This window comes from Ambystoma mexicanum, chromosome 2q (genome assembly GCF_040938575.1).
Source record: "Ambystoma mexicanum isolate Mex_15411 chromosome 2q, UKY_AmexF1_1, whole genome shotgun sequence".
Lineage (NCBI taxonomy): Eukaryota > Metazoa > Chordata > Amphibia > Caudata > Ambystomatidae > Ambystoma > Ambystoma mexicanum.
In genome coordinates this window covers 1,275,861,725-1,276,005,903 of record NC_090924.1, presented here as the reverse complement: position 1 = coordinate 1,276,005,903, position 144,179 = coordinate 1,275,861,725, and positions in this window count along the sequence as shown.

Sequence of the window (144,179 nt, the reverse complement as noted above, 5' to 3'; positions counted from 1 at the left end):
GTTCAGCTAGAGAGGGGCTTCTTTATAGATGTGTGATAGTCAAGGTTTTGAACTCAATGCAGGCTTTGATGGGCAGCCAGTTCACTTATTGCTGAGTTGCTGAAATGTGGTCGGAGCGGCAGAGACCCAGTGCTGCATGTAAGGCCTTATTTTGGAGAAGTTGGAGCTTGGCAAGGTTGGTTGCTGGCATGCCCATGAGGAGAGCATTGCAGTAGTCCAATTTGGTGATGATGATGGCTCTTGGAAGCGTGAGGCAATTGTTTGGTGAGAGAAATTGTCTATGCTAGGAGATGAGTTTGGCAGTGTAAGCGTGGATGAGGCAAGGATGTTAATGTGCTTGCTAATGGATAGCTCAACGTCTAGGTATACCCCCAGGGTTTTGACGAGCTTGAGGACCAGAATTGAGGTACCATCAATCGGAAATGCGGAATAGTCCGCGTCTAGATTTCTGAGGCAGTGGGGGATCCTACAATGAGTCATTCTGTTTTGTCATCATTAAGGCAGAGATTGTGGGTGGCCATCCAGTTTTGGATAGTATTATATACCCAGTTGATGATGCCAGTATCCTCAGTGTAGTTGCCAGTAATTGGGATAAGGATTTGGGTGTTGTCAGCAAAGGTAGTACAGATGATGCCAAGTGAGTCAAGAACATCAAATAGAGGCTTAGGTAGGTATTGTAAACGGTGGGAGACAGGCAAGAGCCTTGGGGAACACCCAGGGGAACTGGGATTGGATCGGCTGCTTAGTTACTGATGAAAACTCTTGAGGTGAATTCACTGAGAAAGTATTTGACCCAAGCATGGCGTCTGTGGAGAATTGGAAATGTGTGCTAAGCTGCTGGCATAGCATTTAGTGGGCCACCAGGTCAAATGCTGCTGAGAGGTCGTGGAGGACAAGAATGTCTAAGTTACCTGAGTCCCCAATGCTATCTAGCTGAATTTTAAGGTCATGCAAGGCTGTTTCGGTACTGTGTTTGGGGCAGAAGCCCGACTTTCTAGCTCCTAGGAGGTGGTGGAGTTCTAAGAATTGTTGGACTTGGGAGTAAGCAATGCAGTTCAGGTTTTTGAGCAGGAATGGAACAGTGTTGATGGGGCAGTTGTTAGTGGGCAAGGATGGGTCAGAGGATTTTTTTTTGAGTGGTGTGACCCAGGCTGTTTTGATACTGATGGGGACGATGTTGGCCTTAAAGGAGGCATTGACGAAATCAGCAACGATGGGGCTCACAGTACTAGCACAGAGTTTAACAATCTGCGTCAGGCAAGAGTATCAGTTGCAGTTTGAGGGTTTCAAAGACTGTGTGGTATCCAGGACAATTGCTTGGGATACCTGGGAAAAGCAGAAAGGGTGGTGACAAGATGGGGTTAGCATGGACTGGGGCATCAGGACGACCAGTGTTTGGGATTTGGAGTTTTTTTTAACCATATTTCTGTTGCGTAGTAGGTTAATTTCTTCAGTAAGGGCATCTGGATGGTAGAGCACCAGTCTTTGCATGACCTATTGTGGCTGCTATTGGGGAGAGGGTTTTCCAATTCTCTTAAGAGTTCTTTGGCGTTTGAGCTCGCGTTGGAGTTTCTGGAGTCATAGAAATTAGCTTTGTGGAAGATTACTGCTTTCTTGTATAGCGTGGTGGTATTGGATAGGTTTGTGTTGTTAACAGGGGTGGGGTACTTCCTGTAATGATGCTTTAAGGCTCTCTTGCTGCCTGCATCTGTGGAGTGTAACAAAGTCATCTGAGATGTTGATAGGCTTATGTGGTTTAGGTATTTTTGATTTTAAGGGGGCATTCTGGTCCATTGTGTAGAGGAGGCTCTGATGATAATGGTTTGCAATGTCTCCAGGACTTCTGTTTACTGCTAGTGTGGGGGTGAGCAGGGTCAGTCGAGTGTGGGTGAGCATCTCATGCATATGTTTATGGGCGTTTCAGATCAGGATAGGGTTGAGATGTGTTGTGGTGTTTGGGAAGTGTTTGGCAGGAGAGAGGTCAAACTCTATTAGGAAGTGATCCAACCAGGTTACCGGGCTGAGGAAAGAGATATTCATGGCGGTATTGGTGGTAAGACGCTAGTGTAGGATGCACACTTTGGCGTGTGGTGGTTGAAACAAGTTGAGTAAAATTCATATCCTGTAGTGTATAAGCAAGTGTGGCTACTTTGGTGTCTGCAGGGTCATTGAAATCCAAGTTAAGGTCACCTAGTATGATGAATTTAGAAACTGGCTTGAGGAGTGGTGTGATCAAGTGAGGGATGTCGGACTCTGATTGCTGAGAGAATTGGGTTGAAGGTAGAGGAGAAGGATATTATACATGGCCTGAGGATTAATCATGAGTTTAATGAGTAACATTTCATACCCAGGGGGATTAGGGATACTTCTGATCTGATGAGAAGGGAGGATTTGACAATAAGGGCAGCATACCATACACTGGTATTGGTGTCTTACTAAGTCACACATATGCTATGTTCATGTCATTTTGAAGCACCAGCCTCTAAAACAGACCATGTTTTAATAGGAGACAAGAGCTTATCTTGTCTGAAGAGTCTTCATCTGGGAGCACAGGTCTGACACTTTGCTGATAAAGGGACTGCTCCATATATGTTTACTAAGGCCTGCAGTATCTATTTGCCTCCACCAATTGCCACATCTGATGCACCCATGCTGATCCAGTTTTCCATTTAGTGTTCTGCTCCTGTACTGTTGCCACTTCAATGTTCTGGCTCTTGTACAGCTCACCTCAGATTTTCCTGCTGTGAGGTAGCCTTGTGGTTTCATCTTGCAATAGTTATTTTTCGGTTCCTACAGATCTATGTGATAACTGCGACCTCCATATTTCCGATGGCCGAAAAAGCAGACTTTTTAAAAACCCCTTTACACCAGCTATATAAGGGAGGGATACCCCCGCAGTCCTCCAATATTACTATTACACCATATACCCCATATATGTGGTGCAAGGGGGGGTCTAAAAATAAAGTCTGAATTTCGTCCGTCGGAATTATGAGGATGACATTTTGGCCGTTACTGTTCCTACTAGACTATGCCCTCCCTTCAGTTCCACATTTCTCTGGTCTCTCCTGACAGTGTTTATTTATCCCTGCCATTGATTAGTCTTTCCATCAAAACGTGTGTCTTTCTTCCCAAAAACATCCATCACTCAATTTGCATCCTTTGAAATGGTGAGATTCTGTGGCAAACTATCTATCACAAACAAGTAACACTGATAAATTGTGGATCCATACATTTAGAGCCTGGCACTCATGGCAAATGAACCAGATATGTCGGGACTCTTTCTACGCCGGTATTGCTGACATCACAACCCATATAGTATTTTTATGGATATGAGTGTATCCCCTTTCAGTGGTCTCTGACCAGCTCTAAACTTTGTTAGGTCACTGAAATTCCTTACTGAACCAGCCTCCACCAGCACACCGTTAGACCAAACTTGAATTATCCTCTTTGGTTCAGATAATTTTGATTCCCCTTTAAAAGTTCTTAACTCATTTTCTTGGCACCCACGCTGATTGGTAGAATGATTTCCCTGCATCATGGTCTCTTGTACCTGTCTTGGGACTGACACAATTATTCCCTCTCTTCATGACTTGAAACCTACTCTTTCCCTAAAAAGGAATTTACCCATCCTGGATTAAGGTTGGAATTGACACACCACCCGCATCAAACAAAACGGAGAAACCCCTGTGACCCCATGTGGGCTTGATCTTACATTCCAGATCAACTTCTTTAAGTGCCCCTTTTACCTCTATGTTGTTTCTTATGGCCTGCTCAACTGTTCCTAACACTACCTTATTCAATATTTCAACCATGCCATTGGGGTGATAATTGGAAATAGGTTTCCATTTGATTATTTTGCACATGGCATACCTCATTACCTCTGCACTTCCAAACTGTGCTCCATTGTCACTCACGATTTCACGGGATAACCCTTTGTGTGACAAATGTAGTCCAAAAACTGAATGGCCTCAGAACTAGAGGGCTGCTTCTTTAATTTAATCTTTGGCAATTTGGAAAAAATCTCCTTTCCCAAAGTATGGGACAGACCCAACAAATAAATGTTTTTAACTTTTTTTATTTTTATTTTGTAGTTCTAAAACAATGTAAACTTTAATAACATGGCATACACAATAAGAATGTATAAAATAACACATGCATTGCATTACATAGCAGTTACAGCTTTATCTGCTATAAGTAAATTGTTCCAAAAAGATATACAATACAAATTCACAGTACATAACCACTCAATACCTTAAAATGTCCTCAAGTTTCATCAATTAATCATTTAAAAAATTAAAACCCTATACAATTCATGTAATTTCAACACCTTAATAAATCCTGTAACTGCAATTCCCATGGAGGTGTAGCGTCCGACAGGAAGGTTGACCATACCCGATTGTCCTCATCACCAAACTCTATTGGAGGAATTTTTTCAGAGGAACAGTTCGCAAACCTGCTAATGCCTCGCAACCTATCAACCAATGTTTGATCGTTTCACACTGTCCAACTCAGTTACGAAAACAGCATGAGTCTAAATCAGGTAGGATCATGCCGTGTCTCCCCAGGATCTGCTTCGAAAAAATCAAATTCCAACAAAATCAGAGGAAAATAGACCTGGTTAATTTGTCCAGGTAGCCACTCATAAAAGGGGCTAATATTCCCAGCTTTTTGTGTTCACCCCTTAGGTGTGCATGCATTACCTCTAGGGTACTTATCCAATCTTGTTGATACAGAAAGGATTTCACTTTCATAGGGCATTGTATCAATTCTGAAATAGAGCCACAGATGTTAATTAGCATATTAGTACATAATTCATAGATTGCGTTGATCCATGTGCAGCCTTGTTCTCGAAGAATTTTTATTAAAATCCAAGTATAAGGAGTCTCAGGTTGGACACTGGATCTTATGCAACAATGATCAAAACCTCCAATGTGCTCTTGCTCTTAATGAAACAATCCCAAGTTCTTATAATAATAATATTAATTTAGCATTTATATAGCGCTACGAACCCTCAGGTATCTGAGCACTGATTATTATTACCCACGGTGTGTGGTGCTCTTTTATCGACCTTGGAAGGATGAAAGGCTGAGTTTGGCCCTGCCGGGATTCAAACCTGCGTCAGCAGGCTCTGTACAGATATCAAAGTGAGCGCCCTACTCGCTGTGCTATCAGATTTATCTAATTGCAACAACAGGCAGAGAGTTTGGTAGTCCTGTAGTTCTTCTCCAAATGTTCGCCTCCAAAGCAGGTAAGTAGTCCAACATACTTAATGGATAGGCCTCAATTCCATACAATAACTTTGGCACAATTTTTCAAGTCATAATATCGAATCACAAACTTCAATGAAGATTTGCCAAATTACGTGTCGACCTTAACAAGTTGACTTCCCAGACTTGAGGCTCTTTTCTTATACCATGTGTGACAGCTTTCCAAACTGGGCTTCGAGTTAATCAGTAACCCTAAATAGATGGTTGAGTTTACAGTTGACACGCAGGCATCCCTAATATGCCAGCAGAAGGTACTCTTGTTCCTACTCTTTGTAAACTGTATGATTTTACTTTTCTCGGGATTAACCTTCAAAGCATAGTCACCTCTCTTTCTCTGGCCGCCCACTCTTAGCCTTCTTCCTGCTCCTACCTGTGAGGCTAAGAACATTGGTGTCATCTTCGACTTCACCATCTCCTTCTTTCCTCACATCTCTGACCTCTTTAAGAAGTCAAACTATGAGCTGCATCTCCTCAGAGGTATTCTTCCTTCTCTTACTTCCCCACAGAAGCTCATGGTCTCCAGAGCTCTGGTCCTCTCAAGCCTGGACTATTGCAACAGCATCTTTCTAAATCTTCCTGTCTCCACTCTTCGACCTTTACAACTTATCCAGAACAGGACTGTAAGACTTTTCCTTCACCTCTAGCCCAGGGATCGTATCTCTTCAACTCTTAAATCCCTTCACTGGCTCCCTGTGGCTGCAAGGATCAAGTTCAAGACCCTCTGCATCATACACAAGGCTTTTGGGAGGGCCTGGAACCACTCTAGCTCCAACTTTCACTTCCTAAACATCTTGCTTCTTGAGCTCTCCGCTCATCCACCTCCAACGCTCTGAGGGTCAGGCGCTTCTCCAAGCAGAGAGTTGTGGGCTGATCTATCTCCTAAACTGGGGCCTCCCTCAGAAACAGCCTCCCTGCCTCTCTCAAACTTCAGCAGAACCAACACCGGTTCCAGAAGCAACTCAAGACCTTCCTTTTCGCTTCCGCTTTATCTCTTCCTCTCCCCTGCTGATGCACCTGACTGCTCTGCGCACTGGTCACCTGGTCACCCTCTGAACTCAGTCCCAGGCTCCTTTATGTCCAGTTGCCCTTGCACTGTCTCCAGGCTCTCCAGCACATAAGGGTCTGTATCTGCAACCCTAAAGTCCCTTGTCTCTGCACTTATGAGCCACCCGCTGGCTAAACCTGTGAGTTAACTACACTTCCTCCTTCCCCTCCCCCTTGGCACTTCTGCCCTTCTGTCTTCCCCGCACTTAGGCCTAGTAAGATCATTATTTTGTCCTCCGTTTGCTTCCCCCTCCTTGTCTTGTTGCACCAAGAAACACTTGTGTGCAGGCACGCTATAGATGCCACATCATATCATATCATATATATCAAAAGGTGTGAGGTTAAACAGAAGTTATAAATTATTTCAGGGCAGGGTAGGAAGATTAGGAAAGACAGGAGATGGCAGTGGAGGTGGTGTGATTGTATTAAGAATGGGGAAAGTGGCATGTTTTGAGGATTTTTCAGGAAGTGATGATGGAGGGTGTGGTGGGGGTGTGGAATAGTATGGTGTTCCAGGCTCTAGGTGCTCACTGGGTAAATACTTTTTTGGTGCGTGTTAGTTTAAGTGGAATTAATAGGAGATTTTGACTACCCTGTCTGGTGTTTGCGTGCGTGATGTGTTTCAGTTTGTTATGAAGGTAAGATGGGATTTTGAGGTAGATAGTTTTGCATACAATAAAGAGTCCTCTGAAGGCAATTCTCTGGCGTGTGGAGAGCCAGTAGAGCTGGGAGAGAGCTGGGGTGGTTTTTGAGTGTTGTGTTCTGTATGGCTTGCAGGAGGTGAGGGTGATGTTCGGGAGTTCAGAGAGGCAAGTCTTTCACTGCAGCTTGGAAGCCATCAGGGAGAAGGATGTGTCTTATCTTGTGCTGTATATGTAGCTGTAGGTCCCATGCTTTGGGGTGGTCAGCTACGTGGTAGGTGAAGGAAATGTGGGAGTTGATTGTGAATCCTAGTAATTTCACAGATGTAGAGAGGGATATGTGTGGGTTGTCCATGGTGAGTTCTTTGATCCAAGGGGTAAAGCCAGGGTTTGAGTTTGCGGTAGTCGGTGGCCATCCTGATTGTGGTGGGAGTGGAGAGACAGATTCTGACAGCATGGGGTTGTGAGGGGATGATATTTTTAAGCATTTTTGTTTGTCTGCATATTGTTGAACATGGACATGGTGGTTGCTAAGGGCCTGTCCGAGGGATTCAACAAAACGTTTGAAGAAGAGAGGAGGCAGGGAGAATCCTGCAGTGATCCGTACTTGACTAGGCTGGTGTTAGATCAATAAAGGAACATGGAGAAAAACAAGAAAGGAAGTAAACTAGTCAGGAAGAGTGTCAGAGTTTCATCCTGTGAAATATCATCTTTAGATCAATGGTTTGGTCGATGGTGTCGAAGGCTGCAGAGAGGTGCAAGAGTATGAGGAAGGCTGTGTGTTCTTGGGCAGTTATCTTGTGGAGATCATTGAGGAGGTGAAGTGTTGCAGTGTTGGTTCATTATAGAAAAGATCATATCTCAGAGGGTATTTCCACTTTCACTGACTAATCGACACTTTGATGTCACAATCTCCTATGTCGTGTCCATAGTTGTGTCTTCGGTTCTGACGCCTAAGCCTAAGCTGCCATAGTTTCCCAGAGAAGATGCTAGCTTGGAAGTTTTTAACAATTTGGGTGTTCCCAGATTTTAACTTGACTGCAGAGAAGGGCGATGGTTCGTGGATCTGGGGTCTCAACTTTAGGACAATTTGTCTGCTCCTCTGCAGACAGAACTGCACCTGAAGGAAATGTCTTATCGCTTACAAAAACCGTACCAGTAGATGGTTACAAATCTATCCCTTCACTCATTGCAAACAAGCCTCCACAGAGAGTGGTTCAAAGTGGTTATTTTTTTATTAGTTTCTTTCTCAATATATATTTCTCATTTGTTCGTTCTGCTTTTGTTTTTATAATTCCTGTGTTGTTTTTTGATGTGTTCATTTTAATTTCAATCTATTTTAATTTAACTGTTTTCTTTCATTTTGTTAAATACTTTAGTTTTATACTGTAATATTTTCTTATGGGCCACCATACCTATACAGCCTCTTGTACTTTTCCCCTCCACTTCTCTTTCTGTCCCGTCCTCCATCTCTTCTAACGACCTGTCATTCTCTTTCCTTTTTCCTGCATTCTGTGTCTGTTCTATAGTAATACATCCTCCCTTCATTTTATTATCACCCTTTTTTGCCCCCCCCTGTATTTCTTGCATAAATAGTTTAAGATCACTCATAATGGGACTTGTTGGAATTGGTGGGTGGCAGATCAAAATCCATAATTTGGAAAATCTTCCGGCCTCTGGTAAAATCAATGGCCCTCATTACGAGGTAGGAGGTAGTCATGGTGCTATTAGCACCATGGCTACACCCTTACCGCATACCGGGTCCGGGTTCTCGGAATGGGTACTTACCGGGTCATTGCAACCTGGGAGGACCCGGTAAGTCCCCATTCTGAGAACCATTCGCCATTCCCATTTGCGCCCCCATACGGCTCAATGGGAATGGGAAAGTAGCTAATAACTGTACCGCATTTTGCGGTACCGTTATTAGCTCTGAAGTGCCTTAGCGGGTCCCGTCCTTAACACCTGGATAGACCAGGTGTTAAGGAAGGGACCTGCTAAGGGACCTCGGAATATGGAGGTAAGGGATTACTGGCACCGGCACCCTTAACGGTGCCGGTAATCCCTTACCTCCTACCTCGTAATGAAGATTGCCCATGCTAACTGCACTGGTCAGTCTTGATTCTATTAAAGACAAGGAGGCGAGCATTATGCTTAACTCTTTAATTTTCCACCAACACAGCAATTCAACATTTTTAATAAACTTTTCCAAACAAATGTTTCTTTCTGCTTTCAGAAAAAGAAATCTTTAGTTTAAAAGTTTGTTTCTCTTTCAAGAGGCTCTATATCGATCTCCTACAAATCCCAAGAGCCTCCTTGTAAACAGTAGTCCTTCCTCCATCAATCCCGTGCGTGTCTCCCCTATAAGGACTTACCGTACAAGGTTCCTTCCTCTTTCTTTGCCTGCAGAAAATCTCAAGTCTGAATAACCTTCCAACTTTAAATTCCTCCTCGAGGCTGTTGCGGTCCTGGCTTGCTATCCATAAGGTCCAACGGGACAACTGGGATCACTTTGGCCTTAGCTAGCGATGCTTTCATGCGGGTTTCTGTTCTTCTCCTACAAGAGACACAAAATAATGTAAGGGAGGGAATGCGATGTTCTGACTCAATCTGAACAGTTTCATATACATCACAAAGTCAATCTTAACTCATCATTTTTTGCATTCATTTGGGTGGGATATAATGCTCGCCTCCTTGTCTTTAATAGAATCAAGACTGACCAGTGCAGTTAGCATGGGCAATCTTCATTCTATGACAAGACGGAGGCGAGCATTATGCTTGTTCAAAGCTCTGTACCACCCTACTAGCCATTTCTGAAACTGGCTTAAAATAGAAAGTCTTAAAAGTAGATTCTGAGGACCAATCAGCTGACTTCATGATGTCTTGTAAAGACACTCCTACCGAAAAGACTCTAGAAGCCATTGCGCCTCTAACCGAATGTGCACCAAAAAGGGTTAAATCAATGCCTGCCCACTGCATCACTTCTTTCACCCATCTAGCGATTGTCGCTGTAGCTATGGCATGAGGAGGCTTCCTATGCGCAATTAGCAATTGAGTGACGCCTTGCGGCCTAACCAGCGCTGTAGCAGCCTCGTAGTCTTTAATGCACTGCGCTACGTATAGCTTTTTGTTATCGGGAAAATAGGGATAGGAAATCACTCTGGAATCGGATTTCGTTCTCTGCACAATAGTAAACGCAATTCATTCCGGATAAAAGATCTTTCTGTCTATCTCTAATGCTTTTACATCTGAAACTCTCCAACATGCTGTCAGGCAGAGTAACATCGCCAGTTTCCCTGAAAGCTGAGATCTGGATAGCTGACTATTTTCTGGCCATCTCACAAACAACTGTAGGACGTCACAGATGTCCCATAAGGTAGAATATTTGGGCTCCGGCGGCCTCTTTAATCTAATCCCTCTCAGTAGTCTGTGGACTGCTGGGTGTTCTCCTACTGGAGCTCCTTCCACCCTGTTGTGCCCTGCGGATAGAGCGTATCAATAAACTCCCAGCGTCCTGTAAGCACAGCCTTCGAGAAATTTGTTCGCTAGGAAGTTAAGGACCTGTACTACAGGTGCTGAAACAGGATCCAACTGCAGGTTTGTGCACCATCGCGCCCAGGCATCTCATGCCGAACTATAGCTCCTAAAGGTGGAAGGCGCCCAGGAATCTCTGATACAATCTGCAGCGATCTGTGAAATTCCTGGCAGTTCCCATCTCTTCCTGAAATTCTGCATGCTATGAGATGCAGGGAGCCCGTCTCCACTAGAGGGTGATACTGGCCGGATGGGCTGAGGAGGAGGTCCGGGCGATGCGGAATCTTCCTCGGAAAATCCGAGGAAAGTTCCATCACTACTGGAAACCATGGCTGAGATTTCAAAAGGGGGACCACTAGTACCAACTCTGCTAGGTCTCTGCAAACCTTCGCTAGAAGTCTTGTGATCATTATGAAAGGCGGGAACACGTAATGAACTGCTCCTGTCCACGACTGTAGAAACGCATCCGTTCCCGCTGCACCCGGGTCCATCTTCCAACTGAAGTAATTGGTTGTCTGCGCATTCAGTCTGGATGCAAACAGATATGTGTGTAGGGGACCCCACACTTGGTTTAATTTGTGGAAGACTTGGGGAAGCAGTTTCCAGTCGCTGGAATCTGTCAGGTATCGAGAGTTCTAGTCTGCTATGTCGTTCTGAACTACCGGAAGATATTCTGCCGCTACTGTTATCTGATGCTGAAGGCAATAGTGCCAGAAGTCTTTCGCTAGTTCTGCAAGCATTCTCGATCTGGTACCTCCCAGTTTGTTTATGTATCGTACTGCGGAGACGTTTTCCATCTTCAACAGTACGGAGCACTTGACTCTGTCCTTGGTGAAAGACTGAACCGCGAACGAGCCTGCTAATAGCTTGCGGCAATTTATGTGTAGATGTACTTCGTCCTCTGACCATTTTCCTCCGGTCTCTAACTGACCACATCTTGCTCCCCACCCCGCTCTGCTGGCGTCGGATTCTATTATGAGCTCTGGCCCGTCACCGTTTATTTATTTATTTATTTATTTTAATGTATATACGCTGCGCGCTAACGTTCAATATAGTCGTTATAATCGAATTCAGAAACGAAATTAACTTTAGAGTCACATTTAATAGATAAAATAAGCACTTATCTCGTCTGTTAGCAGCAAAAAGAAAGAGGGAAGGAACCTTGTACGGACAGTCCTTATAGGGGAGACAAGCACCGGATTGGTGGAGGAAGGACTTCTGTTTACAAGGAGGCTCTTGGGATTTGTAGGAGATCGATATAGAGTCTCTTGAAAGAGAAACAAACTTTTAAACTAAAGATTTCTTTTACTGAAAGCAGAAAGAAACATTTGTTTGGAAAGGTTTATTAAAGATTTTGAATTGCTGTGTTGGTGGCATAATGCTCGCCTCCGTCTTGTCATAGAATGAGGCCCATGTCTTGGCATCAGCATGTGAAGAAACTCTAGGATCTTCAGAGGCCATTGGAACTAAGGCTGTTAATGAAACTCACAAAAAGCAGATTGTGCACGATGGCTGGTGCCCACACACAAACATACGGAGCACAGTTAGGCAGGACAGAACACTTTGGCGACAGAGATGCTTTTGATGCAATAATTGCCTTCAAATTAAGAATGACCGGGATTGGTCATGAAATCGCCAGAGCACATGAGCACAGGGCGGTGGGGAAAAGAGAGGATTATACAATAACCGGTGAGCATTTCTTCATAGTCTATTTTATGCCATTTATGAGCATATTTCTTCTAGTCATCCAGATGTTTCTTTGCTGGGGGGAGATGCATTCAACTGCTGCAGGCTGTGGGGCAAATGCAGGGCCATGGTATCAAATGGTATAACTGATGAGCCTTAGAGAACACTGAGAGTGCCTAGATATTCACAGAACATCCAGACCGGTATGATCTATTGTCTGTAACTGCTTTCCCATTTGCCTGTTGACAGTGGAGAGAAACTAATTTATCTTGGAGCATTCAGGACCCTCCGCCCTTAGTCTTCACACAACCACACATTTTGGAAGTATTCTAGGGTGTGTCTATATTGCTGCCAAGAGGGTCGATAGGGGAGAGATCTTTGAAAGAGAGGGAAGTATGACAGGTGAACTCAAGACTGGGCCGCCATACCTGCTAACCCTCCACTCAATATCCCTAATACAACTAACTTGTCACCTTTCTGGATACTTTGGTCTCAATGTCCTTTTGTAACCGTTCCTGCTGCTTTGCCAAGGATCCTAGTCGGATGAGGAATGTTGTAGGTACAATTGAAATAAGTATATGGTAGGTTATGAACAAAATTGGCTACTTTGGGAGGGCTGAGTGGGCAATCTACGTAGAGTGGTGACTGACCTTGCTGCAATGAGGGATCAATAACCTTGGGGAAATGATCTTCAAAGGACATAACACCCCTGGTTCCCACTGGACATCAACATCTGAGGACATTGCCCCAATGTTTTCAGAAACTTTCCTTCCAAGCTCACTGGGCCCCTCCTGAGTGATGTTTCTGCTACCTGTCTCTCGTGCAGGCAATTCATGGGCCCCTTCTGTGATTTCAGACACCTCGCCTGCTGCCCCTCATTTCTTAAGAGTAGTAGGAGTACAAAGTCACTGCATCCCCCTCCTCGATCATGAGATCTATTTCCTTCATGGGTGTGTGTGCTTGTATGTGATCTTTTCTGGCATCAAAGGTCTGAAGGGTAAAGTGTGTTCAGTAAACTCGATATCAAAGTCATTCCCACCTCTCTCTATAATGGTTTTAGTGTGGAGTGATCTGTGGGTTTTTTGTTTTTGAAAGGTTAGCACTCTTTAAGGAATGGTATGATAAAGACTGATCTATTCGAGCATAATGTCGGCAAGTTGCAATAAGGTATGACACATTCCTAAAAAAAAAGAAAAAATGTTTCTACTTACCATGAAGATTGATTTTGTGAAAGGCATTCTTCATCCTCCTCCTCTTCCTCCTTTTGTGAGCCAAAATGCAATAATGCCTTTATGTTTTGTCTAACTGTCATGTATATTACTTGAAATAACCTTATCAATTGCGTCCCAAAAATGGAATATCCCTTTTAAAAAAGATGATAGAATGTATCGGCTGAACACAATAATACTAGTGACACAAACATTGAAACTACTGAACTTGGCAAAGAAAATATTTATTTGATACCACTTGCAACCTTGGCAGGAAGCTCTCTGCAGCTCCCCCACCTCCCGCGTCTATTTTGTATGTGTCTGAAGTGTTGCGTCCTCCCTGGACCCATGACCGTCAGGGGAAAAGCTATAAAAGTTATTGCGGAGTGCGCAAAGAACACCCTCACTCGCTCTTTTCAGTAAGAAGCTGGAACTGCCCCTGCAGCCTTTTTAGTTATGTTTCATGTGACGATGCCTTCTGCATCATCCCATGTATGTACTAGCTAGCAAAGCCCCTTCTAATAAACTAGCACACATCTCATCCCACCCCAAAATCATCAAAACTGAAACTGTTCAAATACTGCAAGTTTAGGGAATCTCACTAGCTGATGCCCTGTGTTGCAGGTTGAGTGCCTAACCTTTTTGATGACCGTCATTAGGTAAAAAAAAAAAAAAAAACTATAAATAAAATAAAATAAATAAATAAATAAATAAAATAAGAATACAGTGATGGTCCCCCAAATGATCAATGGATCTAGGAAGTTCATTGGTGCTTCAGCTTTCCTCTTTTTCAGGTACCTCCCGGGGTACTGCTTGATGCCTTGTTCATCTCTTGCGACTGTGGCCTTTGAATAGGCTTGGTAAACGTTTCATCTCGTGATGCTGAATATTCCTTTAGACGCGTGAAATGACTTCTTTTTCTGGTCGCCTAAAATGTACTGTGATTGATTTTGATCGTGGGCACACTTGCTGCCATACTGTGTACACAGGAGAGTTCCAAATGGTAGTCCAAAGTGTTGGGTTTTGATAAGGGCTTTGTCTACCACCTAATCATTTTGCAGTTGTGTCTTCTGTTGCTCCATTTCTCTTCTGCCTATTGGCATAGAACCTCTGCCTGATCAGGCACTAGAAATCATCTTAAAGGATGTGATTGGAGCTTGCCTCTAATGGGTCTTCTCATGAGACCTTCAGCCAGACCCATTTTCATGAAGGAGTGAGATGTTCTGAGGTATTCCCTAAGGAACTGGTATACTGCCACCTGGGGACTGTTATTCTGGTCGATGCAGAACATTTCAGTGAGTGCTCTTGTAAATCTTTCGACACCTCCATTGGTACTAGGGTAGTGAAGAGTAACGCACCCGTGTCCTATGCTGAGTATTCATAAAACCCTTGAATCCTTTCAAATGCTTTGCCTTGAAATGGGGAACTGTATTGTTTCTAGGATTCAGTGTGTGGCCACCCATGACTGCTGCTGTTTTTGTGGTGCATGAACTCCTGGGTGGTGGTGCAATTGGAGGTGGCCTATGTAGATTCCCCATTTTTTGGACCAGAGGCCTTTTTAAACATCTTCTTCCACTTGACAATAAAGGCTGAGGAATCCACACCTTCTCCCTTGTGGCCATACCGTGATGATCTATGTGAGTCAGTTTGATCAACATGTTAACCAGCAAGAGGGCACAACTATTTGAGAGTCTCATAGCAGCAGTACCTCCAGCGCTATGAGTAATGTTTACTTTACTTCCGGGAGTCCTGTTAGCCATAGCAGCCGGAATGCGATGTCCGGGGTTGGTATGAAATGTTTTCCAGTGGCCTGACCGGATGTGTTCTTTGATGATCTCTAGGCATTCATTGTGCTAGGTCATAGATTACTTCTTGCAGAGTGATTGTTATTCTTTCATCTATCTTCATCCTGGGATCTTGATTGGAACTCAGGATGTTGGGAGAGGTAGCTGGTAGGGCTCTCGGCACCCAAGCAGTGCTGATGGAGGACTGTACTCCTTGATTTGCAAGAGCCACCTTTTGAGCCCAGGTAGAGGGAGGGAGATTTTCCTCGTCTAATGGGTCCCAGTGGTTTCTGTTAAGTGATGACTTGATAGGATGTCCTTAGATATTCATGTGAAAGTAGCAGCCGACACATAACACTGTCAGTGAATTGCTTTCAATTTGGGCATACCGCGCTTTGGTCTCTGTGAAGGCTCTGCTTACATTTGCTATTCACCAGCCCTGTAGAAGCACTGCTCCCAGTCCACACGGGCTGGCATCTACCATTAGTTCTGTCAGGAGGGCTGGTTTGAAGTATGCCAATGTTCGTTTGTCAGCAACAGCATCCTAGTATTTTGAAACAAGGATGGTTTCAACACCTCTCTTCCCTCAACCCCTCCCCCAACCCCAAACTGCTTTGTTCGTGTGGTTTTTAAACGGCTCAGTGGGATTGGTCAGATTAGGGATACATTTTCCAAAGTAAGTGACCATGGTTCTATGTCATTTTTGTGCAGCATCCTGAAAAATGCACTTTATTCACGAGGTGAAGACCCAGCTGTTTGCACAAAAGGAAGTGGGCAAATCCTTTTTGTAGTAGGACTTGATGGGTGGTCTCAAATCTAGTGCCGGCCATTGTTTGGTAGTAAAAGGCCATTGCTGCAGTCTTGATGAAGCTCTGAGTTGACACAACATACTTTGCTATACCTAGAATGTGGGAGGGTGGTAAAATGTCAAACCTGGCAATTTGTGGACAAAACCTCAGGACACTTTGATATTGAATAAGTAAAATGGTCTGAATAGATGTTGTCAGGAGAGGTTATAAACCTAGTTGAAGAAAAGGTGGTTGTTTACAGTTTTAAATCGGTATCCCTCGCCTCTTCAACCAAGGTTATTTATTTCAGTAAACTGATATGGACAAGGAAAATGCAACCAAGCAAAGACTGGCTAGCAAACATTGTAGGGCCATACTCAATGACTACAGACCTAGCTCCTGCTGTATGTCATACTCTGTTTGACACTTATACAGTCCAGAAAGGAACTAACAAGTTACTTCTTCAAATGTTACTTCCTCCTTAACCCTAGATTGCCACCCATGTTTCTTCTGTATTTAGGAAAAAACAGCTGTGGTATTCTGATGGCTACAAACTGTGAACGTGCTGGCATATTCGACCCATCCAAAGGAGAGCCAGTGCTTCCAAAGGCTGACTATGTTGCAAGAATTGCCACCACCATTCAGAATCTCAGCTGAACACATGTGTTCACAGCAGATATCTCACCAGATTCTCCACATGCATGTTTTTGAAAGGTGCAGTAGCTCTATCTTTCCTGATTTCAAGCATGCAGAGATAGATCAGGATGGGCATGCGGAGATAGATCAGGATGGGCACGCACAGAGATAGATCAGGATGAGCATGCAGAGATAGATCAGGATGGGCATGCACAGAGATAGATCAGGATGAGCATTCAGAGATAGATCAGGATGGCCAAAAAAGAGCCACAGCTGGACCGGTGGCATATCCTCCAAACCAAGGGTGAAGAATAAACTGCAAAGAGTACTCTTGTAATCATTTACTCATGGACTACAAACCACTGAACCCAGGTTACCTAAATAACAGTACTTTAAAAATACATGAGAAAACCATAGTGTTCCATTATATTGATTCAATAAATTATCAGGAAAATCCATCATCAACACTGTACCCTTTCATTAAAGGTCGGGCAATGCACAAGATTATCAACAGATTATTAGGGACACCTCAGTTATGAATTCAGATACAGTAAAACAAGCTAAAGTGGTGGTTCCTGAGAACATGGTCATTGGCGGTCACATGGAGAAGGCTGCTTGTAAATCACGGACGTCATTTGAGGGTTGCTAGGGGTCATATCTGCGACCCCTGCTGTCTCCGTTGCTACCCCTGGCCCAAAAAAAAGAAATTATTTTGTAACTGGCTGCAGGCCCAAAACAGTTGGCATGTCTGACATAGGTACTTTCTGAACATGCCAGGGAATTCAAATGAAACAATGCCTTGCCAGGCAGCAATAGTAATGCCTAATAACACTGCTGCACCCACAAAGACGTGGGTGTCATGGGAATAAAAGGCTAGTTAAAGACCTTCCACATGGGCATTCTACCACACAGCTCCTGGATTCCGTCCCACTCTCCTCCTCTTCCTCCCCTCAATAAGACGTCCAGCTGGCACAGATGCATCCATCAATGATCATTCATACAGCATTCATTTCTCATTCACTCTCACATTCAAACACATTCAAACAGCATTCATTCCTCATTCACTCTCACATTCAAACACATTTATACAGCATTCATTTTTCCTTCATTCTCACATTCAAACACACATCTGCATTCACTATGTATACAGCATGAATTCTTTATTCACACATTCAAATACACGCATCAGCATTCATATGGGATCATTCACTCTTCGTTCACTATCACATTCAAACACACGCATCAGCATTCATATGGGATCATTCACTCTTCGTTCACTATCACATTCAAACACAGGTATCAGCATTCATATGGCATTATTCATTCTTCATCCACTCATGCATACACACACACACACACATCAGCATTCATACGGCATTCATTCTTCCTTCACATAGATACCACATTCACCCTTGCACCCATTCACCATTCATACGCTCTCACATAAACACGCAGATCCAATAAACATACACTCTCTCATTCACACATCCACATATACAAACCCTTGCATACACGCACAGAGGAACACATTGGGCCTCATTATAAGGTTGCTGGTCCGGGAACAACGGTACCAGTAAGCTTGCCGGACCGGCAAACTACGAGGTCTGCTGGCGGGTGCCTTTTCACCAGCCAGGTCCCATCTGGCGGGCGGAACCGGCACCAGCGAGCAGTCCATGTCAGATGCATTTGGGAATGGTGCCGGTGCATCCGGCCTCCCCATTCCCATTGAGCCATATGGGGCTGTAAAGCCGTGGAGAACGCGGCTGTTGCTTATGAGACTGACACTCACTGGAACAAGCAATGCAACACAGCAGGTACGTGAGTTACCTAGGTTGGAGGGATGAGAAGTGAAGAGAGAGCAAGCAGAGAAGAGGGAAGGACTACTCAAGCCCCATCGGAGGGTCACAGGGACCTGAGAGAAGAGAAAGCATGAGACAAGGAAAAGGGTTTTGGGAGCCCGAGAAACCCGAGATGCATAAACCTTGAAGGGCCACTCACTAGGACCAAAGAAAACAAAGCGAGCCAGAAGAGGAGAGTGTTCATAGGAACCCCAAAGAACTAAGTTAGATATTGGGCAATGGGAATCCAAAGTAGCATACTAAGTAGAGTGAAAAGCAGCCATCAAGGGAGTACAGAGGGACCCAAAAATTGGTTGAAGTGGTGAGAGATCGACCAAGATGGTGGAAAGGGCTCCGAGAAATAACCCTCCAAGAAACTTGGTTATTTTGTTTTTCCAGGAACATGAGACTTTTTGTCTGAACTTTGGTAAACTTTTTGATAAACTGACCATTTTGAGAAGAACCGATAGTACAGGGCACTCAACCTATTTTTTTAAAACCTTTTGCTAAGTGGTAGGGCCAATTTAGTATATAGGTCTGGACCGAGGGCTATTTTTATATATAAACGAGCACCATAGTTTCGTTTGGTTAGGAACGGAACTCCCCTTAGTAGTAGGATCAGGTAGGTGTTTCTTTTTAATTTAAATAAAATTACGTTCAAACATGTCTGGTCCTTCTGCTTGCCACAGATTGCAGTTGCAAACGCACATCATTTCCATTGGTTCATTTTCTGACTTCAAAAAAATGAAACCTTCCTATACTCTCTCCCAATAAACACTCCTGTACTCTGAATCTCACTTCTGCCCTATCTTTTCTCCTTACCTCCAATGCCGCTTTGACAGAGTACGAGAGGGTATGAAGATGAAGGGGAGTGGAGCGCAGAGATTGTATTGCAGCAAGTTCTAGCAGATCACCTCAATAGAGTTACCCCTTTACCTATCCCTCATGTGACTGAGTATGAGGATATGGGAAGTGGGCTATGGGGATTCAGTGGCAGCAAGTCAGTGGGTCTTCCTCAATTGGTGTCACAGTCTTTCTCCTCTCTCTCGTGATTACCCTCCATTCCTTTCACCTTCTACAATGCAGATCTCTTCGGGTGTCAAGTTGGTTAGATTACATTCTCCCCATACTTACTCAGCTAGATGGGAGGGAAGGGATAGGTCGGGAAAGGACAGTTCTCAAAGGCAGCTGTGAGTTTCCTTTCTCTCCTCACAAAGCCTCTGCAACCAAGTGCTTGTCCCTTTGGTCCCATCCCATGGGCTTAGAGGTTTGGACTCTGTCATTTGATGGTCAGCCCTCAGTCCGTTATTGAGCAATTGGCAGGTTCAGAAGTCAGCTGGGGTTACTTTACAGGGTTTTAAGGTGTCCTTCACAAAGTAACTGGAACGTGGTCCTATGTGCAGCACTAGAGGGGTACTCCCTACACCCTAAGGTGGGGACTTGGCTACACAAGCCATTCTGCTTGGATCTGACCCTCTCATCGGGTCGATCCTTTGAGGATTATCATTGATGGTTTTGGTAAATGAGGGAGAGATGAAATACTCCTTTAAGGAGAATTTATTTGTTCCCAACCGTCTCCTCCTAACCACTTTTGACTACACCAAATGAATGGCAATGACTAACACTCCACCCAGTGCCACTGGCGTACTTCTAAGCTTAAATATTGGATGAAACCTATTCATTTTATTCTGTCCCCTCTTTCTATTCCTGTTCCTTTCCCTGTGACTCATGGCGCTTTCTGCACTCCCTTGTAGTACCTCTTACCTTAGATATAAGGTGCAACATATTCACCTTACTCTGCCCCCTCGTTTCTCTTCCTGTTCTCTCCTTCCTTATGACTTTTTTTGCTTTCTGCTCACCCTGACTGCAACAGTTAGTGTCCTTGCACAGCTGAGAGGTAACTCCCTGCATTTTGCCTGCAGCCTTTTCTTCATTCCCTATGGAACTGTCCCAACAAGTCTCAGCTAGCATGAAGATCATAAACCTTGCCTGCCTTACTGATCTGCGACTTGTTAACCTGCCTACCCTACTCTCTGAATACACTGACATGGTGTCAGTGAGAAGGCTATGACGGGGTCAGCAAACCTATTTCTTTGAAAAATTACCTCAGCCGGTCGCACTTCTCTAACAAAGAAACAAAAATAGGTTCAAGGTGCAAACACTGTCGTAGCATGTTCCACTGATAATAATGAGAAGAAGAAGAACAAAAAAGAAACACGTAATGCAGCAAAAAACTGCAAAACACATTAATATTACAGACAGAATAGCTCTTAAAATCGTCATTTAACAGCTTGCTACCATATCCACTTGCTTCTACAAAAGGAATGCTACTAAAACAGAGCTTTCACCATGACACACTTGTTCTACATCACACATTAGCCGATGGCAGTGCTCTGGGAGTGAGCTAAAGCTCGTTTTGCTAGACCTAAAAGACCAAGTTAAGTGGAAGGAAAAGAGGTTGAATGAGAATAAATACGGGTAGGCGTCTGGTGGTGATGGGTAGACTGCCACCTCTTTGAAACACTTTACTCTATCGTGACAACTTTCTCACCATTATCCAACCTTCGGGTGTTTCCCAAATCCTCCTCGACCCTCAAAGGTCTCAAATACTTCATGAGGCACTTTTCCACTCTTCTCTCTAGCATCACTTTTACCCTGGTGTCTCTTGGCATAGCCCTTTCTCTGATGCAATCTTTGCTATCATACCTCACCTTGGATTTTATTTGTCCATCCACAATTCTTCTCCGTACAAGATTCTCTGAAACAACACACCCTTCACTCTTATATTTATTCATCCAACCTGGTTTCAACTTTTAAGTTAGGAGGCCTCCTTCTCAAGACTTCAAAAGGTGACTCTCCAGTAACCTGATCTGGTGCCAACCTATACTATACCACTCTGTCCATCACTGCACGCATCACCTCCTGTCGCAACTGCAGTCCTTATAACATCCATTTGTGTTCTGTTAAATCTTTCCACCACTGCGTTCCCTTTGGGATTGTATAATGCAATTGTTGCATACTGCTCTCCATTCCTCCATCTCCTAAGCGACAAATTGCGGGCCATTATCTGATACAGTTTTTCTAAGAAAACCTTCCCTCCAAAATATCGATTCCAAAAATTGTATAAGTCTGCGTACACTGACATATTTTACCACACAAACCTCAGGGCAATTTGATAACATTTCCACCACTACAATTACATAGGTATTTTGACATCCTTTTACCGCATTGGGCCCCAAAATGTCCACGGCCATCACATCCCACACCGAACTTGGTGGGTCCACCAGACTCATTGGTGGCACTCTTCACACTCCTTCAACAATCCATCAATATCACCATCCATTCCCGGCCATCAATATTCCTGGTGAATTGGAACCTTTGCCTTACAAATCCCTAAATACCCTTCATGGGCAGTTTTTTCTATGTCTTCCCTCAAACCTTCCGGTACCACCATCCAATCTCCTTCCATCAGCACACCCTTATCCACACTCAATTCATGTTTTACCCTTTTGTACCCTTTCAACACTTCCATCTCTTCTACCGGCCATCCTTTTTGTACATACTTTAACACTGTTTGATAAACCTCATCCTCTGCACATTGTGTAAGCCATTTCTCTTCTTTTCGTCCTCAATGGCATTGCGCAACAAAGCATCTGCAATCATGTTCAAATCACCCTTAATGTGTAGTGCCTCAAAATTCAATCCCTGCATGTCTGTAATCCTCCTAACAATCTGTCTTGACACACCATTCAAACCTTTTCTGTTAAGAATACTCACCAGACGCTTGTGGTCTATCACAATAAAAAATGTTTTTCACCACACAAATTCCTTAAACTTTTCCACTCCTCAAACACATGCAAGTCTCTCTCTTTCCACCATTGAATACCGTTGTTCCACATCCTTAAGAACTCGTGAGGCAAATGCCACAATCTGAACCTCAATCCCTCTTTGTTGCATTAACACACATGCTGGACCATTTTCACTTGTACCCTGTAGTATGGCACCTTTTGCGACAGGTGCCATGTCACCAGTTGACCGGAGCCTGTGCCGGGATCCTTCAAGGCGGAGGAGGAGTGCGCCGGGAGACTGGCAGTTGGCAATGGAGAGAAGAAGGGCAAAGCCTGGTGGGCCCGGTACAGATATACTCCTATCTTGTTGATTACCCAAATAAATAACCCGTTATAACTAGTCATGTCTCTGTGTCCCATTATATTTCCCTCCTCTAGAGTGGCGATGAGGATGGGATACATTTAAGCCCCGAGTCCTGCAGCCGCCCGCCGAGCGCACTGACCTTACCTCGCCAGCCGACCCTACGATAAGCCTACCGCAGCACTCCAGACCACAGCGTGCTTCCAAGCTGCGAATAAAGCCCTTCATCACTCTTTCCCAAGATTCCCGGCCCCACAGCTTCCCAACAAAGGCAGGCACACTCAATAATTCCCACAATGCCTCACTGCGAGGTCATCTCCGCAGCACAGCCTCTCCTACCATAATGCATGGTATAGAAGCCATAGCCACACATACGCAGTTGGTACCCAGATCCATCTGATCATTCCTACCGTACCACACTGTATATAAGAGCAATCATTTTCAAAAGCACTCTCTTTAAAAAATAAGGTGATATTTAAACGTGTGCGGCCACAATGTTTGGCGCAACAGCCACTTAATTCAACACTACTAAGAAAAAGGGTAAACTTTACTTCAACATTGGCAACATTTTATACCCTGCATGTGACTCAAACTATCCTGAGCCACACTTATAAACAAACAAACCCTGCATTCTGGACTTTGTGCATTCTAGACAACTTACTGCAGCAAGAACACAGCTGACAACCACCAGCAAAGCCTTTACTATATCTTCTACCCCGACAATGGCATTCAACAGTGTGCCCCCACCAGCTTTCTTTCTACCTGAAATAGGAGAACCTGCCATACCCTGGAAGAGATGGATAAAGTCCCTTGAGCACTATGCCAGCCTTGAAAATGATCTGCGGCATATGCAAAGGAAAGGGTAATCTCTCTTGATGTTGCAAGACCAAGAAGCCGTCCACAAATTGGATCGGCAGTGACCACAGTGCAATTTCAACAATCAACTAGATGAACGTTTGAGGGATCAATTTATGTTAGAGGGCAACATTGCTAAAGTGAGAGAAAAATGGTGGTCAGAAGATGATCCCTCATTGGATACAGTTCTGAGAATTGCTAATGAAGTAGAGCACACAGAGAAATGTGTCAAAGTATTGGAAGACAGAATGAAGGACACAAACATAAAGACAGAAGCCACGCAACAATCCATAAACGTGCCCAAAATTAATGACCCTATATCGGCCGTCAATGGTAGCACTGTCAGAAGGAAAGCAATAGACTGAATGCAGAAATCCACATGGAAAGATGACAGGAGAGGCAGAATGCCTTTTCGCACAAAGAGAAGAAACGGTCTAGGAGGAGTAGCCCTAGGAGATGTTTCAGGCATGATAGCGCGAACCACTGGGCGGACAACACAGAATGTCCAGCCTTGAAAATCATCTGCCGCAAATGCAAAGAAAAGGGTAATCTTTTGAGATGTTGCAAGACCAAGAAGCCATCCACAAATTGGATTGGCAGTGACCATAGTGTGGAAGAGGGTGAAGAATGTATATCCATGGTAGTGGACCAAGATGAGGAAGAAATAGACAGCCCCAATGCTTCAGTGACTTTGATGTCCATGATGATCGATTCAGGTGTAAAATATACACTACTACCCCAAAACGAATGGAACAAACTGAAACGTGAATTTTTGAAAGAGCTTAATATCAATTCCAGGGCATATGGAGGGCTGACATTTTAGTTAACTGGTTGGTTTTGGGGCATTCTGAGATTCAAAGATAGAGAGGCCAGAGGAAAAGTATATGTGATGAAAAAGCCCTGAGGACCAAAGGGCTGAGGACTTCACTGTTTGGCTGTGGCAAGTGTCTCTATCAGGAAGAGAGGAGAAGTAGAGACTGAGGTGCGTGTGCCTGTACCTTTAATAACTGACCAAGTCACCTGACCCAGGTCACCTGGTACAAAAGGCCACCTGTGCCGCCCTTGCGACGCTAAGCCCTGAGGACCAAAGGGCTGAGGACTTCACTGTTTGGCTGTGGCGAGTGTCTCTATCAGGAAGAGAGGAGAAGTAGAGACTGAGGTGCATGTGCCTGTACCTTTAATAACTGACCAAGTCACCTGACCCAGGTCACCTGGTACAAAAGGCCACCTCTGCCGCCCTTGCGGCGCTAAGCCCTGAGGACCAAAGGGCTGAGGACTTCACTGTTTGGCTGTGGCGAGTGTCTCAATCAGGAAGAGAGGAGAAGTAGAGACTGAGGTGCGTGTGCCTGTACCTTTAATAACTGACCAAGTCATCTGACCCAGGTCACCTGGTACAAAAGGCCGCCTCTGCCACCCTTGCGGCGCTAAACCCTGAGGACCAAAGGGCTGAGGACTTCACTGTTTGGCTGTTTGGCGAGTGGCGCAAGGCATTTGCCCTGCCGCGCTCCGCAAATGATGGATCCAGCCAATCTCATTTCAAGGACCAGAGCCCAAGTAAAGCGCATGGCCAATTTAGAGGCTCTCCCTGCAAAACGAGCGTGACAACAACAGTTGAGTCAATATTTTTCATGCGGGTCAGTGACTGAAAATACAGGAATATCCGGAGATCCAACAGTGGTGACGGTAGAAGATGTTTTTGAACCTTCAAGATCAGAGGAGTGCTCCTCTCCTACTTGTGATGCATTAGTGCCTCCTGTTCATCCAGAAACACCCCATTCCACTGCCCAGTTGCTCCCCCCCATTCTCCCAATAACACTCAGCCAGCTGGGGACATGATTCAGTCTCTGACGACAAGCTCAACAAGTACGACAAGTATAATTAACAAGGCTGCTCACGACATTAATCACGACTTACCGGCTGGCCAGGCCTCTGTGCCATGGTCGTCATGTGGGGGTGGGGGGGGCAGTGTTGGTGGCCGCAGTGCCGGGTTGCAGGGAGGCTGCTGTGGAGCAGGCACGGGAAACTGCGATACTGACCGCGGCCGCGGCCGCTACTGATGACACTGCTGGGCGGGGTCAGGATGTAAGTGCGGCGTCCGTGAGGGAGTACGGCGTCGCCTCAGAAGCCTCCGAAGCCGTGCAGCGCCAGTTGGACTTAGCTGAGGCGCGTCTAATCAGCCGATCGCTTGCCCACTCTGAGTCGGCGTGGCGGCTAAAAGCTGTGTCTCGTGGAAAATGCCACGTTGGATCTGAAGACAACTTAGACGTAAGTGCAATCCTTGATTCTCCTAGGGCCGGAAACTCGCACTTGAACGGAATGTTAAGTGTTGTTCAACGCGAGGCTTCTGCCTCCATACAGAAAGCCCCCACCCCTACCCTTGATGCAAATTTAATGAATCTTCATCTTAAAGCATCCATTTCTAACACAGCATTACCAAGTGAATGCGAGCAGAGGGATGTAGTGGAAGGCACATCGTATATAGACAAAAGAAATTATTTGGAGGTGGTGTCTTCTGTATTACAAAATCTGATCAACCTAAACAAATCCCGCTCATGTAAATGGATAGACGTATCTACCCCAGTTCAGGACTTGATACATAAAGCCCCCCAGAAAAGGCACTGTATTAATGTCACTGATGTAAATCGAGATATATGGGGATCCGGCAACTACAAAAGACTCAAGTCACGAGGGATTGTGTCTTCTGACGGTTCAGTACAGTCACAAGAGGGAAAGGTAGCTGTCTCCCAGAAAAGATTGCCTGCCCATCATAATGTAGGGCGTTATCTTAGGATGAGAAGCCAAATCCAATTAAGTCAATCTTCAAATTGTGAGGACTCGTCAGATGACCCTACCACAAAGGACTCTTCGCTTGTCAAACGTCCATTTCCAAAAATTAGGAGAGAAGGGGCTTGGTTTGCACAAGCCGCACGTGAGCCACAGGGGAAAGCTGGAGGTGGGTGCCCAGCCCCTTGCGTACATGTGCCCTCAAATGACCTCCTAATAGCCCTAACGTCTGCAATGGCAATCTCTCTTTCACCTTTCACCAAGTTGTACGAAACACTAAATGAAAATGTGAAGGATGTCACGACTTTATTGGCTATGATGAAATCAAAATTGATGCACCTAGAAGTAATGCATGGTGCACAAAGGACCAAACGAGAAGAGGTGAATTAAAATATACTGGCGGGCATAAAATCAGCTAACAATGCTAAACGGAATGACATGATTGATAATAAATTGTTCGTAGAGGTTGCGAAGGAAGCACTGTCTCTTTTTTGCAAATCACACACAGAACAAAGGGATGAGGAGCTGGGCAATGTTGGCAACTTGAAAGACTTGGTAACGAAAGATCAGTCTTCTTTCTTACAATTTCCATCCAACACTGCTAAGTCAGCCATGAAGACTGATTGCCAAATGTAGCCATTTCAACTCGTGAACTAGACTCCCCAGCCCATCATGCTATCCGAAAGTCTTGTAACGGAAGTGATTGACTTATCCAATGTAGGGCCTAAGGTCGCCTCTCCTTTGGCGGTAATCGAGGTGGAAAATTTGAAGAACCTCAGTGAGACACAAAGTGACGGACAGCCCAACTTACTCGAAATATCATTTAATACAGCATTTCTGCAAGCCAACAATGCATTAAATCCAGCCTTACTGGACTCTCAAAAGGCTTCTGGCTCATTTCCTCCTTTGAAAGTAGTGGATCAGGCTTCTGGTCTGAATGAGGTGTCTGTCGTTATTACAAAGTCTGCAGGCCTATTTTCCGTTTTTGGAAGTTTAGATGCTGAAGCTCAAACTAAATCAAAGGTGGACGCTAAAAAAAATCCCCCCCAAATAAAAAAGCAAAAGAACATGCCAGTCCGCAAAAAAAAATCAACAAAAAGGAGCCCGAAAATTCCTTCGCAACATCAATATGTTTCAACTTGTCGATAAAGCAATCACTACCAGTTTGAAATTAGCTGACACCATCAAGGAGAACAAAATGGCCCAACTAGACTCAGGGGGAAATAATATGAAAGTTGCAGAAACTTCGCTAAACGAAGAAGAATTAGCGACTCATGATGAACTAATGGAACTATCAACCCATGAAGACCCTATGGAGGTGACAGTGGAATTTGTGAAGGCCCCTCTCGAAGTTCCTTGCACTCAAAAAGTCGCCCTATTGCCAACAAACTCAAAATCGATCAGTGAGCCTAAGAACTGGGTAACAGAGCCACTAAACTCCAAACTGAGTATGCCGCAAAAGATTCAAGTATCACCAACTAACACATTACGAGAGATCAGTGACAGGTTATGTGAGTTAGTTCCTCTTGTAGTAGAGGCAAGGGATGGGGGCCTAGAGCCTAGGAGACTGGAGTTCATCATGTTACAAGCAAAATGGGAAAGACAGAGGACAAACGTGCAGATGATGCACCAGGATGTTGGTGGTCCATGCCTGCGGCTTTTGAACGGGGTGAACTTTGCAAGAGGAAATGTAGAGCATGCGGCGGCCGTTTCAGCTGTCAAAGTAGCTATGTCCCAGAAATTTGACCTCCATCAGTCAGAGACGTTGGTGCAAAATCAGAAGACTAGGAACCGTCAGGTTACAGCTCGAACCGTGGAACCTACTCCTTTGATTAAACTAATGCTGGAGAGGCTGGAAGGCAGTGACAGACTAATTTTGAACAGAACAAACATGTTAAGACTGCTCCATCATATACCTCGGCTGTGATCCCTTGTTTCGAAAGATTTGAAAATTGTCGAATTCCCGGACGATCTGTGTACCTATAAGGTGATTCTGCACGTGAACTTTAATATAACTGCAAATCTAATCTTGGATGCAGATGAAGAGTTGTTGTCGCTGGGTTTCGATACTTACAAAGTAATGGAACATGAAGGGCGCAAAGAAGTGGAGATGAAAGATGGACCAGCCGAAGCATGGCTTACTCAAAAGGTTAATTCAAGGCCATTGGAGATCTCGCAAAAATCTACAGTAATCGAACAAAATCAGCAGGAGCAATCTTGTCAGACTGGACCAGCACTTAAAGTTCGACAACCCGCTCTCACCCCTCAAAGCGTAGTTGCTGTTGAGCAGGACGTGACAACCAGAACAATTCCAATGGCGAAAAGTAAAATTACCATAAATAACGGTGGCCCAGCCGACCAGTCCTCTGCCATGAAAACAAGCAGCCTAATGGAACAAGACTCTATGCAAGAATGGAATTGGATGGCCTTGGCTTTGAACGCTAATACTCGCAGCTAATGTTCGAAGACTAGCACGGTTCAGGAATGCTCTTTCACTTCATGGAACACGCGCGGCTTCATACATCTCCTAAATAATGATTGGCTACATGACTTACAACTGATCTGTCTTCAAGAAACTTGGATGTGCGATTTGCACTGATCTCAGAATTTGAATGTGCTCTGAACCCAGCCATTAAGGCTGAAAAGGGGTGTCCATTAGCAGGACTCTTAACGATGAGCAAACGGTCCTCAGGCTACCGGTTGTTGAATTCAAAGAACTATACGCCCTACATTCAAGTTTGTGAGATACGAAAATCCATTGATACACCTAAAGCGCTCGATGTGATCCATATAATCAACTTATATTGGAACCATCGACGGACTGGGACATATCCATTCATCGATCAGGTCACCTCAATAATCGATAACCTGCTAGAGTCAAGCAGTGGTAGTAGCTTGATAGTTTGTGGTGATCTAAATATTGACTTTTTCAAACCACAGAGTTTCACCAAAGGACAATTAGCTAAAACCTGGTCAGAAGAAATGAATGCAAGAGGTCTTTCAATGCTAAACGGCTGCACCCAAGGGGACATTCCGGTGAAGCCTACGTGGCAACGTGAAGGCCAAAGCTCTATCATCGATTATATCTTTGCCTCTGATACGATGCATGCAAGGATAAAGACCATGAAAATTCTTACAATGGTCAACAGTGATCACGAAATGATGGAATTAAAATGTCAAGATCTAAGAGGCGTGCAAAGCCAAAAATGGGGCACAAAAGTTCTGGTGGAGTCAAATCGCCTACGTGTGAGGCTGGAGGAACATGAGGTGGGCCAACATATGCTCCCAATTCAAGTCTACGCCGGAGGAGATTGAATATGTGCCTTTATTGTTGCAATTTAAAGCCAAAAATACCGGACTGAAAAATTGGTCATTCCGGAAAAAACACTGTTTCGACCTAACGGTGATGCAACGCAAAAGAACGATGAGAGCTGAAATCCAGAAAAACAATCAAGGCCCAAAGGAAGAAATAACTGCAAGAAACAAAGTAACCAAACAGTCCTATAAAAATTGGATTAAAAGCCATCGATTTGTACTACACCAGAATGATGCTGAGGCTATGTTGAACACTCTAACTAATAAGAACAGTGGCGAGTTCTGGCGAATCATTAATGGCATGGAAACATCGCAAGAGGCATTGCAAGTATGCCTGGTTCCAGAAATCGAGTGGGTACATCATTTTACCGCCCTATATTATAAAAATCTTGCTCCTAATTTGGCAACATCTAACCTAGCATCATGGAATTTACACTTTACAAGGGAAGATATCTGTGAGGTAATTATGAGAGTGAAAAATTCTAGGGCGCCGGGACCCGACGGCTTGTCGAACTTTATGATCAAACAGTTTCCTGATCTATTTGCAAGAATCAACTCGCAAAAACAAGTGCCAACTTCATGTAAGACAGGGATAACAGTGCCGATCTTTAAGAAAGGAAATAGATCATCACCGAAAAACTATCGTCCGGTGGCCCTGCTTGATGTACTGGGTAAGATTTACACGTCTTTGCTGCAAACAAAACTGATCACCTAGCCCAAAACAGCTAAAAGAGTGAGTGGACGAAAGACAAGCGGGTTTCGTGAAATTTTTTGGGTGTTCTCTGAACCTGCTTGTCCTAAATCTACTGAAAATGGAAGCTCTGCGAACTAACAAGAAAGTGTATCTGGTCTTTGTTGACTTTTCTTTGGCATTTGACATGATTGATCGTGAAGCGTTGTGGCAAAAAATGGAAGTGTGGGGTTGCCTGTCAGGTTTGCTTGCAGCAATTAAAGAACTTCACACAGACACTTCAATTGCTATTCGACTAGATCAATCAGGTTCCCTGTCAGCTCAATTTAAGACGCACAAAGGGGTTAAACAGGGATGCCCGTTGGCAGCTGCAATTTTTAGTCTTTTCATTTCCGACATTGATGAGGCGATACAATCTGTGAGAGCTTTTCCACCTAAGCTCAACTCATCAAAGATAAGCTGGCTGTTGTACGCCAACGATTTGGTAATCTTAGATTTAACCCCGATTGGCCTTCAACGTAAACTCGAGGCAGTGCAAAAATATGTGAGCATGAACAATCTGAAGATAAACACAGCAAAGACTGAAATACTGGTGTTTGAGAACATAAAAACAAGCCAAGGGACGCAAAATACGTGTGGTCATTAGATCAAGATCATCTATGTATCGCATAAAGCATAAAGTACTTGGGTATGATTCTGAACTCCAGCATCTGTGATGAGCCTTGGGTGGCTGAATCCAAGAGGAAATGCAGTCAGCTGGCATGTCAGGGTGTTGTGATACACAGAAAATGTGGACTTTTTTTAATGCGACCACTGCGAAACTTTTACAAACAGAAAGTTGTCCCGATCCTGTCTTATGGTGCGGAAAACGCCTTTGGATGCCCGTCGAATCACTGGGCTTCACTGGAACATACGTTCTGGACCAAAGCATTAATCCTACCAATCGGAATTTCAACAGCCTGCATAAGGTATGAACTCGCCTTAATTTCGCTGCATGCATTAACATCTGCTGGAACCAACTAGCTTTGTTTCGAAAATCCAGAGCAGAGGAAGGAATTTTCCAATTTAAGATCTTTCACAATGCCTCAGATAGAGGCCCAGACATTCTATCTCAATGGGTGAAACGATGCGAAGATCTCTTACTAATCAATAACATCAGCTTGGAAACTCTCCACTCAAATCCTACGGCAGCTAAAGTGATGATTTGGCGTGCCGATTGGATCACTACATGTAGTGAGCGCCATTCTGCAAGCGCTATGAAAGACTCTCCTGCCGAAGCAAGAGGCTACAATGTACTTCAAAAATATCTGATTCGATTTCCAAACTCGAAAGCCAGTAGACTATTCATGCTATTCCGGCTAAATGCGATTAAAACCAAGGAGCGGACCAGCCATTGGGCTTGTAACGTAGGTTCAAATTTCACTTGTCACTTTTGCAACAAAGAGCTGGAATCCCTCAAGCATCTTGTGCTTTTCTGTCCAGAACTAAAGGACGTAAGATCAAATCATCTGGCCCAGTGGTATGATGATTATCAGACTGTGTGCGCGGATGAATGGTGGCAGAGAATGTGGAACGGATTGGACATGAAACTAATTATGCCCCTGACTTCCCTCTTGGCCGAAATTGAAGAGAGATTAAAAAATGTAATTGAACAGCCGCCAGCATAAGATGTCAAGTAAACTTAAGGACGATTCAGTAACGCTAAAGACTTGGTTATGTGAAGTCTTCTGTAATGACTTGACATGGGACGTGAGAAGGGAGGAGGATAGTTGGGGCTAAATATTAATGTGTAACTTGTTGTTTTGTCTTGTTTGTGTAACATTTTAAAGGTTTGAATTTAAACCAATAAAATAAAAAAATAAAAATAAAAAGGGCAACACCCCTTTATTGAGCTTGATACATCAAAGGAAGCTCAAAGTGAAATTAGATCCCAATGCTGAGGAAACAGTACTCGTTGTGGGAAGTATCAACAATGAAGAGATAATGGTGAATGAGATATTTCAAGATGAAATAGGCTGCCTACATGGCTTTGTACACAAAATAAAAATGAAAAATTATTGCAAACCCTTAGCGCGGAAACTGAGCAGTATCCCTTTGTCAATGAAAGAAGTTGTCAAATTAGAATTGAAGAAATTGGAAAGTCAAGGTATCATAGAGAGTATAGATGCGGCGGAAGGATTTTCACCCCTAGTAGTAGTAAGGAAGAAAACTGGGAAACTCAGAATTTGTATCGATATGAGAGAACTAAATAAGTGTACCAGAAAGATACCTACTTCCCAACATACAGGAAATTATATCGACCATTAGTCCGGCAAAATATCTTTCAACTCTGGAACTCACATCCGCGTATCATCAATTAAAATGACATCATGAATCCAAGTGTTTGACAGTGTTCATCACACCAGAAGGACTGTTTCAGTACAGATGAATTCCATTTGTATTAGTGTCCGCCACCTCAGTATTTCAAAAAGCCACATGCACAAGCTATTCAATGGAGACAAAGGGATCTTATGCTTCAAAGATTACATTTTAGTCTATGTAGATAGTTTGAAGCTTCACAACAAAACATTGGACAGTGTCTTCAAGAACTTACATACTTCAGGCATGACTTTAAGTCAAGAAAAATGCAATATTAATAGACAAGACATTGAATACCTAGTACACATGATTTCATCTGAGGGAATACACCTCAAAAGACAACTTACAGAGGCAATTGAAAACATGCCCAGACCAATTTCTCGTGAAGAGGTTCGAAACATTTCTAGGGATGGCGGAGTACTACTCAAAATGTATTCGCCATTTTGCAAAACACACTGAATCCATGCGTGAGCTTTCCAAAGGGAAGAGAATGTTTGTTTGGAGTAGAGCATGTGAAGAAGAGTTTCAATCCATCAAAAGGGCACTGGCGAAAGCCCCTGCACTGCAAAATTTCAGGAGCAACAGGAAGACTATTCTAACAACTGATACCAGAATTGTTGGTCTAGGCACAGTGGTAACACAAGAAGAAGATGGGAAGGAATTTCTCATGGCCTTTGCCTCCAGGTTAAAGAAGGGAGCAGAGAAGTCATATGCCACTAACAAAAAATAAGTATTGGCTATCAAATGAGCTGCAGACGAATTCAAGAATTTCATCTAGTGCATGAATTTCGAGTTCCGCACTGACCACAAGTCTTTGGTGGAAATAATCATGTCAAAGGGCCTGTATAAAGTGTCAGGCTATATCAGAAGATGGGTGTCTCAACTGCAAGAATACAATTGCACAGTGAAGTATCTATCAGGAGTTAAGAATTTTGAGGCAAGCTGTCTGTCTAGGCTGATAACCATAGTAGAGTTAAAAGTGGAAGAGAAGGACCCAGAAGTAGTTTTGGCAATAACCTCTGTACCAGTGCCACGGGAGGAATGGAAAGAAGCCATGAAACAGGATATCAGTCTAATCAGACTCAAATGAGAATTAGAGGAAACAATTCTACAACAAAGAATCGTTTTAAAGAATTGGGTCTTTTACTGGTCTGGAATGTAATAGATGATCTGTCCAAGGAGAGCTGATAATGCGTGGTGACAAAATTATTCCACCAATTAAGGTTTGTGAACAACTCATAAACCTTGCCCATGAAGGTCATCAAAGAATAATTAAAAACAGAGTATAAGAGGTGACTACTGGTAGCCAGACTGCGACCTGCAAATTGAAAGGACTGTCAGACATTTTATCCTTTGCAATAAGAGTGACAAAGTGTGTGTGTGAGTTCTAAATATGCCATGGTTATTACAGATATTCCATGGGACGAACTGGGAATGGATGTGTTGGGTCCTGTGTGGAGCAAAGAAGTACAATATTTTGGTCTAGTAGTCATTGATTTACTAACTAGGTGGGTTGACATTTTTATCAAACCCAACATAACGACTAAGCCTGTCATCAATTTTTTAGAAGAAATTAGTGAGCGGGAAGGTTTCCCCAGAGTTATTGTGACTGACAAGGGGTCACAGTTTAGGTCAAAGAAAATGGAGGACTACTGTCAGAGGACCTCCATTGAATACAGAACAAGCGCCATATACCATCCCCAAACCAATTGAGTTGTAGAAAGCTTAAACAAGGTTCTGAAAGAAGCCATCAGGTACTCTTGGGCTAATGGCAGGGACTGGGAAAAAGCAGTGAGAGATGTGATTGTTGTTCACAGATTTACCCCTCATTGTACAACAGGAGTGTCTCCTTTTGAACTTAGTGGAGGCAGGAAAGCCAATAATAAGCTTGTACCAGCCTGGATGGGAAGGGAAACCGTGATAGGGAAAAAGTTGTAGAGTGTTGTTAGTAACATCAGGTGCAGCCAGTTGAGAAACAAAGAACCACATGATCGTGCTGGTACTGGGAGAAGCAGTATTCTTCCTACTATAGGAGATGAAGTAAGAATTAAACTTCCTCCTGCTCTCACAGATGGGCTTTGTAAGTGGTCTAAGCCTAATGTGGTATCAGAAATATTTAAACATGCTGTCAAAGTGGAATAATGGGCGAGTATGGAACATGGAGAGAGTGTCTTTAGTGAAGGGAATGGAGAGAATAGAGAGAGAGAGAATGTCGATGAGGGAGAGAATGTTGCTGGAAGGGTTCAGGTAGATAAAGAAGTGGCCGAGGGAGCGAAAGCAAAAGTGTTAGAACAACGCAGAAGTGATTTTTTCTTGCCTGATCATACAGCTGGAGGTTCTCGCCAGTCAAGGTCGGGGAGAACCTACCAGAGACCCAGACATCCAATGGGATATGCCTAGGAGGGGAACACTGCACATTCTTCATTCACTTACGAAGAGAAGGGGTTGTGTAGAATGGCACCTTCTGCAACATGCCAGCTGACCGGAGCCTGTGCTGGGATCACTCGAGGCAGAGGAGGAGCATGCAGGGAGACTGGCAGTTGGTGACGTAGAGAAGAAGGGCGAAGCCTGGTGGGGCTCCGTACAGATACACTCCTGTCTTGTTAATTACCCAAATAAATACCTGAAATCCCCGCCAGCAAATCACCAATATTGGGCAGAGGAAACCTGTCTGGCACCACACACTTGTTGCGTGCCACGAGGTCTCTGCACAACTTCACACTCCCATTTGGTTTGTGCACTGCTACAATGGGACTTATCCACTCAGCAGCCTCTTCCTACTCTATGATGCACTCATCATATGACCAACCCGTAATGCCAACGGTATTGACCTAGCCTTAGCCCTAACTGGTAGCGCTCCAGGTTTGAACTTGATGAGATGTACAAATCCCTTCAAACAATCAGTCACTTGCTCAAACACACTGGGATACCACTGTGTCACATCCCGCACACCATACCACACTTCATTCAATCTTTCACTCCCCTTCTGAACAATGACTACCTGTGATGGATGATCAGTATCCAATTTTAGGCCCAAATCCACTGTGCATCCCAAGACATCAAATGTCCACCTTTGCTTGTGACCCTCACCATCCCTGTTGTACTGTGACTTTTGTACCCAAACTGCACCAAAAACTCTCCCACAATCTGACTAGGCTGCCCTCGTATGCATGCACCATCACTGTAGCCTCCTGCAAATCGCAACACTTACATTTCTCTCTCCATGTGCTTATATTTATAAGTTATAATTGACCCCACTGTCTATTAAAATCTCCACTGGAACATTGTTCACATCTATTTCTGAATGAGGCTTGATTCTTTTCGGTCTTGCATCCACTGCCGTTCTCTACACTTAGCTCATCTTCCTCACATTAATTCAATTCATGCCAATATCCTAATCTTCTTGAATGCCTTTCACATTCCCAAATTTGGTCCGGTGTTTATAATGGGCCAAATGCCCTTTGTTTTCACATTCCTTGCAAACTATATGTTGAGCAAAACACTGTTTATCATTGGCTAAATGATCCACATTCCCACAGCGAAAACATCTTTTCAGAAACAATTTTCCATTAGATTTCTGCTTCACCTCTAGTCTTTCCTTCAAACTTGTTTATGCCTCTTCTTTTAGCCCCTGTTCCTTCTGCACGTTTACACGCTCAAATAGATTGCCACTCCTCGTCGACTTTATTGCCTCAGCATCCAGTTCCTTAATACAACTTTCTGTATTTTCCACCATCTTCACTATCTCTATCGCTCTGTCCAGGGAAATGTTTCCACCACTACCACCTTTCCGCCATAACACCTCTCTCACTTTGTTATTACTACATCTTATCATTAAATGATCCCTTATGTGTTCCTCTCTGCAGTGGTCGAAATCACACTTTATGGCCAAACCAGGAAGTACAGTGACAAACTCCTCTATAGATTCAGTAGACTTTTAATCCGTAATGGCGATTTGGTAACTGGCCAAAAATGGGGTTTCCTTCACAGTAAAATGCTTGTCCTACTTCGTTAAGCTCTTTTAAAAAACAGTCAATTCCTTCTGCCAACAAATCTGGCAACTTACTATATATATATCGCTTAACCCTGCTGGCCCAAGCAATGATACAGAAATGAGTCCTTCCTGTCTGATGCGAAATTGCTCCCATTAACACCATGCAGATACTTTAAAAAACCCTCCTCCCAGTCACACCATCATATCAAGGGCTCACCTGGTGCAGGAAGAAACAATGCAGGCCCTGGGATGTTCATTCTCCTTGCCCGTGAAAATAATCCTTGCACCCTAAATACAATGTATATTCCACGGAAGAATTTGCCTCACCGAAGATTTATGTTCAGTCTATTTCAAATTGCCTCGGAATTATGTTTCCCAAATAGGCCTGACCCAGAAATGGCTGCCACCTGGGACAGCAGACAGGCTGCCTCCAAGATGGCCTGACACAGAAATGGCCACCACCTGGGACAGAAGGCAGTTTGCCCTCAAAATGGCTGCCAACCAAATCACTTCTTCAATGTAGATGGCCTAGCCCAGAAATGGATGCCGCCTGGGACAGCAGACAGCCTGGCCTCAAAGTGGTCGCCGACTGTTTGCCTCAGTGGTGTTGTCCTTATCCAGAAATGCCTGTTGCTTGGGATAGCCGCCTAATACCAATATGGCGCTTGATGCCAACGGCCACACAACCTCACTGCCGATATCACCACCAGCCCCAAAACAACATTGCATGCCCAGGGAAGCCCCTCGCTCGTGACCACAGCAAGTCAATGCGGTCGAGCAGGTCACTGCACTGTCAGCTCTGGAAATAGGGCAAAAGAGCACTGGCACTCGTGTGAATGGCCAGAACGAGCAATGCAGGCCGCTCCCCACTTCATTGCCAGTGCCCCCCTACGTTGTTCTGGCCAGATGTAACTCCACGCACCATTGTTATATCCACGCAGTTGACTTTTCAAACATGGCGACAGGCACATCCACCTCCAGGCCTTATACACCATCCAGATTGGCCGCGAACCTGTCGTTGTCCATGCCGCAAGCTCGCCCACAAGGTGGCTCATCAGTGGCACTCCATCCGTTTGACCCCTACACTGACCCATCATCTGTTGGCCCAAGAGGGCAACTGTGGTTACAGAAGTTTGTGATGGCAATGGAGTGTAAAGACATTACCACTGTGAGGAAAATGTGGTTGCACCTATTGCTAAATGTGGGGGATGAGGTATTACGCATCTTTAAATCACTAATTATCGATGACGGCCTTGATGCCTATCAGCAGACGAAGGATGCCATAACGGCCCATTTTCTGCCCCAGCTCAATCCAGATTACGAGACATTCATATTCTGCACAACCATCGAGCTAGAAGAGGAGACATTGTGTGCCTAACACACCAGGCTCCGGAAGCTTGCAATCTCGTGCGAGTTCACGGACATAGAGAAGGAGATCAGATGACAACTCATGAACGGCATCCAATCAGAAAAACTGAGGAGAATGGTGCTGAGCAAGAAGGGCATTTCCCTGACCCGAATCTTTGAACTGGGCCGCCAGAGGGAACTAGCACACGCCAGGGCAGCACACATGGGCACGACCCTCCAGAAACTCCAGACGGCCCTCACATCGGCCACCGTGGCCCAGATCACGAATCGCCAGCCTACGAGGGATGAGACCGGTGGAAACTGCGCGCACCCCAGATGGCAGCCCCGAACCCCAGGACCCACGGAATGTGGGTGGTGCAGAGGGCCTGGCCATGGAAGATGCAACTGCCCGGCTCAGGGCGGTTGCGGCACATGTGGCAGGAAAGACCACTATGCCAAGGTATGCAGGTCATCAGGCGTGCAACAGCAGACACCGCAAGCATCCCAGGACAGGAGTGGGGGAAAGAAAAAGAAGCAGGCTAGTGCCAAGCGGATCGAAACCACAAACTCCTCCACAGAGTAAGAAGGTGATGACGCAGCAGATGCCCAACAGGAATCCGCAAACGAGCAGTGGAAGAAAGGAAGGAAAGTTTACCTGGTGTCAGCCCACAACTACGGAAACACCACACCAAAGAGGAAGCTGAGAAGAAGAAAATGCCAGGTAGCGGTCCAGGGCCAAAACGTACTGATGACCATAGACACTGGGGCCTCTGTAAACATGATGCCACTGAACACGTTCAAGACACTACAGCCCCAACCTGACATGAAAGCAACAGACACGCTACTATTTGCATACGGGTGTAAGACCCCACTGCCCATAGTAGGCAGGTTCCAAACCACCATCAGCCACGGAGAAAAGTTACTGCAATCGAAATTCTACTTGGTAAATGCGGGCATTGAATGTCTCCTGAGTGGAGATGCAGCAGAGGACCTATGGCTGGTAAGCTTCATTTGCGAAGTGACCGACTCACAAGAAGTCGAGAACGTGTTGGAGAAATACCCAATTGAGAAAATTGATCAGGCTACACATCGATGAGTCATTTTAACCGACAGTAGTGCGACACAGAAGGACGCCGTTCCACATCGGCAGCCAAGTTGAAAAGGAACTAAGGGCACTATAGATAGCGGGCAGCATTGAGGAACTGATAGGGCCCACGCCATGGGTCTCTCCGATAGTTGTTACTAAGAAGCCAAAACAACCTGGGAAGGTCAGAATATGCATAGACTTGCGGCTACCAAATGCAGCAATCAAGCGGGAGCGCCACATCACCCCGACCCTGGATGAGATAGTGACAGACCTCACCGGGTCCAAGATTTTCTCAAAGGTCGACCTGAATGCCAGTTATCACCAGCTGAAGCTACACCGGGACTCCCGGTACATAACGACATTTTTAACTCACATTGGCCTACGCAGGTACAAGTGCCTGAGCTTTGGAATCTCCTCAGCTGCCGAGGTCTTCCAGCAAACAATACAGGAGGTGATCCGAGACATACTGGGAGTTTTAAATGTCAGCGACGACATTCTAATTCATGCCAGCAACAAAGAGGAACACATGAGAAGGCTACATATGTTGCTCAGGAGGTTAGAGAGCGCAGGCCTGACAATACATAAAGAAAAATGTTAATTCCTGAATGACGAAATATCATTCTTTGGGTACACGTTTAATGGCACAGGCATCTCAGCGGACCCCCAAAAAGTGGCAGACATCCAAGCTGCCACACCCCCCACCACGCCAGCGGAAGTGCACAGTTTTTTAGGAATGGCTACCTAATGTGGGCGGTTCATCCCAAAATTTGGCCACGCTCTCGGAACCCCTTCGAGAAATTACAAAAGCCAGCACGAAGTGGGAGTATGGACCCGCCTGCCAAGAGGTGTTTGAGCACATTAAAGCATCACTATCAGCTGACACTACAATGGCCTACTACGACCCAGCACTTCCAACTGAACTGTACGTGGACAACAGCCCCGTGGGCCTAGGGGCCATTCTCATATAGGTGACAAAAACGGAAGAGCAAATGCCGATTGCCTATGCCTCCAGGGCATTGACACCAACAGAGCAGCAATACTCCCACATTGAAAAACAGGCGATAGCCGTACTGTGGGGTAGCCACCACTTCCATCTGTATCTGTACGGCCGGAAATTCAAAACCTACACAGATCACAAACCACTGCTCTCCATCTTCACGGGCACCTCTTCTCACCATCCCTGCTCGGATCGCCAAGTGGTTGTTGCACCTCCAACAATATGTGCCTCCGGAGATGCAGAGTTTCTCAGCCAGGTAGAGTTGTGGTCGATTATTTCAGTCCCTCCTCCTCGTTTTCAGTCAGCACTGCCTGATCATTGATTCTGCCTCCTGCACATCACTTTCCCCATGACAACATGCAATATTTCCTTCTGTGGCACATTAGAGGTTCATTGTGTTATGCAATATTTCCTTCTGTCAACTCCCATGCTCGGCCTATTACCTACAGTGCTTCCAACCATACTGCACTCACTCAGCCGCTCATAAGTGAAACCAGTCTGTCACATAGCCTACGTTCATTCTAGGACAGATGTTTTCCTAAAAGACCTATGCACTTACTAACATTCGTTCTGAGGCCAGGCTTTATCCTAAAATCCCGATTCAAGAAAACATGACATTTTTATTATTGTGTTATCTATTGAGCGATTGAGCGCAACTTTGAGAAGCAACGGAACGCTTTACAGAGGTATATAGCAATACATATAGATAATGGAGCACTTTTCAGAGGTACCAACAGAACAAACATACAGCAGGGGTAGGATACAGAGAAGCACAGAGGAGCGCTACAGCTATACTGGGTTGCCGGATGGAGAGGGGCGGGCGGCATATAGCGAGTCAGGTGGTGCGAGGGGCAAGGTGATGGCATAGGTTTTGAAGAGGAGAGATTCCTGGAAGAGGTGGGTCTTGAGATCTTTTCTGAATTGTAGGAGCATGGGTGTGAGTCTGATGCTGATGGGGAGGAGGTTCCATAGTATTGGGGCTTAGGCAGAAAAGGCTTGTTTTCTGGTTATTTCCTTTTTGCAGTGGTGGATTTCAAGTCTGCACATGTCCTGGTTTCTGGTGGTGCGCTGTCCGCCGGAGATGATGAGTTTCTCAGCGAGGTAGCTGGGTGACTTCAGGGCGACTGCCTTCTAGATGATAACATCATCTGAGTTACACTTGCTGTAGGTATTCTGGCAGTGCCGGGTGGATAGGCTAAGCACAACACACTCACCTTGGGAAAAGGGCAATGCAGTGGTAACCCAGTTGGGCAGGCTCGGCCCTTCATGCTCTCAAGGTTAATAAATTGAGTCTCACAAGTGGGTAATAATAGTGACACCAATTGTTCTGTTCTGTTATTAGGCTTCATACCACACACCACTGTCATTTGTGTGGTTGCCAGGCTCTCTGGTGAATCTTAAAGAGAGGGTGGTAGGTTAGGTTAGTAGAGAGAGAATGAAAATGCAAGATAGCTTTTCTGTAGTGTTGATACAGGCACATCTGTGCATGTGGATCTGTTTCTGAGTGTACTGTGGCATAAGAATAGAGGCATTTGTGTTCAGAGGGGAACCTTGCATGCCTGTGGTGCTTGGATGCATTTGAAGAGATTGTGCTATGTAAGATGATTGTAGAGGTTTCTGTTGTTTGATCTTTGGTGGGAAGGTTATTCAATTGTTGCATGCAAGTGTTTGAGTTGGTAAATGTATAGTGTGCTTGAGCATAGAGGTTGAGAAGGTAGTGTGGGGAGGTTAGTGCAGGGCCTAATGGGAAAATTGGGGCATCCATCGGATGCATTAATGATATTGTCTCAGTAGTGGTGGACTTCGAGTGAGAAACTTGGGTAAGTGGGGTTCCCTGGGGCACCCTAGAGTGACCTTGCATCTCATCCAGTGCAGAGCACAAAGCGACTGGTCTTTTTTCCAGAGTGGGTAACACAGGGAGGAGTTGAAAACCTATAGAGCATGCAACAGTGAGTAGCAAGTTAACATTGGGCGAGACTAGATCCTAAGTGGGGTTCAGAGTAGAGATTCCTGAGAGGGCAGTGCCCCGGTGGGGGCCCTAGGAACAGCTCAGCCTGCTAAGAGGTCAAGGTGTGACATCTAAGAGCTAGTCATGTGAATTACAATGGGCATCAGAGAACAAAACACAGATGGACACTAATTGCATTTGGCGCCAGGGGGCAAAATTACAGTGGGACACCAGGGGGCGAAATAACAGAGGGACACATGAAAGCAAATCCCAGCAGGTAGAATCACATTGGGTCACCTGGAAGCAGTGTAGAATAAAGTAGAAGTAGAATGCTCATCTGGTTATAGTGCTTTAAAGGTGATCTACATGGCATGCAATATACAATCAAATATGTTGCTTTTGAACTCTGTGAGAAGATTCCTTAGTTTAAATATGTGGAACAGTTCCTTAGGGAAATTGGACAGGAATCCCAAAGGTAGTAACAAAGAGTATTATTACAATGGTCAAAGAGTCTTTTCTCTCTGTTAAGGAATATACCCAAATGACCAGGTCGAATAAACTCTTCTTTGTACATCTGTAATATCCCATGATGATTGAAACAGGCAGTGAACATTTCGTCCCATGCAGACTTAAGAGTTAAGATGATGCTCGTTGGTGATATCGGAGCCACTTCAGCATTTGTTCTTGTTTTGCCTGTGCTCTATTATATTTAGGAATAACTAGACTGTAAACGTGCTTTAAAAAGTCTGGCATTACGAATTGTGGAGCTTGGCTACAATACTAAAAATGCAAAAACTTCCTGCCATTAAGGTGGCCTCCATAGTTTCTAGTAGCAAGAATATTCTGCATAAGGGTGTGAAGAATGTTCCTACATAGAAAACATTTTGCCTTCTCTGGCATATGTTGCATAACCCTCCCAAGCCACAACGCCTGGTCAGAAATTCTGTGGGCGAGCATTTTACCACCCATCTCATCTCATTTCGAGAGAAAAGGATCTTTTTAATCCACAGTATTCCACTGAAAGATTATTATACCTCTATATATCTGCACATGTATTGGTGATTTACAGAGTCTTGTATTTGGATATCAAATTTTGTTCCAGTCTTATGAAATATTGCTTTTGATCAACTAATCGAAATTATGGCCCAGCTGGTTGACATCTAGGTCTCTTTTTCGATGTCACATGTTGGTTTTGGGTGTTAAGGTTCATGTTTTGATGAACTCTAGATGTGTTTTATGGACGTTTTCCGAATAAACACTGATTGACAGGCCACCATAGTGCTGGAATACAAAAAGGCTCAAACTCAAGCTAACCAGAGGACAGAGCGTGGCTCATCAAAAGGGATTTTGAACACAGTATTTGACAAGTTTACCCATTACTTTTCATACTTTTCCCCGCTGGATCTGCTAAACCGTGCCAGTGGGTGGCCGAGATTGCTCAGTCGAGTTGGGCCATTCGGACCACCTAACCGTTGCTCTTTTGCAATGCACAGATTCTTGGGATTACCCCTCTGTCACTATCAAACATCTTGATCTAATATCTGTGAATTTGGTGACCAGGTGGCACCTAGTGCTAAGCATCTAGTCTTAATACTCAAAATACAGGAGGACAATGTTATTACTTAGACAGCAAGACATTGGTCCTCATTATGAGGTTGCTGTTGAGGGGCCAGTACTACCGGCGGCTTACCGTTTTTGCCACCCAATATCCCAGTAATACCGGGATATTACGGGCAGCGGCAGAACTGTAAGTTGCTGTTCCCATGGATGGTAACACTGATTGACCGGCACTGTTAGGAACAGTGCCGGTGCTTCAGTGATTTATCTGCTGGTAGGGGCCTGAACTACTGGCAGACTCAGAGTGAGCTGGTCGGGAAAAAAGGACCTTATTTCCAGACCGGCTCACTGATAATGAGGGCCATTATTCTTATTTCTAGAAATATGGCCCCAGCGCTTGCTTAAAAATCTAAGGTTAAAGGGCAATAAGAATTCGGACAATAGCCAATGTCATTCAGCGGCACTGGCTAGTAGAGTGGACATGTGGAGCGAAAGATGTACCTGGGCATCCATTGCCCATGCACAAGAGCATCAATGAGAGACAAAGTAAAGCAGCAAAAAGTAGGTGGGATCTATATTCTGTGCTGCTTTTAATGTATTCCTTAATTTTGTAGGGGCGCATGTTCAGAGATGTGGCACTTACAGGAGTCAGCCCAGTAGAGCGCTGTGCTTTATATGTTGCGGTCATAGAAACCCTTGCTCGGCTCCACGCATTGAATGTGAATGAATTGGATCTGCAAGGATTTGGCGGCGGCAGTGGATTTTGCAAGAGAGAGGTAATGCTTAACTACAATGTGCCCAGAGAGGGGTAACGCCATGCGCAAGAGCGCCTAAATATGTACAAGTGTGTAATATTGATGATTGATCACGAGCCCGAAATTTATGGAATATTTAAACAAAGTATATCATTTTCTTGTCTGAGAGAAAATCCACTGCGAGCCATACCTGTAATTGCCACCTGGAATAGTACACTGTGGCTGTGTAAGCCAACCAACTAGGTTGGAATTCAGGCAATAACTACTGTTATTTACTCCCAAAACTAAGAAGGATGATGCAATGACATTCTCATAATTCAATCTGGCGGGCCCAAGAACCATGAACGTACTTGGCTATTTTTCTGAGCATCCATTGATTGCCTTACATTTCCCATAATACACTGCAATAAATGAACAGTTGTCACAGTGGGGAACAAAAGCACAATTAACACACAGGAAATGAGGCTCAGCACTTTATTTTGTATCAGGGGGGGATTGGATCAGTGCATATGGGGAAGAGGGGTAAAATGAAACACAAGAGGAGTAATCTTGTCTGGGGGTCTCCAGATGGAGGGTAACAGAACACGTGCAAAAGTCTACACTATGAGGATCTAGTGTCCCAGCCCAAGTCGGATTTCCTAACTTAAAAACACACAGTTCCCGGAATGTTACACCATGTTAGCTTTCTTCAAGCCATTCACAGTGTCAGGGTGTTCAGAGATCCCCAGCACACTTGTTTGGATTTTATTATGTTGCTTCTTTGTTCAAATGTTCTGTGGGGGAGCTCCTTGGCTGTACACATCACACACGCCTACTTGCAAGTGTGATTTCCTATTACTATTAAAGTATGGTTACCGATTCTCTCTACTTTTCAGGTTCCTACAAAACATGACTTTGTTCCTATCAGCTTCCCTGGCCCGTGCCATGATCTTGGTAGAAACCATCAGCAGGCTCTGGAAACATGTGTCAAGGTCTGAGCTGCTCTGCACGGTAATCTATCCTCATTATCTTTTATTATCACGCTTCCTCTGCTTATCGGAACGGTATTAGGTCTATTGGCGGCGTACCATAGTGTGCAAGTCAAAAAGACAGAATTTAAAACATTGCACCCGAACCTCCTCCACTGCCGCACAAACACCCCCAAGACTTGGTTGAGACTCTCCCAGGGGACATGCACCCAAGAACAAGTCAATGGGCTGTGTTCATGCTGGTAGAGAGTTTCCCAGACCCCCCCTCTGTTTTGCATACCAAGTAACTTTGGGTGTCACCCTAAGTTACCAGGGGAATCCAGACGTGTACCCCTCGCTTACTGCTCTTAGAGAGGTACAACTTCACCCCACTCATGATGCCCAACAAGGCTGAAACACGTGTATGGGGTTGCTGTGGCACTCCTGCTCAGAGGAGAATTGCCTAGCATTTCGGTGCTCGACTGCCCCTGGGCAGGACAAAGACTGATTTGCGGGAAATGTCTTCTCTCTGAAAAGAACAGTGAGCTAAAGACTTGGCTGAGACTCTCCCAGGGGCCATCCACCCAAGAACAAGTCAATGGGCTGTGTTCGTGCTGGTAGAGTGTTTCCCAGACCCCTCTGTGTTTTGCATACCAAGTAACTTTGGGTCTCATCCTAAGTTGCCAGGGGAATCCAGACGTGGACCCCTTGCTCACTGCTCTTAGAGAGGTACAGCTTCACCTCACTGATGATGCCCAACAAGGCTGAAACATGTGTATGGGGTTGCTGTGGCACTCTTGTTCAGAGGAGAATTGCCTAGCATTTCGGTGCTGGACTGCCCCTGGGCAGGACAAATACTGATATGTGGGGACATTTCTTCTCTGTGAAAAGAACAGTGAGCTAAAGACTTGGTTGAGACTCTCCCAGGGGCCATCCACCCAAGAACAAGTCAATGGGCTGTGTTCATGCTGGTAGAGAGTTTCCCAGACCCCCCTCCATTTTGCATACCAAGTAACTTTGGGTCTCATCCTAAGTTACCAGGGGAATCCAGACGTCGACCCCTTGCTCACTGCTCTTAGAGAGGTACAACTTCACCTCACTGATGATGCCCAACAAGGCTGAAACACGTGTATGGGGTTGCTGTGGCACTCTTCTTCAGAGGAGAATTGCATAGCATTTCGGTGCTGGACTGCCCCTGGGCAGGACAAAGACTGATATGGGGGAAATGTCTTCTCTGTGAAATGACCAGTGAGCTAAAGACTTGGTTGAGACTCACCCAGGAGCCATCCACCCAAGAACAAGTCAATGGGCTCTGTTCGTGCTGGTAGAGAGTTTCCCAGACCCCCCTCTGTTTTTCATACCAAGTAACTTTGGGTCTCACCCTAAGTTACCAGGGGAATCCAGACGACGACCCCTTGATCACTGCTCTTAGAGAGGTACAGCTTCACATCACTGATGATGCCCAAAAAGGCTGAAACACGTGTATGGGGTTGCTGTGGCACTCTTGTTCAGAGGAGAATTGCCTAGCATTTCGGTGCTGGACTGCTCCTGGGCAGGACAAAGACTGACATGCGGGGAAATTTCTTCTCTGTGAAAAGAACAGTGAGCTAAAGACTTGGTTGAGGCTCTCCCAGGGGCCATCCACCCAAGAACAAGTCAATAGGCTGTGTTCATGCTGGTAGAGAGTTTCCCAGACCCCCCCTCTGTTTTGCATACCAAGTAACTTTGGGTCTCACCCTAAGTTACCAGGGGAATCCAGACGTGTACCCCTTGCTTACTGCTCTTAGAGAGGTACAACTTCACCTCACTTATGATGCCCAACAAGGCTGAAACACGTGTATGGAGTTGCTGTGGCACTCCTGCTCAGAGGAGAATTGCCTAGCATTTCGGTGCTCGACTGCCCCTGGGCAGGACAAAGACTGATTTGCGGGAAATGTCTTCTCTCTGAAAAGAACAGTGAGCTAAAGACTTGGCTGAGATTCTCCCAGGGGCCATCCACCCAAGAACAAGTCAATGGGCTGTGTTCGTGCTGGTAGAGTGTTTCCCAGACCTCTCGCTGTTTTGCATACCAAGTGACTTCGGGTCTCATCCTAAATTGCCAGGGAAATCCAGACGTGGACCGCTCGCTCACTGCTCTTAGAGAGGTCAGCTTTACCTCACTGATGATGCCCAACAAGGCTGAAACACGTGTATGGGGTTGCTGTGGCACTCTTGTTCAGAGGAGAATTGCCTAGCATTTTGGTGCTGGACTGCCCCTGGGCAGGACAAAGACTGATATGTGGGGAAATTTCTTCTCTGTGAAAAGAACAGTGAGCTAAAGACTTGGTTGAGACTCTCCCAGGGGCCATCCACCCAAGAACAAGTCAATGGGCTCTGTTCGTGCTGGTAGAGAGTTTCCCAGACCCCCTTCTGTTTTGCATACCAAGTAAATTTGAGTCTCATCCTAAGTTACCAGGGGTATCCAGACGTGGACCCCTTGCTCAATGCTCTTAGAGAGGTACAGCTTCACCTCACTGATGATGCCCAACAAGGCTGAAACATGTCTATGGGGTTGCTGTGGCACTCTTCTTCAGAGGAGAATTGCCTAGCATTTCGGTGCTGGACTGCCCCTGGGCAGGACAAAGACTGATATGGGGAAATTTCTTCTCTGTGAAAAGACCAGTGAGCTAAAGACTTGGTTGAGACTCTCCCAGGGGCCATCCACCCAAGAACAAGTCAATGGGCTCTGTTCGTGCTGGTAGAGAGTTTCCCAGACCCCCCTCTGTTTTGCATACCAAGTAACTTTGGGTCTCACCCTAAGTTACCAGGTGAATACATACGTCGACCCCTTGCTCACTGCTCTTAGAGAGGTACAGCTTCACCTCACTGATGATGCCCAACAAGGCTGAAACACGTGTATGGGGTTGCTGCGGCACTCTTGTTCAGAGGAGAATTGCTTAGCATTTCGGTGCTGGACTGCCCCTGGGCAGGACAAAGACTGATATGGGGGACATTTCTTCTCTGTGAAATGACCAGTGAGCTAAAGACTTGGTTGAGACTCTCCCAGGGGCCATCCACCCAAGAACAAGTCAACGGGCTCTGTTTGTGCTGGTAGAGAGTTTCCCAGACCCCCCTCTGTTTTGCATACCAAGTAACTTTGGGTCTCACCCTAAGTTACCAGGGGAATCCAGACGTCGACCCCTTGCTCACTGCTCTTAGAGAGGTACAGCTTCACCTCACTGATGATGCCCAACAAGGCTGAAACACGTGTATGGGGTTCCTGTGGCACTCTTCTTCAGAGAATTGCCTAGCATTTTGGTGCTGGACTGCTCCTGGGCAGGACAAAGACTCATATGCGGGGAAATTTCTTCTCTGTGAAAAGAACAGTGAGCTAAAGACTTGGTTGAGACTCTCCCAGGGGCCATCCACCCAAGAACAAGTCAATGGGCTGTGTTCATGCTGGTAGAGAGTTTCCCAGACCCCCCTCTGTTTTGCATTCCAAGTAACTTTGGGTCTCACCCTAAATTACCAGGGGAATCCAGATGTGGACCCCTTGCTCACTGCTCTTAGAGAGGTACAGCTTCACCTCACTGATGATGCCCAACAAGGCTGAAACACGTGTATGGGGTTGCTGTGGCACTCTTGTTCAGAGGAGAATTGCCTAGCATTTCGGTGCTGGACTGCCCCTGGGCAGGACAAAGACTGATATGCGGGGACATTTTTTTCTCTGTGAAAAGAACAGTGAGCTAAAGACTTGGTTGAGACTCTCCCAGGGGCCATCCACCCAAGAACAAGTCAATGGGCTGTGTTCGTGCTGGTAGAGTTTCCCAGACCCCCCTCTGTTTTGCACCTGGAATAGTACAGTGTGGCTGTGTAAGCCAATCAACTAGGTTGGAATGCAGGCAATAACTACTGTTATTTACTCCCAAAACTAAGAAGGATGATGCAATGACATTCTCATAATTCAATCTGGCGGGCCCAAGACCCATGAACGTACTTGGCTATTTTTCTGAGCATCCATTGATTGCCTTACATTTCCCATAATACACTGCAATAAATGAACAGTTGTCACAGTGGGGAACAAAAGAACAATTAACACGCAGGAAATGAGGCTCAGCACTTTATTTTGTATCGGGAGGGGATTGGATCAGTGCATATGGGGAAGAGGGGTAAAATGAAACACAAGAGGAGTAATCTTGTCTGGGGGTCTCCAGATGGAGAGTAACAGAACACGTGCAAGGGTCTACACTATGAGGAGCTAGTGTCCCAGCCCAAGTCGGATTTCCTAACTTAAAAACACACAGTTCCAGGAACGTTACCCCATGTTAGCTTTCTTCAAGCCATTCACAGTGTCAGGGTGTTCAGAGATCCTCAGTGTTAGGGAGAATTCTCATTCTATGGCTACTTTCCCTTACCTATAGAGTCCCCCAGCAGCTTTTCTGGATTTGAAGGGTTTGTTTCTTTTTACCTGCTAAGAGTGAGACTCTTTTTCCCACTCTTAGGCATTTTTGCTATCTGTGTTCTAGGCTATTTTTGTGTTTAATGCCTATGGGATCTTTCTCAACCCCATAGGAACCATATTTATTCACATGTGTTACACAGCACCCTCAGTGCAGTGACACAGGGGTGTCATGGCGACCCCCAAACATAGACTCCATACCCTAAGACTGACTACTGTCTCCCAGGGCATGTAAAATCCCCATTGACTTTACTAGTCAAATCCTATGAACTAAACCAGTACAACCCATCTTAGTATGGAGGTACTCGAAGGGGTTAACAGTTTTTGCCCCTATGTTCATTTTCGAGAGGGTACCGTACAGTCCCTCTCTCAAATGTTTCTGGCTGGTGGCAGTGGTTACTACCATAAATATTCGACCGCAAATATTTCCCTATGGGATTTTCTTATTGTTCGAAGCTACCACTTTTTCTGACAGCCTCTAACATACCACCGGTATATTTTAATATTAACTTTACTCCGGTAGGTTTTTATTGCCAGAACTTTAATATAACTTCTTTCTCGTGTCTTCCTCTAAACTCCTATCCCAGGTCGGGGATCCTTTGTTCGTCCTTTTGGTGGGCTTCTGCCGCGAAGCCCTCCTTTCGGTGCCACTGAGTCTGGGGTGGGTCCATTGTGTGGGAGGGGCAGTAGGACCCCTGGACAGGGTGGCTTCAGCAACCCATGTTGCACTCTATCCTGATAGGCTGGAGGGTCTCCCGCCAAGATGACCACTCCACTGTGTGAGTGACAGCTAGGCTGTATGAATGGGGTTCTTTTTGCATATAAGCAGGGTCCTTAGGACTGGAAGAGCAAGACGTCGCCACTGGAACTAAGAAGCCGATGAAGAGAGAAGCCAAAGACATCTGCAATGACTGGACCACCGATGAAGCCCGGCTGCAGCGTCTCACCACTTTTCTCCACACGACTAGAGAAGATCTTCACCTGCAAAAGCCTTTTTCCCTTGAACTGGTGTGCCACCCAGATTGCCAATCGCCTTCCCGGACCTGCCTTTGTCGAATCTCCCGTACCCTGTACTCGGAGGCCGTATAGCCAGGCACCAGTCCACCCGGACCGCGATTTAATGGAGTGTACCTTTTATTCGTAGGGCAGCACCGCGGCTGGTTTCATCCCTGGGTAGTGCAGTAACTCGAACCTTCCTCCACAACGAGAGCCTCTCTTCCTCTACTGGATCACTCGAACTGCAGGAACTACCAGGAACAACCGCCACCGCAGGAGCCACTTCTTCATTTTAAGGTACATTGTTCCGCCATGCCGCCCTTTCTTCGCGGTAGCACTAAAGGTGTTTTAAATCCTTTCCTTACCTGTTGGGTTGGCCGCTCCTCTCTCTTAACATTGTCTTTTGAACGTCTGCATCCACCTTTTCCACTTCATTAACCAAAGACTTGACTGCAGCTACAAGAACATTTTTGCTCCTGGTCCCTTGCCCTGTACCAACTGACTTTGGCACAGGCCTACTGACTCTGGTCACATTTGTTAGATCTGCCTTCTTTAGAATGATTCTCAGCTAGAACTGTGTGGTGCACTTATTTCTTTTAACTATCCTTTTCTTCCCATTTTTAAACCTTGTGAAATGCTGTTTTACTTAGTTTTCATTTAAGTATTCCTTATACTGATGCACTGCCTTGCTTAAACTGGTTCACAAAAAAAGTGTTGCTAGGGTGTGTAAGAACCTATTTCTATATAACTTGTGCTTTCTTCCCCTTGTGAGGAATTGTTAGAGGATCCCTTCTGTGTAAGTGTCACTGTGCCGTTTTGCTCAGTTTTCACTCTGGTTCACTTGGTCTACCATTTAACTTGGGAGTGTGTATATTTTTCCTTTGACTTAATTTAACTTGCTTGATGACTGTGATACATGTGTTTTATTAGAAGTGTATAAAATAAATATATATATACATTTTAAATACAAAGCTTTGGTCAGTGTTCCCTTGTTCCATAGTCTAGTGGGCCTATTGTGTAAACCCTGAATACTGCTCATCTCCCTCTTGAGATAGGTCTGACTGCTCAGCCACAGCTACCAACTAAATCTTTGTGGTACAGACTGATACCAAAGGGGATTTATTGCTCTCACCTGTAGTCCTAATCTTGTGTAGTGCTCCCTATGGGAACTGCACAGGATTCTAGCTAACAATCAACACACTTGTTTGGATTTTTTTATGTTGCTTCTTTGTTCAAATCTTCTCTTCGGGAGCTCTTTGGTTGTACACATCACACACGCCTACTAGCAAGTGTGATTCCCTATTACTATTAAAGTATGGTTACCGATTCTCTCTACTTTTCAGGTTCCTACAAAACATGACTTTGTTCCTATCAGCTTCCCTGGCCCGTGCCATGATCTTGGTAGAAGCCATCAGCAGGCTCTGGAAACATGGGTCAAGGTCTGAGCTGCTCTGCACGGTAATCTATCCTCATTATCTATTATTATCACACTTCCTATGCTTATCGGAACGGTATTAGGTCTATTGGCGGCGTACCGTAGTGCGCAGGTCAAAAAGACAGAATTTAAAACATTGCCCCCAAACCTCCTCCGCTGCCGCCCAAACCCCCCACACCTAGGCCCAAATCCACCCATTGAAGTCCGCACTGAATTGGCCAATACAAATCTGTCTTTTTTGGGTGCGGCCTTCAGCGGGAGGTTTTGTGATATAGAACCTCTTGGAACTGGGTCCACAGATGAAGAGCAGGCCTCGAGGGTCAAGTGCAGAAACTAAATTTATCCAGTGTGAAAAGAGCACTTAGGGAAGTTGTGGGGAGAAGCGAGTTGCCAGGTGGAGGTGAGGTAAGGATAGACGTGCATGAAGAGTAGATGAAAGTTTAAAATGGGTGAAAAGATACTGATTGGTGCTTCACTTGACAGCACTATCAATCTGCAACTGCCCTTATAGTCATCTTCACTACCAGAATATTGGGTGCCCTTCCTGGTTTGAAATCACCCTATAATGTAATGACTTTGTGATTGAGGACCACCTCTACTGCTTTTACATGGATCACTGCAAAGAATAATCAACTAGTACCATTGAATAGCCCATGTAATACATTACGAGGGCTCTGAAAATCTAGTGCGAGCTTTCACCAGGGACTGTCGGGTAAGGCAACCAGCTCCACAGAAGCTGTGAATGTCTTCAAGCTTTCAGACCTCTCTAAACAAATAGGACCAAGTCCCACAACACTGGCCACACCAAGATTAACCGCTGCCGACCAGAAATTGTCAATTATGATACGCTTGGTGGGAGAGATGACAAGAGGACCCTAATATAATGTCTCGATCAACAATTTCCTTAAAACCTGGCAATACTAACAAACTTGTGTCTCCTTTTTAAAACCCTACCCACAATTCACAAGTCATTGGCCATATGGTCATACGCTCTACACTACTACTCTAGACTTTAAAAAAAAGGCCAACTGTGCTTCCCATATGTGTTGGTTTCTTCAATAATCCACTCAATGGTGCGTCTGCAAAACTTCCTTGGTGATGTGGCCATTGATCCAAAAAGCATCTTACAAACACACAGCTACAATAGGTGGTCTTTAGAGGCAGTCTGCAGCATTGTGGCCTCTCCTAGATTTGAAATGCATTTCATAAGGAAATTTGTGTGACCTTTACTTAAACTCTCCTTGGTCTACCTGCAATGAGTATCTGAGCAAGGATTTTTGATTTGTGCACAAAATACATTTCACACCCCTTAAATATTGGCAGCAGTGCTGTGTGGTGAGCGGTGCTGCTGCCAACGTGTATTGGTCAAAACACAATAATTTCACAATGAACTCAAAAAATTAGAGGGAAAAGCAACAGTGACTTCTTTCTTCAAAACTACTTGGGACACCACACCTTTGTTATTGAAGCACACGTGGTTGACACACTCAAGAGGTTCTCCTTAAGCTGCAGTGAATTGCAGTCAATTCAAATCCGAACCCTTCCCTTTAACATTTTGTCATCATTTCAACAAAACAAACAATGCCTTGTATGTTGGTGGGAGCAGATACAATTCGTGCCGTAATAAGATCCAATGTTGGCATGCCACCTATGTATATGTATGTATGTATGTATGTAGTGTATGGCCCATCTATTCTACACTGTTAAAAAAGACTGTTTGTATTTTGTAGCTTTCAGAGTTGCCCATGCTTCTGAAACACAATCAACACATGCTTTTGCAATCCAAACATACTTGTCAACATTTACTGTAAAAATCAGGGTGTTAAAAATAAATGTTCTGAAACTGGAGTCTTTTTAAACACTGGGAAGCTGCAGAGGCTAAGGTGAGTGGTTCTCCTTTATGTTAGTAGCTAGATATAGGCAGTTAAAGGTTTAGATTCTTGAAATAGAATGTCGGTCTAGTAGAGAAATAGTGTCTCCACCAACAAACCCATCATTGCCTTAATGCTGACCCAATTGATGACTACCTCTAACAATATTGTTGAAGATGTGTGCAATGTTCTCTCACTTAAGGGTCTGAAGTTTTTGGGAAATCCGCTTAGAAGATACATTCCTTTTATTGACCCTTTCAACTATCATTTATGGAAAGAGTGCTTTTAAGTTCCCACCTGTTTGGAAGGAGAGTTGCCAACCTTGTATTTCCTAATAAGAGTGCCCTTCTTCATTTCCATACAATGAGTGAACCCCTTCACCATACCCAATTTTGGTCACCTTACGGAAACTGTTCAGACTTTCTTAGACCTTGTTGGCATGCAGGTACAACGTCCAAAACATGAAAAGAGGTACAGGCTATGTGAATTCTATTAGCAGGGAGAGCTGGTCCTTTTAGTATCAGGATTGATGACATTTGTTTAGCATTTTTGTCTACGTGTGAATTGACACATTTTTATAGCGCGTTATCCGCAGCAAAAGGTTCAGGCGATTATATTCAGAGCTTAGGCCCATGTCACTTTAAGGTTTTCTTACCCTGCATCATTGAGTTAGGTTGTGCTTTGTTGGCATTTAACAGAGATAGAATGTGTTGTTTATGTTGTTGGGAAAGCTTTTGTTGGTTATCGAGGGTGTGGCTGAAGTCCAAGCGGTGCAAGCATTAAGTATGAAAGTCATTGATCTTTATTAGCATGAGTGCCACCTGCCACATTAAGCAGAGTCCTGCCATATTGAACTAGGCCCTGTTGGAGTATGTAGCTCTTTGCCATTCAGGGTACTAGGCTGCATTTCTGAGCTTCGGTCCTGTTCATTTAATTAGATTTTATTGCTGCTTCCCGCCATGAGCGCCCAGATTGCCAAGGCCCTTGAAGGAATGGTGAAGTTCCACACAAAGATTGGTTATTGTTGCAAGACCTATCTGTTCCCAGATGCTTCAGGCAGGAGATAGGTAACACTATGTTTCCAACATTAGATAAATGTAATGGTAGTGAAGGACACTTTTCGGTGTGAACAAGGCTTAGAGGCAAGACCTTGTCAGGGTATTGAAAGAGGTTGTGGTAGGACCACTGGAATTGCAGCTGATAGGCTAAATAGAGCAGATAAATCAGAGAAATTAGTCTTCATGAGCAGTATCTCGATTGCAGTTTTATGAAGCCACCTGGTTCCCACGAGAGCTATGGAAGGATGTGTCCTAGGAAAGCAACATGTTTCAAGACAGGAGTTGTATGAGGTGTTGCCAAATGTACTACTGCAAGGTCTGAGAATAGCTGAGGTGGGCCAAGTTGTCTGGTCTCATGAGAAAATAGTATTGTGTCCATACTGTTGGCACAGGGTACTGACTTCACTGTTCACACTCACTTCAGGATTGGGTCGTCTCAGGGGCATGCACATCATGAAGTTGGGCTGGCCAATTGGAAAAGGACATTGTAGCAACAGTAATGTCAATAATGTTGTCCAATCAAAACTGAGTATTTTTTGCTTACTACACAATTAGGACATCCATAGGGTGCAGCATTTAAATGATCTTGGTTAGATCACTGACCAATGGGTCTGGGTTGTATAGGTTGTGTTTTTCTGCATAGGGGTCAGCCAATGGGGAGTGTGAGATTAACATGCACTTGATATTTGTAACGAAAGTTGTTTTGTGGTTTTCCTCTATAAAAACGGTAAGATATATGGGCGTGTCGAGAGAATTTTCAGTTTTTTCAGTTCTACAGAGATGACTGATGTAATACACCTGTTTTTCTTTTAAAACATGCACTCTTTCATTGATTCCTTGCATTGCTTTTTCTTATTGGTTTTTGGACCTACTGTACATTTTTGGTGACCCCAGCATGATTTCCAGGATCCCTGAGAGGCTGGGGGCTCCTCCACCGCACACAGTGTGTTGCAACCTTGTCCAGGTCCACATACGTCTGGACTGGAAGGGGGCTGGGTCTCCAAGTAGAAAGGGAAGGGAACCTAGCAACCAGGAATTGGTAAACAACCCCCTTGTTAGGGAGAATTCTCAAGAATTTTCTAATTTCCCTTACCCTTTGTGACCCCCAGCAACTATGCTGGATTTCTAGGATTTAAATTTCTATTGTTGATAGAGTGTGAGCCGTTTTTCCCACTCTTTCATGTATTTTGATGTGTGTTTTACTTTTGTGCTCTTTGGATATGGCGTTTTAGACAACTCAATAGGCATCATCTTTTTCTTGTGTGTCACACAGCACCTTCAGTGCAGTGGCACAGGGATGTCTTTCAGACTTCCCAAGGTTTAAATACCTTCTCTGGGACTGACTACCATCTCCCAGGGCATGTAAAGATAAATTGACTTTGCTAGTCTTTTTAAAATCATAGACCCAACACACACTATCTTCTTATAGAAGGCTGGATGGGTTGCCTAGCATCCCCTATGTCTAAACATGCATGTAACAGTCAAATGTTACCCTTTCCTCTTGAAATGGCTGGTGACAGTGGTTTTAGAACAAACTACCAGGATTTTTCCTGACCGCGAATACCGGTAGCTAAAAATCGGGTCAGCCATGTTTTTCAATATGGCGCCCAAGACATATCTGTAAAAACAGACTCCGGTCATATTTTTTTGCTGTTTCTTTTAGGAAAGGTCCTTCTTGTGTTTAACTCTGCGCATAAACCAGGTTTGGTCCCTTTGTGCGATGGCCTTTGGCGGGCTTCAGTGCTGAAGCCCTCCTCTGGCGCCTGAATGTCTGGGGTAGACAGGATGTGAGGGAGGTACCCAAAACTCTCTGTGCTTGGTCTCCTGGGAGACCTGAATGCACTCTGGCGTGATTGGCTGGCTGACTGTCTGGCAAGGGCAGCCACCCTACTGGGTGAGTGACAGCTAGGCTGGATGAATAGGAGAAAACTGTGTAAAAGCAGGTCTGTGGGACTTGGAAGGCAGAGTCGACCACTTGAACGAAAGGACCGAAGACGAGCTGAAGGAAGACGGCTGCTGCAACTACTGAACCGTTGGTTTGCCCTGTGAAGCCCTGCTGCAGGTCTGAATTGCCTGAAACACCCTCGACAGAGAAGGCCCTTCAATGAAAACTTCTTCCCTTGAGCTGGTGGGAACAACCAACTCGCAAGCCACTGAATTAAATTGCCTCTCGTAGTGAACTGAAACTATTTGCCCTGCCTCTGAAAGTAATTGTTACAAGTCTCTCCCCTTCTCACCTGTTTCTGTTGTGTACTTGCGACCTTCTGGGATTTCTTCTCCTTTACGGTCCGGGATTTGTATAGTCCCGAACGCCGGTCTTCGGCGTCCATCGTGAGAGTAGCGGTTCAGTTTCCAGGCGCGTTCTACAAGTCCAGGGTAATTCCAGGAAGTAATTAAGGTACGCTCGGAGGCACGGAAGACCGTGAATCGAGCACGGAAGGTTTTCCACGAGATTGGGGAGGAAAGGGAACAGGAGGGAATTCAAGGGACTGGGAACAAGGAATCAAGCGAGAGCCCCGATCGAACTCCGGCTAAGCAGGTCCGACTACAGGTAGCGGTAGCGTTGAGACGCGCAGAGCCGCGGGGTCGTGTCCCTTTTGTAGAACGCATAGTCCGATCCGGAGTATTCTGTTCCGGGCGGCCATGTTGGAAGGATAACTGCATGCAATCCCCTGCGAGTCAGGGACCAGGGGGTCCAGAAAGGACGTAGACGACGGTTCATGACAGTATGCCTCCTCTGGAAACCAGCTCCTCCGGGTTTGCCCGGATGGATCAGATGAAATCGTCAAACCAATCTGGGAGCATTCATGTTTGACACGGGTTCCCAGGTACGCTCACTGGAGGGGTACCCTTTCCACTCAACCCGATATTGTAGTTGACCCCGTCGATATCTTGAGTCACAAATCCTGGAAACCTTGTATTCCAGTTGATCATTTACAATAACAGGGGTAGATCTGAATGTATGGTTTTAACAGAGAAGTGTGAAAGACTAGATGGATTCTTTTCCAAGATTCAGGTAACCGAAGTCGAAAGGCCACTGGGTTGATGATTTCTTGTATGGAAAAGGGACCGTAGTATGTGGGAGCCAGTTTATTGGGGCGCAGGTGTCGAGGAAGGAGCTTCGAGGATAACCAAACCTTATCCCCTACTGAATAGGAAGGTCCAGGTCTTCTTTTAGAGTCAGCATAACGTTTGACATCTTCTCGGGCCTGTTCTAGGTATTCCTTAACCTCCTCATGTACTGTCATGAGGTTTTCAATCCAGGGGTCTACTGCAGGTACTGGAGTAGGATGTGGGAGTACGGAGGGTAGGAATGATGGATGGAATCCTTGGCTACAGAAGAAGGGAATGGTCTTGATAGCTGAATGATCTGAATTGTTATAGGCAAATTCAGCCATAGGTATTAGGAGTGACCAATTGTCCTGAACTTTGGTGGCAAAACATCGTAGATATTGTTCGAGAGTCTGGTTCACATGCTCCGTGGCTCTATTGGTTTGTGGATGGTAGCCAGAGGATAGGGCACGTTGGATTCCCAGAACACGACATACTTGCTTCCAAAACTGAGATATGTACTAAGGTCCTCGGTCTGAAATGATCTTGGAAGGCAACCCATGAAGTCGGAATATGTGTTCCAGGAAAATTCCGGCAAGGTCTGATGAGGAAGGTAGTTTGGATAAGGGTGTAAAATGAGCCTTATGAGTAAACAAATCAATAGTGACCATGATTGTTGTGCAGCCTCTAGAGGGTGGTAATTCCACGATAAAATCAGTGGCGATGACTTCCCAGGATCTTGTTGGTATTGCTGGTTGGAGTAGGAGTCCGGCTGGCTTCTTATTATCGTGTTTGTTCTGATTGCAAACTGCGCATGTTTGGACATGGATCCTAATATCATCCTTCATCTTGGGCCACCAAAACTGTCTTTGTACTAGATGGAGAGTGTTGGTTATCCCACGATGTCCCGAATGTAAGGTATCATGACATAGACTTGTGATCCTTTGTCTCTATCCAGGAGTGGGAATGACTAGGCGATTATCTTTGAAAAGATACCCGTACTTAGCTGTGAGATTCCATCTGTTATTTCTCTTGTGCTCCTTCCAGAGGTCCGAAAGTCGAGTTTGGCCTTGGATATTCTCCAGGAGGATGAGTGCTTGGGCAACAAAGATTGTGTGAGGAAACATCTTTGGAAAGGTCCGATCCTCAGAGTTTTCATAGTCAGGACGTCTGGAAAGGGCATCAGCAATTATGTTTTGTGATCCAGGGACATGATGGATGTGGAACTGGTACTGGGCAAAGAAGAAGGCCCAACGGGCTAGAACTTGAAGATTTCGATGGTCCATACGGACCTGGACTGGATGCCTAACTCCCAGGAGTAGGTGTCGCCATTCTGTGAAGGCTTGGCGGATGGCTAGCAGTTCCTTTTCCAAGACGGAATAATGAGTCTCACTGGACGTCAGGGTTCGTGAAAGGTAAGCAATGGGGTGCTCCAATTTGTCCTTAAATTCCTGTATTAGTACTGCTCCTATGGCGTAATTGGATGCATCCGTCTCCACTAGGAATGGTCGGTTAATACCGGGTTGAGCCAGGATGGGGGCTTGAGTAAACTCTGTCTTTAATCGTTGGAATGCCTTGTCTTGATCTGTAGACCAGAGAAATGGAGCATCTTTCTTCAAGAGAGCAATGATCGGTTGAACAATTTCAGAGAAGGACGGTATGAACTTTCGGTAAAAATTGGCAAGTCCCAGGAAAGATTGAATCTGATTCACGAATGTGGGAGCCGGCCAAGATAGTATGGCTTTTACCTTTGAAGGATCCATTCCAATTCCTTCTGGACTAAGGACAAATCCTAGGTAATGAACAGAAGTGACGTGAAACAGGCATTTCTCGGGTTTAGCTAGGAGTTTGTGTTCACGTAATAGTTGTAAGACTGCCTTAACATGCTCTTCATGCCTTAGAAGGTCCTTGGAGTAGATCAAGATGTCATCCAGGTAGACGATAACGAAGAGGAACAGCATGTCTGAGAACACCCTATCCATAAAACGTTGAAAAACTGCTGGGGCATTAGCAAGTCCAAAGGGCATGACCAGATATTCAAAATGGCCGAAGGGAGTTCTAAAGGCTGTTTTCCATTTGTCACCTTCCTTTATACGAATGAGATGGTAAGCACCCCTTAGGTCTAATTTTGTGAAGATTACTGCACCTCTGACTGCTTCCAGGATATCCGAGATGAGGGGTAGAGGATAACGGTCCTTGAGAGTGAACTGATTTAGACCACGGTAGTCCAGACATGGTCTGAGTTCTTTGGTATCTTTCTTTGGAACGAAGAACAATGAAGCACCCGCTGGAGATTTGGACGGGCGTATGGTGCCATTTTCCAGGTTAGTATCCAGGTATTCTCTGAGAGCCTTCTTTTCAGGTTCAGATAATATAAACATTCTGCCGAAAGGAATCACAGCTGTGAATTCGGTATCGATGGCACAATCCTCTGGCCTGTGAGGAGGGAGAGCTTGGACTATCGCGGTCGAAAAAACATCAGAAAAGACTTGGTAGGCCCTGGGAATCTGGATGATGTTAGAAACGGTGACTGGACTTTGTTGGTTCTCTTGAAAGTCTCTCGAAGGCTTTGGTAAGGTATCCAGGGATAGGCAGTGAGCCATACAAAATTCAGATCCAAGAAACAGTGAGCCGGCTGCCCAGTTGATGTAAGGATTGTGCCTCTGCAGCAAGGGCATCCCAAGAGCCATCGGATAATGGGCTGATTTAATGAGGTTAAATTTGGTTCTCTCTTGATGGTGATTAATAGAAAGTAGAATCTCTTTAGTCTGAAGGGTAATGGGTCCTGAGGAAAGAGGCCTTCCATGAATTGTCTTTACTGGTTGCATTGTAACTCGGCTTTCATGTGGAATGTTATGAGCAGTGACCCAATCTTGATCTAGAAATACGCCCATAGCTCCGCAGTCAACTAATGCCAGGATGGGGTAGGATTCTGTCTTGAAAGGCGATAGTAGGGCCTGCAGAACCACAAGGTTATTTTGTCCAGGAGAGTTCAAGGATGGAATTGATGTGGAGCAAACATCTCTCTCCCGACACTGTGCTCCATCTAGGATCGGAGCTGGCGTTTCCCGAACGCCGTGGAGGAGCAATGGGACATTCTCTCATAAGATGTTTATCGGAGGCGCAATGCATGCATAGACCAGTATGGATTCGTCGCATCCTTTCCTGAGGGGTAATGGGTCCACGAAAGGCTCCTAGTTGCATAGGTTCTGGGTCCGGGGTAGAAGGAACAGGGGCATGTTCCGTGATGGTCTTTTGGAGACTTGCCTTAGACTTCATCTTCTCTGCTCTTCTTTCTTGGATTCGGAAATCTATCTGTAAGGATAGATCCATAAGAGCCTGGAAGGAGCTTGGGCGGGCCACCCTAGCAAGCTCATCTTTTATTTCTTCATTCAGCCCCCTTCGGAAGAGTGTAAAACTAGCTTCTGGAGACCAGTCTGCTTCTTTCACAAGTTGTTTGAAACAAGTAACATAGGTGAGCATATCCTGGGACCCTTGTTGAAACTCGAGTAGTCTCTCTTGAGCACTATACACCTGCTCTGGACGATCAAACATTTCCTTAAGGGCTCTCACAAAGCCATCATAGTCATCCAGGAGAGTGTCGCTTGTATTCACTAGGGGTGTTGCCCAAGTCAATGCATTTCCAGTGAGGTGTGAAATCATAAAACCCACCTTTGCTCTAGGAGTGGAGAAGTAGTAGGGCTTGAACGTGAAGTGAACTAAACACGAATCAAGGAAGGCGTGGAGAGTCTTGGAAGAACCGTCATACTTGTCCACTATTCCACCCAATATTACATTTTCTTTGGTTGCGGAATCACGTGATAGAACTAGCTGCTTTAATGCTGCGTTCTCTGCCTTGAGGCTCTGTACCTCTGTTGTTAATTCCTGCATGCCTCGCATGAGGTCTTGAACAGCGGCTTCCATCTCTGAATCTGTATCATTTTTAAGGCGTCTCAATCTGTCACAAGTCTCTCCCCTTCTCACCTGTTTCTGTTGTGTACTTGCGACCTTCTGGGATTTCTTCTTCTTTACGGTCCGGGATTTGTATAGTCCCGAACACCGGTCTTCGGCGTCCAGCGTGAGAGTAGCGGTTCAGTTTCCAGGAGTGTTCTACAAGTCGAGGGTAATTCCAGGAAGTAATTAAGGTACGCTCAGAGGCACGGAAGACCGTGAATCGAGCGCGGAAGGTTTTCCAGGAGGTTGGGGAGGAAAGGGAACAGGAGGGAATTCAAGGGACTGGGAACAAGGAATCAAGCGAGAGCCCCGATCGAACTCTGTGTAAGCACGTCTGACTACAGGTAGCGGTAGCGTTGAGACGCGCAGATCGGCGGGGGCGTGTCCCTTTTGTAGAATGAGCAGCGTGGAACGCATAGCCCGATCCGGAGTATTCTGTTCCGGGCGGCCAGGTTGGAAGGATAACTGCATGCAATCCCCTGCGAGCCAGGGACCAGGAGGTCCAGAAAGGACGTAGACAACGGTTCATGATAGTAATTTTGTTTTGATTCTTATAACCTTTTCCTTTCAACCCCTTTTGAAAGTTACTGAAGTGCCATTATGCACCCACTTCAGGGGAGCCTAACTTGTTCACAGACGCATTGGTTGTGTACTGTAGTGTATTATAGTGTGATATTGAGCTGCTTCTTGCTAGTGGAATGTTTTCTAACTAAATGTGTAAATAAATGTATATTGTTTTACCAAGAAACCTTCAGTAAGTGTTTGTTTGAACTACTGTGATTGCAAGTCCTTTGTGTAACATCTTGTACTGCTCACATCCCTCTTGAGATAAGTCTGGCTGCTCAGCCACTGCTACCACATAACTGTGTAGTACAGGCTTGTACCAAAGGTGAGATTGTGCTTACACCTGTAGTCTTAATTGTGTAAAGTGTTCCCCAAGGGTACTGCATGTAATTCTGCCTAACAGCCCGAGCGACCAAGCCCCTGACAATGTGGAAGGAGTGTGGGGTCATGTATACGTTTTCATCTGCTTATCATCCACAAACCAATGGCTTGGTTGAGAGGTTTAATAGAACTCTCAATCGCATGATTGCAGCTATGGAAGAACCCCAAAGGAGAAAGTGGGATCTCCTGTTAACATGCTTACTCTTTGCTTACAGAGTGGTACCTCAAGAGGGTGTTGGTTGCAGCCCCTTTGAGCTTCTGTTTGGTCACCCTGTGAGGGGACCACTGGCCATAGTCAAGGAAGGGTGGGTGCTCCCTACTCCTCCTATCACTGCCAATGTAGTGGATTATGTACTAGAATTGAGGAAGAAATTGGTCTTCCTGATGGCTCAGTCTAGTGACAAGCTGAAGGCTGGTCACGCATTGGTCAAATATTGGTATGACCAGACAGCTTCTCTTCTTCACTTTACCCCAGGTCAAGAAGTCCTCATAATGACTCCTATCAGGCCTATAGCCCTCCAGGATAAATGGTCAGGCCCTTACACAGTTGTGGAGCAGCTGGGTGAGGTACATTATTTAGTGGACCTTAGGAGGCCTGGTGAAGCCCCCAAAGTGTTCCACATTAATAGACTGAAGGCATTCATTCCTAGGGTTGAAATAGCTGCACTGCATCTGGTATCAGACAGAGAAGAGGAGGAATCAGAACCTCTTCCTGACTTATTTCAGGGTAGCCCTTCAGATAGCTCTGTTGAGGGTGTCATAGTGCTCCCTCACCTGACTCCTAACCAACAAGTGGAAGTAAGAAATGTCTGTGGCAGTTCTCCCCCTTGTTCTCACTTACTCCAGGTTTGACACATTTGTGCAAACATGACATTGACACTGGAGATAGTGTACCTACCAAATGTAGGGGTTACAGGATGTCAGATAAGGTGAGATATCAAAACAGAGGTCAACAAGATGTTGGATCTTGGGGTGATTGAGCCCTCCAGTAGTCCAGGATCCAGTCCTGTGGTTCTGGTACCAAAGGCAGGTACTTCTGAATTGTGGTTCTGTGGATTACAGGTCTCTGAATACTGTCACCAGGACAGATGCTCACCCTCTGAACTGATGAGTTGGTGAACACGCTGGGTGCTTCCAAATACCTCAGCGCTTTTGACCTTACTGCAGGGTATTGGCAAATTGCCCTAGCAGAACATGCCAAGGAGATGATAGCGTTCTCAACTCCAGAGGGGCTTTACCAGTTCAGGGTTGAACTGAATAACCTCAGCCCTTTAAGATGAGTAGCAATTACATCTTCATCAGTGACGTCAGTCAATCTGTATCTCTCCCTGATGGTGATTACTGTGCACCATTGTCTGCCTTCATTATCAACTTCATCAAGCATAGCTAAATCTCCTTGCACTGTAGCTGCTTGTAATTCTAAGGGAAAGACTTGTCCCTCCTCTTCAAGCATAGGTATCCTGGGTCTGAATAGAAACTCATCAGGTATTCTCACAGTTCTCCCCACTAGGCCTAGTAGCCATGTCAACAAAATGCCTCATAATGAAAAACTTCAGGTTCCAACAGAACTGCTCGTATGGTCACTTGTCCTGCAAACGCCATTATAAATTCACTCATGTTTAAATAATGCATTCCTGGTGTTCAACACACTATACCTTCATCAGTAAACAAAAATGTCATATTCAACGTAGTCATTAGATCTCGACCTAATATATTGACAGGTGTCTGCCTTGAATATAGCAATGGCACCGACATTTCACATTCTCCTATAAAGACTGGTAATTCTTCAGTAAAAGGAACTCTGCTTGTAGCTCCTGTGAAACCTTGAGTATTCATGGCATTGCCAGACATTGAACATTTTCCCTCTTGTATACACAAGCGTGTTGCACTCGTGTCTACTAAAAATGAAAAATGTTTGCCTCCTATACTGACGTCTAACGTCGGTTCTTCGTGAGGATTCGGCATCACAGATAGTATTGAACACATCAGGTCGCCCAGTGAGCTTTCCTATTGTGGATACAGCCTCATGCCTGTACCTGTAAAAGGATTCCCTCCCTCTACAGTGACACCCCCCTATCCTAGGAGTCATTCACTGCCCATGCTTTTGCTTTGCTGTATCTGTATAGGTGAATGCTGCGACTGCCCTTGCGGCGGATTCACTGCTGCTTGCTGTGTCTGAAAACCTTGCTGCATTCTCGGCACTTGTGTCTGCTGCACTGTTTGACTCTGAGCAATCCCATCTCCACTCTGCTGTGAATACGCAGGCAGGTTTCAAGTCCCCCCTCTTGTAAATTGACAATTCTGCACAAACCCTTGACTTCTACACACACAAGCAAAATGCCCTGTCATTCCACATGTCCAACATATGGGAGGCGGAAATCTCCTATTCTGCCCATGCTGCATATCTTGATTATCATTCTGCATATTTTAAAACCTACCTTGATTGCTCTGAAAGTTTCCCTGATTATTCTGCCAATTCCCTTGAATATATTGAAAATGTCTACCTCGAATTCCTCCTCTTCCTCGTGGAGCAAATCCATTATTGCCCTGATCAAACTGCCTTTGATTATTTAGCTGCGGCATGCTTGTTACCTGCTGTGAATTTGATCTGTCTCCACTAGTTATCATTGCCCCTTCAATTTGTGTACTTAGATAACATCTTATACACTAACTTTGCCTCTTCGCCTTTCCTGATATCATCTTTTGTGCGATTCTTTTCTTGCAAGAGTCTGCAATAATGTGCGATGGTCAGCTGAATTTCTGACCACGGTTTTGCCTCCATACCCACTAACTTCTTGAGATGCTTCTGTACTGGATCTGGCAGCCCCTGGCACAGTATATGATAGAACACAGGTATAGATTTACCCAAAGCCTCGCGTATCTCCAAGGCCCACTGCTCTTGGAAATTCTCAATGTAAACAGGTGGGTCTTCCCCTCCCTGCATCTTTTTCATCATCATTGCTCCCATATCGGACGTTTCTGGATACAGTACTGTAAGCGCTCTACAGTTTTTGAATGTGCTCCGTCATGAGCAGTGTTAACCATAGTAACACCAGCATACCCTGCTCTGGAGCAAACATCATCAGCTCTCTCTCCAAGGATGGCAATCAGGAGACCCTTAATTTCCCCTATAGCCAATGTATTTCCTCCTGTCATCTTTTCTAATTCATGTATCCATTTCCCAGCACCAGAAGTTAAACTCAGAAGTGTACACCTTAAGTTATCCTTGTCCATCTGGGACCAAGGTATATACTGTGGTCTGGTTCCCCCTTTCTCTAGAAAGGGAAACTGTGAAACCCCAAACTCACTCTCATCTCCCATCGTCTGTCTACTCAAGGCAGGGACAATATTTCCACACAGTCTTCTTCCTGGCAGCACCTTAGTCTGCTCACAAAAGGTGGTGACTCCCCCCTCTCACAATGGGGTTGCCCTTTAGGTTGATCTAACTGCATCAATGATTTTGACGCCCAAGGTATAGGTACGTCTAAATATGACTGTCTCACTTCCTTATCCATTGTAAAACATCACTCAGGACCACATAAGTCACCTCTATCTTCTTCACGGAAGGTGCCTCTGTCTTCATCTGACATTTCCGGTGCCCAACTCGTATAACTTCTCTCCTCCTAAACTCTGTTTAGACTCAGTCTATGTAAAGACAACTCCTTGGGCTTCGTGCTGCAGGAGGCTACCTCTGTATCGTCCAACTGTGTACTCTTGAGTCGATCATTTTTTCCCTTCCCTTTTAATTCTTTCTGGGCTCTCATGTCACGATAAACTTTATGAATCACTTCCCCAATGCATCTAGAGTCAAACTCGTCCTCTAGATTTACTCTAGATGGGCCTGGTAATGACTCGTATTCTGGGAAGAACTCCTCTATGTCCTCCCATGCTACTTCTGGATCAAGATTCCTATCAAGATCGCATGCTCTTTGCCTTCTTTTTTGTTCTATTTCATCATCAAGCTCTCTATGCTTTCTTGTTTCCTCTCTCACTCTGCCTTCCTCTTTCTTCTTCACATCCATTCATTCGTTTGCCCTTTGTATCTCCTCATCCTTTCGTCTTTGCATTCATTTTTCTCCTGGCCCTCGTCACTGCTTTGCTCAGGCGACTCGTATGCCGGGTTGCTGTACCCTGTTGCTTCTTTAAGCTCCCTCAATGGGTACAACCTATCGTCTTTCTTGTTTTCGCCATCTACTTCAAGCGGGGTGGGGAAGCAGAAGGCTCCTCACCCCTCTCTGTGCAAACATTAAGGATCCAATCTATAGGAGGCGGCTCTTCTCTTTCTTCCTGGTACATTTTCCAAAGCTCTAGGCTTGCTAGTCGCTTCTATAGCTTTTTTCCCGTATATGCTTTATGTAAATATGTTATCATGTGCTGCAGAACTGCCTTCGATAGTGAGACTCCTTGCAGCCATGGTAACAACATTTTATCCGCTGTGCCCTTCACCCATTCTGCACTATACTGTCTAAGCTTAGGTTCATGTTTCGGCAATTGCATGCAGAGGTGCACAAGTTGAGTAACATCCTCCATTTTTAACTCGTCCCTCTTGACTATAAATACTCGTTTGCTTTTGACACAGATTTAAAAAACAATACTTTTCAGAAAAACAATATAATATGAGCGTGCACCAATTGTTGCAGGCTCCAATCCCTTTAAATCACGTTTTTTACTTTAATCTTGCTAAAAAACACAATCAACTTAAATTCGAACAACCAATTTAATTTTCCAACCTCTTGTTTCTCATTTTTTCATCAATCACTTTTAACTATGACATCATTACCAAAACATAAATACATAAAACAAACAAACAAACAGACATACTTGACCGGTCACATATATCTTGTATCTCTTACAATCTTTTCTCTAAGAGTCATCTTGCTCTCTAAATCAATATTCCTATGGAGTTTAAATCAACCTCTTTTTAAGTTACGTAACCAAACTCATCATCTACGTCATCCGCAATGGGATTTTAGGTTCAGATTTCTTCTGTTACGTTCTTTAAAACACAGGCACAGATCGTACTCTATTATCGCAGTCTCTCCTCACTATACCTTTTAATTGCTTGGCTTCACACAAGTCAATTTCTTATTCACTATTTAACACTCTTGTTCTCAAGATACGTTTACCTCGCCTCCCTCCGTTACTCGTCTTCCCCTTATTACTTCTTGTCACTCATTTCCCATACACAGTTTTGCCACCTTGCTCAGTTTTTACTCACCATTCGCATGTTCGCCTTCTGACTATCGGGATTGTACGCCTCTTCTACCACCTCTTCAACTTCCCGTTCGTTCAGCTTCTCGTAGACTGTGGAAGGGGATTCCGTCTGAAACCGGAGGGACCCGTCACATCCTACTTGCAAAACTTTAGCAAATAAGCTAAACCACTATCTGTGGGGAGCTTCACGTCCTGTTAGCCGAATGGCAGAGGTCGTGCAATATTGCCGGGACTCCAAAGTTTACTTATGTCGATGGATTTTTTAAACCATCCTCTGCTACCACGTGAACTGAATAACCTCAGTCCTTTAAGATGAGTAGCAATTAACCTGGAGATGGATGGGGATGCACATTTTATTCATACATCAATAATCGAAATGACTCGTGGTTTTCAAGATAGGTAGTTGGCAAAAAGGATAACTGTTTTATCATCAATTATCTAAATTATCTAAAACAGGGAGTGCAACAAACATCAACGAATTCTCTCGATCCTCTTACTCAACGAGTTTCATAAAAAACTGAGCTTATATATCAAAAACTTGTCATCACTGACATTGACCTACGTTACTACCAACGCCATCCTATGTGGCAAACTACAAAAACCTATGAGTAACTGCGATAGGCTCTTAGAGAACATCTAAGTATACGATACATAATAACCTAAAAAGTGTGAATCTGTGATTGGTTACTTATCATCAGGTTAGGCAACAAAGCCCTCCCTCTAAAATGACCACTTATGAATGTCACTAAATACACAACGTCCCATTGGCTACACAAACTATAGGACCCTTAATTATGTGGTCCCTTACAATTGGTTAGCACTCTAACATCCATCAGTACTTTTCCACCTATGTCTAGCAGCGCGCAGGCTGGCCTTCCAGGTGCTAGTGAGCTCCTCTTAACCATAGCTTCCCACCAATTAGCATATCAATCCTTCATCACCTCAGTGGTCTGCTTAGTCAATTAGGCTTTGAAGCTCGGCCTTGAGTTTGTTCTGCATTGTGGAGAATTCAGGGGAGTGAAGGCACCCTTTGCCCTCATGTGTAGATGTGAGCATCTTGCTCGTCCAACTTCATCCTTGCATGTGACTGAAAACCATGGAATTGAGCTTTTACTGCCTTTGAAATCCTATTTTTGAATAGACCTCTGACGTCTCCCTTGTTTTGTCTATGTCTTCTGAACAGGAGCTGTTCTTTCACACGATTTTGTATCCAATGTCAGTTCACTCCAGCCTGATAAGACCTTGGTTTCTCGGCTTGGCTTCATGGCTCATCCAGCCTCACCTTCCTGAGATTTACTTGGTAATTAATTTTTTTCTTACTGCGACACACTGAAAATGAGGCCTTCCTTTACAGTCCAGCTCTGCTATAACACGTTAGTGGAAACATCCATCCTTTTCTCTTTATGCATATATGTATATATATTGGTGCATACCGCAATCTATTCACTATAAAGCTAGCCTCAGGATTACTTTGTCTACTTGCGTTTCTTTTGCATCTGTACACGTGTAAAATGACTTGATATCTTCATGAATTCTATAGCATAAGCTTCTTCACCTTGATACCAAGATGTCACTTATCGTTGATACTTTATTGATGCCTTGTAGAATATCTGCATTTTCTAGTCTCTGCATGTTTTCTAGGCATGTCAGCTCAGCTCTGTGTGACGTCACCATTCGTTTTTACCATCCATTTGCTCCGCTTCTTGCGGGATTTCATTCAAATGGCCATCATATTTTCTTGTATGCAGGTACGGTTTTCTCAATGGGAACCTTGCCTCCAGGATCCTCCTAGGTATCGGTAGACTCACTGGTACTACACGGTTTTCGCATTCGGGCTCCCATCATATAGGCAATATGGGTGAGGTGGTTGAGGTGGGGGTATTTGGCTCCTCCTCCACAGGGTATTGCCATTTGGGTTCAAGAATGCACCTGCCACTTTTCAAAGGCTAGTGAATCATGTTCTAAACGGGTTGGATGAATTCTGCTTGGCATATCTGGATGATATTGCAGATTTTAGTGCCACCTGGGAAGAGCATGTGAAACGCCTGAGAATAGTGTTGCAGGCCCTTCAGAAGGCCCACCTGACCATAAAGGCAAGCAAGTGTCAAATTGGTCAGGGTTCAGTGGTCTACCGTGACCATGAGGTTGGTGGAAGGAGGATACAGGATACCCAGTAAAGTACAAGCAATACAAGACTGGCCTACCCCCACTACCCAAACCCAAGTGAGAGCCTTTTTGTGCCCAACTAGGTACTACAGGAATTACATGGCAGACTATGGGACCATAGCTGCCCCTCTGACTGCTCTCACTACTCCAAAGAAACCCAAGAAGGTCTCACGGTCTGAGGAGTGTGGGAAGTCCTTTCAAGGCTTAAAAGACTCCCCGTGCCAGGCCTCTCTGTTCTCAGGGCCCCTGACTACAAACATTATTTTATTGTGCAGACAGATGCCTCTGACACTGGCTGTTCTATCACAAGTAGATGAGAAAGGCAAGGAACACCCAATTGGATTCATTAACCACCAGCTTAAGGACAGAGAGCTCAGGTGATCCACTATAGAGAAAGAATGTTTCTCTGTCGTCTGGACCCTAAGGAAGCTGAGGCCCCACCTCTATGGGACCCACTTCATTGTGCAAACTGATTATAAGCCCCTAAAGTGGCTAATGAATATGAAGGGAGAGAATCCAAAGTTGCTAAGGTTGTCCATAAGCCTGCAAGGCTTTGACTTCACCATTGAGAATAGGTCAGGTGTCTAACATACTAATGCTGATGGGTTGTCCAGAATTTTTACTCGACCTGATCAAGAGGCCCATCCAGGGGTGGATTAGTTCCACCTTGTCCTTGGTCTGAGGGGGCGAGTGCTAGGAAAGATTTCTCCAAGTGTGATTTTCCCTCCATATTATTGACCCACCAAACCTTTTGCTTTTTGTTCGTCTATCCTGACCTGACTCTTTCCAGTAGAGCACAGCCTTCAGCTACGCTCCCTTGAGGTTTTGCTCATTTGTTATGGGAAACTGACACGCCCTTCAGACTGTCAGTACTGGGAAACTATGTTTCCCTTAATCTTTGACGTTGTTGCCATTTCTTGGTAACGTTTTATCTGTGTGCCAAGTACCTTACTGTACCGCACACAGGACTCTTTTTCATTTGAGGGCCCGAGACACCCTCTTAGGAATTTTTGGTGGTGTGCCTAAAAAGAACCGGTGGCAGTAGTTTACTGGTAATTTAACTTCTTTTTTTCGTACCATACCGCGTTTATCACGTTTGGTCCCTGACGGTGGCCAATGCCGAAAATGGCTGTGCCACAAAGTCTTTTTCTTCTGCCCTTTGGCCATCTTGTCCCTTAACCTTCCCCCAGATCGAGCTGACTGGGGCTCCTGCATGTCACGTGTGCTGGGGCCCAGGAAGAGGGTTGGGACTGTCTGGTCCCAATCCACACTACTGGTGCCAGGATATCTGGTGTGCCTGAATGAGTGAGACCACTGTGGGCCGTGATTGTTTCACATCTGGCGTGCATGCAAGATGGCAGTTCTTCCATTGGCTGTCCAAATCTGAGCTCAGGTGATCCTCCAGCACTGGTCCACCCCTAGGAACTGGATTGAATAGTGGTGGCTGTGTCCTGGCCACCTGGATGACAGATCTCCAGGGACTAGAAGGTGAGGCACCTTCAGGTTTCTCACAAGGTGTATCAAGGAAGATAGAATTGGCAGAAAAGAGAGGGACAAAGGGACCTGTGGGAAGGAGACCTGCAGGAGGCTCATGTCTAGAGGGGGCAACTGAGGCGGGGCCTGTGAAGCCCAGGAAACCTGCCCAGCCTAAGGCGAGTTGAGCTGATTGGCTGTTGCAGGGACAGGGGCCTCTGTGGCAGAGGAACCAGCAACTGGAGCGCAGGACTGTGAGAGAGAGAGGGACGCTGCCTGTGGCCTGAAGGAAGTAGCAGAGCAACTGGTGGGCAGAGACCAGCCCTGGTGAGTGAGCCGGGCTAGCATCAACCAGCCCACCACCTAAAGAGGCTGCGAAACGTAGCAGAAGCCCCTGCAGAACCATGCCACAGACCGGGGAGTGTCAGGAGTGGCACTCGGTCGGCAGCCGGAGGCGTTCCTAGCAGGCAGTGAGATCATAATTCTTTATCGAACTGAGGTTGAAACCTGAAACTAAATACCCTGAAGACATATTGAATATCGAGCAAATGGGAACTTAAAATTGAGCAATTTGAGCATTTATTCAACACAAAATTTAATGAATTTGAACTTAAGCAAATTGTGCCTTTTCTAAACACCAAACTCAGAGAAAACCTGAAGTTGAGCACTTTTGAATAACTGGTGAATATCAGCAGAGTAAACCTCGCAATTAAGCTTGTTGAATGTAAAACTGATTACAGCTTTTTGGGAAAAGCAAGTAACCAAGAACCACTAAAGGGAAAGTGCCCATATGCCAATAACACACAAGAAGAGGGCACCAGTGTGAAATAGTGCCATATAAAGGTGGGGCAAGAGTAAGACCACCACAAAGTGAACTTTGTAAATAAATACAGTGCGTCAAGACCAAAGACTGGTGGGAGCTGTGCGACTTTCTCTGGTAGAGCCAGCAGGCTACCAAGGACGACCCATAGGAGGGTGAACATTATCCACCAAAGCCAAGAGGCCGACAAAGAGAGGGATCCTGGTTGCGTGATCTGTGATGGGTGGACCGTGTGGTCTGACAACTGCGCCTAGACCAGTGAGCCCTGATAACCAAAAGACACTGTGGGATTAACCAAGGAAGAATCTTAAAGTTTCTTTGAACTGTGCTATTTGGAACTTGGGGAAGGGAACCCCAAGGATTGTGTAAAACTGTGTTACCTTGAGTGGGAGAGAGGTAATACTGAGCCTTTTTGTAGAACTTTCTTGAACTTAGGGAAGGGGGCAGAAGAAGACGCTGAGAGCTGGAAGCAGCTTAGAACTTTGTTTTGATCACCGTTTGTTTGATTATTGACATCCCTACACATTGTTTAGCTTTAGTTGTGAGGAGAAGCATAGGTTTTGGATACAGACAGACTTCTAAGTTGAACCATTGGTGCTTTGAAACAGTATATTCTTATTATATAAGTGCCTAACAAGCAAACAATAACTAAAAAAATAAACTGTTTGACTCAGACTTTCCTTAGTTTCGTTCAGGTAGGGAAATCCCACCTTAGCATAGGGCAAGTTAGACCTTCTACCATCCTGACATTTGAGATAATAAATCACTTTATTTTGAATCTTGAATCTGTTTTCTGTGTCATACTTTATGAGGCCTTCACAATTCCATTTGTCTAACCAGCCTTATGTGTATGGTGTCTGGTGGACTGCTCAAGTTATGTGTCTTAGTTCAGGTCTTGTTCTTTCCCCCTTTAGTTTCAGATAGTATTTATGCAACCACACGAAGGGAGCCAAGCATGTGGAGGGAAGCTTCAAAACAAGAGTGATTTTTGGGGGCTTCATTGATAAATTCAGATTGTTTTTGTGTTCATTCTGGAATGCATTTCAAGCCACCTTTGCAAGTTGTTCCTAATACATGGCAATATGCCCCATGTAGGGACATGCAATCCTAGATTCCTGATAAGAATAAACAGTGCTAGTCTACTGGAGTACTGCCAACAGACAAATTACGCCGTCTCACTGACCCTCACAGGCAGCATGACTTTCGACCAAACATGTACAGTGACCCAACTAGACTTGGTTCTACAGCCTCTGAACCAAAAGGCTCTCTTCTCCTAGATCTCAGTGGTTCACTCTGTCTTGTTTGTTAATTTACTGTACTGTCAAGTTACAGTATGATATGATATGATATGGCATTTGTAAGGCGCCTATACACAAGTGTTTCAAGGCGCAACGAGGCAAGGAAGGGGGAACAGAGGGAGGACAGAGAGCACAATCTTTCTAGGCCAAGTGACATTGAGATTGTGCAAGTGCAGGGGGGGGAATGTCCCCAGCTAAGGGGCAGTGGCAGTGCTGTACATGGGATCAAAACAATGAAAAGAAGTGCGGCCAGCAGGCGGCAGGTGCAAGGGTAAGTGCAGACAGCAGGTGTCCAAAGGTGCAGGTAAGGGGACTGTAGGGTTACAGATACAGACCCAGGTGCAAGGGTTGCCGGGAGGCAGTGCAGGTGTGCGATAAAAGGATGGGCAGGGACCTGCGCCCAGAATCAGAGGGTAGCCAGGTGACCAGTGCAGTATCAGACAGGAAATCCGCAGGGGAGAGGAAGAGGGAAGGCAGAAGCAAAGAGGAAGGTCTTGAGGTGCTTCCAGAACCGGAGATGGTTCTCCTCAAGTTTCAGAGAGGCAGGGAGGCTGTTCCAGAGGGAGGCCCCAGCCGAGAAAAGGGATCTACCACCAACTTGTTGATTGGAGTAGCGACTGACACTGAGGCAGTTGGAGGTGGAGTAGCGAAGACCTCGAGATGGAAGGTATTTACGAAGAGAGAGTTGGAGGTATTGAGGACCCAGGCCCCAGAAGGCCTTGTGGACAATCCAGAGGGTCTTGAACGTAATCCTTGCAGCCACTGGGAGCCAGTGCAGAGATGTCACTGCTGGAGAGATACAATCCCTGGGCTTGAGGCCAAGGACAAGTCTTGCAGTCCTATTCTGGACGAGTTGCAGAGGGCAGAGAGTAGAAGCAGGCAGATTTAGACAGAGGATGTTGCAGTAGTCCAGCCTAGAGAAAACCAGAGCCCTAGAGACAGTGAGCTTCTGAGGAAAGAAGAGGAGTTTGAAAGGACCACCGCATGCATGTCAGGTAAGTCAATATTTTTCTTTATTCAGCTTCCTCATTAGTCCTCACCGACATCTCACCAAGCTCTGGTTAACTGACTTTCTCTGAACGCTCACATCCTCATTCCAGATTCATATTCCACATTCTAACACTGGAATGTAAGAATGCAACATAGTTATTTGATTTGATTTGATTATTGGTGCTTATTGGTGCTTGTAAAGTGCAACACCACACACTGAATTGCACCTATGTGGAAGGGAAGAGCATGAGAGGAAAGCTGATTATATAAAAAAAAGATGAGTTTTTAGATGAGTTTTTATGGCTTTCCTGAAAGTCATGACATTGATGGTCTTGCAAATACCAGGCAGGAAACCGTTCCAGCATCCAGGACTGCATTCAGAACCTCTTTTCTCCTATATATGTTAAGCTTGCTTGTCGTAGATACAAGAGAAGAATTCGGGAGTCTGGGGGATTGGTAGAGGTGGATTTTCTTCACTAGGAGAGTGAGTTCAAGACCATAAAGGTGCATAAAACAAGCAACTCAACTGTGAGACTATGTCTAATAATGGAAGGATGGGAACACATTACCCCGGCACTCTCAACTCTTTATTGGCTTCCAGTCAAATGCAGTATCCACTTCATAATCCTTGCATCACCCACTGCATCATCTATACGCTCTTGTCCAGGCGCTGCGCTACAACACAGCTCTAGTAACAGTGCCCCGCTTCACGAGGAAACTCTTAAAATGGAGACAGAATCTCACTCCTATCAACCAACAAAAGCATTCCCTACCCAGGTGACTACACACATTTTCAGGCAAGTGCCAAAAACATAGCTGTTCACCATGCCAGAATAAAGAAAGCAGCACTGATAAATTGGGTCCAGGGAACTGACCCAAACGGGTCAATCTCTCCCAAGTGCCATCCGCTATGAACACAGGACATGTGAGAAACCTGAGGGTACTCTCACATCTTCTCCCCAGGGATCTTCTGTTCAGGTGGCCAGGGAAGGGCCATCGCTTTTGGATCCCAACCCTGGGGGTGGACAAGCAAGGGAGGGTCATCTGGGTAGAGGGTCCTTGGGAACTGGAGAGATGGTGCCTGAAGGCGAGATATGGTATCCCCCCTTCACTAACACTGACCTACCCTCCCTTCCCTCAGTCTTCATGGGATATTGTCAATCCTATCCCATTTTTCCCTATAGTTTCCAATCAAATACTTAGAAGAGGAAGAGGCATCTAAGAATATTGTACTCTTCCTATGGCAAACACCACTCTAGTACTGGGACGAAGAAGAGTGTCCTGGGGGCATCTAGCAATGAAGATCAGGCATGTCACACTTCACACTAACAGGCTTATACAAGGTCAGGCAATTGAGTACATCCACCTCACCTGCAACCTGTTAGTAATAGTAAAGAGTATTAAAGGTGGAGTCCAAAATCACAAGGAGAGAGAAGGGAGAGAATCAGCCGTGTTGGGACAAGAAGCAAAGACGCTGGCAATGATCCCGGGAGACATACAAGAGTGACTTTGCAGGACTGGGAAGCCTATTATTGGAAGACAGGCAACAGGCGCTGCTGTACAGCAGAAGAACGAAAAGAGCTGTCCCTGCTCAAACTCGGGTGCAGCTGGAGCTGCAGAAGATGGCCCCGGGGACGCGTACCGCGTGTGAAGCAGAGAAGCTGGTGTGTGTGTGGAGACATGCCCGGCGAGCTGGTGGTTTGTTTCTCATTCAGAGAGCCAGCGGGAGGAGCTGGCGAACAACCAGCAAGTGTCGGAGGACACTGGGGAGACCGGAGCGTAAATGCCACCCATATTGAATAACAAACTGAAAGAAAGCTATTAATTGAAGACACTATGATACTATTGGAGTGAGCACAAGTAAATGCTACCCATATTAAATACCTAACTGAAAGAAAGTTGCAAAAAGAATAAACTACAATGCTATTTGAGTGAGCACTAGCAAATACTACACATATCGAATACCGAACTGAAAGAAAGCTGCTATTTGAGTAAACTACAATGTGCTACATGGTGAATGAACACTCTAAGTCAAATAGACATATCAAAAGGCACACTGGCAATAAAACGCACTGTGAGGTTTGTACATTACAATTGCAAAGATAAGAGAGACTGTCAATTATAACTGCAAACGTGAGAAAGAGTCATAAGTGTATGACAAGCCAAGAACTGGTATCAAAGAGTGTTACAAGGAATACAAGTGTGGAAAGTGAAAGCCCAAGGCAGAAGAGCCTATAAGGGGCCTAACAGCTTTGGGGAGACTTATGGCTGTGCGACCTGTGATTGGTGGACTGTGCTGTCTGACAACTGAGCCAAGATCAGAAAGTCAAAGTCTCCTAATGTAAACCTTACAAACATCAAGAATCAAGACAAAGAAAAGTATAGGGTTACACTACCCGCGTCGTGGGATCCTCACTTCGCTCGAGCCCTTAACCTGGGTGGTGGGCCATTACCGACAGGGTCGGCCCGCCACCTCCTGTCATATCCCCTTACTCAACTCTTGATTTCTTTGTCTGTTTCAACCTGAACTTCCTCTGTCATGGAGACTTGGATACATCCACCATTGTTCTCCTCTCCCACACGCCTCGCCTCTGTGGCAAAGGCTGTGATGTTCATATCAACTATCACTCCTCCTGGACCCCTTGAACACCACCTCTTACTCATCCAAAGGCCTTCACTAGTGGGCCCGAAAGACATGTATACGAAAGGCTGTAGCTACTGAGATTCTCCTCATCGGCACACCCGCTCCCTCCTTTCCTGTATCTCTCTGGCCGGCCTCTCTTGGCTCCCTTCCTGCTCCCACCGGCAAGGCTATAAATCTCGGGGTCATCTTCAACTCTGCGCTCTGTTTCTCTCCTCACATCTCTGACGTCTCTAAGAAGTCACACTAACAGCTGCATCTCCTCAGAGGTATTCTTCCTTTCCTCTCCTTCCCCGAGAAGCTCACTGTCTCCAGAACTCTGGTTATCTCCATGCTGGACTATTGCAACAGTCTCTTTCTAAATCTGCCTGCTTCTACTCTCCACCCTCTGCAACTTATCCAGAACAGAACTGCAAGACTTGACCTTGGCCTCAAGACCAGGGATCGTATCTCTCCAGGAGTGAAATCTCTGCACTGGTTCCAAGTGGCTGCGAGGATTAAGTTCAAAACCATCTGCATCGTCCACAAGGCCTTCTGGGGCCTGGGGCCTCAATACCTTCAACTCTCTCTTCCTAAATACCTTCCTTCTCGAGCTCTTCGCTCATCTGCCTCCAATACCCTCAGGGTCAGTCGCTTCTCCAAGCAACAAGTTGGAGGTAGATCTTTCTCTTCGGCTGGGGCCTCCCTCTGGAACAGCCTCCCTGAAACTTGAGGAGAACCATCTTCGGTTCTGTAAGCACCTCAAAACCTTTCTCTTCGCGTCCGCTTTTTCTTGTCCTCTCCCTTGCTGATTTCCTGGCTGATGCGGAAACTCAACTGGTTACCGGGGCACCCTCTGATCTCGGGCCCAGGTTCACTCCCCCGCCAGTCGCGCTACTGCCTTCCTGGCAACCCCCGCACTTGGTGACTGTTTTCTGTATCCCTACGGTCCCACTTCCTGCACTTACCAACGGACGTCTGCACTTACCCTTTGACTTGCCACCTGCTGGCCGTACTTCTATTTATTTTTTGTTTATGTATTGTGCTTATCCCATGTACTGCACTGTCCTCATCCCCCTCGCCCCCTGCACTTCTCCTCTTTCCCCTTCCCATGCACTTGCGCGATCTGAATGGCACCTGGCCTAGTAGGATCGTTGTCTGTCTTCCCCTTGTTCCCCCTCCCTTGCCTCATTGCGCCTTGAAACACTTGTGTATAGGCGCATTACAAATGCCATATCATATCATATCATAATGCATCCACTCTTGCTCATCCTGCTGCTCCTATTACTCACCTCTCTGTATGCTTTTCCAATCATGCCACAAGTTGCATAAAACTCAAAACTCGAAAACTCCCACTACTCCATTTCTCTTCCACCTCCTTCCAACAAACAAAGCCGACGAGCTAACCATACCTCCTCTAACACTTATCCACCTCACCTCTCTTCCTCTGAGACTCAAGTTCTCTTCTCTTCCTTACTCATCAACTGAACATTGCACTCTGGAATGCTCAGTCTGTATGCATAAAAACTTCCTTTATCACTGACTACTTTCACTACAGCTCTCGTCTCCTAGACCTTCTTGCTATCAAGGACATCTGGATTTCTCCATCTGACAATGCCACTCTGGAAACCATACACGACTCCAAACTATCCTTTGTTCACTCTCCTCGACTGACTGGCAGAGGTGGAGGTGTTGTACACCTACTCTTTTCCCATCTCAATGCTCCACAAATCTCCAATACCACGTCCTCTACTACCTCTTTTGAATGAATTAATCTCTACTATTTTTCTGCCTCACTCGGTTCACATAATCTCCACCTATCGCCCTCCTGGTCCCACTGGAACATTCTTTGATCATCTTTGGCAACTCCTTGATTCTCTTTCCACTAAACCTCACCTCATTCTCTTAGGTGACTTTAACCTTCCCTCTCCATTCGCTTCTCGGAAATCTGAACTTCAGTGATTGCTTTGTGGCCACGCTCTCCAATCTATCCATAGCCTATTTGCCCACACAGGGGGTAACTCTTTCGATATCTTATTCATCTCCACCTCTCAGCCACTAATACTGCTGTCAAACCATCCATATTTGATCACTCAATTGTTTCTAACACCATCACCTTTCCACCCTCTGACCTTTCCTCACCACTTGCTCCACCTATTACTAAAAGGAAATGTTACTACTATCCCTGTGGGGAAGCGAAAGGGCCGTCAGGTGTGTGTGATTCTGGTAAATTGCCTGACTTTGCCTCACCATTTTATTGGGACATGTCAGGTAAACGGCTCTGGTGTTAGTCCGTTGTCTTTCGTGTTGTGCGAACTTTTTGGTGTGGGAAAAGGGGAGTCAGTGTTTTGGAATATCCTATGTGGTAGGATGGGGAAAAGGTGTTATAAGAAGGGGGATACCGCGTCTCACCCATTGGTGTCCCACTTCCACTCCCAAGGGCCCCACATCCAGGTGATCCTCCCTCACTGGTCCACCCCCAGGAACTCGATCCATTGGCGATGGTCGTGTCCTGGCCACCTGGATTAGAGATCCTGGGGCACTAGATATGGAGACACCTTCAGGTTTCTCACAGTGTGGATAGCAAAGTTGAGAAATTTTTCTAGAGGGAGGAAACAGTAGACAAGAAGCCCAAGGAGTAGGCTTGAGCAGTAGTCAAGTTTTTGTAGAGTGGTTAGTAAGAAAGCAATTCATTTCGGAATGTTGAGGAGCTTAATATCAGCAGCAGAGGCAGTGGTAGTTATGAATTGTTGCAGTAGTGGGTAGCTATCAAAGAGGACCTCAAGAACGCAAGCCTTGGGTGAGGCCAGGTGGTAAGGAGATAGGAAAGAGGAGTGTAGGGATGGCATTTGAAACAGGAAGAAAGGTGACTTCCATTTTTTAACAGTTCAGCATGAAGCAATGAGTGGCATCCTGTGACAACTTGCAGTGAGACTGGGGTGAAGGAAGGAAATGAGAAAAATATTTGAGTGTCATCAGCAAAAAGGTTATAGTGAAAGCCAAAGGGTAAGGGAAGTCGTACTAGGGTAGAGGTTTATACGGTGAACAGCAGAGGTCCGCGGACTGGCCCTTGGGCGATGCCAACAAGGAGACGGGTGGGGTCAGAGGTTTGCGAGTTCTGAGATTTTAAAGGCTCTACCTTCCATGGGAACTCTACTTCTTACTTGTTAAGATGGATTTCTGAACTCGGACCTGGAGGAGCAGAGGTTCAGAAGGCCAGCCTAGTTTCTTGGAACAGGGTAACCTCTGGGCAAGCCAGACCAATCAGGGTAGTAATGGCGGCGGTCAAGACTAAGTCTCAAGAGGGGTGAGGGTGACGGAAAGACCTCAATGAGCACACAAAGCAAGGACACTTACAAATTACTCCAGACAGGTGTTATATTAAAAATATAGACACATTTATTACAAGGCCTTTGTAACATCGACCATAGCAAAGAATCACAATAACACTAAAGTAAACCAACACATCACAATCAATACAATATATGTACAAGACCGAGGGGTCTAAGGAGTTAGGAGCACGTAATATGTAAACCACCTAGATGGGGAGGGAAACAGGCAGTGCAAGTAATCATTAGACCCAGTTCGACATCTGAAATACACCTAACTAGGAGGAAGTCCGAGCCCTACGAAGAGAGGAGCTGAAAAGTACCTGCATGCGCTGGTGCCAATGGACAAAAGAGGGCCTCTTCAAGGATATCAGGCAGTTCAGGAAGGTGAATGAAGCAATGCAGAACAAGTCCCCACTACTCAAGCAAGGCCTCCACTTGTGGGCAGAGGCAGGGTGAGAGTGCGGGATAGAGTCGCTATTTCGCAACATCGGTAGAAAAGAATGGGCTCCTGCGCGAGGGACCACCGTTTGGGGTATGGACTACTCACTGGTCCCCGATGCAGGCAGACCCAGACTTCTCCAGTTCAGTTCACGTTGCTGGCAGGTTCAGCTGCGATGATCAGGACGTCTTGACACCGAGTAGATTCTGCATAGCAGGATGCAGGGTCGAGGGTGTCCCAAATGCAGCGGACCTGCACAGGTTGTGACCACATCAGGGCAACACGGCAACCGCGTTTACTCTGGTCCGGGCGCACTCGTCTCACTTCAGACCTGGGAATGCCAAGTGTACGAAATTCGGTGCGAGGGTGCTGTGGACGCAGAGCAAGCAGTAAACCAAGTTTCGAAGCTTCCCCGAAACGGCAGCGGTGACAGAGCAAAGCGTCCTGCGTAAGCTGGTCAGCCCACTGGTTGGCCCAGGGACACTTCCGAAGAGGCTTACTTGCAGGGTTTGATGAAGGTGCCGGGAATAGTTGATCCCACTATTCCAATGGGTCAAAGCACCTTCGCAGACCTTCTAGGACGATCAGATGCAGAGGGGTCTCGCAGGACGACAGCAGTTCAGGGTGCCAAACCTTCAGCAGGTCACCAGCGGTTCCTCGACTCAGCTTCTTGTTGCAGGATACTTGGCTCCTTATCCCTTGTTCGGTGTGAACTCAGGAGATCGACATGGTAGTGGTGTTTTCAGCCTCCTCTTATCCCAAGTTCCCTTCACGCCAAAAACGGAGAGGGCCCAATGGGAGATCTGCTCACAAACACTCACACCATACGTGGACCTATCACAGACCACGGTGGTCCCAGGCATTCAGCACACTCTAGACTCTTTGGCACCCAGGATGTGTATTGGGAACAGACATCCCAGCCCACATCCTGGAGGCACACACAAGGCATGCAGAAGCCCGCGAAAGCGTTGTGTTTTGCGGGAAAGTGCATGACCAAATAAGGACTGCCCTGGGTCGGCTCGACCTGGAGGAAGGTGAAGGGTCAAGACGGTCAGCGGACAGGACAAAGAACCTCGTGGCATGGCCATTTTGGGAGCCAGGCCACCTATTCGTGCCAAATGGGGTAAGCGCGAATACATGGCAAAAAAGGGTTCAAAACACAAGAGAAACGATAGCTGCCACCAGTCCCGTCCGTGGCACACTTGCACAGTTCATAATAAGTCCAGCGAGAGTTTCTAGGGCCTTTGGAATGACTAGAGACCCAAGAGCGCGTTAATGTAAGTTACGGTGCACTCTTGTTTCATGTTGCACAAAAGCTGCAACATGAGGAAAGGACTAAGGGAAACAAAGTCTCCCAGTACTGACTGTCTTAAGGGCATGTCAGTTTCCCCATAAGAATTGAGCGAAAGCCCAGAGGAGTGCAGCGGAAGGCTGCGCTTTTCTGGCAAAGTCTAGATCAGGGTGTAAAACAACAGCAAAAATTTTGGGGGTTGCCACATGGAGGGAAAATTACATACAATTATGAAATCAAGGATCTACCTTCCATGGGAACTCTACTACTCACTCTTCCTCACCTCTTCACCATCTTCTCGATTTCTATCACCTTGCTCAGTTTCTCGCTCTCTCACATACCTCCAGGTCCTCTCTTGATCTTATCTTCTCATATTTTTCTCCTGATACTCCTGTCACTTCCCACCTTCTTTATTCATCGGACCTTTTTTACTTTTTCTCCTGTACTTCCCCCTATCATGTCCCCCAACCCTTCCTCAGTCACCTTTTCCCAGCATGACTTGCGCTATTCGGATTCCTCTTCATTCCTCACCTCTTTTTTCCTCCCTACTTTCTATTGATGACTTTGCTTCTCTCTTCAATTTTCACTCCTACTTTGAACTCTCATTGCTTTGTGCTAAATAATACAACTTTTCTATCTTCCTCAACTTTGCAGTCTATTTCAGCTTCTTAATAATGTCCTGTTGTCTTGTGCACTGGCCCTTCCCTACATTTCCTTCTTTCATCCACCGATTTTGCCATTTTTCCTCCACACTCTCATCTCTTCGTTCCTCATTCCCTCACAATTCCTCCTCCCTGTTCCTTTTCCATTCTATTTTATCTGCCTTTTATTTGAGCTTTTTTCCTTTCTTCCTTCCTTACTTACTCAGACGCGGCTTTATTTCTATCTAGAAATCATCCTACTGCTTCTCCTCTTGATCCCATTCCTCCTCTCTGATTCTTTCTATTTATCCTCAAATCATTCCTCATCTAACCTGCCTTCTTAATCTTTCTCTATCCTCTGCTTATATAGCCTCATCCTTCCACCATGCAATTGTCATGCCCATACTAAACAAATACATCCTGGATCCCTTACCTCCTGTTAATTTCTGTCTTATTTATCTTCTTCCCTTTCTCTCCAAAATACTTGAACAAGTGTTATATTCTCTAGACTCTTCTTACCTAAACCATCTCTCTTTGCTTCTTCCACTGCAGTCTGACTTTCATCAATTTAACTCCACTGAGACAGGGCTTTACCATGATTTACCTATCTAAGCTTTTAACATGATTTATCATCCTACCCTCCTCTCCTCTATTGTCTTTCTTGCTCTCCCTGGCTCTGTACCTCAATGGTTTAATTGTTATGCTTCCAACCATACCTACTGTCTCTTGGGCTGGTCACATTTCCTCTCTTCTTCCCCTTAACATAGTGTTCCCCCAAGGTTCTGTTCATGGCTCCCCTTCTCTTCTCCTTCTCTTTAATCTCTCATCTCTCTTCTGTGCAAACAACTCCCAGATCTGCCCTTCCTTTTCCTCTTTTTTAATTCCCCTCAACTCTACAGTCTCTGTTTGTCTTACAACTGTCAACGCATGAATGAATTTCCATTTGCTTCACCTTCATCCCACCAAAACCAAAGTACTCTGGTTTTTTTTCCAACCTCTTCCATTCCTCTCTCTGGCTTACATGTGTCTCCCTCTCTTCTCTCCTTTTATGCTTTGGCTCACAATATGTGTGTGATCTCCTACCCTACTCTTTTCTTTACTACCAATATATACATGCCCACATGTGCCACTTCCATCTCTATGGCATCTGTCATGCATGATTTGTTTGTTTGTTTGTTTGTTTGTTTGTTTTATTTATTTATTTATAGTGCGCACCAGACCCAGGGGCATCAGGGCGCAAGGCATAAGTATATGTTAAGCTTGGTTACACAGGTCAATACAATACATCAAAAATCATAGGGATGGGGAAATTTATATGAGGGCATAAGTAAACAGTCGCAGAAAAGATTAATAAACAGATTATTTCTTTCTTTTCATGCTACTAGTCTGTTTTCATCTCTTCTCTTCTCTCATCTTGATTATTGCTTTCCCCTTCTAAATGGTCTTCCCGCTTCATTCCGTTCTTTCTTCTCTTCATTCCGTTTTCAATTCCACGGTTTATCTTTTATTTTCCCTGTCCTCGTAATCCTCTATCACTTTCTCTCTTCTATCTATTTTTCTCTTGCCTTTTGACTCTTATCTTCCCTTTCACTTTGTCTGTATTGTATATAAAGGTATGCATTGCTTCACCCCATCGTCTCTCCGTGCTGATCACTCTTTATTCTCCTCCATGTTCTCTTGACTCACAATCTTTTTCTGTCCACAACCCACCTTGTTCCCCTTTTTGCACTTCTTGCCCCCAAGCAATGGAACTCTCTTCCACTTTCTATTCTTTCCGCTCCGTCCCCTCACCTTTTCCGGACCTGGTTAAAAACCCATTTCAGAGACCACTAGGGGGCATGGGAGAAGATGGCCGCCTAGGCTTACTGCTCCCGTCCTCTTCAGCATAACTGAGAGGATATAATGCATCCATGCCCGAGATTCCACGATCCACGTACATCACAGGGTAGCAGACAGCCCCCATAGCCACCTTGGAGAGAAAAAGGTGCCCCAAACGCATGGTGGTATCACAGAAGCTGAGGGGTGTGGGCCATTAGACACGTGAAGGGGAGGCCCTCGACTGCGGGAGGCCGGGAGCCACACACAGCTGCAGTACCTCACACCGAGGAAGTGAAAGGGCACTGAACAGAGGTGAACGGGAAGACCTTTTAGTGGGGAGACTGGAGCAGTGAACGGCCCCCCTCTACTGGCCGCCCTACAGCCTAAACACATGCTTGGAGCACGGGGGAATCCATCCAGAGGGGAGCCGTGCTAGAAGGGAGGGAACAACGGGCCCAGGGCAAGCAAAGTCAAGCCGGGGGACAGCTGGCCCCCTGAACTGCAGCGGCTGCCGTGACGTCCGACCATGTCCAGGGTAAGACAAACCAGAGAAGCAGACACCCATAAAACCCCAGCGACGGTGGCGCTGCGGACTGCTCTTCCGGGGCAGACAGAGAACAGGGGGCCAAGACGGGAGACCCCTCGGGTGACAGCGACTGCCCGACAAGGTGAGGAGAGGGCGCACTGAGAGCAGGGCACGGAGAGCAGCAGAAATGCCACGCACAGGTTAGACGGTGCGCTCAAGCCCGCATAGAAAAACACTGTACCACAAGTGGGAAGGGGAGATACCGGAGGAGAGGCCTGGCCTGGAAAATGGAGGCAGGAGGCCATAACATACATGGTGCAATAACTGTCCTCATATACATAAAGGGGTAAAGAGAGGAGACAAACATACCCCCCTAATGGGCTATCTCCTATAGTGCTGCAGGCTCCACCGGATGAACCAGACACAGAAAACACTATGAGCCCTGCACTGGGGATTGCAGCAAGATGGTGACAGGGACAGGCCCCATCCCGGGGCAAGGCCCAGACTAATCAGAATTTACCTTCAAGCGCAGTGCAGGGGCCCGGAGCACACAGGGCAGGGAGAGTCTCCCTAACACGCCGAAGAGCAGGCATGACTTAAGGAATCAAGAGACCACACAACAGCTGAGGCAGCAAAAGATCCTGCTGAATTGCCGGACTACTGTGGCAGGATCTAGGGTTGTGGCCCTCGCCTGGATGTTCTGAAGGAAAGCTCCGCATAGAGACCTGACCAACCAACATCAGACCAGTGGGAACTAAAAGGGTGCTACCCGGAGCTGTGCCACAAGGGAAAAGGTGGACTGTCCCATGTTGTGAGAGAAGGGGTAAAGACAAACCGCATGCCCTAAAAGCCCCAGGGACTCATGTGAGGGCATAAGACAGCACCCGAGCAACCCCCGAAGAGGGCCCAGCAGAGGACACCAAGGAGGCCCCAACTCAGCCGCACCCACGTAACACTGGTAAAGTGAGAGCGGTGAACAGAAGGTGAAGTCGGCACTGGAGAGTGGAACGCATTGGCAGGAGAGAAGAAGGCAAAAGTAAAAACACCAAAGAAGTCTGAGGAACGGAAAGCCTGCATGGGTCAATGGCTGCCCACGAGAAGTGCATCAAAAAGAGAGGAAAAGGACGAGGGAGAGAAGACCGGAACATAGTACTGGTGGGAGCTAGACCGCATGAGGTGCGACGTGAAGAGAGCTGGGAACAAGGCAAAAAACACAAAGACAAGGGGCGGCCTGGCAGGACACACCCAAAAACAAGGGATGTCAGTGAGTAAAACCCAGCCGGCACAAATGGTGACAGGAGTGGATATGTCCAAATTCTCCACAAAAGAAGATATAGGACACATCATGGTGAAGATCAAGGCCCACGGAGGGGACATTCAGGCCTCGTTGATGGTCTAACGGGCAGAATGACAACAGTTGAAGAAAAGGTAGATGGGCTTGATCATAATCAACTGAACGCGGACATGCTGGAGATGAAGCTGGACGCAAAGATGGCAGAGCTGGAGCTCAGGGAGGAAGAGGTAATGCTCAAAATAGACAATTTAGAAAACAGAGAAAGACGCAACAACATAAGAATACTAGGGCTGAAGGAACCGGAAAGGGATACCCCGAGACAAGTGGAGGAGAAAGTCATTGCACTGATAAATGAACTTTTTGAAGCTGAAGGGGGCAAGATAGTGCAACTTGAGAGAGCGCACAGGGGAGGCAGACCCTATGGAAAAGGTCCCTGCTCCATAGTGGCCAAATTCCTGAGCTACAAAGACAAGATGGAGGTTTTGAGCAGAGCAAAGCAATAGCCTGAAGTGGCATTCGACGGCTCGAAGGTCACAATATACCAAGACCTGTCCAATCTTACACTAGCACGGTGAAGAAGCTGCAGACCCCTTACGATATGGCTGCAAGAAAAGGGAATCTGGTACAGATGGAGCTACCCATTTTCTCTGGAGTTTGAGTTGGAGAATGTGGAATACCGGCTAACATCGGGAGAGGAAGCTGAGCAGGCCCTGAGACACCTTAGAGCAGACACAGAAGCCCAGCCAGGAAATCTGTTAGGCCCGACCACAAACGTAGAATGAACGAGACCCGCTCGAGGCCCGCAACGGATAAAGAGGGGTCAGATGGGGAGGAGATATGAGACTCACTGGGCCTTCACCCTGAAAGTTGACCAAGACTCAGGACCAACGGCCAGACCAAGACTCCAGGGACTAACCTGTAAGAACATGGCAACGTGGAAATGGAAACCGGGCAGATGCCCAGACGATCACAATAGAATTGCTGGAGGGGAGCAAATATCCTTGCCTCAAAGTAGCCCCTATTCAGCGGAGGCGTGTCTCAGTGACTGATTCCTTGGCCCTCTGTGAGAGAGAGGGTTTCTCCAAGACTTTACCTACACCAAATATACACTTACTTCTAGTTAAATCACTGTTTGGGGGTTTATGTAAAAGTTACGGCTCCAGGGACAGAGGCAACACCGATGAGGAACTCCGCTCCCAAAACATGGGAGATGAGGAGAACGTAGAGTTGCTCGATAAACTGAGGGAATGCATTCATTATGGGGAGGAGTGAAGCAGGGAGGGGTCTGTTGGTGGGGACACTGAATGTGAAGGGCCTAAACTCCCTGACCAAAAGATCACTGGTTGTTAGGGAATTCCGCAGAGCGACCCCTGATATGTTATTCCTGCAGGAGATGCATTTTATACAGGGAGAGGAGGGAGCGATACGAGGGGCAGGGATAGACCAAGTGCACTGGGCATCGGGGGACTCTAAGAATGAGGGAGTCGGAATATTGCTATACAAACAATGTAAACTGTGGGATTGTGTCACCACCCGCCTGCTGTATGGAAGGCTACTTATACTAAAGGGGTCCCTGGTGGGGGCGAGAGTGATCCTAGCAGCGCTGTATGCACTGAACCAGGGACAAGCTCATTTTATATCTACTGCACTTAATGCAATACAAGAACAGAAGGCTGATCTACAAATAATAGGGGCAGACATCAATTCCTGGGCAGACGAGAAAAGAATATTTTAGTACAATTGAAGTCAGGAGGGTATTCGGATTCTGACTCCTTCCAAAAACATGTTAGCACATCATAAGCCAAATCATTTATGTTACATTAAAAGAAATTTAAGCCTACCGCTTTCGTCCCTACAAATAGCTAAATGTCCCTATTCCAGAGAACAAGCTCACTGTCACTTGGGGTATGGTTTCCTTAGTGTGACGCTGGTGTGTCGCCTGTCTGGGGAGAAACAAAACAAAAGAGCACTCCCTAGCCTGGCTCACTACTTTCTTATGCTAAAAAGTTTGTTTTCACACTCAGGGGAGTCAACAATTATCTTTAATAGTGTTGCTGTCCCTTTATGTGACTTATCCTAAAAGATGGTGGTATGTCCACCATTTAGTGGGATTAATTCTACTGGGTTCTGATAAAACAGTATGTTTGTCCTATGATCCAGATCACTCTATACTTAACGTGAATCTGACAGGTGGGATTAGCTGCCTAACCCAACCTATGTTGACCTGTTTCAGCGGGGTAACTTATTTGCCGCTTTCTTCAGGACCTTATATAGTGCCCTAAATGGACACTTGTACAGTTATAAAAGGACAGTTTATATTATGGCTGTCTTCTGATTTCTTTTGCTGGTGTGGGCATCCTCCACAAAGCTGGGACATTTCATCATTGCGTCCATTCCCGGAGACCCATGGCCTGTGTGGTCTAGGGGAGGATTCGGTCTCTGTGGTATGTCTGTGGGTCCCCCTATTCATTCAGATTCAAATTGTTCAATATGTGGCGGATGGTCTTGTCCTCCTTTGTCTTCTATTATTCAGTCAGTCACTCGCCTCATCTAGTTGGCAGACTGTGCCTTAGCTTCACTTGACGTGCCCGTTTCCTTCCAGCTTCCGTGTAGTTTAGCTAAACCACAGACGAGAAAAGAGACAGGGAGCAATGGGTACTAGTCCCGGACACCTGGGTAAAACAATCAAAGCCCACGGCCTAATAGATGTGTGGAGGGAACAACACCCGGGGTAGCAGAGATACACATTTTACTCGGCTCCATACAAAACCCACACCAGAATAGACTCACGAATAGGGACCAAGGCACTAGAGTGACCCACAGTAAAATAAGACTGATGTCCATGGATGTAAGGGGGCTCTATAGACCAGACAATAGTTGGCACTGTAACGAGACGCTGTGGAAGGATCCCTTCTTCTCAGAACAATTGGGAGAGGAGATCGCAGAATACTTCAAGTTGAATGACAATGGGGAAGTAAAGAGAGGGGTGGTTTGGGATGCGGGGAAGGCAACTTGAAGGGGACTGCTCATAAGGGAAGGGGCAAGAGAAGGGGCAAGACGCAAAAGGGAAAGGAACCTTAGGGAAGACAGACTGAAGAAAGAAATAAAAGAGGAGGAGGAGAGGATGCATGCAATGGAAGGGGAGAAGGACGTGATCATGGAGGAAATACTGTCAAAGAGAGCAGAACTCAAGGCACTGGGGATGGGAGAAACGCTATGAAAATTGAGATACCTCAAAAAAAAAATATTACGAAAAGGGAGACAAGGCAGATGCGCTACTAGCAGCAAGACTCTAAGCACAGAGGGCGGAGAGGTGGGCTTCGAGCCTGGCAAACCCTGCAGGGGGCACTCAGGATACACCTAAGGAGACAACAGAAGGGTTTGCCCAATACTACCAGGCACTTTACAAATCTGAAGCACCAGCGGGGGAGGAAGCACTGGGAGAATACCTGGGCAGGCTAGAAATGAGTAAACTTACTGACCAAGAGGTGGAACACGTGGAGAGCCCAATTACTTTAGAGGAGGTTCAGGAAGCAATTTCCTGACTACCAAATGGTAAAACCCCAGGTGAGGATGGATAAACCATAGGATTCGATAAAAAATACTCTGGTATCCTTTCTTGACACATGGTACAACCATATCCTAGAAACGAGAGAAGCCCCAGATACTTTTAGCAAGGCACTGATATCGGTGAACCCTAAGGAGGGGAGGGACCCCACACAATGCACATCCTACCGCCCCATCTCACTTCAGAATGTAGATGAGAAAATCTTCACACGAATCTTAGCTACACGTTTCGAGAAAGTTACCCAGAATAATACACCCAGACCAGATGGGATTTATAGCAGGCAGACAGGGCCCAGACACAATGAGAAAAACATTAGACCTCATACAACATGTAGAAGGGGCCCCGGGGGACTATGCACTCCTAAACTTGGATGCAGAAAAAGCTTTTGACCGCGTTGAATGGGGATTCCTTTTCACAGTATTACGGAAAATACAAGTGGGAGACAGGATGTGCAGGGCCATTAGGGCCATATACTCGGGACCAACGGCAAGGGTAGAGGTAAACAGAGCTAAATAGAGAAAATTCATACTCACCAGGGGCACCAGACAAGGTTGCCCCTATCCCCTCTCCTCTTCGCCCTAGCAATGGAACCCTTGGGAGAGGAAATCCGCAGAGACACACAGATAAGGGGTGTTGAGGTGGGAGAGGAGTCCCGCAAGCTAAGCATGTATGCAGGCAATGTCATGTTATACCTCTCAGAGGTGAAGGAGACAGTACCGAAATTGCTCCAAGTGGTAGAAGAATATCGCTGTCTATTGGGTTTTAAGGTGAATGTAAACAAATCGACCCTCCTCCCACTGCGTAACGCTCACCTGATTCCCGTAGAGGCGCCGGTCTTGACTGGGCGTATACCGTATCTGCAAAGGTGATGTGTAACACACGGCTGGCTCTTTGGGGCTGGACCTCTGTGCACTGTATGTCTGACTTGAAGGGTAAGATGTCTGCAGATAGAAAATATGGGATTAAGGAACTGGGTTATTGAATGTCTCTCTCTTCTTCCCTTTCTCTTCTCCTGTAGAACCCCAAAGGTTAACGCTCTCACCTTAGGTAAGTGAACGCCGTGCTCTCCATCTGCCTCGGGGCAGGGTGCTGTAACCAGTTTCTTCACTGGATAAGGGGAGCAGGTCTCTTGACTTCAGAGGACTGCTGTCCGTCGTTTACTGCACGAACGGTAAGTTTCGAGTAATTCTAATGTCTTTAAAGTCTTTAGTAATGATGTTTCTTGTTTTGCAGGGTTCCAGCGATGGCGGATGACGGGCTGAAGTGAGTTGAAGATGGAGCCCGTGTGATGAATGGAAGCGCCTGGAAGCACGTAAGTAAGCGCTTGTTGCCTGCTTCACGATGCGCTCTAACTGTCTTTTTATTTTGCAGGTACAAGTTCGGAGCGGCTGCAGGGTGCCGGAATACCCACTGGGTTAGATGTGGAAAGGAGTAATGGCACGTGAGTATTAAAGTTCCCCAATGTCTTTAAACGCACCTTGTTTTGTCTTTCAGATGCGGGATGCAGCGCCGAAGGCCTCCGGAGCGTGCGAAGAGTTGGTAAGCTTTTGTCTTTCAGATGCCGGAATGCAGCGCGAGGCGTTGGTGACAGCCGATGGACCAGGTAAGTGAAGAGCTGTCACTGAAGACCGTAATGCTAACCTGTTCTTTCTTGTCTTTATAGGTGTTGCTGAAGACTGGATTCAGGATGGTAAGCCTTTTTCCTTAGGCCCAGGATCAGATGCAGAAGACACGATGAGCGTTCTGCTGCAGAGGATGCAGAATAACGCAAAGCAAGATTCATCCATCGGGTGTGGTTTAAATAGCCTCCTGTAGTGCTTAGGTGTCTCCTTCCACAGCCACGCCTAGGTAAGAAAAGAGTTCCTGCTTTCCAGAAGAGTTCCAGTGTTCTGAATCTAGGGAGTGGCTCCTGCCCCACCCAACAGGAAAAGTAGTTCCAAACAGAAGAGGATCAGAGGCTCAACTGGCAGGCAAGTAAGCAGCATGGTCTGCTGCAGGTAAGTCCACCCAAGCATTATGAGCCCGGCGCTTCCAGCGCTGGGACTGGGCATATTTATGAGCCTGGTGCCACTGGCGCCAGGACTGGGTCCAAAAGGTCCCAATTGGGACTGGTTGGCACTCGGAACCTGGGTTATGGATCTGCTTCCAAGGGAGTTGGGAAAACCCTGACCTTTTGGAAGCAGAGATCATGACACACTGGGCGAAACAACTGAAGAGTGCAGGATGAACTGGGAGGGCCTGGGGATACAGGTTGAGGAAGATAGCCTAAGGTACCTTGGGGTGCACATACCCAGAGAACTAGAAAAACTATCCGAGATAAACTCTCCCCCCCCACTGCACCGGCTCTTTGGGGAGCTAGACACCTGGTCGAAATTCACCATCTCATGGATGGGTCATCTGAACGCACTTAAGATGGTCCTCCTCCCCAGAGTTTTATACCTATACCTGCTAGGCCATGAAGACTGCATATGGAAACTAAGGCACAATAACCATATACTATAATGACACATCAGACGCAAGGTTCATTTTCCCAAACAAGTCTGGTTTTATTCAAAGTTTCTCAGTCGGCCAACTGGGTCTCAACACCTCACGAAGTGTGTTCCCAGACCCCATGAGACGCGAGAGAGCGAACAGCGCTCAAGCAACAGTATATATAGTCATATATTATCTGTTAGAAGCTATTTGATCTGCCCTTATGCATGTCATACAGGCTAGGGTTCAGTGATTGACAATTATGACAATTATGACACATTATGACAAATCTTCATTCAGTCTAAACATTAGTTATTCTAGCAAAGGCAGCAGAGATAGCTTTCTGTTATGAGGAACATGGAGTTCTGGCTCGGTAAGGATATCTTGTTCTAAGCAGAGAAACATTCCATACTACGTTATCAGCTAAGGGTCAGACAGTTCTGAAGCAGAAAATACCATCCTTCATGAAGGAGCACTGCTACGAGCATATAATTCATGTTTAACTGCCTTTTACAACCCTGCTAGCAAGACAGACCGGCACCTGGACTACTGATTAGGCACGGCTTCTGCTCGGCTTCAAGGATGTTGAGAAGGAAAAACAATGTATTTTTGTACAGTCCTGCATTCCTGTCGGTGTTAGCATTTCAGAGTTCAAGCCATGGCCTCGCACCGTGTGAGGATCTAAAGCATAGAATACATTTGCAAAGTGTTACAGGAAAAGCAAAATGGCCGGCATTACACAAAATGGACTCCCTTTGGTTACATTTAGGTTTCTCAGATGGCGATGTTTGTCACATGATGCGATTTGCTTCTGGCCAACATATTATATGTATCATTCAGTTATGGGGTTACTTTTCAGTATAACATACCAGGCACTGCCGATAGAACTGCCGGACATATACTTCGGCGAACTTAAAAGGAAGACACTGCGATTCCTCTGGCAGGGAAAGAAACACAGAGTAGCCTATAGACAATTGGTACAACCCAAGGAAAAGGGACAGGTATAGCTACCGGAAATGCACACGTACTTCAGGGCAGCTTAGTTTGGAGCTCTGATTCCCCATCTAGGAGGAGACAAACAAAAGCAGTGTGTGGGCATTGAGAACTACCTTTTCCGTGGAATGGCTATGGGCACAGCGAAAGGCCACACGGCGAAGGGTAAGGACACATAAGATCCTGGGCCCACTCTGGTCCATCTGGAGAATCAAGAAAGAAATGAGGGATTTAACGACCTGGCCCTCACCCCTAAGTCATTTCTGGGCACCACACATCAGAGACCGCATACTTGGACATGAAAGGTTCCAGGACAGATTTGAGGGAGGAGTTCAGAGAGTGGGGCAAGTCCTTAAAAACGACACGTTTATCGAACTGAGGGAGTTGGAAGCAGTCCTGGGGGGAATACGATCTCGGTACTTAAATACTTACAACTTAAAGTGGTGCTGATGTCAGAAATGTGGAAAGAAGACCTACAAAGGAACCTGACTTGCACGGAGAAGGTACTAGACACTGGGAAAGGGACAAAGGAACCCATATCTGAACTATACCAAGCCCTACTGGAAGCACAGAGAGGGGACATAGATGTGTATAGGAGAAAATGGGAAAGGGATATGACATGATATGATAGGTTATTTTTAACGTGCTTAATGCCCAGAGGTTTATAAGCACGGACTCGGGCATCAAACCTGCGGTGTGCCATGTCGTCTTGCTTCCAAGGTGAGCACGTTGCCCCTGAGCTATCCTCCCGATATGGAAATTGAGATGGAACACGAGCAGTGGCGTAGGCTATGCATAAACGCACATTGTACATCAGTGGCCTGTCAGTACAAGCTTCACAGGTTAAAACTTTTATACAGGTAGCAGTGGAACCCAGTGAGACTTTCACACATGTACCAGGGATCTGACCCCCACTGCTGGAGGAGATGCAGGCTGAGAGCAGATTATTGGCACATGTGGTGGGCATGCGAAAGAGTGCAGAAATATTGGAAAGAAATTCTGAGGTCTATAAGGAACCAGGATGGGGTGGTTAGGGAATTGAACCCTCTCCTGGTGTTATTTGGGATAGAGGTAACAGAAGGGGACTGGTCCAGGCTCCCACACATGCCACACTACTTGCTATTAGCGGCTAGAGCCTGCATTGCAGGCGGCTGGAAAAGGGCAGACCTTCCTGGTGAGAAGCAGTGGACGACCAAAGCCCTCAACATATCCAGAATGGAGCAGCTCATCAGACAAATACACGGCCAAATCCCCTCAAGGGAGATGGAATGGGTGCCCTTTTTAAAAAGATATGACCCGGAGAGACCCCACGGGACTCCCGAGACTCGAGGGGAAGCGGAACCTTAAGAAGAACAAGTGTAAAAAGGACAAAGTTAGAGGGGAGGGGTACTGGATATGTACGGATGATGGTAACCCACACAACGGACCCCAGAGCGGAAATATTGTGGGCACCCGGCGAATGTAGACAGCAGACTCTCAAATCAAACAAGGGAAGTGACGTAATATGCTGCAGCCGTGGGCAGGCTCCGGTGATCATGGTGCTCTCAACCCTTAGGAGCCAAGTTAGTTGTGTGAGGGGGTTTGTGGGGGCAACTAATCAGGGGGGGTTGTTGGCGTGATTTTTTTGGGGGGGGGGGTTGTTATGAAAGGGGAAATGAATATCCAAAACTTGTCATGATGAGCTGTGCATCAAGTGAATGTAACTGTTTGTGGCTATGATTCAACCATGACTATTACTTAATAAAGCTAATTTGAAAAAAAAGCTTTTCCTTTCACATATTTCTAACAGCTGATTATTGCCTGTTCTCTTCCTCTGATTTTATTTTGTATCCTCCTCATTGTATAATTTTTGTTCCATTAGTTTTACTTTATATTCAGCTCTTTAGCATAATTGCTACAGAAATATCAATAGAAGATACAAATAGAAATCTCATCCATGTGTTATGATCAATACCAGACACCACACAGTTCAATTAATTTTAGATGTTTTAGGATTTTCTACAATATTTTATTTATGTCTTTTCTTGTGATGTCATCACAGGATAGACGTTATGTGATATCACTTCATTTGTTATTGTAGGGGTCAAATCTCTTGGGTGGTCACTTCCTGTTTTGTCCCTGAACCAGGTAGAAGGGATGTCACTTTAAATAGCCCTTTCATTTTGGTGAGTTCATATTACTCAGGATGTGGACAAACGTAGTATCCACACAAGGGCAACATTTGTGTCCTTTAATTTAAACCCCATTTTATGTATCACTTAATGGACATTGTATGCAGAATATGAGAATTACATATTATATATCACCTTCAACGTTAAAAATAAAGAATCTGCATTTTCATTGTTGGTGCCCGAAACTTTTATTCAAGACAGTGTGCTTTCCACTCACAGGTGCACAATTCTGCAATGATTTTGAATATTGAGCTCTAACTCATAGCACAAATCTATAACTTTGAATCTTTAAATTGTTGCACATGATTTGTTTCGAAAATATTGCTAGAAAGATACATAATTCAGTATAGGGTTCACGCTGGTTTAACATTGTGTGTTAACAATCGGAAAATGTGATTTCTTTTTTTATAGATTGCTATGATCAAAATAGTGACTCCTCGGATGGCCTCTAAGGTCATTGACTGTGCAATTCATGCTTGCGGTGGAGCAGGAGTTTGTCAGGACTTTCCTTTAGCACTCATGTGAGTAGAGAAAATTAACAATGGCCTCTCGCCGCCCATCATCCCACGCTCCCCAAAGATCTAAAAAAAAAATAATGGCTGTATGAAGTTGTACTTTTTGTTCCTATGACCCGATGGTCCACAACCAGTTATTTTTTCCAAACATACTTTCTGCCCAGTGTGAGGTTGGCCTCATGGACGGAGACACAGACAACAGATTCAATATGAAACAATAGGATTTTAATGAAAAGGTCAGGATGGTGTAAAGCCCAACTTTCCCTTTGCTAAGGTAGGACCTCCCTACCCAAAGAAACCAAGGATAGTCTTTGTTAGCAAGTTCAACAGAAAAGTCTGTCTGTGTCCAAAACCTATGCTTGCCCTCACAACTAAAACAAAAACAATGTGTAGGGATGTCAATCATAAACTAAATGGTGTTCCAAAAGTAAAGTTCTGAGCTATTTCCAGCTCAGGTTTACTCATCAGACTCTTTTCCCCAAATGTCAACAGGTTCAGCCCAATGTTCAGGTTACCGTCTTTTGGATTTAAAGTCATAAGGTTCCACACCTTTGTAAATGTGAGGATGCCCTTCCCCAAGTTCAATATAGTTCCGGGGCAGCAGGTCTCAGGGTTCCCTTCCACAAGTTCAATATCAAAAGAAGCTACAAAAAGTATCTTGAAGCTTTATCTTGATACTGTGTTTCAACAGTTCTTCACAGCTCAGGGTTCCCTTCCCCAAGTCTCATATGCACCAATAGTAGTTTTCCTTTTGACACAATAGTAGACATCCTTGTTAGCATATAGGGGTTATCTGGTCTTGGCGTGGCTGTCAGACCGCACGATCCACCCATTACAGGTCACGCAACCAGGAACTTGAATTCTCTTCCAACAGTTAATTATTCAACATATAGGAGCTTATTTTTTTTATTTTACATTTATAAAGCGCTCACACAGCCCGCAGGCATCGAGGCGCTGTTACAGGAATTGTTTGTTTTTCTTAGTTGCGTATTTTTTTTTTTCATAGTTACGTATTTATAACGCGCTTAAACACCCAGAGGTTTTTAAGCGCGGACCCAGGGATCGAACCTGTTGTTGCTTCGTGTCGTCTTGCTTCCAAGACGCGCACGCTGCCGCTGAGCTATCCTCCCGGGACGGAGTTCTCTTTGTGTAGTTCAATTTGCAATAAACAATTCAGTATTCAAGATTAGCAGTCTTGCTGTTTCATGCAGTTCAAGATTCAACATTAGTAGTTGGCTGTTTCATTTAATTCCGTATTCAATATTAGCAATTTGCCTATTTTCATTCTGTTCGACATTCAATATTACTAATTTACTTATCTTCATTCAGTTCAGTATTCAATATTAGCAGAAAGCTTATTTTCATTCAGTTCGATGTTCAATGTTAGCAGATTGCTTATTTTCATTCACTTCAGTATTCAATATTAGCAATTTGCCTATTTTCATTCTGTTCGATATTCAATATTACTAATTTACTTATCTTCATTCAGTTCGATGTTCAATGTTAGCAGATTGCTTATTTTCATTCACTTCAGTATTCAATAGTAGCAGGTTGCTTATTTTCATTCTTAACAATCTTTCTTGGGATTTTACTCAAACTTCATCTCTGGCGTGGCTCCCTTTTTGTTAAATGCTGTTTTGCTCACAATTCGTCTGCCTCTCATAGCTCCTCTTTTTGAAAAAGGCTTTTTTTCTTCATGCAAATGCTTTCGAGAACGTATCTCTTGATATGGGACCACTCAGTTAATTAGCATTCCTTAACTTCCCCTGTCATCATTATTCATTCTTCAGCATTGTTCAGGGATTGTAAACGTGTATTACCTCACACACAATTATTCTGCTACATTGTATTCACTCGCACCTTTCACATATCAGGTTTCCCATTATCTGAAACTCATTGGTTGTTTTCTTGGTTTTCAGCTGGATTCTGTTGAAATGTCTTTTTCCTCTAAGGTCATGGCGTTGCCAGAGGCCCCTAAAATGCTCCTGTGCTCCATTCTCAGCCCAGGGGAATGAGCCTTTCTTCCCAATTACTAGGTTGCAGGTGGGCATACTAAGTTTCAATTGCCTGTCTTTGCCTGAACCTATTAGTGGAACATGTCTGTTCAGTATACTGGTGTGCCTCTTTAGTCATCTTCCTCATCCCAGTAACAAAGTGGTGAGAGTAAGTGGTGTGCATTACTCTCAGTTGCTTCTTCCTTGTCTCAGTACTGTCAGGTACCACAAGAGGGGAGAAAAGGGAAACTGACTTACAGGAACCCATAAAGGTCGAGAAGAGTTAAAGTGGTTGTCACTAGGATAAGGGGGATACTGGGTCATCGTCAAAAGGTACCCCATTCCCAATCTTTCTCCTCCTCTTTCTAGTACGTCTAGGTTGATAACGTCTCCTGTTCTTCTCAGGGACAAGGGGATATTGCGAACAATATCCCATAACCAGCTCAGGATTAGGTTCTTCCACCCCCAGGGTTGGGATACAAAATCTATGTCCCTTCCCTGGCCACCTACATAGAGGATCCAAGGGGAGTAGATGTGAGGACGCCCTCAGGTTTCTCACACCAGTCTGATGATAATATTTTATAAGTCATCTTCTTTAAAATTGTGTTTGGGTCAGAAATGACAATATTTAATCAGCTACCACATGCCATTGGTAAATGTGATTGATAACTTTTCAAGAAAACTCCAACTGTGGCATGATCACACTGATCCACTAAAACACTTTTTTATTTGCCTTCTTTATTATTTTCTATTTTTCTTAAAAGGTTTGTCTCGGTGTGTGGCCAAGATGGCGTGCTAGGCGTACGCATCCAGAGCAATCTCCCGACCCGCAAAGGAGATACTTTATGCAACCTCCCTCTATCCTCATCTGAGCTGTGGCGCAAAGCCAGCGGGGCTAACGCAGTCTCAGAAAAGATTATAGCAGCGTGAATACCACTGCCTGCAGGGACCGAGCAATCCTGAGAGGTGAAGAGAGCGAGACGTGGCAGAGGTGGACAAGATAGCGGCCATGGCCGGTGGAGCCATCCATCAACCCCCTCTGTAGAATTGGGGGCAGCACAGCATGTTGTGAAAAGATCCCGGGGGACGGAAGCAGCAAGGAGCAGGGCGCTGGATAAAGATGCACTGAGAGGAGGCTGCAGTATGTGGAGAAGAGCCACATCAGCGAGAGAGGGGCCAGCAGGGGGCTTGTAGGAAGAGCAGTTGATGAGGGAGGAAGTCACTGGAGGCAACAGGTGGCCGAGGGGGAGAGAGACCCAGCTGTGAACTGCAGGTGGCCCGGGAGCAGCCCGGGGCGAGAGAAGTGAGGCAGGCACAATCCACTAGTGAAGGAGCTGGTCTGAGGGGCAGTGCTAGCCTGGAACATTGGAGAGACCCTCACTTGGCTGCCAAGGAAAGAGGAGTGGAGGGAGAGTCACAAGGAATGGTGGGCTGCTGGGGGGCCAGCAAGTGGATCTGACAGGCTCCAGGGTACCATATACGCACTGGGGGGTGCAGGATCATATCATCTTATCCACCTTTGTAGAGAAATGGAAGGAGGGTGCTCATTCAGACCCCAGGAGAGCCAGTGGTGCGGCGGTGCTCCAGAGAGCAGGTGGAGCAACATTGAGAAGGACTACAAAAGAGGGGACAGAGCAGTCTGAGGTGAAGTGGCAGCAGCACGAGCCGGGTGACAAGGCGTGCCCTGAGATAATAAATCTCCAGACGAAGGGGTGAGAGTTGCAAACAGCCCCGGAACCTCTTGAAAGACCCTGGTGGTGTTACTTGGCTGACTGGGTGACCTGGTGCAGCCTGAGCATGGGAATCGAGGGAGGAGCACAAGAGACATCTGCGTTCAGAAGCGGCTGGGAGGAGGAGAGCACCCTAGGAGGAGGATAGACTAATCACAGGGAAGGGCGGAAAGAGACTTGAAGCCAGGGGTGCGGGCACAGGATGTAGATCGGACCGAAGAAGAGAAATCCTGCATCCGGGCAAAGTGAAAGGAATCTCATCAGCGGGGAATCGCTCAAGCCACTCTACACTTCAGAGCTCAGGATGAGAGAAGAGAGGGGGAAATGCCATTCGCTAAAGAGGTCCTAAATGCTGTGCTTGCCAAATTCAAAAGTGAGCTCACAGAGACAGTGAAGACGGAAGCAGCCAGCATCAAGGAAGATCTTTCACAGGCAATTGCGGCAAACTGAAGAGACATTGACAGCTTAGGAGAAAGAGGGATGGAAGTGGAAGGCCACATCACTGGGTTGACTGAGAAGCTCCCCGACCCTGGTACAGCTGGAGCAGAGTATGGAAGAGAGGGAGAGGATGCTTGACGGGAAATGTGAGGATCTAGAAAAAAGATCTCGGGGGACAGCATTCGGATCAAAGACCTCAAGGAGGGGGCGGAAGGCACCGACCTGGAGGGATGTGTGCAGGAGATGCTGGCAGGCTTGACGGACAGAGATCAAGGGGGCGGGATGAAGATTGAGAGGGTGCACAGAGTGGGAAGATGGAGAGTGAATCCGGGGCCCATCCACGAGACATCCTAGTAAACATTTACAACTTCAAGGACAAATCAAGGCTCATGAGTGCAGCCAGGGGAGTCGGTAAAATACAGCTGAGAGGGGGCCAAGTCCAATTGTTTGATCCATCCCAGGCGACATTAGTGCAGCAGAGGACGCTTAAACCCCTCATGGAGGAGCTTAATAGAAAGATGTTGAAATACAGGTCTAGAGATTCTTGGTTTAGGCCAGCAGGATCCACCGAGATCGTTGGCGCATAAACATTCTGATGGAAATTGGAGCCCGGTGGCAGGGAGCCATCAGTGGTGGACCTCTTTTAAACAAGGGAAAAAGCCCTGACCAGGCTCGAACAGTCAGTGGGGGGCTGCAATCCAGCTTAAGTAGGAACTCTGACAAGGAGGGTGCAGAGGTTGATGGGAAAGAGGGAGAGGGAGAGAGAACTTGAAAGTGGGGAGTGGGGCAAACCACTGTGTGTTGTTTGCAAATGGTGGTCATGTCCTGAACCTGGATGGAGATTCCAGGGATAGTTGTGTTTCAATTATATGGTCATAGTCTGGGTATCGAGGGCAGGGATGTGCAGTGCTGCGAGGAGGCGCAGGAGGATGATGCATTGGAAGTGGCAGGTCTATTTTGAGGGATGTGCAATAAATAAGTTAGACTCATGGAACGTAAGGGGGCTGAACAGCCTGAGCAAAAGGTTGACAGTGTTGAGGGAAATCAGTAAGAGGAATGCAGGGATTGTGTGTCTGCAGGAACCCCACTGCTGGAGGGGCATGTGGGAAGGTTAAGGAGTAGGGAGTACCCGGAGCAATATCATGCTACGGCAGGGAGTAAGAGGGCAGGAGTGGCTGCATTGGTCCATAAATCTGTTAAACTGGAGGGAGTTTCGGTTAAAAGAGACCCAGGAGGAAGGTACGTGATGGTTAAAAGGAAATTGGATGGCCAACTGTATACATGGGTTTCACTATATGTGCACAACCAGGGGCAGGAGCAATTTCTGGAGGGGTGTCTGATTGAACTAGGTGGGTTTGGGGAAGGTGAGTTGCTGGTGGCAGGGGACTATAATCTGGCCATGGATGCTGCTATGGATAGGTCAAGTTTGGAGAGGAGGCATGCAACCGGGACCATGTCCAAGCTGCTGAGAGGGAGGATGCAGGAGATGGGCATACAGGACACATGGCGAATTCACAGCCCACTGGACAAAGATTACTCCTTTTACTCACATGGGTGCAAAACATACTCACGGATTGCATTTTGGCAACACAGAGGGTAGTGCGGGCCATCACAAGGGTTAATATAGGAAATATGACTGTTACAGACCATGCACCAGTCACAATAGAGTGGGAGGGAGTGAGACTTCGGTGAAGATACAAGGGGTGGATATTGGAAGATTACCTCCTTACGATAAAGGGATACAGCCCTGGTGGAGGCCAAAATATATAAATATGTGGGCGTGGATAAGGAGGGAGAGTGCATAATAGAGAAACAATGGGACAATTTTAAGAATCATATTGTCATGATCCATTGACGAACGCACCGACCGCTAGGCACAGTATGTGCGCCTTTGCTGCCCCGCCGGCACCCCTGGCGGTTGCGATGGTGTCTCCAGCAATGCTATGTTTCTTCGTATCATGTGCAGATCACATCGCGTTCATGTCGAAGGCTATCCTCAATTGTCAAGGCAATCTGACATGCAGCAGGACGTCAGCACGTACTACTAACACTGTGAAAGTATAAAGAACCAAGACTCCATGGTGGTGATGCTTCTAATAAAAGTTAATTCCCTTGAGTTCTGACCTTGAATATTTGCCGTTCTGATCTCTGCTCCTTGACCCTTGGCTCTGCTTCCTGACTACTCTTTGGATCAAGCATTGATTGGTACTTTTTCCTTGGTCTATCCCGGTTTACGAACCCTGCTTATGTTTGAAGGATTGCATTTTGGATTCCTCCCAACCTGCACTTGTGATTGTTTGACCTTCTTCAACAAGAGTGAAAACAGTGGAATTGCCTTATCATTTGGAACCAGTGTTGTGCACAGAACTTTGGACGCTACGCAGCTTATATAACTGTGCACACAGGTTATCGTTAGTGCATCCTCGTTCCGACCGAGCAAGAAGGTCCCTACTAACCTTACTAATCCCCTTGCTCTCCGCTTCTAGTCCTCTCTCCAGTTGTGTACTTCCTCAATATGAACTCATGAATCCTTCACTTACCACTTTTTTAATTATTACCTGGGTTTTTTGCCATCAGACTTCAACTACTATTCTTTAGGCTGACGCCCAGTTCTGAAACGGTTAGTGTATGTTTCCCAAATCTGTGGATTTACTTATTTCACGCAGATCCATACTAAACCTGTCTTGTTTCTTTGCAGCCTGGTGTAAACCTGGTGGTATTTTTGCTTTTTCCTCTGAATCACAAGCAATGTATTATTCAACCGACAGGGCAGTGATTCTTAAGAAAGGTCGCCCTCCTTGAGGAGGCCCTAATATAGGGCTCAACAAGGAAGAATAAGTTGATAGTCTCCATAGTGATCGTTTACCGATATCGTGACGCCTACTACATTCCTTGTGAGTACTGACACATGTAAAGAGTGTTTTGATCAGTGCATCAAATTACCTAAGAGAGGCTGGGAGGCATCTCACAAGGAGACGGGCGGCTCTAGCAGGATAGCTATACAACTGGCTCATACAAGGGGATAGTTCAAGCACCTCGTTGGACGATCGGAAGAAAGTACCTTATTGTAGTTTAGGCAGACATTGCACGAGGATGGGAATAAGGTGGGAACGTTCCTAGAGAGACAGTTGTGCAGTAAAGACGTAAGGGGGTAAAAGAAGGGTGATGGAAGAGTTCTTTGCAAACCTTATAGGGAAGAACCATGCGATATTGAAGACCAGGTGGTGTATCTGGGAGGGTGGACAGGGCCCCGGCTTAATGAGATCCAGAGCGAGCAACTCGAGGGCCTGATTACATCCAACTGAAACCACAAAAAAGTCCGGGAGAGGACTAATATGTCTACGTTTTACACTACGTCCAACCAGCAACTGTCCAGTTGTTTGGCCGAGCTCTTTAATGAGTTTCAGAAAGGTGACGATATAGCACCCTGCGTGGAAATAGCTCACATTGCCTTGATCCCGAAGCCGGGGAAGAACCCACAGTTGCCCTCTTTGTACAGGCCAATTGCACTCATTAATGTTGATGCCAAACTTTACACCAGAGTGCTGCAAGCTAAGCTGGGTGGTGTGGTACCATCTTTGATTTCGCAGGACCAATCCAGGTTTATTCAGGGGTGGAATACTTTTTTTGCAATTATGTTTTTACTAAGCATTTCTTATCTGATGCAGTAGAGCATAGCCTTTTAACTGTTCATATGGGAAAGAGTCCCCGAGAACAATAGTACTTAGAAGCGTATAAACCATGATGTACATTCAGTCAAACAACATGTGTAAACTCACGATCAACATCCCCTCCTTCCCCTCCCTTCCCTGCCTCCTAACAGGTGTGAACAAGGTCTAGCGAAGGTCTGGGTCAGTCGGACAGGGTAATAGGTGTCACGGGTATGTCGAGTTGTACATCAGGGTGTGTTGGGGGTGCGTCCTGGAGTTGGAATGTATAAAGGGTGTGCGAGGAATGTGAGCATCAAACTTGCGACATTTCTTTCTCCATATGCTGACGGTAGAATTCCATGAACAACAACCACTCAGTATTGAAGTGTGATTCTAATAGTGTCGCTGTGAGTCTTTCCATGTCGTATATACCGTGCAATTGGGTCAACCATTCGCACCGCGTTGGAGGGTGAGCCCCTTTCTACTGGAGCCAGCAGCAGATTTCTTTGCATGTGTGTATTCGCCACCATATGCCTCAATGCTAAACAGTACCAATTATTGGGATAGGTATCTGTTGGTGCAGTCTATGTTTCTTATCCATGCCAGAACCTCCTTCCAATATGCCTGTGCTAGCGGGCATGCCACCATATATGCCAATATGTGCTTTTTTCTCCAAAATGTCTCCCACACAGGGGGCTGACATTTGGATTCATCTTCGAGAGTCTTTCAGGAGTCACAAAGAGGAGCCTGGCATTGTGCATTTTATATTGCATAGCAATAGTAGAGGACCAAGTCGCCTTATAAATAGATTTCCAAACAGTTTTGTCCTCCGGGAATTGCATCTCTGTGAACCATACTTTTGGGATATTCAGTGATGGGATGTGGCCTCCAAGCAGGAGAGCCTTGTACAGAGCTGATATAAGGCCTTTCGAGTCTGTGAATGTGCTGAGAACCTACTCAAACCTAGACAGTGAGCGGGCTAGTTTGTGCAACCAGCACCAGTTCAAGAGGGCCCCTTTCAATTGAAGAAACATCAGGGGGGGTGGGGGAGTTTATGCTTGGCACCCTGGCAGCCACTTCTAGCTCGGCTTGTGCAAGAGAGTCCCATCCTTCCACATTTGGTCTACTCTTATGAGGTCCGCCTCATAGAAGGGTTGAAATCTTAGTGGTTCTGCAACTTTATCCCTGATTGGGGTAGCCCATATACAACCTAAAGGTGACAGCCATGACGTGACGCCCTTCATGTCACCCAAGGGTTTCCACACAAGCCAGTGTTACCGGCCACCACAGTGTTAATGAGTTGCCCCGCCCACAGAGGGGTGGGAGTTGATGACGAACGTTGAGGGGAGTTGGATATTCTTGGAAAGGCGTGAAGGCGCCAGTTACGGTTCTGTAATAATAAAGGAAGGTTGTTCTCCAAATCCCTCTGTGCGTGTGTGCATTCTTTTGGCCTTGTGCCAGGCAACAGCCAGAAGACTGAAATTACTGGGTGATAAAATATATGATATGATGTGGCATTTATAACGCACCTGTACACAAGTGTTTCTAGACGTGGCAAGACAAGGAGGGGGAAAAAGTGGGAGGACAAAATAATCTTACTAGGTCTCTCAGTTGGATTTTGGGCCGCGTTTCATCTGTGCTTGTGACTTCAGAATCCCTGCACCAAAACACCCCAGACTTCAATGGTGGCTTCACTGTTTCCTCTGGTCACCGTTCCTACATTTGTATTCACTTTGGTTCGATGTTTTGTATTCTATTTCCGGTTGCTCGCTACGCATCAAGGGAAACAGTGGATCAAGCATCCATTCCGTCAGCGCTCCCTGTACTTTTGACAACATAAAGTGGGTGCAACATATCGTTGATAACGGCGCAAGGGGGGGAGCCGGAACCAATGTGTCTATTAATGCTCGACGTTGAAAAGGCATTCGACTGGGTAAATTGGAACTTCATGTTTGTGATAAATCGATACTTCATGTTTGGGATGCTACGCACGACAGGGGTGGGACCGCACTTTCTGTAAATGGTTCAAGCAAACTACCAAAACATGAAAGTGAGTATAAAGGTAAATGTGGACTCATAAACCCATTCTCAATCACGAGGGGAACCAAACAGGGATGCCCCTCTCCCCTCTGGTCTTTTCCATGGTGATGGAGCCATTTGCCCAACGAATAAGGGAGAATTAGGAGATGCACGGGGTCAACTGGGTGAACTCAAACCACAAGATCGGTCTGTTTGCGGACAATGTGATTCTCATGGTTACCGAGCCAGAGCACTCGTTCCCGGCGATAATGAAGGACATAGTGGAGTTTTCAAAAGTTTCAGGTTTTAAGCGCTTGGTGGATCACGCCCCATTTCGATGGGCAGAGGGCCTTGGTTAGATATTTGGGAATCAATTTGACTCCAACCATCAGTTAGATCTTCAAGGCAAACTATCCTTCGCTCATACGGCAAGTTAAAGCGGACTTAACAAGGTGGAAAGGATAATTTGTCTCATGGCTAGGGAGAGTATCCATTGTGAAGATGAACGTCCTCCCCCATCTCCTCTACTTATTTCAGGCGCTACCACTGCTGGTGCTGGGGAGAACTCTATACTTGGTATACAAGAGGACATCATGAAATTAGTTTGGAACGGGAAGAAGTTGCGGGTAGGAAGGAAGACGCTATGTAGAACTAAACGGCAGAGGGCGTGGGATGCCCTGATCTTTTCAATTGCTACCAGATGGTGCAGTTACGAGTCCTGGCAGAATGGGGAAGAGAGGACAATTGAGAGCATTGGGTAGGCATGGAGCAGGCGGGGCAGGAGAATATATATGGAAGATGGCCTGGTTGAAGAGAGATGATGGGCCGAGAGCATTGATGGAGAACCCGATAACAAGGAACACGCTAGGAATCTGGGACAAATTGAAGAAAAGATTTCAATTAGAGCCCTGGCCATCATTGAGGGCCCTCCTTTTTAGAAACCCTGCCTTCCGCCTGAGAAAGGATCACAACAGGTTTAGGTGGTGGTGGACAATACTTCGGCATTGGAACCAAGAGCTGCAATTTAAGATATTGCATAAGTGGCACTACACGCTTGCATGGCTTCACAAGACGTGCAGCTCTAACTCTCCTTTGGGCTGGGGTCAATGCGGGGAACAGAGGACGGTGGAACATGTGTGGTGGGGTTGACTAAAACTTCAGTATTTTTTACAGGAGGTGAAATCGAGAGATAGCGGGATACTAGGGGATTGAACTGGACCTCATGTACGCCCTGAATGATCGGTCGTATATCCTGACAAAGAGAAAGACGCACAGATAGAAGAGTGTGGGGACACGATGACACCTAGACTGGACTGGGCAGGAGGGGGTTGCAGGGGGCGAATTTCATTGGGAAGGTTGATATAGCTAATGTTGTTTTTCTGTTTATGTGACTTTGTATGGAGGAATACTGTGGAGAGCAACAATGAAATTGACACATCCAGAGTTTTTCTGTGGATAATAATTATAGGAATGGTAAAATGTGTATGCAAATGTACCTCAAATAAAGAATTGGTGGAATAAAAAAAAGGTGTGTCTCAATTTGTCACCAGAGGTGATGTTATACACAGAAACACATTTCACCCTAGATGTAAAAGCTTCATCAGGACTGTATTCTCATGATGAAACTTTATGAACGTGTGTCAAATGTGTCAAAAGTTTATGATTTATAAGTTGATATAACTGCTCACTGGCTCCCTACAAGGAAGTTTCAGGAATCAAAAGTGGTACGCAGAAATACATGTACCTTTATTTACAAGCTACCATCTATAAAACTGAGAAAAGATGCATACAAACTAAGAAGATACATTCTCATAGATACATTTAAGTTTGCAAAGACTGAATATGAGGGAAGCTAAGCATACAGACGAGGAATAATGAAATAGTTCATTATGTTTATTAAGAGGGTGCTTTAATTAGAAAACTGCAATATTACATTTCCCTGAGGAAGTGTGGTTGCGTGAAACTGTTGAGAAAAGGACATTTTCAGTACTGCAATGGAATTGTAAATAAGAGTGTTCGGCAGAAGGGCATTGTGAAGATTGCAATAGAATTGTAAATAGGAATGTGAGAACACTAATGTAAACATAAATTACATTATTTGAAGAATACCCGGTAATGAGTAAATAATATTTACATATTTGTTAAACTGTACTCATTCCTGCTAGGTTAGCACTTTCCCCTATGGAACAGGACACCAAACAAAAATTAGTCATGTGAGTTTGACATACGGGTGCTGCTATCTTCACACATGCAAGTCTTCGCTTCAGCAAGTCTGTTATGTAAATTGTGCACGCTTGTCATGGTGTCCTTACCTGCATTAGTAACAAAGCATCCTGCTGTTCATATTTTACCAATATAGTTTAGTTTATGTATTTTAAATATGGTGAAACACTGTTCATGCTTGAGGAGGAGTCAAGGCACTGTACATAGCGGAGAAAGCCATAAAACAATATACAAACCGAAATATGCCAAATAACAGCAATTCCCAAATAACAGCAATTCCGTTTATCAGCTGCTTGAACATACAAGACCCTGAGATAAGACGAACAGCAGCAGAACAAAGGACAGTTATATGTGGTGTAAAGGAAGACACAAAAAGACCCGAAAAAGAAGCCTTCCTGCCATCCAGTCCAGGCAGTAAAAGGGCTTAGACAGAGCCTGAGGTACAAAATTCATGTGTTGATGGGAAACACTTGGTTTTCTTGAACAGATATTCAGTACCTGAGAGCAATTTGTTTAATCAGTAAAATTGGCCACACTTACCTTCAGTACTGGTGCTGACAGCTTTTTCGAGATTCTGTTAATCAATCACCAACGGGGTAGAAATGCCCACACCTTCATGCGCTGACACTCTGAGTGGGAGGATAGTAAGACGGTCACGAAATGGTACATTTTACATCTGTTGGATTTATTAAGCATGTATTTATTATTTTACTTTTGGTTTATCCCCTGCTTGTGTGCATGTGTTTTATATGTTATTTTATTTAATATACTCAAATGTTTTAGGTAGAGGAACACCAGAAATAAGCACCATCAAATGTTTTAGAGCACATATTACATGCATGAATGGGGAATACTCGGTGCTTTAAGAGGGCCGGGGCCTGCCGGGGCCAGGCCCCGGCAGTCTCCAAAAAGTGGGGCTGAGCCGGGGCCCTGCCGGGGACCCCAGCCCCACCGCACGCAACATTGGCGGGATGCATTATCCCGTCGCGGCAGATGCGCCTGCCATGAAGTCAGGTTAGCTGACAGAAGTGGCAGCCAACCACAGCGATGCTGTGCCTGGCTGCCACTTCTGTCAGTCATAGTAACTGCCTCTGGTGACCCCTCGCGCGAGGGGTCATCAGAGGCAGTTACTGTTCCTTTGTTTCCCCAGGTCGCCGAGGCGTCTTTAACCCTCGGCGAACCTGGCGATTCCTCGACATATTTCGAGGTTTATAAAAGATGGCTTTGAAAGTACACATTTCAAGCCATCTTTTATAAAGCTTTGCCGACGGACAATTTTGTCCGTAGTCAAAGCTTTATAAAACATGGCTTGAATTGTGTACTTTCAAAGCCATCTTTTATAAACCCGAAAACATGGCCTGAAAACTAGGCAAACCGTAAGGTACGCACACAAATATATATACATGTTATATATCTGTGTGCGCACCTTACTATGGTTTGTGTACTTTGCAGGCCATCTTTTCTAAACATAGAAACATGTAACATATGTAACATATGTAACATATAAGGTACGCACACAGATATATAACATGTATATATATTTGTGTGCAGACCTTACGATTTGCGTGCTTTTAGGCCACGCCCCTCCCAGAAGCCACGCCCCCAAATGAGGTTCCCTCTCGATTTCTTATCCCACTTAAAGCCCTGGGAATACTACATTGGTATGTACCACATACAGTAAAACACAAACAGAAGCAATCAACAGGACCCTTTCCAGTGACCCCTCTCCAAAAAATCGTATTTCTAATGGACTCCTTCCTCCCATGGATTCCTTGTCTTTGATATCTATATCCCAGCGCCAGCTGCTCTTTGGAAACCTTTTCCGGCCCCGTGACCTCAGTTCCTTTTTTCCACGCACTCTGCTCACTACTAGGAGCACCATTCTTACGCAGAGCCGGCCTTAGGGGAGGGCAAGCCGGGCGACCGCCTGGGGCTCCATGTTCCCCAGGGCGCCATTGGCCCCCACCACGCCAGCTCGGGGGAGTCTTTCAAGGGCTCCCCCTAGCTGACATAGTGGAAGAAGCCACCGCAGGCGGGCTATTTCGATTAAATGCACCCCTCCACCGCAGGCACTTTTAATAACAAAAGGCACCGTTACCCCCCCACCACGCCAGCTGAGGGGAGTCTTTCAGGGGCTCCCCCGAGCTGGCGTAGTGGCAGAAGGTGTGGCAGGCACCTCATTGTTAGTCAATGTCCCCGCGGCAGCGGAGCGCATTTAAGAACAATACGGTGCTGATGCACCCTATTCATACCATTACCACCTCGAGTGAGTAGGTTTAAAAAAAAGGTGAAAGGGGGGTGCCAATTCAGCCAGGGAGCTGCTGCCCCTAAGGCGAGCCCTGTCTCTTAGCTTATTAATTCTAAAAAAACTCTTGCTACGCATCCTGAATTTGTCACAATGCCGAATCCGATGAAGTTTTCAGGGTTCAAGCCATGCGTGGATTCTGGGCGCCAAATGTCTGTGCCGGACCCACACCACACATGCCTTTACTGCCTTGGTGAAGGCCAAAATGAACAGGAATGTGCATCATAACAGTCGATGCACCTATAGGCTCTCAGAGAAGGCAAAACAAAACCGTTCACCTTCCTGGTCGCCGGGGGCAGAGTGCCGTCCCTTGTCCAGGAGGACAAAAAAGAAGAGAAGCACCAAGAGACGTCAAGGTCGCCCAGCAGTTCTTCACGGCATTACTCGTCTTCATCTTTGAAGAAGCGGAGCCACTACTCCAAGGAATGCCAGGAGGAAGCGGCCGGCAAGTGCTTTTTTCCAACCAAGTCCTCTTCACCAGAGGAATGGGAGTCTTTCAGTTTAAAGATGCTTGACATCTTTGCCAAGACCCCATAGATGGCGGCCACAGCATGAGCATCTTCAGCTTCGCGCCCAGTACCAATGCCTCTGGCTTCGGCCGACTTGCTGATCCCACAGCGGTTGAAAGATTGTGGGGACGGGGCGTACTGTTCCGTCTTCAGATGCCGGTCAATCCGCATATGAGCCAGGACCAACTGAGCCTTCGGCCACGGCTGGTGCCACTGGAGTCGCTAAGGAGTTCCTTATGCTCCCAAGAAGGCCATATTTTTCACATTTGGAGGGCATTTATGCTGAGAAGGGTGATGGTGTGCCTTTCAGGCTAGAATCCTTTCATCCCAGGGAGGTGAGGCACTTCCCAGAGGAGTTTTACAGGGCACAGCATGACTTGGTGGACATGGCAGCCAACTAGCAGGAGGCAAGTGGCTTAGACACCATGCCAGAGGTCGACATGATGCCTGCTAACACCCCTGGCAAGCCACAGCTGGGTTTTCATCACCCGATGGCAAAGGTGGTTGACACCCTTTGGCTGTCAGCCCCCTCGTGGTCTAAGGTGCAGTATGACCTGTGTGAAAATTTGGACGAGGGTGGATGAAGATGGATGAAGGAGACATTTCTGCCTTTCCATCAGGCAGTGGAGGGTCCCATGGTGAAACTGTGGGCCAAACTGTCATCAGTCCTCAGAGTGGACTAAGGATGACAGGCCCCTTCAGACCCCTTATTTCTCACTGCCGACACTTCTCCAGAGAGTTTTTTGGTGCACCTCCTTTCTGTCATTGCCCCCAGATAGGGAGAGCAAAAGATTGGATGCGTGGGGCAGGAATATTTTCGTCTCATCAAGCCTGGGTCTCTGGTGCATCAACGCCTGTTATGCCCTGGCCAAATTCTTCTTTGGCCTCTGGTCGGTGATAAATGAGGTGGCAGAGCACATCCCCGAAGGTGAGATGTGAATGGCTTTTAGTCCATTATTAAAGACAGCAAGTAGACCTCCCGTCAAATCTTGCAGTCCAGCCTGGACACCACAGACTGGCTCGCTCGGGCGATGGTTACCAGCATGCTATTGAGGCATTTTCTTGGCTGAGGACATTGGATTTCAGTGGTTAACCATCCAGGAAAAGCTCCAGACCATATCCTCAATGACACAAACTTGTTTGCCACCAAGGCCGACGAGTCACTCCAGAAGGTCCAATCCTCTCAGGCAGTAGCCAAGTTGTTGGGGCTGGCATTCAGCAGCAGGGTCCAGAGAATCAGGTGGGTAGAGGTAGGGTTTTTCATCCCTACAACTCTTCCACCCAGGGAGTAGAGGTCAGACTCCTCCGGCAGGCAAGGGCATTGCTACCCCTAAAGGGATAGAGGAGGTGGTATGCTTAGATGAGTCACTTCCTCCTCCTTGGTGCCCTTCAGCAACCCCTGGTGCAAAGCCTTTGTGAAGCCGGCTTCTGTTGGGGGCAGAATATCGCCATTTGGCGAGGAATGGAGAAATACCACCTAAGATTCCTGTGCCTTGCAGGTAGTTCAGCAGGGATACTGCCTCCCCTTTGCCTCTCACCCTCCAGACTATCCCCCCCTTGCCACCAGCCCTTGCCTTCAGAACCTCTCTTGCTGGAGGCGATCCATCAGCATCTGGTAAAAGGGGCCATACAGATGGTACCCTGGTCGGAATGAGGCAGGAGATTGTAATCAGCATACTTTCTGATGCGGAAGAAGGATGGAGGTCTGAGACTCATCCTGCATCTGCGGCTTCTGATCTTGTACTTACGCAAGGACAAGTTGAAGATGATCACTCTAGCGTAGATCCTCCAGGCCCTGGATGTGAACGAGTGGCTTGGTTCCCTGGATCTTAAGGATGCTTACTTTCTGTGCTTCTTGTTAATAGTCAAATGGAAGCACCTGAAATTTAAAGTGGGGGAACTGTCACTACCAGTTCAAAGTCCTTTAAATCCTTCTTCAGCACCAGGGTTTTCATTAAGCTGCTAGCAGTAGTGGTGGTTCAGCTCAGAAGAGAAGGGATTCCATTCATGTCTTTCCCTACCGGAATGACTGGCTGATAGGAGGCATCTCACCAGATCTATCATCGGCACATCTGTATCGGACATGCAGCCTGGTGCGCAGCTTGGGCTTCTCCTTGAACTACAAGAAGTCACAGGTTTCACCGCCTCAGCCCCTCTGGTTTATCTTGTGGTCTTGGACACTCGCCTGAGTCAGGGTTTACCAGCCGAGGACACAGTGGCAAACATCTTCAAGATGGTACAGGTTTTACAACCTCAGGTGACAGTTCCAGCCTTAGATTTTCTGCACTTAGTGAGTCTAATGGCATAATGCATCTTGGTGGTATCAGAGGCCTGCCTGTGTATGAGATGATTAATCAAGGAATATCCTGGATACCTCGCGGTTTGTTTATTTTTCCAGAAATAGATTTAACACACCGTTTATTTGGTCATAAGTGCAAAGAGAACATTTTTATTCATCAGGTTGTTTGTTGCATGGGCTCATGGTCCCGGTTATGGTCAGCTGACATGTGTTTCGACCCGTGGGTCTTTATCAAGGCAAGTTATGATGGATAGATGCCCCCTATGGGGTCCTGGGATGATTGAGCGTGATCAATCTTGTCAGTGACAGCTGGGCCCCTTTTTGGAATTTCTTCTGTCTGTGGCCTGGAAGGGTGCTACAAATTAGTGAAATAAATGGGTATCTTGTGGCCATTTTGGTCTTAAAGAGGACCCTGGAGAAGGGCTCTTTTTCATCATCCGCACAGTTATTCCAGAGGTTCGTGGTTCAAGCGTTGGACTTGATTTTAGTGTTCAATATTTTAATGGGTGGTCCATTTGAGTCCCTTCCTTCTTGTTCTTTAAGACTGCTCACCATTATGGTGATTTTCCTTGTTGCCATCTCTGCCACTACATGAAGGAGTGAGCTCCAGTCTCTGACTCTCTGACTCTTAATCATCCCTTCTTGGTTTTCTCCAAGAAGGGGATGTTGAGAATAGAGACCCTCCTTCCTTTCAATGGTGGTCTCTGATTTCCATGTCTCTCCAAAGATCCATCCACCTATTTTCTTTCCTCTGCCTCACCCTTCCAAGGCAGAGGAATGGTTCTGTTGGTTAGATCTGGTGTGGGCCCTCAAGTTGTACATCTCTCTGACACAGTAATACAGGACTGATGACCAGCTTTGCGTTGGTTACGCGGGTACCCGAGCAGGTAGGGCTGTTAAGAAACAGACCCTGTGTCAATGGATCATTCTCTGCATCTCAGAATGCTACATTTGTGCCAGCAATGAGGTCCCTGAGGGTCTCAGGGCTCACGCCACCAGAGGGTTGACTGCCACCTTGGCTCCGCAACATTGAGTGCCTGTTCAGGATATTTGCTGAGCAGCCGCATGGGCTTTCTTGCACACGTTTGCTAAGCATTACTGCTTGGAATCTACGTATGGTCAGGATGCTCTTTTCGGCAGGGCTGTCCTTCAGAGTTTTCTGGTTTAGGTGGTATCTTCGCTGCCCTCCAGGTCTTTGTACTTCTTTGGTAGTCTATCATAGATGAGGAATCCGTTCGAAGGGGTTCATTAGAAGAACAAAATACTTTCCTTTCAGTAATGTTCTTTCTGAAAGACGTTCCTCCCATGGATTCCTCATTGCCCTCGCTACCTACCCCTGTTGGGGTAGCTAGTACACCTAAATATACTGGCCCCAACGTCATGTCTGGCACTTTGAGGGATCATGTGGGATAGACACAGAGCCGCACTACACCCCCAGGCAGTGAAAAAGGTTTCCGAAGAGCAGCTGTCAGTGGCAAATGGATAACATAGAAGAAGAATCCGTGGGAGGAACGTCCATCAGAAAGAATATTATTGAAAGGTAAGTCATTTATTCTTCAGTTTAACTCCTACCTACATTCTCCTTGCTCCCACCTGTCCCCCAGCTGTTGATATCTGATGGCAACAATATCCCATGTGAAAATGTTCTGGGTGCTGACAACTTGCAAATGACCAGACTCAGTATCAAGAACTCTGCAGGAGGTTAACATTGCTGTGTGAGTGGTACACCCTCACCCCTAAGTTACCAAAAGCCGATATTCAAAGATACTGTAAGTAGACTAAGTAAAAAGTTAAGAAGGAAAAACATCACAAACGGTAGCACCCAATTCAATTAAGATGTCTTTATAAAGAGACAATGTTGTGTTTATTACTTTACTACCCAATAGCCAAAAATACCATTGGTTGTGAACCATTTCTGAAATGTTAATGTTCGATCCCTGGACTAAATGTATATATATATATATACTGATGGTGTCTTCTGTACACGTTGAAGCTTTGCTGAGGGCTCTAATGAGCATGCGCTTCTTTTTGTGAAATATGATACACAGGGACAGGACTGATACAAATCCTATATTGTTTCTTTTAGGGACTCCCTTGTTCGTCCTCCATGCTTAGCCGATGGCCCAGACAAAGTTCATTTATCAACAGTGGCAAAAATGGAGCTGAGAGACCAAGCCAAACAGCTGACTGCAAAAATGTGAAGATACGACAGGTGTCCTTTGCTGCCCAAAATTGAAAATGATGGCTACAAGCGGGAACATGTGACTTATGTGTTTAGCAGTTTTCCATACAAAGGTGTTACAAACAACAATATTCAGCTGAATTGCTGCGGTATTTCTAGCCTTAAATTGTTGTGGGGGGGACTTTGACAAAAAAGGATAAGAACATGTTTTGTTGTAATTGGATTTCTTTGTCTATACCCATCTAAATTCTAGAATACATCCACCTGTTTTTATCAGATTAAACCATTTTGGGAACTGAGATGTTTGACAGTTACTTGCCAGAATGTGCTCTTATTTACTTACATATGCATAACAGTTTGTAATTCACAATACTTGAAATGTTTTAAGGGCACAGTGAACACATCGTATTGGTAACAAATATTCAGCTAACCAATGTCTTCTGTACTAGTAATAAAGATTGTACCTTTTATTTGCATACCTTCCACAACTCATTGACAGCTCTGTTCCAACAGACTACTAACTTGGGGATACAAAGATCCTAAAGTTTTTTACTGGAGGAAAATGTGGCGGCTTTGGAATTACTGCTGTTTCTACCCGCTCTGCCATACTTGTAATAACGCCCATTGTGCTTATGACAAGCTCACCACCTCATGTACTATAGAGGCAACTGGGGGGGGGGGCACATTTCTTTGGATTGCTGACATCTTGTGAGTCACTTTGTAGTGTTGCGAAAAGAGCATTCAAATTAAATTGTGTAAATGTGTGGTAGGTTGCTTCGTCACCTGATTGTGAACATTTGTGGTTCACAGGCGCGCACTTGCCAATTGTGCTTATTTCAGTGGGTGTGTCGGATCCATGGGCTCTTCCAGTATTTAAGGTGGAGGGCTTGAAATATAAGAACTACCTGTTCCTGATGAAGGTGTCATTGAAATATTCCAAGAGACCGAATATGCACAACAACAGTTTGCGACCAAATGTGCACAACAACAGTTTGACTCTATCGAATAAAAATACTTTGACCCATTAAAAAAAATGTTTACTTTTTTCAGTTTATGAATCCACCTATGGTCAGAATATTCCTGCGGTCTGAGCTTTTCAGTTCAGTTATCATTACAGCAGATGTTTGGTCCTCTGTTTCCGTCCTGTTAACCATTCAGTCAACCCTAGCTTGACTGACTGTAACGCTGCACTGTCAGGCACACCCTGATTTGTTTAATACTCCTATAACTCCACTCTTAAGACAGCCTGTGGTCCCTCCCCTCGCTTTCAGCCCCAGGCCTAAGAAAGTCCAAATTCAAAGTTATTGTTCTGTGAAATTAATTTTAAATACGCAGAACCTGCAATGTATTTGAACTGGACAACAAGCTCAATAGTCCAGTTACTACTGTATCTGAAATGGAACAGAATTCTGTGAGTTACTTGACATCCTGACGAGCACCTTAGCTTTTAGTTAATAGGAAGGGAACTCCCTTTTAGCAATAGGGCTAGAGAGACATTTTTCTTTACGATTGCACGTGTAACGCTCTGCTGAAACTAGCACCAGATGGGTGGGCAAAAGCATTACATATACACATGGATTGGGCAAAACATTGAAATCCCTAAAACGTGGCAGGAAAGTTCAATACTGCCTATATATAAGAAAGGATGCCCTAAAGATCCAGGAAAATATCGTATGCTAGCGATGCTGGATATTCCAGCAAAGATCTTGCATATAGAATTGATACAGTGGATAAATGATGAACAACTACTACCTGCCAACCAATCTGGTTTTAGAGCAAAATCATCAACACTCCATAATATCATCATAGCAATCTCCGCCATTGAATACACTTGGAAGAGACGACAGTTACCTGTATATGCAGCATTCATTGATTATTTCCGCCGCATTTGATACTGTGTTAAGCAATACATTATGGAATAAGTTGTTGCAGTGGAAAATACCCATTGGGCTGCCAACTATGATTAGATCATTATATACAAATACCTCAGTAAAAGTCAGATTGGATGGCGAAGGCAAAGTATCTGGTCAAATTCCCACTTCTAGAGGAGTAAAACAGGGGTGCAATCTTGCGGCCACACTTTTTAATCTCTATCTGGCAGATCTCACTGAGGCTTTTAATGAAAAACTATCGAATGACACAAAAATAGGCCCTCTGAGAATTGGCTGGCTTGGCTATGCAGATGATTTGCTTCTGTTAGATTATACCCCAGCAGGTCTCCAATACAAGTTATCAGCATAAGAGTTGTTTGCAAAGGAAAATGCACTCAAAATCAATCTGACCAAGACAAAGGTGATGGTTTTTTTCGAAAAAATTAAAACAAATCTCTAATTTAAAAAAGTTTAAATGGATGATTAATGAACAAAATAAATTGAACATTGTTTAGTACTATCGCTATCTGTGGGTGATTTTAGATCAAAACCTCTCATGGAAACAGCAATGGACAGATGTTAAATACAGATGCATGCATAGCACAATGACTCTAAGCCGCTTTATAGGGAAGCAAGCAGGGATTTCTACAAAAACAATTCTACTATTATATGAAGCAAAAATTGCCACTGTATTGCTATATGGAGTTGAAATCTGGGGAAACAAATTAAGAAATGAACTGAATAGATTTGATGGTAACATTTTAAAAATCTTATTGTGGATGCCGAAAGCTCTGCCCAGTGAATACATCTTCATAGAATCTAATCTGATGCGAATATGTGATGAGATTGAAGATACATCTGCTATGCTATATACAAAGTTGTGCAATTTAGATAATGGAACGTTAATAGTTGATATGCACAAAGCATATAATATAATCGAGTCAAAATAAGGTTCTGAGTACATTGGATCGACTTAAAACCATGTAAGTCAGATGGGCAAAGGAGAATTCGGCTAACTGGTGCACATACTCAACTGCTAAATTAAAATTCTTGCTCAAAAGAGAGATATGTAATGTAAGCTTGGAAAGAGATATTATACAGTTGGCAAGCAAAAGCAATAGTGGGATGTATCTACAATCTAGAGAAAATCTAACATGCACTCCAAGGTATTTAACTGCTTTCCCTGATGCAATAATAATGCAACGCTATCTGATGTTTAAATTTAGCATGTCTGATTGTCTTGAGATTATGGGAAGTAAACTTGATATTCCTAGAAATGAGAGATGTGCTGCTTATGTGGGTCGGATAGTATTGAGACGGCACAGCACCTTATTTGCTCCTGTGAAAACCTAAGTAAGATCAGATTAAGGTATGTTAAAGCTTATGATAATGGTTATGACTTAATTTACATGAATGAGATTTGGGGAAAAACTACTACAAGGGCATGATGTGAATATCATTTATGATATGATTAATTTTTTATAATTTTTGTTTAGTAATTCTTAATCAACTATCTCAGGATGTGTATTATTAACATGCATTGGTCGTTTTAATGTTTTATATTTGAATGTATTTATGAATTGTTATGAGATACACTTTGTTATGGGCAATTGTATAATTTTCCTTTTTTTAAACATTTTTTATTTGACTTTGTATTTAATTACATTAGCAATTTTTACAAAACTCTTGTTGCTCGTCTCTAAAGAGCCACATAATAGAAAATACCGAAGCAACAGGCGTTGTTTTCGCACAGTAATCGGCGAGAGAACGCAAGGGGAGCTGTATCACTGCCAGTCTCTTGTTAAGGTAACTCCCTCACACTTTGGTCTTCAGAATTGGTCACCAAGGTGGATCGTAGGGTGATCATTTCAAAAGCGCTTTCCAAGATTTTTACAGACGCTATAGTCCACTTTGTTTTCTCCCCTGACATCAACCTATTCCACCAAGTTGAGTCTTCATCTTCAAGCAGTTCTAAATGGTTTGTACGAAGGTTGTGTAGGTATGTGGCTCTTACATTTGTCAACTCTGAACATTGCAGTAAGAGATGCTTTATTGTTTCTGATTTGGATAATTCCTTACAGAGCCGACAAGTTTTGTAATTTTCCTTTCTATTTGATGAAATGGTAACATAATTTTATACTGTGTAATATGTAAAGCCTAATTTGGCTATGTACATATCAATATGTAAATAAATAAATTAATTAATTAATTAATTAATGAATAAAGGTTTATTGTTGAACCATGTCCTCTGGTCCTAGTCTTACTTCTGGTTCACCGCGCCCTTCACATACCCTCAACACATCCCTCAACAGTGCAGTTGTCTCCATCTTGAAATGTAGATACAGTACATACTGATTGAGAGACCGAAATTTGAACAGCAGACGAAATTACCTGACCTCCTTTTGCACCAGAAAGTTATTGCCGATAAACATGAGCTGACTGGGAACCCACAATTCTACTGCTTTTTTCTGAAGTAGCAGATCGATCTCCTGTTTGGCTGCTCCTTCCTGGAGCAATGTAATCTGAGAGGGCCCGGGAGAAAGCGTAGGCGAGGCATCTCGAGAAGCGATATATGACAACCCCGGATAGTATCCAGAATCCAGGGATCCCTGGAAACATTCAACTAATTTCTGAAGAAATGTGGGGACGGTGTTCAGAAAAAATACGCATAGCCAAATGAGGTATGCCCAGAGACCCGCCTGGTTCATCTGCCATGCTGACCACTTTGTGGAAAAAAGGTGGACCTGAATCTTGATTGTTACTGTTTATTTATTTGTTGGGTTTTTATAATGGGCCTGTACAGCCAAATGGTTTTTCAAGGTGCATCAAGACAAGTAGGGGAGAAATAACAGGACAAACAACGTTCCTACTAGGCCCCTGAGACATTCGGATCATGCAAGTGATTTGAGGAATTATTGAGAGGAGGGGGTGAAGGTGGGAGAGAGAAAGGGTAGGGAAACAAGACAAAAACGTTTCAACTAAGCCATAAGGCAATTCGGATTGTGCAAGTGCATTAACAGGAAATGAAGGGAAGAGGGGGGGAGGGGAGTGATGGTCAGCGGGTAGGAGGAATGCAAGGGGGAAAGGGAAAAGGAGGGTGCAATTAAGTGCAAATTAACAAGTACAATCACAGCACAGGGCTGGACAAGAGACGCAATTGTAGTGGGTGCACGACTTGGGGAAGCAACACCTATGGTGTAGGGGGGTACATCAGGTCAGCGGGTACAGGTAGGTAGAATGCAACATTGGAAAGCCTCACTACATAGTGCAGGGGGATACATCAAGTCACCAGTTACAGGTAGGTAGAATGCAACATTGGAAAGCCTCACTACATAGTGTAGGGGGCTACATGAAGTCAGCAGGAACAGGTAGGTAAAAATGCAACATTAGAAAGCCTCACTACATAGTTTAGGGGACTACATCAAGTCACCAGGTAGAGGTAGGTAAAAATGCAACATTGGAAAGCCTCACTACATAGTCTAGGGGACTACATCAAGTCACCAGGTACAGGTAGGTAGAATGCAACATTGGAAAGCCTCACTACATAGTGCAGGGGGCTACATCAAGTCAGCAGTTACAGTTAGGTAGAATGCAACATTGGAAAGCCTCACTAGATAGTGTAAGGGGCTACATGAAGTCAGCAGGAACAGGTAGGTAACAATGCAACATTGGAAAGCCTCACTACATAGTGTAGGAGACTACATCAAGTCACCAGGTACCGGTAGGTAGAATGCAACATTGGAAAGCCTCACTACATAGTGCAGGGGGGCTACATCAATTCAGCAGTTACAGGTACGTAAAAATGCAACATTGGAAAGCCTCACTACATAGTGTAGGGGACTACATCAAGTCCCCAGGTACAGGTAGGTAGAATGCAACATTGGAAAGCCTCACTACATAGGGCAGGGGGCTACATCACTACATCAAGTCAGCAGTTACAGGTATGTAAAAATGCAACATTGGAAAGCCTCGCTACATAGTGTAGGGGGTTACATGAAGTCAGCAGAAACAGGTAGGTAAAATACAACATTGGAAAGCCTCACTACATAGTGTAGGGGACTACATCAAGTCACCAGGTACAGGTAGGTAGAATGCAACATTGGAAAGCCTCACTACATAGGGCAGGGGGCTACATCACTACATCAAGTCAGCAGTTACAGGTATGTAAAAATGCAACATTGGAAAGCCTCGCTACATAGTGTAGGGGGTTACATGAAGTCAGCAGAAACAGGTAGGTAAAATACAACATTGGAAAGCCTCACTACATAGTGTAGGGGACTACATCAAGTCACCAGGTACAGGTAGGTAGAATGCAACATTGGAAAGCCTCACTACATAGTGCAGGGGGGCTACATCAAGTCAGCAGTTACAGGTACATAAAAATGCAACATTGGAAAGCCTCACTACATAGTGTAGGGGACTACATCAAGTCCCCAGGTACAGGTAGGTATAATGCAACATTGGAAAGCCTCACTACATAGGGCAGGGGGCTACATCACTACATCAAGTCAGCAGTTACAGGTATGTAAAAATGCAACATTGGAAAGCCTCGCTACATAGTGTAGGGGGTTACATGAAGTCAGCAGAAACAGGTAGGTAAAATACAACATCGGAAAGCCTCACTAGACAGTGCAGGGGGCTACATCAAGTCAGCAGGAACAGGTAGTTAGAAATGCAACATTGGAAAGCCTCACTTCATAGTGCAGAGGGCTACATCAGATCAGCAGGAACAGATACGTAAAATGCAACATTGGAAAGCATCAATACATTGCAGGGGACTACATCCAGTCAGCATGTACAGATAGGTAAAATGCAGCATTGGGGAAAACTCAAGTCAGCAGGTCGGGTAGGTAGAATGCAACATTGAAAAGCCTCACTACATAGTGCAGGGGGCTACATTAAGAATGCAGGGACAAGATTAGGTAAAAGCAATCCAGGGATGCAATTCCTCAAAGCAGGGGGCTAAGACAGATATACAGGTGTACAGGTACGCAGAGGATGAAGTCAGAAGCACAGAGCAAAATGCATAACAGTGCTAAGCAATAGTGAGGTTGGGTAGGATGCAAGCAAGTTGGGCGGGCAGGAGGCAATAAGGTAGGTTCCAGGCAGCCTGTGTCAACTGCATTAAATACAAAAAAGAAGGTATCGGCAGCGTACATACACAGGGGGATGCAAGTTTGCAATACATAGATCAGAGGTAGCTGCAAGCCGATCTGTTGCAAACGTCAGCTCAGGAGGGCGACGAGCCGCAAGAAGCGGTGTGAGGCGGAAGTCAAGTTGGGAGAGGCCCCAGGCGTCTACCTGGTGTGGGCCAGGCTGAGAGCTAAAGTCAGGAAGAGGGTCCATGGGTCAGCAGGAGGTTAGAAAACGATGGATCGTGTAGGCAGGAAACATTATGAGGATTCTATAGTAGCGGGCATCTCCTTACCTTATGGAATGGGAGGTTGCCCAGTTCATCATGTAAGCAGTAGCACAGTAGTAGAAAGTATGGCCTCGTGGCCATATGTTCCCGGACAAGCCCAGACAGGAGGTACATGACCCTTAATGATGGAGTTGGACACAGAGCTGTATTATGATACAATGAAAGCCCAGAAAGGGCTTACCTCAGACGCTGCTTCCTCCTCGTGGCCACAATGATTCTTAAGGTGCAGGATAGTAATTGCACATGCCCAGACAGGAGGGTACATGACCCTTAAATGGGGCCCTTAGAGGGGACCCACTTTGCCTGATGGCTCCCGGCACAGGATGTTGATGAAAAAAGCCTCGGCCAATTCGGGCTTCGGACAGGTTAAGGCATCAGGAATCCTGAAGCCGCAACAGCAGCCATGATTAAGCTGGGCACAAAGCTCCAATGATACAATGAAAGACCACCAAGGGCTTACCTCAGATGTTGCTTCCACCTCATGGTCGCAATGATTCATAAGATGCAGGATGGTAATTGCACAGCAATTACTCCTTCCCTTTAGCCCTTGGCTGGGGAACCTCTGGAGCTACCCTGGAATGCTTAGCCCCCAGAAGGGAAATGTCGGGGGAAACTCCAGCATCCAGATTAGACACCGTTTGGGGCACCTCAGGGTGAACCCGGGTAACGCTAGAGCCGGTGTAACTCCTCCCAACATTGGATGACCTTAGGAAGGAGTCACCCGGGTGAGGTGCCCTAAAAAAAAGAGTACTTACCTGAGGGTTTCTCTTTGATGAAGCTCTGTAGGTGTGCCAGAGGCAAGCTGTTGAAGATCACCTCCCACCTGAGGAACCTTCTCTCAAGTGCACAGACCGAGAGAGAGTTGCAGTAGAAGCACGCGTCCCAATGATGGTATGTGACTAGGAACTTGAGGCAAAGAATATGAGGATCCGCCGCCACGTAGTGACACCCTCATGAGGTACATGAGGCGGAGCTCTTGTGCTGCAGCATAGGTGGAGGAAAAGAAGCTGACTGTGGAACCAGGGCAGGAAGACAAATTGAAAGGACAATTGGGGAAAAAAACAAAATCCCAACAATGCAAGTGCATCTGATCTCGACTGTGTGGAGAAAAGGACTGGGGGGCGGTGGACTGGGTGGGGCTCATAAGGCGAGGCTAAAGCCACACGCACTGGCCCCAAGCAAAAATAAAAGAAGGACAATACATTTCTTGATGCTTCAAAAAGTGCTCCCATCCCGAAGGACGGATTGTCCCACAAGTATCGAGGCAAGGGTACGGGACATAGGAGTACAAGTAATTCAGGCAGGTTATTTTCTTTTTTTTGTGGGCACGCTGTATGTGATTGGGGAATATTGTGGCAACTTGCCCTACATATATGTTTTGAGGACCATGTTTAATTCATTTAAAAAATACATTCAAGTTTTGATCAAATCACTTGTTTCTCACCTAGAAATTGCTGGGTGGCACTGTATACAAGGGTGCATTAGATCAGGGTTGTCTGCTTAATGAAGTAGCCATACATTAACCAAGATATATCTTGGGCACCACAGTGAACTGCCCAACCTGCTACCTGGCTCCTTGTCCCTGCACTCCTTTCTATCACAAATATATGCCCCAGAGCTTTTCAATTGCTTTATAGCTTACCAGCAAGGTTCACACTGTCAAAAGCTTGTACATAAATATTAAGATTATTAACTGAAAAAATATGTAGGGTCCGGGTTTGAAGCAAAAGACAATCATAGATTGCAAAGTGTTTATTCATATAGTTGCAGGCTGGGAATCTATATGGATTATCTAAGAAATCGTAAGTGAAAGTAGTTGTCTAGAACCAGGGGAAAAACAACTTTCCTATATGCACAGGTACATATCACACTCTAAGCTTAAGGAAGATAGCTGAAGACACATCGACCCACCCTCACGCACCTGCTATCAAACACTACTTTAAGACACATCGCACAACACCTCTGCCATAAGAATGCAGCTATCCCCCATGACAAATATTGGGTGTAGCTGGACACGTGATGGGTCTCCTGCACCTGCATACTCTATAGACTACCTCACAGCACCCATCCACATGCCAGCTCGACATGGGTAGCTAACAGGGACTTGGCCAGCGCCTACCTAACTTCGCATTGGCCAAAATGCACATACGCATTTCTCATACCTTGAACTTCAGTCCCCCGAGGGCAATCAGCTACATCGCTTTGAAGCCATACGAATGGGAAAGGGCGCTATACAAATGACAGTTATATAACAATTATCAGTCATATACCAGTAAAGCCAAGATCTGGGAGGAAGCACCCTTGAAAGCAGCGTCCCATATAACAGCAACCTTTTTACCAGATTTGGTCCATCCCACCTAAGATATATCTCAACAGCCTCACTCTTTAAGATCACTCCTTGGTCTTGACTTCAATTTAACTATCGACCTATTGCAATTTAAGACCTACAAGAAAACATGTAACCAAAATATGAAACCACCACCACACCTGGGACCCTCCCAATCAGGTTTGCACCCGAGACACGGCACCAACACTAGGGCACAACCTAGGATGATATACTGGCCATTGTGCAGATTCAAACTACCCATATTTATTCTGTTGAGCCTTTTAGTTGCAGCCATTCCTGCCACCCAGCCAGGTTCACAACTTTTGAGGCTTCAGGTTCATATGTCCATCCCCAAATATCTTTCCTCAATTCATGTACCAAACAAGTCAAACGGTGGGTGCTTTCCTATCGAACACTGCTACAGGGACAACCAGTGCTCCAGCTAAAATTTGGTAGTGGGAGTACTTTACTCCCTATTCTTGAAAGTTGGGAGTAAAAATTATTTTTATGGAGTAAAAATGTAAATCCAATTACCAATGGGAGTATTTTATAAGCAAGTAAAAATAAATAGGTTTTAACTGGAAACGGAAAAATTAATTGTAATTATTTCTTTGTACCACGTTATTCATGTACATTAAAAGGTACATGTTTACTTCTTCTGATGGGGCAGTAATAATAATAGTTTCTTCCTGTGATACTACATGCACTACTGGTCCAAACGTATCCTTGGAGTTGTATGGGTGAAAGCTGACACATAAGGTTCTACGTGACGGTTTCCTATTTTTTGTTGAGAACATTTTTACTGCCTATTATTATTTTTGGGCAGTATTTGCATATTTTTAGGGTGTAAAGGCCGATAAACCCCTCATCTGTTGGGTCAGTGACAACCTTTAGAGTGCCAAAGGTACCTGCTGTGCACCCATATGCAATATTCACCCACAGACAACAAAATTGTCTCTTACACTAATGTCAAATTTGCAGATCTTTCAATTTAGACTTTGAAGAGCTCAAGACTCATCAAGACCACAATGCTAGACAAGGAGGATAGGTATATCCATGCGCAAACGTTAACGTAATAAGACAAAGGTCCTCCTATTAGGACAACAGCACCATCAAAAGTTAACCCGGCACACCGCTCATTCGCGGTTAACCACCTCGATATCCATCACTATAAAAAAAATCAAATAAGAGGCCATTGAAAACCTTCAACTAACCATCTGTGCACAACCTGTCACCCCTAACCACAAGTATTTCCCACAGCAGAGTTAAGCATTACAATTTCACAGTGATGTGGGACTTCCCTAATGCACTCTGGTCTTTGAGTACCAACATAACGTGCTGCAAATTAATCTATGGCAGCCAGAAGAGCCTAGGCTTGAACAACATGTGGGGCCACACATCACAACCTCACCATCCTTCTGGTGAAGCAATGTCAAAATTATAAGCCTAAACTACAGGTGCCATGCTGAAAACTAATCTAGCTGGGTGAAAAAGATACCCTATGATGGTTTGTAAAGTGAGGCCATTGAAAACCTTCACCTAACCATCTGTGCACAACCTGTCACCCCTAACCACAAGTATCTCCCACAGCACAGTTAAGCATTACAATTTCACAGTGATGTGGGACTTCGTTAATGCACTCTGGTCTTTGAGTACCAACATAACGTGCTGCAAATTAATCTATGGCAGCCAGAACAGCCTAGGCTTGAACAACATGTGGGGCCACCCATCACAACCTCAACATCCTTCTGGTGAAGCAATGTCAACATTATAAGCCTAAACTACAGGCGCCATGCTGGAAACTAATCTAGCTGGGTGAAAAGGATACCCTATGATGGTTTGTAAAGTGTATCAGACTTCACTGAACAAGACCCTCAACTCTAGAAAATATTTCCCATTGACAACAAGTTAAACTAACCCTGAAAATTCCAGCCTATGAAAACCAATACATCTTATTGGATCATCGGTTAACTTTGACACGGTCACTCAACTAACTACACTGGCCTCGCTGGAGGAAAGTGTTATTTCAGGCATCACACAAAATTGGAGTAAGGACTTTCCACTAATCAAATGCAGTTTGTAGCACTTCCACGCAGTTCTCTGGGGTTCCTCAGGGCACGGCACATTCCGCCCTTTTGTTTTCTGTTCATATTTGGCGGGTACTCGAGATCCTCCATTTATAAGAACTGAAACTATCATTAGGCCACGAATACTAAAATCATGCTCAGGACAGAGGCGAAGGTGGTTCTGTTTGAAAAACCAAACAAAGACCCTCCAAGCTGTGGATCATATAGGCCCATTGTGCTACTAAACATAGACATAAAAATGTATACAGGCATTAGCGGAAAGAGTAAAGGGAGTACTGCCAGGGGTAATAGGGCAAGATCAATCTGGTTTTATCTCGCGGAGGCAGACCTGGGACGATACCAGTAGAGTAATCCATCTATTAGAGAAATTGGAAATAACATGTATCCCGGCCACCCTGATATCCCTAGATGCTGAAAAAGCCTTTGACAGGGTGGAATGGCCGTAATTATTTCAGGTGATGGAACAAATGGGGTTTGGTCCAAGTACATCCAAATGGTGGGGGCTAACTACAGAACCTCATTGATTAGGCTGGAGGTTAATGCACATATATCAGACGCAATAGGCATTGAGCGAGGGACTAGGCAGGGATGTGCCTTATCTCCCCATCTGTATGCCATATATCTGGAATCTCTGCTGGCTTCAATCAGACAAAACCAAGATATAAAAGGAGTCCCATTTGGAGGGGAAATGCATAAGATGGCCGCCTATGCGGACGACATGCTAGTAACACTGGTGGAACCGTTCTTGTCCATCCCTGCCCTGGTGGGAATACTAAGGGAACAAGAAGGGCTGTCAGGGCTAAAGATAAACATGAGTAAATCGCAAATGTTGGAGGTGGGCCTACCCAAAGATCTGATCACCGCCTTGCAGAGTTGTTCCCCCTTCCATTCTGCCGGGGGGAGCATTACATACCTAGGGATAAAACTAAACAGTAGAATTTCAGCGCTCTATAAGGCTAATTACCCGGACTTACTAAAGAAGACACAAGCAGACTTCACAAGTATGGACCCCGGAGCGGATCTGCTGGCTAGGGTGAATAAATACGGTAAAAATGGTAATCCTCCCCAGGTTATTATATACGTTCCAAACCCTCCGTATAACGGTCCCGAAGGCATTCTTTCAATCAATGAATAGCTTGATCTCTAGATTTGTCTGGCAAGGCAAATGCCCGAGGGTTGCTTTAGACCTCTTGATGACCCTAAAACAGAGAGACGGAGTGGGGTTGCCTAAATGATATCGTTACTACAGGGCAGCTCAATTGAGATTAGTGCGTGAATGGTTCTCTGATAGCAGAGATAAGGTCTGGACACGGATGGATAGAACGGTTGTGGGATGTTCTTTGGTTCGGCTGCTGGGGCTTCACAGGAGAGATAGGCCCCAGAGCGCCAGGCGCAGTAGGTTACTTTGTACGACATACGATATCTGGGACAGGTGGATCAAAAGGGGACACCTGTCGACTATTCCATCCCAATTCACTCCTATATTTGAAAATCCCAATTTCACTCCGGGCACGGTAAACGGTAAATTTAGTCGTTGAAGGAAAGCGGGCGTGTGAAGATTAGAGACCTCATTAGGAGTGTTGCGGTCTGGTAACAACGGTGCCGGTAAGCCTACCAGCACCGGTGTTACTGGACTGGCACACTACGAGTCTGCAGGTCAGACCTGGCAGGCAGTATGCCACCCGCCCGCATACTTTCACGGAAGCACCGGCTTTTTTCTTAACGGTGCCGGTGCTTCCGTCATCCCCATTCCCATTGAGTCCTATAGGACTCAATGGGAATGGGGATTAACAATTTCCCGGCGCCTGACTTCCAGGAACACCGGGGTTGTAATCTCTCTGTGTTTCCGGCAAGCCAGGCGCTGGAAAAATTCGGAAGTCTGGCGGCAACCTGCTAGTTTTACCAACACGGTTACCGCCAGACTTATAATGAGGCCCATGGTGTGGGAAGGGGAAATAGCGTCAGTTGATGACAGCAAGACACACGTAGGGCTAACGGAGGAAGATAGATATGAATATGTACAGCTGAGGCACTGGTTACGACAGAGGGAAATCCGTCAGGCAGCAACTAGGCTGCTGACAATATTTGTGACACACGCAACCATCCATACGGGTGATAAACAGTTGGTGTCGGATATATATACGATACTCCAAGAGTGCTCAGACCACAAGATCTGGCCGTACCAAATAACCTGGGACAGCACGTTGGGCAAAGTGGTCCAGAGGGTCATTGGGAGGGGCTGTGGAGGAACATCCAGAGATTGACTAGGTCCCTACAATTACGAGAGGCATGGTATGAAACGATGCTACAATGGCAATACACCCCTTGCAGACTACATAAAATATATGACTCAGCATCTCAGCAATGTTGGAGGGGGTGCAAAGGGATCAGGGATTGGAGACATATATGGTGGGGATGTCCCAAGATCAAGGGCTACTTGGAAGAGGTTACGGGCCGTTTGCAGAAAATAGTACCAGAAGTTCAACCTCTCTCATTAGGCGAGAACCTATGTGGACTATTAGACCCAGAGCAACATATACTTTCAAAGCCACAGAAAAGAGCTCTGGTCACCTTACTAATATTGGCCTGGCTGGTTATTGCAAAAAAATGGAAACAAAAAAGTCCACCCATGGCGACGTGTTGGCTTTGCAAACTGTGGGATATAGTAGCAATGGAGTAGATTACCTACCGGATCCAAAAGGATGCGGAGACATTCCGGAATAACTGGGACGAGGTTATTGATTTTTTGAAAGGCGGCTTTGTGCAACAAGGGTGCCCACAAAATATCTGGGTGTTGGACATACAGTGACTATTAAAGGAACTAGAGGGAACCCCATCGCTGTCAATGAACTATATGTACATTATGCTCCACAGCCAGACTAGGCGGTCCCTGCAGGGGTTTGGGAGGGTGGAGACGGAGAGGGAGATGCGGGGGGCGAGTTCTGTGACAAATGCCAACAATGAAAGGTTTTTAAAAAAATCATGCTCAGACCGCAGAGTCAAATGGACCCCCACATTCCGCCAGACTGTTTGCTTTATGACCATCAACTGAAAGTGTACTCCTTGTTTTTGAACCCAACCAACTTCTCTGATCATCAGACCTGTGACCCCCACTTACCAATTCACAAATGATAATTTGTGTACTTTACCAAGCTCTATTAGTTTGGGTTCTCAGTGCTAGAATGCCTGTACTGGGTGATTGTTTCAATTACTTGCAACAAACAAATGAAGATGCAGAATCCAGAGTCAAATAAATCCCATCTCTGAGCCACTTTTAAACCTGGCACGCAAGCTAGTCTGTAGAAGGCAGGCCCTTAGCAGCTGCCCCGAATCTAACATCCCGAGACAGAGCTACTGAGGGTGATAGAAATTCCATCTATGACAACAAGTAGCATGTGCTGAATCTCCTGGGGCCTTGGAGCTGTTTGGTTTTGGAAAGAAACTGTAGGCTGAGAAAAAAACAGCCTGACCCAATGATTCCACATCTACTTACAGCTATTCCATGTGCTCAGCTGCTGGAAAATACAAGGGCTTCCCACATGAAGCATACAGCCAGGACATCCTGTGAAGGAAGAATATACCATGCATCTCATCCTTCCAACAAAAAGCTGTTCAGAAAAGTTGGCCAAGCAAGACCACGGGGGATTGGATATTAAAATACAAAAGCAGTAGAAGGTTACAAAAAGGGTGTGTCAGTCATCGCGTTCATGAGAACCCATCTGCCCAGCAATGCAAGATGGTCTGAGAATGCAGATGCCTCACAACTTCCAGCACTTAAGGTGGAAGTTACTCATGGAACAAGTATCAACCAAGCCATTCCCGAACACATGAAGTAAACGAGCTGATCTCACAGCAAATCCCTTACATGGCAGACTAAGCATGGCATCGCTCAGTGGGATCGGGGATTGGCATACTGACACAGGGAGCTCTACTCTTCGAGAAAAAGAGACATCGGTTTTGTATTCTGCTTTCCAAAACAAACATCTAAATATACCTAAAAGAAAAAGAAAAACAAAATAGACAGTGCAGCTACAAGCTTCCTATTTTCCTTCACTAAGCCATCCCCAGCTAAAACATCTTCCGAGCCCCCCTCTGAATGGGCATCTGCCAGGCCCACTAACTTTGAGTTGCTCTTCATCAGAATCCCACTCTTGTATTACAGACTCATCGAGGCATTAGCCTATCCAACTGCGCATAAAGCACTCTGGACCCAGCCAGAGATTCCTTCCCGATCTCATGACCCCTCTGTTACTTTGGCTTCCTCGGCTAAGTCTGACATTTTTAGAATTTGCCTCTGAATTTAGGAGCCGATCTTGACAAGTAGCCCAAGCCCTATCTATTCCATTCAAAATGTCTTTCCTTTATGTAATGTTGTAATTTACGCATCATCCTTTCATCACGAGGCTCTGCGCGTGCTCCCCTTGTGATGAAAGGATGAATAGAATGTGGTGACGGAGGACGCTGATCTAGATTCAAATGTAACAGTTGAGCTCAGCTACTGCCCATGGTCGGTGGGGCCTGTCCACCTTTACTTAGCCCAGTTACATAAATAAATATCCTATAACATTTTACGTCTCCTCGCCTTACCTCGACCACTTCAATTGGCGACGAGGATTAATTTCAGGCCCTACCGCCCCCTTATCGAAAGCGTTGCAACCCGCAAGCTTCCTTCCGACTGCTCCTTCCAACTGTGACTGTCTCCGACTCCTCATCGACGTGCGTGTAGCAGTCCGTGCAGCTGTATCAAAAGCTGTGGCCACTCCGCTCAATCTATCAGCTGTGCCCCATGAGCGGATAGCAGCCCGTGCAGCTGTATTAAAAGCTATGGCCGCTCCGCTCCATCTGCTTGCAGCTCCACGTCCATAAACGCCGGAGCGTTTAAAACCAAGTGAGTGCTTGCGCGACCCGTTTGCGTTTCCTCTTCCTTTGGCTTTCTTCCGGTCGAATATCTAATGGACACGCCTCTTTGCCTGCATTACATTTCTTACCGTATTACACGGTATAGAAGAGCAAACACTTTTTCCAAATACAATCACAGGGACATAAGGGGCAAGCAAGAAATCAGTTTAACAGTCATTTTGTACTGCATCAAGCCATAAATTCTGCTGGGCATATTTTTGACAATTTGGGATGTATGAACTACTGAATTGTATCCAAATTTAAAGGCTACAACCACACTCTTTGATCATCCCAGCACACTGTGTGACATATACCCACATGCACCATGTCTTTCAATAGTGTGCCACCACCCATGTTTTTCTTGTCCGACGTTGGTGAACCGGCAATTCCATGGAAGAGGTGGATTAAATCATTTGAACACTACGCTGGTGTGGTATGTGGTCAAAACTGCAGCGTGGAGAAGAGGAAATCTCTTTTAATACATTGTTTAGGCCCAGCAGGGCAGGAAAAGTTTGAAGACCTGCCAGATCTACTTTCTGACGAAGATATTGACCTAAATGAATATGAGCGGGCAGTGAAGAAAATGAGCAAACATTATGAAAAAAAATTAAGTACCATCCTAGAGCGTTATAAGTTTGGGAAAAGAACTCAAGAAGAAGGTGAGAGTATAGAACAATACATCACAAATTTGAGGAAATTGGCTAAAACATGCAATTTCAATGCCCAACTGGATGAGAGATTGAGGGATCAATTCATGTTGGAGTGTAAGAGCAGTAAAGTAAGAGAAAGGTTATGGGCTGAAGATGATCCCAACCTGGACACAGTTTTACGTGTGGCCAAGGAAGTAGAGCATACAGAGAAATGTGTCAAAGAATTAGAGAACAGACTACAGACTACTGAAATTAAACATGAAATCTCTAAAGATTAAGCTATCATACCCAATACAATCAGAAATAATGAGTCCATTGCTCAAGTGACAGAAAATCCCAGTAGAAGGTACAAGTCAGAAAAGAGTGGAAGATTGACTTGGAATGATGATAAAAGAAAAAAAGTAAACTTTAGAGTCAATAACGGTGATGGGAGGAAGAAAAGTCCACATGAACGAGGAGATGACTCTAGAAGGAAGAACACAGGGAGATGTTTTAGATGTGATAGCATGGATCATTGGGCAAATAACCCAGAATGCCCTGCTCTGAAAATTATATGTGGGAAATGCAAAGGTAAAGGACACTACGCCCGATGTTGCAGAATGCAGAACACTTCCACTAATTTGATAGGGAATGATGAGTACAGTGATGAAGATGGAGAAGAATGCGTGTTCGTTGTATCCGGTGAAGAAAATGAGCAGGAAATGGAAAGTCCCAAGGCTGTGGTGTGTGTCGATGGAACTGACATGCACATGATGATTGATTTGGGAGCTAAATATACTCTGATACCACAAAATCTCTGGGACAGGAAGAAACATGAGTATTTACATAAGCCAGACATAAGACCCAGAGCATATGGTGAAGTTAAAATAGATGTCATCGGATGGTTCTGGGGAGCACTCAAGTTCAAGGACAGGAGAGCCAATGGGAAAATATACATAACTAAAAAAGGAAGAACACCTTTGTTAAGCTGGACTCACCAGAGCAAACTCAAGGTAAAATTAGATGCTGCATCTAATGAGTCAGTATATTCAATTGAAAGTGGTACTGGAGGAATCCAAGGGACCAAAGAGACCACTGGTGATGTTGACATGATGAAGGACATTTTCAGGAAGGAAATTGGATGCCTGCGTGGATTTGTCCGTGAGATCAAAATGAATCCAGGCCATGTTCCTGTGGCACAGAAGTTGCGCAACATCCCACTCTCTATGAGAGAAGAGGTAAGGAGGGAGATCAAATTATTGGAAGATCAGAAGATCATTGAAAGAATAGACGCCAGTGAATAGGTTTCACCATTGGTAGTGCTAAGAAAAAAATCTGGGAAATTAAGAATATGTGTGGACATGAGAGAATTAAATAAGAGGGTGATCCCAGACAGACATCCACTCCCTAATATACAGGAGATTGTGTCCACCATTGGACCTTCGAAATATTTTTCTACTCTTGATCTAACGTCAGCATACCACCAAGTTAAACTTCACGAAGAGTCTAAAAAGTTGACAGCATTTATTACACCGGATGGGTTATACCAATACAGAAGACTACCTTTTGGGCTGGTATCAGCCGCTTCAGTATTTCAAAGGATCATGCACCAACTGTTTGAAGGTGAAGAAGGAATAATCTGCTTTCAGGATGACATTTTAGTGCATGTCATCGATCAAAAAGTGCATAATGAAAGATTACACCATGTTTAGAAGAAATTGTATGAAGCAGGAATGACTCTCAGTAGAGACAAATGTAACATCAATCGTAGCGAAATTGAATATCTAGGGTATACCATTTCTGCTGGAGGTATAAGACCAAAGAAGCAACTAGCTGATGCCATGGTAAACATGCCGAGACCAAAAACAAAGGAAGAGGTGCGAACGTTCATTGGGATGGCGGAGTACTATTCGAAGTTTATAAAAGATTTTGCTGTGCATACAGTTCCACTCCGTGAACTTTTAAAGAAGAAGATATTTGAATGGAACATGGAGTGTGAAGAGGAGTTTGAAAATATCAAGTCGGAATTAAACAAAGCACCATCGTTAAAGAACTTCAAGAGTGGAAGGAAGACTATAATTACGACAGATGCAAGCAATTTGGGGTTGGGGCTGTTGTCACCCAGGAAGTTGATGGAAAAGATGTTTTAATTGCTTTTTGCATCCAGTTTGTTAAAAAGTGCAGAAAGATCGTACGCTGCAATAGAGAAGGAAATATTGACCATCAAGTTGGCAACAGAGAAATTCAGAAATTTCATCTGGGGAGTGGAAGTGGAGATTCGCACTGACCACAAACCATTGATACATGTCATTATGAATAAAGGTTTGAATAATGTATCCAACAGGATCAAAATATGGGTTGTACTCTTGCAAGAATACAACTGAACAGTACGATATGTGCCAGGAATGAAAAATCGTGCTGCTGACTGTCTGTCGCGGCTTACAGACATTTCTGAGGCAGATGATGAAAATGAAAATAATTTGGAGGTTGTCTTGAACATAGAAACATTATCCATGTCCAAAGCTGAATGGGAAGAAGCAGAGAGACACGATGATAATATGGGTCGCTTGAAACAAATTATACAAGACAGTGGAAACTTAAAAAAGTCTAAATTTGAAGCGTCTGATCTCATGGAATACTGGAGAGTTGCAGAGGAACTCAATGTAGTAAATGATAGAGTCATGAGAGGAGATCGAATAATTCCACCTGTAGGTCTACAACAGAGAATCATTGATTTGGATCATGAAGGACATCAAGGAATAGTAAAGACTAAACAGAGAATACGCGATGATTTCTGGTGGCCAGGATGTGACCTGCAGATCGAGAGAACCATCAGAGAATGTATCCTTTGTAATCAGAGTGACAGAGCATGTGCGAGTGTGAAGTACCCAATGGTTATTATGAATATTCCAGGGAAAGTATGGGATGAAGTAGGCATAGATATATTAGGACCTATTCATTGTGACGGTAAGCAACAATTTTGTTTGGTAGTCATTGACCTGCTGACCAGATGGGTAGAAGTCTTAATTAAACCTAACATGAATGCAAAGATGGTCATAGAATTTTTGTCAGAAATATGTGCCAGAGAAGGCTTCCCAAGAAGCATATTAACGGACAATGGTGTCCAATTCAGGTCAAAAGAAATGGAGAAGTTCTGTACTGGAAATTCCATTGTACACAAAACAAGCACAATATATCATCCCCAAACAAATGGAGTAGTTGAGAGATTCAACAAAATACTGAAGGACGCCATTCGTTGGGCTTGGACTAATGGACTTAGCTGGGAAGAAGCGGTAAAAAAAAAAATAATTGCTCACCGTTTCACACCACATAGGTTTATCACCTTTTGAGTTAAGTAGAGGATGCAAAGCAAATACCAAATTGACCCCATCCTGGTTAGGGAGGGAGACTGTTGTGAAGAAAGATTTTGGAGAGGCAGCAGAAAACATTAGGGACACTCAGCTGAAGAACAAAGTAGCTCATGACAGTCAAATAAGGAAAGGAAAAGGGAGTGAAGTTCAAAGAGTGGGGGGGTCTAGTAAGAATTAAACTACCCCCAGTCTTTTCTCTTCTCTTTTTCGGTTTGCATTATTATTTTTTTTGGGAGTATTTAGGTGGAGGAGATTCTGTTTAATGTATTGTAAGTGCCTTATGGTTGCGCATACAGCGCATGTGCTTATTTGAAGAGTTTTGCCTTAAGGTCCCTTTAGAGGAAATGAATTTTGGTGAGGTGAGCAAAATGATTGTATGATTTTCATGTATATAATAGGTTTTAAATGTATTTTTATGATGATCAAATTTTGTAAAGGTGTAAAGTATATTTACTACCAAAACAATAAAAGATTTAAAAAAAAAAAAAAAAACTACCCCCAGTACTAAGAGATGGACCTTGCAAATGGTCCAAGCCAGTGGGTGTGATTGAGGTTTTTAAACATGCAGTGAGAGTGCAAGATGGCAGAGTTTGGAATATGGAGAGGGTGTGTGTGATGAAGCCATGCAAAGGGGTGATGAATAGTGAGAGCAACCAAGTTGGGGTGGTAGTGAAAACATGGAGGAAAAGAGTAGGCATGTGAGACTAATGTCGAATAGAAATGCAATGTCAAAAATTTCCTTGCCAAAAACAAAATCAGATTTTTCACAGGTATCAAGAACAGGAAGGATAATCCGCAAACCAGTTCACATGAGAGACTTTGTTTAAGGATACAGAGGATACAGAAGATATTTTATCAGACTGTGTTCAATAAACAGCAAGAGACTAAGGAGGGGAGAGGTGTAATGTTGTAATTTACGCATCATCCTTTCATCAGGAGGCTCTGCGCGTGCTCCCCTCGTGATGAAAGGATGAATAGAATGTGGTGACGGAGGACGCTGATCTAGATTCAAATGTAACAGTTGAGTTCAGCTACTGCCCATGGTCGGTGGGGCCTGTCCACCTTTACTTAGCCCAGTTACATAAATAAATATCCTATAACATTTTACGTCTCCTCGCCTTACCTCGACCACTTCACTTTAAAAGGAAATGAAAATAGGCGTTTTTGGGCCCACATTAGCGTCTCTATGTTGTTGCCCAGACATTAAGAGTCTAAGACATTCAGCCTTCATTTTTCTTCTTGAATTGCTGTCCAATTATTTTCTAAGGAAGTTCTCGTCTAACTATGGTTGAGTGAGACCGAAAGGATTGAACATGGTTTCCCCCATGTGATCCACAACTGCCGAGGTTGAGGGATCACCTCCTGTCAGGTCTACCCAGTCTTCTCTGGGAGGAGAACCAGAACAAGGGCAGAGAATCTGCATCCACCAAAGCTTGGTTCTACCAGTCTCCAGCTGACGGTGAGCCTAGAGCAGATAATTTAGTTCTCTTCTGTGGATATTGATCGCCCCCTCCACTATGGTGCCCAAAGGTGTTCCGGATGACGCCACAATCCTCACCGTTGTCAAACCCCTGACTAATCTGCTTCAGGACACTTGAGCTCGACCTGAAAGAATCCCTGCACTGTCAAACCTATTTTGCATTTCCTCTTCTGGGTTATTAGCCAGGCAATGCTTAACCACAGTGGCCACATATCCTCCAAAGTTTTAAGCCATAGCAGCGATAGATTCCTTAAATCTGTAGCCATATTTGCACTCACGGTGCGTTTATTCTCAGAAACCTTACATTTTAATAAAGGTGGATAAATTAGCTCACCAGTCTCAGGAATCAACCTATGGGGCTTTTTCAGCCTTCTTATCCTTGCGTCCAAACGTTTTATAGCCCCAATCCAGGAAAGTAGCAAAATTAACATGAAGGAAAACTGTAAGAAAAATAAAATGTATGGTCCTTTCATTATTTTTACACCTTGATCGATGGAAGAAGACATTCTTTACTCTAAACTCAAATCAAACCAGAGCTTGCGGCAGGCGCAGTAGTGTACAGCTGAGCATCTGTGGCAAGGAAAATGTTGGGTGCTTTACTCTTGAAGCAAAGCCCTGGATACCATATGTTGTAGGCAGTTCACCTCATTCGCTCTTGCATGCTCTCGCCAATAACACTCTGAGCCGTGCCAATTGTCAACCTTCTTTATTCATTTCCAAACTCTAACTGATAACTCAACCCCGCTTCCCGTCCCTCCCCTTCCATCCTCCTCCTGCCCTAGCGCACGCTTCCTTCTAAAAGGAGCCGCGCCTGTTGGTTCACTCATAACATCTCCCCCATGCTTAACATGAAAGCTGGAGGCTTATATTTGTTCGGTGAGTCTCGTAGGTCTCTGCACTGTCCTTTGTGGTCTGCCTGGGGACTCTCTGGTTTCACCTGCTGTCTCAGTTGGAGGATTGGCACTCTCATAGGCTCCAGATTGCTTGCTGTGAGTTCCGGCGTTTCTGAGTCCTCAAGGTATAGCCTCCTGAAGAATAATGCATTCCGGGTTATTTCTCCTGGTTCTCCTATCGCAGTTATCATGGGTCATTTTATGGGCGTGATCACCCTCGGCTCTGGGCTGTATCACGTGTCTGTCTTTCTGAGCTTGACGGACTAGAACCGTTTGTCCTACTTCGAGCGGCGATTCTTTCGCTCTCCTTTTCTTATTGGACCACTCTTTGGCTCGAGCTTTCCTTTCGGCATCTCGTTCCCTTATGGCTGCATCTTGCTCTGGGGTGTAGTCGTCCCATTGAGGAATGCGGGTTCGAGGCTTGTATTTTATCATTAGTTCAGCAGGTGCTTGCCCTGTCGTGTTGTGGGGTGAGTTTTGATAGCTCCAAAGCATTCGGCATATTGCTTGTGGATGTGGTACTTGGTCTGCTATGGCCTTCTGTCGTGTTAGTTTGACGGTTGCCATGAAGCATACTACCATTCCATTTGCCTGGGGCCAGAGTGGTGTGATCTTTTGGTGATGGAACCCGGGGTGGTCTGCCAGTCTCGCAAAGTCACGTCCTTGGAAGGGGGGTCCATTGTCGGTCTTTACGACAGTTGGAATGCCCCATTCACTGAACAGTTCATCGATGATGGGTGCTGCTTCATGGAATGATGTCGAGCTTGTCTGTTTGATGAACGAGTGAGTACTTGTCGATTGCTACGAGTAAGTATCCTCCTTCCTCTAGGGGCCCGTAAAAGTCGATCACAACTTTTTGTCAGGGCTTTTCTGGGAGTGGCACCAACTGCATTGGGTTTGGGTCTGTTCTTTTCACCACTTGTTGGCAGGGCCCACAGTTGGCTAAGACATCTTCTACTATTATATCCATATAGGGGAACCATGCAGAGCTTCTCAGGATCTTCTTAGTGTTCTCAATTCCCCTGTGTCCTTCGTGGGCTATGGTGACCAGTGTCTTCCGGAGGTCTTTTAGAGTCACTAACTGATTGCCACGTAGTAGTATGCCTTGGTCTGTGGCCGCTAGTTCAGGGTGTATCTTCGCTATGCGGTCTAGATTTCTCTTGTCCATTCCTTACTCTCCCTTGTCTGTTTTGTGTGCATTTTTCCAGTTGTTCGTGCGGGTGAAATGCAGGGCTGCTCTGATGGTGGGATCGGCCTGATTCTGGCTGCAAACGTTTCTATCGAAATGGTGGGAGGCATGGCGTTGGTGGATAAGTACGCAATGTACTCTTCTGCTTCGCAGACCAGTGAGTTGTCTCTGTCCCCCGTCGGGTGTCTTGACAAGTAGTCGGCTGGATTTGCAGCTGCCCCCGGTTTGTGAATAATGGTAAAGTTATATTCTTGAAGTCTGATGCCCCAAAGTTCTATCCGGGGGGGGGGCATTTGGTTTTGGGGTTGCCAAATAGAGACAGCAGGGCTTGATGGTCTGTTACGAGCGTGAATCTTCGACCTATCACGAAATGGTGGAATTGTTTGCAGGCCCAGACCGCTGCCAGGCTCTCCCGTTCTGCCTGTGAGTACACCTTCTCGGTAGGGGACAGGGCTCTGCTGGCATATGCTACCACTACGTGGAGGGCTCTGTCGCTGGGGTTGGTTTGGGCCAGGATGGCACCGAGCCCCACCGGGCTGGCGTCGACTGTGATGATGGTGTCCCAATCAGGGTGGAAGTAAACTAGTTGGTGATGGTTTGGTAGGCTGTCTTTGATGGTCTGGAAAGCCATCTGGCATTGTGAGTCCCAGTTGAAAGGGGCGTCCTTCTTGAGGTTGACCCGGAGCCGGTCGGTGGTGGTGGCATAGTTTTGGAGGTATCGGGCACAGTATCCTGCCTTACCTAAGAAAGACCATAATTCTGCCGTTGTTGTGGGGGCATGAAGGTCTGTGATGGCCTTTATTTTGTCGGGGTCGACTGTGATGCCCTCATTGGAGAATATGTGTCCGAAGAATTTGAGGCTTGTTTTGTTGATGTCACATTTGGGGCCGTTGAGTGTCAGGCCAGCTTCCTGTAGGATTTTGCAAACCCGAGAGAAGCGCTTTTTCATGGAGTCGCTGTAGTTTAAGGCATTAACTTCAGATGAGATGAGTTGTCGAATTGTTTCTTGGAAAATTTCTGTGGACGAAGATATGCCAAAGTTAAGGCGTTTATATCTGAATAGGCCCTCATGTGTGGCAAAGGAGGTAATTGGTTGGGAGTCTGGGTCAATGACCAGTTGATGGTAGCCCTGGTTGAGGTCCAATTTGGAGAAGTGTGTCGCTTGGTTAAGCCTGAAAAGCATGTCTTCTAGACTTGGGCCTGGGTGCCTTTCCCTTTGGATGGCGGTGTTGGGAATACACATGTCGACACATATGCGGAGTCGTCCGTTGTCCTTAAGTACTATTACGATGGGCGATACCCCTGGTGTGGGCCCTACGGCTTGAATGTGGAACCCCACCTTGCGGGGGTGTTGTGGTACCAGCGTTACTGTGGGGTCAGTGTGTAGTTTAATGACAGAGTCTTTGGGCATTCCTACCCCTTCAAATAGCTTGGGAAACTAGGATTTAAGGGTGTCCTTGTCGATGGGTCGGCAGGTTATTGCCAGGATCTCATGTCTGTCTGACGGGTGGCCTTTGATTATTTCCGTTGATTCATACTGTAGCTCTATGAGCGCCAGGGCTCTGGCTGTTCGGTAGATAAGGAGGCATTGTTCTACTAAAGGACTCTGGATGACGTGGATCACTGTTGGTACAGTGATGTCTCTGTGGGTCAGGTCACAGAGGAATTGTCCTTTGGATGTCAGGGGCAGTGCCACTCCCCATTGGCAGATGTGAGTTTTCGATTGGCGCGGCGGATATTCATCCGTTATCAAGCGGTGCAGTTCTTCGTTCATTACATTGACGGTAGCCCCTGTGTCGACGACAAATTGGTTTTTGGCGTTGCCCATTTGTATGATTACTCTGGGAGCTGGTGTGTCCTCTGCGTTGATGTTGAGGAGCTGAACATATTGGCCCTCATTACAAGTCAGGCGTTAAGGGTTTAACGGCGCCGTCTGCGCCGTTAACCCTTAACGCCTGATTCACACTTTAACGCCTGCTTTTTGCAGGCGTTAAAGTCCAAGGCGCTAAGCGACCTTGGTGCTAATTACCGCACCGTAATTTATGGTGCCGTAATTAGCCCCTTCCCCATCCCCATTATGCCCTATGGGGCAAAAATGGGAATGGAGAAGGGCAAATGGTGAATGGGGAATTACTGCCCCACTCACCTTGGAATGGGGCGGTAATTCCGCCATCCACCATGGCGGAATCCGGCATGGACCATGGTGCTAAAAGCTAAAAGCACCATGGTCCTGCGCCTGGGTTGTACTGAGGCCCATTCTCTATCATATCCATCTTGTAGGTACAGGGGTTGCTGGTCTTCCACCATTGGTGTCCTGGGCGGGGAGTTGTTGTATGGGTAGTAGTCTGATGCAATGGTGTTGGTGCTTCTTCCTTGATTTTGGTTTGATGCAAATTCCCTCGGGTAGACCTTACCTGGGGTAGACATCCTTGGTTGGTCATATAGTTAGTAGTCGTATAGTTCATGGGCTTTCCTGTCAGGCTCAATCTGTAAACCTTCAAGGGCTCTTACGGTGTTCGGGCGTTGGTAGGTCATTGTGGGGTATGTTGTTCCTCTGTCGGGCGCCCGTCGATCAAGTTGTTCTCTTTGTGGTTCCAGATGTGGGCTGGGGGTCTGTATGTTCTGTTGGCAGCCAGACCCTGTGTCTGGGAGCTGTTCTTTGCGCATGGCTTGGAAGTGGTTTTCTTGGCCAAATCGTATGCATCTCTGTCCAATTGTGGGGCATGGTCCTCTGTGAGGGTATTCAAACCCACATCGGTAGCATTGTCTGTCACTTTGAGGTCGTCGTAGGGGGTTCCTGAAATTTTGTCTGCTTTGCAGGCTTTGGTATCTTGTGTATGGTGTCATGGCGGCGATGATGTCCCCTTTCTTTGGATTTTCGATAGCCGCGGCTTGGACATCTATTCTTTCATATACTCTCGCAAGGTCAAGGATTTCCTTGAGGGATAGACGCTTCTTTAGGAGGTTCTTTCTGAACATCGATGATATGCACCCTTCAATTATTCTCAATCTAATTGCTTCGTTGTCGTTAAAATTGGCAAAGTTGCATTTCAGAATTTTTCTCTGGAGGCATATGACGAATTCACCTTTGGATTTGTAGGCAAGCTGAGTGCATTGATTAAAGGTGTTGCGTTCATAGTCTCGGTTGGGTGTTACTACTAGCTTTTCGTTGATGGCTTCAAGGAGGTGCTGATATGTCGCTCGATCCTGTGGTGGAATTGTTCGTATTATGTTTTTGAATTCTCCTCCTGCCACATTTGTGAAGATGCTGATTTTGTTGGGAGGGTCTTGTGTCCCGATGGCACCAACAAAGTCTTTAAACTCTTCAACCCACTCTTCCCAGCGTTGTCCTTGATCATGGTGCGGGTTGAGCGTGAAGGGGTTAGGTCTCCTCCTGAGGCTGGCATGGGATGAGGGGTTGGTGTTGGTGGGTGGGTATGCTCCCACATCGGCAGCTCCTTGGGTAGGATCAGTCATGGTCCTTACTGTCTTGATGAAGAGGTGTATGCAACGTGGTTGGCTGGTAGGCTCCTTGTTTCCTACAATGCAGCAGCAGTGTTAGCTGGTGCGCATGAAACCCGTGGGGTGCGCAGGATGGGTCCCGGCTGTTGATGCTACTGATGTGTGGTCGAGTTTTCGGGGGGGTCCTGCTCACTCCTGTGATGCCCTCTTGGGGTTTGTGCGTACTTAGTCAGGGCATAGTGTGCAGTAGAGAGATGCGCTGGTACCTGTGGCGCTCTCTGGGGATTGCGTCCTGGTTTCAGGCAGCTTTCTTCGCTATGGTGTGGGGGTGGGGTTTCTTACCGGCTCTTGTGGTTCTTCCCTCTCGGTGACTGTCCGTCCCCGAATGCTTGCGTTGCTGGGAAAGGGTGACAGGGTGGTCGGATCTCCTTTCTTTCCCCTGGCGTATGCTATAGGCGCGTAATAATACGTGCGTGCGGGTGCTTCTTATGACTGGCGGGCGTTGTTCCGTGTCTCCACCGTGTCTCTGCCGGGCTTGTTAGTAACAGTGGGCCCTCGCTGTGCTCACCAGCTGCTGGGTCGAGGCGTGTCGCATGACCCTCCAC